At 50.5% G+C, this 134,178-nt stretch overlaps 12 protein-coding genes, 2 long non-coding RNA genes and 1 pseudogene across 34 annotated transcripts in view; 8 read left to right on the top strand and 7 right to left on the bottom strand.

The window, feature by feature from the left end:
* Positions 1–6,072: 6,072 nt before the first annotated feature.
* On the bottom strand, positions 6,073–6,660 carry LOC117802439 (annotated as a pseudogene).
* A 7,442-nt stretch (positions 6,661–14,102) lies between these two features.
* On the bottom strand, positions 14,103–31,159 carry LOC100479632 (butyrophilin subfamily 1 member A1). Of its 4 annotated transcripts, none has more exons than XM_034660501.1 (13): positions 31,070–31,159; positions 29,810–29,874; positions 29,460–29,615; positions 28,755–28,888; positions 27,966–28,060; positions 26,247–26,594; positions 22,806–23,087; positions 22,494–22,694; positions 22,223–22,243; positions 22,105–22,131; positions 20,831–20,857; positions 17,351–17,377; positions 14,104–16,949 (listed from the first exon to the last, which is right to left on the bottom strand). In XM_034660501.1, exons 5-13 carry the CDS (start codon positions 28,048–28,050, stop codon positions 16,285–16,287), a joined length of 1,683 nt encoding a protein of 560 aa, XP_034516392.1. In that variant the 5' UTR covers positions 28,051–28,060; positions 28,755–28,888; positions 29,460–29,615; positions 29,810–29,874; positions 31,070–31,159; the 3' UTR covers positions 14,104–16,284. The 4 variants fall into 4 exon arrangements, with proteins under 4 accessions (XP_034516394.1, XP_034516392.1, XP_019665909.2 ...); XM_034660500.1 differs by having other exon boundaries at positions 14,105–16,949; positions 29,189–29,615; XM_019810350.2 differs by lacking the exons at positions 29,460–29,615; positions 31,070–31,159 and having other exon boundaries at positions 29,810–30,027.
* Positions 31,160–50,970: 19,811 nt separating this feature from the next.
* On the top strand, positions 50,971–74,778 carry NOTCH4 (notch receptor 4). Its single transcript, XM_002929641.4, has 31 exons — positions 50,971–51,181; positions 51,964–52,045; positions 52,235–52,527; positions 53,996–54,343; positions 54,419–54,541; positions 54,660–54,896; positions 55,012–55,167; positions 55,480–55,674; positions 57,086–57,199; positions 58,332–58,445; positions 58,533–58,655; positions 59,512–59,671; positions 60,480–60,625; positions 60,906–61,058; positions 61,280–61,397; positions 61,614–61,701; positions 62,048–62,198; positions 63,026–63,210; positions 65,276–65,528; positions 65,755–65,867; positions 66,683–67,206; positions 67,802–68,185; positions 68,291–68,466; positions 68,982–69,201; positions 69,356–69,437; positions 69,532–69,670; positions 70,183–70,478; positions 70,726–70,873; positions 71,379–71,476; positions 71,678–74,540; positions 74,755–74,778. The coding sequence occupies exons 1-30, from the start codon at positions 51,124–51,126 to the stop codon at positions 72,389–72,391; spliced, it is 5,991 nt and encodes a 1,996-aa protein (XP_002929687.2). The 5' UTR covers positions 50,971–51,123; the 3' UTR covers positions 72,392–74,540; positions 74,755–74,778.
* LOC117802313 lies at positions 60,104–71,711 on the bottom strand. Its single transcript, XR_004625439.1, has 3 exons — positions 71,574–71,711; positions 69,024–69,243; positions 60,104–60,251 (listed from the first exon to the last, which is right to left on the bottom strand). It is a non-coding gene; the product is annotated as an uncharacterized LOC117802313 (long non-coding RNA).
* Positions 74,405–76,271, top strand: GPSM3 (G protein signaling modulator 3). The gene is made up of 4 exons (XM_019810338.2): positions 74,405–74,540; positions 74,761–74,863; positions 75,086–75,285; positions 75,513–76,271. The coding sequence occupies exons 1-4, from the start codon at positions 74,499–74,501 to the stop codon at positions 75,648–75,650; spliced, it is 483 nt and encodes a 160-aa protein (XP_019665897.1). The 5' UTR covers positions 74,405–74,498; the 3' UTR covers positions 75,651–76,271.
* Positions 76,272–77,089: 818 nt separating this feature from the next.
* PBX2 (PBX homeobox 2) lies at positions 77,090–82,214 on the top strand. Its single transcript, XM_002929647.4, has 9 exons — positions 77,090–77,348; positions 78,355–78,428; positions 78,664–78,911; positions 79,010–79,200; positions 79,350–79,485; positions 79,609–79,762; positions 80,139–80,227; positions 80,334–80,420; positions 80,548–82,214. Exons 1-9 carry the CDS (start codon positions 77,128–77,130, stop codon positions 80,638–80,640), a joined length of 1,293 nt encoding a protein of 430 aa, XP_002929693.3. The 5' UTR covers positions 77,090–77,127; the 3' UTR covers positions 80,641–82,214.
* Positions 82,215–82,370: 156 nt separating this feature from the next.
* On the top strand, positions 82,371–85,643 carry AGER (advanced glycosylation end-product specific receptor). 3 transcript variants are annotated; one of them, XM_011237679.3, is made up of 10 exons: positions 82,371–83,076; positions 83,206–83,398; positions 83,576–83,640; positions 83,794–83,881; positions 83,980–84,162; positions 84,256–84,383; positions 84,572–84,710; positions 84,998–85,018; positions 85,129–85,255; positions 85,374–85,643. In XM_011237679.3, exons 1-10 carry the CDS (start codon positions 82,738–82,740, stop codon positions 85,468–85,470), a joined length of 1,380 nt encoding a protein of 459 aa, XP_011235981.1. In that variant the 5' UTR covers positions 82,371–82,737; the 3' UTR covers positions 85,471–85,643. The 3 variants fall into 3 exon arrangements, with proteins under 3 accessions (XP_011235981.1, XP_034516396.1, XP_034516395.1); XM_034660505.1 differs by lacking the exon at positions 84,998–85,018 and having other exon boundaries at positions 84,572–84,749; XM_034660504.1 differs by lacking the exon at positions 84,998–85,018 and having other exon boundaries at positions 83,576–83,691; positions 84,572–84,749.
* A 187-nt stretch (positions 85,644–85,830) lies between these two features.
* Positions 85,831–88,270, bottom strand: RNF5 (ring finger protein 5). Its single transcript, XM_002929637.4, has 6 exons — positions 87,991–88,270; positions 87,055–87,073; positions 86,847–86,959; positions 86,677–86,731; positions 86,483–86,600; positions 85,831–86,403 (listed from the first exon to the last, which is right to left on the bottom strand). The coding sequence occupies exons 1-6, from the start codon at positions 88,128–88,130 to the stop codon at positions 86,306–86,308; spliced, it is 543 nt and encodes a 180-aa protein (XP_002929683.1). The 5' UTR covers positions 88,131–88,270; the 3' UTR covers positions 85,831–86,305.
* A 655-nt stretch (positions 88,271–88,925) lies between these two features.
* On the top strand, positions 88,926–97,948 carry AGPAT1 (1-acylglycerol-3-phosphate O-acyltransferase 1). Of its 4 annotated transcripts, none has more exons than XM_011237675.3 (7): positions 88,926–89,129; positions 94,686–94,885; positions 95,105–95,238; positions 95,548–95,723; positions 95,885–95,980; positions 96,105–96,177; positions 96,706–97,948. In XM_011237675.3, the coding sequence occupies exons 2-7, from the start codon at positions 94,695–94,697 to the stop codon at positions 96,888–96,890; spliced, it is 855 nt and encodes a 284-aa protein (XP_011235977.1). In that variant the 5' UTR covers positions 88,926–89,129; positions 94,686–94,694; the 3' UTR covers positions 96,891–97,948. The 4 variants fall into 4 exon arrangements, with proteins under 4 accessions (XP_011235977.1, XP_019665904.1, XP_034516403.1 ...); XM_019810345.2 differs by lacking the exon at positions 88,926–89,129 and adding an exon at positions 89,326–89,466; XM_034660512.1 differs by lacking the exon at positions 88,926–89,129 and adding an exon at positions 89,534–89,616.
* EGFL8 (EGF like domain multiple 8) lies at positions 97,870–100,919 on the bottom strand. Of its 3 annotated transcripts, none has more exons than XM_002929646.4 (8): positions 99,902–100,919; positions 99,567–99,689; positions 99,353–99,465; positions 99,178–99,273; positions 98,905–99,075; positions 98,752–98,831; positions 98,518–98,671; positions 97,870–98,258 (listed from the first exon to the last, which is right to left on the bottom strand). In XM_002929646.4, exons 1-8 carry the CDS (start codon positions 100,000–100,002, stop codon positions 98,176–98,178), a joined length of 921 nt encoding a protein of 306 aa, XP_002929692.1. In that variant the 5' UTR covers positions 100,003–100,919; the 3' UTR covers positions 97,870–98,175. The 3 variants fall into 3 exon arrangements, with proteins under 3 accessions (XP_002929692.1, XP_011235979.1, XP_034516397.1); XM_011237677.3 differs by lacking the exon at positions 97,870–98,258 and having other exon boundaries at positions 98,283–98,671; positions 99,902–100,030; positions 100,511–100,919; XM_034660506.1 differs by lacking the exon at positions 97,870–98,258 and having other exon boundaries at positions 98,283–98,671; positions 99,353–99,478.
* A 622-nt stretch (positions 100,920–101,541) lies between these two features.
* Positions 101,542–111,520, bottom strand: PPT2 (palmitoyl-protein thioesterase 2). 8 transcript variants are annotated; one of them, XM_019810341.2, is made up of 11 exons: positions 111,452–111,520; positions 110,382–110,900; positions 109,557–109,647; positions 107,188–107,403; positions 106,783–106,936; positions 106,236–106,331; positions 106,041–106,148; positions 105,439–105,522; positions 105,235–105,319; positions 102,532–102,586; positions 101,542–102,351 (listed from the first exon to the last, which is right to left on the bottom strand). In XM_019810341.2, exons 3-11 carry the CDS (start codon positions 109,575–109,577, stop codon positions 102,208–102,210), a joined length of 963 nt encoding a protein of 320 aa, XP_019665900.1. In that variant the 5' UTR covers positions 109,578–109,647; positions 110,382–110,900; positions 111,452–111,520; the 3' UTR covers positions 101,542–102,207. The 8 variants fall into 8 exon arrangements, with proteins under 8 accessions (XP_019665900.1, XP_019665902.1, XP_034516399.1 ...); XM_019810343.2 differs by having other exon boundaries at positions 107,188–107,381; XM_034660508.1 differs by lacking the exon at positions 110,382–110,900 and having other exon boundaries at positions 111,452–111,466.
* PRRT1 (proline rich transmembrane protein 1) lies at positions 110,058–113,784 on the top strand. The gene is made up of 4 exons (XM_019810346.2): positions 110,058–110,211; positions 111,120–111,673; positions 112,351–112,536; positions 112,678–113,784. Exons 1-4 carry the CDS (start codon positions 110,193–110,195, stop codon positions 112,852–112,854), a joined length of 936 nt encoding a protein of 311 aa, XP_019665905.2. The 5' UTR covers positions 110,058–110,192; the 3' UTR covers positions 112,855–113,784.
* A 3,562-nt stretch (positions 113,785–117,346) lies between these two features.
* Positions 117,347–124,720, bottom strand: LOC109491325. Its single transcript, XR_002144676.2, has 3 exons — positions 124,663–124,720; positions 120,647–120,793; positions 117,347–117,447 (listed from the first exon to the last, which is right to left on the bottom strand). It is a non-coding gene; the product is annotated as an uncharacterized LOC109491325 (long non-coding RNA).
* Positions 124,721–124,801: 81 nt separating this feature from the next.
* Positions 124,802–126,568, top strand: FKBPL (FKBP prolyl isomerase like). 2 transcript variants are annotated; one of them, XM_019810332.2, is made up of 2 exons: positions 124,802–124,957; positions 125,269–126,568. In XM_019810332.2, the coding sequence occupies exon 2, from the start codon at positions 125,341–125,343 to the stop codon at positions 126,388–126,390; it is 1,050 nt and encodes a 349-aa protein (XP_019665891.1). In that variant the 5' UTR covers positions 124,802–124,957; positions 125,269–125,340; the 3' UTR covers positions 126,391–126,568. The 2 variants fall into 2 exon arrangements, with proteins under 2 accessions (XP_019665891.1, XP_011235973.1); XM_011237671.3 differs by having other exon boundaries at positions 124,810–125,010; positions 125,269–126,563.
* A 317-nt stretch (positions 126,569–126,885) lies between these two features.
* ATF6B (activating transcription factor 6 beta) overlaps positions 126,886–134,178 on the top strand; it is a 13,348-nt gene continuing 6,055 nt past the window's right edge. The window contains exons 1-13 of one of the 3 annotated variants that reach the window (XM_011237670.3): positions 126,886–127,030; positions 127,408–127,487; positions 127,624–127,702; positions 128,167–128,258; positions 128,771–128,906; positions 131,499–131,584; positions 131,736–131,871; positions 131,945–132,076; positions 132,233–132,366; positions 133,057–133,242; positions 133,333–133,424; positions 133,844–134,023; positions 134,177–134,178. The exon at positions 134,177–134,178 is cut by the window's right edge and continues 106 nt beyond it. In XM_011237670.3, coding sequence (XP_011235972.1) covers positions 126,925–127,030; positions 127,408–127,487; positions 127,624–127,702; positions 128,167–128,258; positions 128,771–128,906; positions 131,499–131,584; positions 131,736–131,871; positions 131,945–132,076; positions 132,233–132,366; positions 133,057–133,242; positions 133,333–133,424; positions 133,844–134,023; positions 134,177–134,178 — 1,441 coding nt within the window. In that variant the 5' untranslated portion in view covers positions 126,886–126,924. Of the gene's footprint in view, positions 127,040–127,407; positions 127,488–127,623; positions 127,703–128,166; positions 128,259–128,770; positions 128,907–131,498; positions 131,585–131,735; positions 131,872–131,944; positions 132,077–132,232; positions 132,367–133,056; positions 133,243–133,332; positions 133,425–133,843; positions 134,024–134,176 lie in introns of all 3 variants that reach the window. The other 2 variants (XM_034660492.1, XM_034660491.1) reach the window with 2 other exon arrangements.

Here is a 134,178-nt window from a genome sequence, read left to right as displayed (position 1 = left end):
TCCTCTCCCACTCCCCCTGCTTGTGTTCCCTCTCTCGCTGGCTGTCTCTATCTCTGCCAAATAAATAAAAATCTTTAAAAAATAAATAAAATAACATACACCCACTTTTTAAAAACCTGTGATAAAGTAAAGCTCAATTTATTTTAATTTTTTTATGAATCATTTTTATCTGACTATAATTGACAGGCAATGTTACATTATTTTTAGGTGACAACATACTGATTCAGCAAGTTAAATATTCTATGCTCTCCAGAGGTGTACCTACCATCTACCTGGAAGCCTATCTCCCACTATCTTCACCCATTTTGGCCCAACCTCCACTCCACCTTCCTTCTGGCAACCATGGGTTTGTGCTCTGTGTTTACAGGTCTGATTCTGCTTTAGTTTGTTTGCTTATTCATTTGGTTTGTTTGGATTCCACATATGAGTAAAATCATGCAGTGTTTGTCTTTCCCAGTCTGATTTCTTTCACTTAGCATAATATCCTCTAGGTCCATCTATGTTGTCACATATAGCACAATCTTATCCTTTTTCTGGCTGCGTAATATTCCATTGTGTATATATACGACCTCCCCCTTGTCCATTCATCTGTCAATGGACTTGTAGGTTGCTTCCAAATCTCAGCTATTATAAATAATGCTACAATAAACATGGGGGTGCTTATGCCTTATCAAATGTGTATTTTAATTATCTTTGGGTAATTACCTGATGAGAGAAGACAGAACAAAGCCTGGAACTTGCTGTGGCTCATAGCCTCCAGGCTTATAGATTATAACACTTCTACAGCTCNCTCATAGCCTCCAGGCTTATAGATTATAACACTTCTACAGCTCCCGCAAGGACTTCCTTTCATGTTTGACCACTATAGCTTTGTTCTTGTTAGTGTTACTTCCCTGTGATAACAGTAAACAGCCCCACCCAAAATATATGATAGCAATCACCTTACAAACATCGGTCCACTGATGTACATCCGAAGGGTCCCAGGACTAATGTATTACTAGACAGTAGTAAATAAACTTATCTTAATAGCAGCCGGCCCTCAAGGTCCTGGAAGCCTTGCTTCCAAATTCCTTTGAGACTTCCACTATCCCTAACCTCCTCTAACTATAAAGTATAGGATCACTCGCAGCTCACGATCCCTGCGCAGCTCTTTCTGCCCATGGGTCCTGTCCCTGTGCTACAATAAAACCACCTTTTACATGGAAAACTTTCAAAAATTATATCTTGACCATTTGCTCACCAGTCCCACGTCATTTTCGTGCCCAATGTGGTGCCTTTCTCCTTATCTGGACTTCAAGCCTCAGTGCAAACTTCTCTTCCTTTACTTTCATTTCAGGGGCTATGCAAGGAGTANACCAGTCCCACGTCATTTTCGTGCCCAATGTGGTGCCTTTCTCCTTATCTGGACTTCAAGCCTCAGTGCAAAATTCCTTTACTTTCATTTCAGGGACTATGCAAGGAGTGCAGTCTTATTGGGACACTTTCATGTCAATTGCTCAGGCTGCAATCCTCTAGCCCATGGCTGCTCTAAGGGAAGGAATGAAAGCCCATATTTTGACTGGAAGCTAGTCCCCTGGCTGAAATGGTAATAAGACCCAGAAACTTGATGCCTTCTCTTTATTCCTATCCTTATACAAAGCTGTCTTTCTTGGGCACAGGACAGCCACCTAAGTCACTAGGATGGCAGCCCATCTTAAGACTCTCCTGTGAGGTTTCCTCCTCATTGGTCCAATGTGGTCTCTTCCACATCCCTGTTCTAGCCGCTTCTGGCCACAAGACCTCCACTGAGAGTCAGCCAAAACTGAATTAAAACCCAACAGGTGGCTGCTTCTTAAGGAAGTTGGCTGTAAAGACTACATGTGCTGGAATGTCACTTAGACCGTGATGGATTTTTTTTTTTTTTTTTTAAGATTTTATTTGTTTATTTGACAGAGAGAGACAGTGAGAGAGGGGACACAACCAAGGGGAGTGGGAGAGGGCGAAGCAGGCTTCCTGCCGAGCAGGGAGCCCGATGTGGGACTCAATCCCAGGACCTTGGGATCATGGCCTGAGCCAAAGCCAGACACTTAACAGCTGAGCCACCCAGGTGCCCCCCATGATGGATTTCTATCTTTACAATTTTTCATCACTGTCCTCTAATCACTACTTGAATCACAACGTTGGGTAATTTCTCCTTGTAAAATTTTTCTACTGTTTTCCATGGGTTAAAAACAGCAGGTTATTCACGGGATGTCACAGTACTTCAGTCCATTCGCCAGCACCAATTTGTAGTCTAGAATGCAATGAGAAGGTTAGGGGAAACACCAGCATCCCTCCTACATCCCTCCTATAAGTCTGGCAGTGTTCACAGCTACTTTGCTCTGTGGACGCCTCCAGTCATTTTGACACTGGGAACCTCAGACATATCCTGCATGGGACGTCACCAGGGAGTATGGGGGATTTTCTTGTTAATGGACCTTCTCTGCTTTTCTAGGAACATGGGATCTTCTTCAGTCCCCCAAGGACTCTCCCTTGGGATGCCTCTTCACCCCCTGGAATCAATTCAGATTGCAAGATTTAAGAAAGACAAGACTGATCTTCTCTGTAACACTTCATGGCCTCAGTACTCGTTAGGAGATGAGTTAAAATGGCCAATCAATGAGACACTAAGCTTCAATACGATCTATCATTTTGATCTCTTCTGTAGGCAACGGGCCAAATGGATGGGGGTGCCCTATGTCCAGGTCTTCATGGCTCTAAATCCAGATCCTGACCTCTGCAGAATATGTTTGACCCCTAACAAGGCTAATAATCGCCTTCCCAACATATTAGCTGATGATTGTCTAAATAGGCCTCCTCCTCCTGATAAATGCAACTTTCCAGAGGAGTCACAGGCCATCCCTAAAGAAGGGGACACTCACTCTCTCACTGTTCCTCCTCTTAATAGACCCAGGTTATTCTTGTTCTATGCGGGGACTTCTCCCTCACTCATTTCCTGGGTTGGGATAATTGGAGCCAACTGTCTGGTTAGTCTACCGCGGGACAGGATCTTTAAGGAATGTTCCCAAGCAGGTGCCGAAACTCCTTTTGTTTCAAGGACATTCCCTGTCTTCTCTGGCCCAAAATGGACTCCCTAATTTCACTTTATGTTGGTGGGAAACAACAACAACACCAAAAAAAAGACATGCATCTGCTCATCTGTCTGAGCTGATGAGCTTTCAGAATGGAAGTCCTCTTTCTTCTGTCCGGGCTTTTTTTTTTTTTTTTTTGCAATCATGTGTTAGCCACTTTACTATAAAATGTGACCAAAACTCAATTATGAGAGTTCAAAAAGACGTAGAAAAACCCAATGAGTTTCAATTTTATTACAAGTTTTAAAATCTGGAAGTAGTTCGAAAAAAACTTATATCCTAATTTCAGCCCAGGGTTAATATTTTACAAAAAAAAAATCACTACCGGCGAACATCAGTGCAACAAACAAGTACAATTTGCAAATCCAGGTCATAAACTTACTAACAAACTTACTAATCGTGGTAACGGACAGTGCGAAAGACCAGCTGATGCCTCAGTTAAACCAGAAAGAAACCTCGCCTTCTCTGAAGGCAGAAAAACATGCAAACAATTCTGTTTCAAGAAATTTGCACAAAAATAGAAAATACCAGAGCCTTTACCACAAATGAAATTGCAAAGATTGAACACCTTAAATTCAATCTAAGGAGCACTAAATATTAAAATGAAGCAAAGGTAGGACTCAAACATTTAATTTCCAGCTCTGCAGCTAGCAGAGCCCAAGAATTTCAGGTGTGGAAATTAGCTGTAGGCAAACTCTAAAAACATGAGTTTATACTGTCATTTTATTTTATTTGTTTATTATGTTCAGTTAGCCAGCATATAGTACATCATAAGTTTTTGGTGTAGTGTTCCACGATTCAATAGTTGTGTATAACACCCAGTGCTCATCACAACACATGCGATCCTTAATACACTGTGTAATTTTAATATAATGCAGACATTCCTGCAAAACTGTTTAGATTTTGGAGGGGCGTAATAAAGCATGAGGGTAGCATAATATAATAAAAAAACCATTTAAAAAAAAAGAAGTCAGACTGCTAGGGTTAAAAAAATAAAAATAAAGCGTGAGGGTGTCTTTTCAAAGTCACCTTCAATACTCTTGGTCTTTGGTTGGCAACAATGACATCTTTACAACTTAATATCTTTCCCAGATCTCTAGCCTCTGCACACTGGGCAACAAAATACCACTTTCTGTCTGGTCCAGCTTAATGTCGGTTTGTAGAACGACCTGACATTAAATCCATCCATGGCCTAAAAGACACAGAAGTTACTATTCCCTGGGCATGTCCACAATTTTTTCCCATCTCCTCAGCATGAAGTGTCTCTCAATTGCTTCTCCTTCGCATCCCATCCCCCATGAAAGTCTCCGAGCCCCAGGAGATGCGCACGTGTCAACGCTGGAAGCTCTCCTATTGCTCATCTCCAGCTCCCCCTGCTCAGGGCCAAAGCGACAGTTTGTTGCAGAGGTGCAGAAGCAGTGATTATTTACAAATTCATTTTTGTGCACTTTTACTTAATTTAAAACCTGGTGTAGAGGGCGCTTTCAGGCTGCAGGCTTGAGCCCTGGAACCCTGAGTAAGGAAGAAAGTCCCAGAGCAACCACCAGGCTGAGTGCAAACAGGCCCATCGGGGGACCCACCTTGAAACAGCCAAAAGCCCTCACTGACCAATGGGTTACTAAGACTGGGCACAGGTACCAAAAGCAGAAAATTCCATAGGTTCCCATACCTCCTCACTCCCCCACTTAACTGTACCCCCCACCACTGCCTCCTGGCAGACAGAGCTGTCCCGCCCGCTGCTCCCTTGCAGTGTATTCTGTAAACTTCTCTCTCCTGTGTCCTGCTTGGGTGAATTCTCTCACCACCTGAGCCGCCAGCCCAACACCTGGGACTTCTACAACTGCTCTCCAAACAGTTTTCTGGAAGGTAGTAGAATATGCAGCAGGACAAAACGACATTTTATTTCTACAGGAAGGAAGAGGATTAGCGTACAGAATAATTGTGTGCATCGAGTAAATAGTAATAAAAAATTGAAGGACATGCCCTAGAACCCTGAATTTTTATCAACACTGCAAGAAGAGAACCTCAAAGAAGTCACTGGTTTTGCTTTCGGTGAATTACAAGTCCCCGTGTTTGTATAAATGAATCTCTAAGAAAAGCACCAGATGAAACTGATAAGGGACAGGTGAGGTTCAGTGGGGTGGAGTCCAGAGCCGACAACCAAGGAAGAATTCTTGAGGCGTCTTTGGTGCAAAATTGGTGGTTTATTAAAGCACGGGAACAGGACCTGTGGGCAGAAAGAGCTGCTGCCCCGGGTTTTGAGGGGTGGCTGATTATATACCATGGGGTTGGGGGAGGAAAGGGAAAAGGGAGGTTGAGAAAATACTTTCATATGTTAAAGAAGACTCATAGGCTACAGAGGCCTTACCATTGTCAAGTCAAGGCCATTTACCCTCTTGTGAGACATTAACATGAAGATAGTCGGGAACTTCCTGGAGGCTGCGGCCTACAAGGACATTCAATTGTATCTATATTCCCTTCTGGAAGCTAGGTTACCAACAGAGATGCTTTGTTCTTGTAGACTGCTAAGACGTTTGTAAACCGAGGGATTGTGGTATCTATAGCTTAACTATTTCTTTGTCCTTGAGGGCAGCCAAGAGTGCCTGAGGAATGTCACATACAACCCATGGGGGGGGGGGTTGCAGGGCATCAGTTTCTGCTTTGTCCTCAGCTTGCCTTCTGTTCCCTCATCAAAACTCTCACACTTTTTAAAGTAAAATAGTGACTAACTAAAGTGCACACAGCTCCACACCCTTATCCACCTGCTCAAGGTCAAATCGCTGGCAATTCCTTGAAAGGAGCTTACTTCTATTTTGGTATTATTACCACAATATCTAAAATTTTCAAGCAGGAAAAATAAGTCTAATTACAAATAAGAGAATGGCAGCCTAGGTAAATCATTTTACTATGATTTCCAATTTTCTGTTCAATCCACACTGCAGAGATACAAGGAAAACCACCATTTTATTCAAGAACTCTTACAAAATATTCCGGATAAATTCATTTTAATTCTTCTTCCTCTCCTTTCTCGTCCTGGTTAACCTGGAAATAACGCGATTAGTAACTCTCTTTGCTCTTAGCAACTTCATGCAAACAATATTCTTCTTCTTCAACTATTTTTTGGTAAGATATTTCAAATACCTTAACGGGAAAAGGCACCTCAAAAGTTACAGTAAACTTGCTCTTGCTCCTTTCAATGGTTACAACTCCTCCACCAAGACTCCCAGCTCTTCCATTCACTTTGATTCTCTCTTGAAGAAACGGCTTAAGATTGTCAGCACCCACGATTCCATCTTCCACTGGGTGGGTGCAGTCAAGGGTAAACTTCAGGGCTTGCTTCTTTTGTTTGTTTTTGTTTGCCCCCCTTCATCACAAGCTTTTCCACTGGGGCCAAGGCAGCAGCAGAGGCAGAAAGGAAGGTCTGAGCTCTTATTAACCTCCAGCCTTGCTGGCAGCACCCCAGCTCGTCTTCCTCCCTCTTCCCTCCTCCTGTTTGTGCACACCGTGGGTGCAGCTTGTACAACCGGCTTCTACACCATCCTGGGTACCCCCGCCATCATCGGCTCCTGCACCTCCTCCAGTCACTCTCAAGGAGCAAAGAGCACCCCCTTGGACCTAAACCACTCACTTCAGATTGACCGACAGGTGTCCCAGGCAGAGCTCCCAGGCATCGAGAAGGGAAGCTGACTGCGCCCAGTGAGCCCAGGTGGGCTCTCAGCTCGGTGTTGCCATAAACTACGAACAACAGCATGGTCCAGCCGCTGCTTTCAGAGCAGGGGCCCAGCAAGTGGCAGAACCAGCGAGACCCCACCCTTCCTACTCTGGTAGGAGTGGCACAGGAGCACACCACAAGAGTCTGCAAGGTTTGGAGACTTGAAAAGGGCCATGTGCCTGAGATAGAAATGCTCAGTCACAGGCCTGATGAGCCCTGAGTGCAGCTGGAGACCAGGGAGACAGGAGTGGTTGACTGCTTTTCTCTGAGGGCACACTGAGGAGTGGGGACCTGAGCTTTCAGCCCAACGCAGAGATTCGGAGGCCTCCATTTTCATTCTCATTCCCTAAAACTCCGAGGAAAGCCTTTAGGGAACAAAACCCACGAGGAGCAAACTGGAGCAGATTACTTAGCTTGGCCCCTGGGAAGGGCAGTACAATTCCGCCTGGGGCAAAAACACTTGAGAATCAACGCAACAGGCCCCTCCCCACCAAGTTCAGCAAGAACATCCAGCCAAGACTAAGCTTACCGTTCAATGAGGACTGCAAACCTCCAGCTCTAGGGGTAGACAGCACATAGAATTCATGGCTTTTTTCCCCATGATTCCTTAGTATTTCCCCTTTAATTTTTATTGATTTTTTCTTTCCTTTTGCAACCAATTTCTTGTTTTATCAACTCATTTTTAAAATCTTTACTTTTCATTTTTACAGTTACGCTCTATCCATTCATTGTATTTAATCTTATTTTTCTATATATGTAAGTTTCTCCCTATTTTTTTTTTTATAATTTTGGGATGCTGTTACTTCTAACAGACCAAAATACACCCAAAATCTAGCGTATGGCTCTGTTCTATTCACCCGTCTAATCATATTCTCTTTTTTGTTGTTGTTGTTTTTCTTTCTTCTTTTTTTCTTTTACTTCTTCCTTTTGTGTGTGTGTGTGTTGATTTTTGTTTGTTTTTATTTTGTTAAAGTCTTTTTAAATTTTCATCTTTACAGTTACATTCTATCCTTTCTGTATTTAATTTTATTTTTTTATACATAAGTTTTTCTTTCCTTACAATTTTGAGATGTAGTTTCTTCTGAAAAACTGAGCAAAATACACTCAGGAGGTAGTGTACTTCTGTTCACCTCTCTGTTTATATCTTCCTTTTTTGTGGTGGTTGGTTTTTTTTTCCTTTTTTGTTTTTTCTTGTCTTTTAATTTCCAATTTTACAGTTACATTCTATCCTTTCATTGTATTTAACTTTATTTTTATACATATACATTTCTCTTTCTTTAAAATTTTGGGATCTAGTTTTCTAAAAAACAGACCAAACTACACACAGAATCCAGTGTGTTGTTCTATTCTGTTCACCTGTCTGTTTATATTCTTTTTTTTTTTAATTTCTTTTCTGGTTTTGGGTCTCTTCTGATTTGTTTAGTGTGTATTTCTCTGGGATCATTGTTGCCATTTTAGTATTTTAGTATTTTGTTCTGTCGTTCATCTATTCTTCTCTGGACAGAATGACAAGACAGAAAAACTCACCTCAAAAAAAGAGAAAAAGAGGCAGTACTGACTGCCAGGGTCCTAATCAGTACGGATATAAGTAAGAAGTTGGAACTAGAGTTCAGAATAATGATTATAAAGATACTAGCTGGGCTTGAAAAAAGCATAGAAGACACTAGAGAATCCCTTTCTGGAGAAATAAAAGAACTAAAGTCTTTTCTAACCAAGTCAAAATCAAAAAGGCTATTAATGAAATGCAAGCAAACATGGAGGCTCTAACTGCTGGGATAAATGAGGCAGAAGAGAGAATTAGAGATATAGAAGACAAAACGATGGAAAATATAGAAGCTGAGAAAAAAGAGAGATAAACAACTACTGGATCATGAGGAGAGAATACAAAAGATGTAATACCATAAAGTGAAACAATATTTGAATAATTGGGATCCCAGAAGAAGAGGAAAGAGAAAGAGGGGCAGAAGGTATATTGGAACAACTATAGCAGAGAACTTCCCTAATGTGGGGAAGGAAACATATCAAAGTCCAGGAGGCACAGAGAAACCCCCTCAAACTCATTAAAAATAGGTCAACAGCCGAACATATAATAGCAAAACTTGCGAATCTCAGAGACAAAGAAAAAATCCTGAAAGTAGCTTGGGACAATAGGTCATAACCTACAAGGGTAGAAACATTAGATTGGCAGCAGGCCTATCCACAGAGACCTGGCAGGCCAGAAAGGATGGGCATGATATACTCAGGGTGCTGAATGAGAAAAATATGCAGCCAAGAATACTTTATCCAGGGGCGCCTGGGTGGCAGCGTTGTTAAGCGTCTGCCTACGGCTCAGGGCGTGATCCTGGCGTTAGGGGATCGAGCCCCACATCAGGCTCCTCCGCTACGAGCCTGCTTCTTCCTCTCCCACTCCCCCTGCTTGTGGTCCCTCTCTCACTGGCTGTCTCTCTCTGTCAAATAAATAAATAAATAAATAAATAAATAAATAAATAAATAAATTTTTTAAAAAAAGAATACTTTATCCAGCTAGCATGTTATTCGAAACAGAAGGACAGGTCTCTTTTTAACATCTTGAGGAACCTCTATACTGTTTTCCAGAGTAATTGTACCAGTTTGCATTCCCAACATCAGTGTAGGAGGGTTTCCCTTTCTCCACATCTTCACCAACACTTGTTGTTTCCTGTCCTGTTAATTTTTGCCTTTCTAGCTGATATAAGGTGGTATCTCGTTGTAGTTTTGATTTGTATTTCCCTGATGGCTAGTGATGTTGAATATTTTTTCCTGTGTCCGTTAGCCATTTGTATGTCTTCTTTGGAGAAGTGTCTGTTCGTGTCTTCTGCCCATTTATTGACTGGATGGATTTGTTTTTTGGGTGTTGAGTTTGATAGACATTCACAGATGTAGTGAAAAGAAGGAGCACATGCACCCCGGTGTTCATAGCAGCAATGTCCACAATAGCCAAACTGTGGAAGGAGCTGAGATGCCCTTCAACAAATGAATGGACAAAGAAGATGTGGTCCATATATACAATGGAATATTATTCAGTCATCAGAAAGAATGAATACCCATCATTTGTATCAACATGTATGGAACTGGAGGGGATTATGCTAAGTGAAATAAGTCAGGCAGAGAAAGACAATTATTATATCGTTTCACTCATATATGGAACATAAGGAATAGAGCAGAAGACCCCAGGGAAAGGGAGGGAAAATTGAATGGGAAGAAATCAGAGGGGGAGACAAACCATGAGAGACTCTGGACTCTGGGAAACAAACTGAGGGTTACAGAAAGGCAGGGGGAGAGGGAAAGGGTAGCTAGATGACAGTTATTAAGGCACATGTGGTGATGAGCACTGGATGTTATATGCAACTAATGAATTGTTGAACACTACATCAAAAACAAATGATGTACTATATGCTGGCTAACTGAACATAAAAAAAAAAAAAAACCTTCCAGGACACACAGGAACTAAAAGAATTTGTGATCACCAAACCAACCCTACAAGAAATATTAAAAGGGATCCTCTAAGCAAAGAGAGAGCCCAAAAGTAACACAGACCAGAAAGGGACAGAGACAATATACAGTAACAGTCACCTTACAGGCAATACAATGGCACTAAATTCCTGTCTTTCAATAGTTACTCTAAATGTAAATGGACTAAATGCCCCAATCAAAAAAACACAAAGTATCAGATTGGGTAAAAAAGCAAGACCCATCAATATGCGGTCATAAGAGACTCATTTTAGACCCAAAGACGCCTCCAGATTTAAAGTGAGGAGCTGGAAAACCATTTATCGTGCTAAAGGACAACAAAAGAAAGCTGACAGAAATCCTTATATCAGACAAATTAGATTTTAAATCAAAGACTATAATAAGAGATGAGGAAGGACACCGCATCATACTTAAAGGGTTTGTCCAATAAGAAGATCTAACAATTGTAAATATTTACACCCTAACATGGGAGCTGCCAATTATATAAGCCAATTAATAACAAAATCAAAGAAACACATCAATAATAATACAATAATTGTAGGGGACTTTAACACTCTACTTACTGCAATGGACAGATCATCTAAGCAGAAGATCAACAAGGAAACAAGGGCTTTGAATCACACACTGGACCAGATGGGCTTCACAGATGTATTCAGAACCTTCCATCCAAAAGCAACAGAATACACATTCCTCTTGAGCACACATGGAACATTCTCCAGAATAGATCACATCCTGGGTCACAAATCAGGTCTCAACTGGTACCAAAATATTGGGATCATTCCCTGCATATTCTCGGACCACAGTGCTTTGAAGCTGGAACTCAATCACAAGAGGAAATTTGGAAGGAACTCAAATACTTGGAGGATAAAGTGGCATCCTACTAAAGAATGAATGGGTCAACCAGGAAATTAAAGAAGAATTTTAAAAATTCATGAAAACTAATGAGAATAAAAACACAACTGTTCAAAATCTTTGGGATGCAGCAAAGGCAGTCCTAAGAGGGAAGAATATAGCAATACAAGCCTTTCTCAAGAAACAAGAAAGGTCTCAAATACACAACCTAAACTTACACCTAAAGGAGCTGGAGAAAGAACAGCAAATAAAGCCTAAACCCAGCAGGAGAAGAGAAATAATAAAGATTAGAGCAGAAATCAATGAACTAGAAATCAAAAGAACAATAGAACAGATCAACAAACTAGGAGCTGGTTCTTTGAAAAAATTAATAAGATCAATAAACCCCTCACCAGACATCAAAAAATGAAATCTTTCCATTTGCAGTGATGTGGATGGAACTAGAAGGTATTATGCTAAGTGAAGTAAGTCAATCAGAGAAAGACAATTATCATATGATCTCATTGATGTGTGGAATTTAAGAAACAAGGCAGAGGATCATCAGGGAAGAGAGGGAAAAACAAAACAAGACAAAACCAGAGAGGGAGACAAACCATAAGAAACTCTTAATCATAGGAAACAAACTGAGGGTTGCTGTAGGGGAGGGGTGAAGGGATGGGGTAACTGGGGGATGGACATTAAAGAGGACAACTGATGTAATGAGCACTGAGTATTATATAAGACTGATGAATCACTGACCTCTGAAACCAAAAATACATTATATGTTAATTAATTGAATTTAAATTTTAAAAAAAGAAATAAAAAGAAAATAAAAATTTAAAAAAGAGGGGAAAAAAGCTTATGTATTTAAAGCTGAAGGGGAGAGAAATTTTAAGCTACAATCTTTTATTTTTCCCATTTTGACCAGTTCCAAGACTTGAAACCCGTTCTATTTTAAAATACAATACTGGGGGCGCCTGGGTGGCATAGCGGTTGAGCGTCTGCCTTCGGCTCAGGGCGTGGTCCCGGCGTTATGGGATCGAGCCCCACATCAGGCTCCTCTGATGTGCCTGCTTCTTCCTCTCCCACTCCTGCTTGTGTTCCCTCTCTTGCTGGCTGTCTCTACCTCTGTCAAATAAATAAATAAAATCTTTAAAAAAAAAATAAAATAAAAAATAAAATAAAAAAATAAAATAAAATAAAATAAAATACTGAAGGGATGACTGGGTGGCTCAGGAGGTTAAGCATCTGCCTTCAGCTCAAGTAATGATCCCCAAGTCCTGGGATCCAGTCCCATACTGGGCTCCTTGCTCAGCAGGAAGCCTGCTTCTCCCTCTTCCTGCAGCCTGCCCCTGCTTGTGCTATTTCTCTCTCTGACAAATAAGTTTTTTTAAAAAGCCTTTAAAAAAAATAGAATACTGAATAACATATATGTTTTTTTCTTAGGAAATAACAGCTAACTGAAGTTAATAGTTAACATTAGTATTGACGTCTTCCTTCTAATTAATAAAATATAACTTTTTACTTTGTCCCATAAAAAAATTAAAAAATCTTAGCTTTCTCCACTTCCACCTGAATCATTTCTAGATTCTATCCTTCAGATCACGTATTGTCCCTTCCACCTGATCTGCTCTGTTTCCAATGTTTCTAATGTGTTCCTCATCTCATTTACTGAGTTCTTCAGCTCCAGAATTGTTGGAGGTTCCGTTGTGGTTCTTTTTTAGAATTTCAGCCTCTTTGGTAAAATATTCCTCTTTGGTAAAATATTTCTTAGTTCCTGAATTGTCTGTTTTCTTGTATCTTGTTGAATTCTGTCATGACAGCTATTTTGAATTCTCTATTAATTAGATCACAGTCTCCTGTAACTTTAGGCTTAGTTGTTGGAGAATGGTCATTTTCTTTTAGCAAAACCATGTCATCATGATTTTTCATGCTCTATAATGAGATTTTCCTCAGCCAGATCATTTGAAGTAGCCAACACCTTTTGCGGGGTTGGTAAAGATTTGTTAACTAATTCTAACAGTTCGTAGGTGGGCAGTTAGAGGCCCTTCTTTTGTATTCCAGAAGGTGGCAGAATAGCACAAGTTTTTGTTTCTCTTACCAGAGCAGTCTTGGTGGCTGTTTAGAACAGGATCAAAAAAAAAAAAAAAAAAAAAGTGGGAGGCTGGCAACCAAGGAGGGGCAGTATGCACTAAGCCCTTGGGCTTGGGGTGTGCCACACACACAAGAATAGGATCCTCAAGTTCGGGAGTCCCAGTGGTGCTGGGTGTTCTCTTGCTGAAATCTCAGGGCATTCAGTGCATAAAATGTTTCTTCTTGTCTTCCTCTTTCCCTTGCCTTTCCCTTCCGCCCTCCATCCCCAAAAGTCACAGATGCCTTGCCTCAGAGAACACTGATCTGTGGCTTAAAAACTATGGGGTCCACCAGCTGCAGCCCACAGGGCCAGGTAGCCTTTCACTCACCCCTTTCCACCCCACCCTCTCTGCCAGAGGAGTCAGGAGTGAGCATTACCACCGCTGTAGAAGCCCGGGTAACGGGCCCCACCACTGCTGCCTGGGCTCTGGGCTCCATGAGACCCCATCCACACCCCTTCAGATGTGAACATAGGTGGCTCTCTTTGGCATCTCCCTGTGCTGTGCAGAGCCTCCTTTGTTGGGTTTTAGATGTCCAACTAGTTGTAAACAGAAAGGTGGAGACAAATAGAAGGACTCATTCTGCCATGATGCTGACCTCACTCCTCCCAAAAGTGATGGTTTTAATCATTCTTTCTGGAATTACATGGGCAGCGGTCCACTGTTTCAAAAGGCTCCTCTTATTTATGTGGATAATTCATATCATACCCATACCTTCCTTTCCTCTCCATTTCAAAGGAAATATGCTCATAGCCCATCTGAAAGTAATCCAGTGTCATAAATCCACAAGCCATATGGAAAGGGGAGATGAAAATGTCAGATAATATATTAACATAGAGTATTAAAATATATATAAAGATCCCAAAAGGCTATTTATGACTTTATTGTTGGGGTGAACATTTTAATACATTTTAAAATTCCTCCACTACCCTTTCCCACAGACTGTGAGCAGTGCAGTGCCTCCCTCCAAAATACAGTTCAGTTTAGATGTTCCTATCAGTCATTGCCCAGTGAGGAGGCAGAAACCACATCATTCATTTTAGCAGGGGAAATGTGATATAAAGAATTATTAAGCAAAATGTGTTTAACTATGAAAGAGGTAAAAGAAAGCTCTAAAGAAACCAGAAGTAGGAGATACAGGAAGCAGACATTACCTCTAGGGCTGAGGTAGAGCCCTCAAAAAAGGAAGATATTTGAGAAAACAAGACTGACATTACTTTTATTGGAGAAGGTGGGATCCGGGTCCCCAGGAAGGGAAAGAAGTTCTCTAACCAGCCACAGGCCAAGCCTGCTGGGCAGGAAAACTCCCACTAGAGAACTGGCAAGATCCCTGGGAAGCAGCCCTCTAGAACAGAGCCTGCTGCAATCCCATACGAATTCACCCAAAGGTGAGAGAAGCTAGGTCTTCTCCAGTCCACTGACAGTAACACTGTAGGATCAAGGGGAAAAGCACCAAACGAAGACAGCTTTTTCCCCTACTATGTCTTGCTGTGTTCCCTCTGGTGCACTGTACTGACAAAGGCTAACAGTGTGCCACTTGGAAAAGTGAAACTTTATGGGATCCAGCTCCTGTATCAACAAATACAGAAAAGACAGGGTAGATATGTACCCAAAGGCAATAAATTGATAATGGACACAGTTCACACCTTTAGTTTCTCAACTCCCATATAGACCATTTTACCCACATTGGAACTTCCAACACAACAACTCCACATTTTTACCCATCTACAGGGCTACACTTTCAAGTGAAGAAGTTCTCACTCTTTCCCCAAAAGGGAACAAGTAAGTAGTCCCAGGCATTGACTTCGACACTGTTATATTATTTATTCCTCAAGTTCAGTCACAATCCTTTTGACTATTCTCTTTCTTAGAGACAGTATTTTAAATATCACCACTAGCACCTGAATAAAATCCCATGGGTAAGAAGAAGAGAGAAAGAAAATAGATAGTTAATACAAAGGACACATCTACACGACAAGAAAGAGAAAATATGCAAAGCTACTACAGTCCTTTTCCTATGTTTGGTCACAGGCAGGAACTGATATTCGTGACTTCCTTTTTCCACTTCCAATTCTGTGTCTTTTCATTTCTCCCAGAATCACAGCAGGTCAGAGTTCTTTACTTCAGCAATGAACAAACCTTCATTCCTGAAGGTCTGAGTCCTCAACAGTCTGGCTACCTTTTGTTTCCTGTGGTTTCTATCCACCTTCACAATTGGACTCGAAAGTATTGAGAAGCAGTACATAGATCCTGGAATGGAGCTCATGACCAGAGCTTTCTGCAATTAACCCAGGGTCTGAAAACACTCTTCTTCATTCACATCTTTATTCTGGTAGGAGATCTGTTCTCTCCAACTGCTGTTGACTCACAAGGGGAAATCAGATCTTTGTCCTTAATTCCCTGAAATAACTCAGCACTAGTATTTCACAAATAACAGATATTTACTAAGGTTTTATAAGATAAGAATATTTCATCCATCCCAGAATAGGAAGTATATACAATAGAATATTACAGTCCACTCCTCTTAAAAGTCCATCAGCAATCCATTTCTTCAGAAATTTTAGGATGACCAACATCTCTGGTAAGAGTGCACATTTCCCAAAATAGAGCTGTGACCCGCCCATAGCCCCTGGGTTCATCTGCACAACTCAAACTGTATTAAAAAAAACAATAACAACATTTAATTCTGCAGAGTAATTCAGACTTCATTGCATTTCATATCAAAAAATACAAGGACTCCATGAAATAATTTTCATGATCAAAAGAAAAATGACCTCCAATAGCAAAATTCAGCTTACCCCGTATCAGCTCAAACAGTCAACATTTATCTTCTAATACCTGAGCATAAGGCATAAACTGACTATTCTCGTAACCACACCCCAGCAGTCTGCACCCAGAAGAGGAGGGCAAGACACCAGGTCACCCAGGACTAACCCCAGAGGCTACTGCCCCAGGGAGTCGGCAGCTCCAGGAAAAGCCACCATGAGGAGTCTGGGACAGTGTTGGCGCTCTATGGGGACAGAGCCTCAGGGCTGCAGGGGAGTAATGGAGATTCGGCCCCTGGGAGAGCAGCATCAACACCAGAGCCTGAGCTGAACCCCTGCCCTGAGAGGCTCACCGGCTCCTCCAAAGAAGGAGAATTGTTAAGGGGCACAGGGGTCTCTACAGGTCCTCCTAACACAGAGCAGATGGTCAGGGACACATCTCCTGGCTTCAACCTGAAGTATGGAAACAGAGCCCCAGAGGAGGAAGCTAGAGAGAAGGAGAACATGTGGGAGCCATCAGCCATGTTGTAAAAGGAGACATCCCCTTCCTTGAGGTCCAGGAAAACCCCTACCCTGTGGGGAACTTTCCCAAGGGATACTTCAGTCTCAAGAAGGGCACAGAATTTATCATCATATTTCCCCACAACCCAGAACCCCTTTTTTGGGAGCTCCACATACCAGCCCTTCCTCTCCACATCTCCCCTACAGACCCCCAGAACCCAATCGCTTTTGCCTCCATTCCTGATCTCCACCTCCCAGTAACAGCACCCTGATGTGATGCCATCATGACCCAAAACGCTACAGGTTTCCTCTTCTGTGCCCTCGGTCGTATCCTTCCAGGTCACACTAGTGTTTTCATCAGAGACAGCAAGCCTGGGATGTGCAGACTCTGGATCCAGAGTGACAGACACTGCAGAGAGAGTTGCCAATCATGCAAGTCCTTTCCCTGCCCCATAACAAGGCACACAACCACGACCCCACTCCCAGACACCTAGCTGCATGCAGGGAGGGCTAAGGCCTTCTGGCTCAAGTACACAGCCCTCCAAGAAGAAGCAAGCATAAGACTGATCTGAGGGTTAGACCTGTCATAGGGCACTTGAAGGCCAGACTGGACTCCAAGGATGGAAGGATATCCAATTATATGCAATATCAGTCACACCCACCAATCCCAGCTATGTGAATTTCACTGCCCCATCCCACCCCTCCACCATTGATGGGGCCAGCATATGTATCATCACAGCAAGTTGAAGGAGATGTCAGCAGCCATGGGGGCAGCAGTAGGAGCACCCAGAAAGAAGTGAAGTAACTCACTGGCCTGGAACTTCTCCTTCCGCCAATCTACAAGAAAACCACATTTCACAAATGTGAACAATAAATCAGAGATTTGAGGAGACTGTACATACCAGTGTTGGTATCTATCCTCTGAAATATACTGATGCAAGAGTTATAGGGAAAAATGTTTTGGAAACATTCACCTGATGAACTTATTTCACACACACACAGAGAGAGAGAGAGAGAGAGAGAGAGAGAGGCATTCTGCTACAACCTTCCTGGGAAAGCCAAGCCATAAAATTTAACATCACTGTGAGACTGAATACTGACCTAAAAAGAAGGGTCTTTGCACTGATTTCACTATCAAATTATGCTTCTTCAATATCTAGCCACACATCCATCCTGAAAGCTAGGTTTTCTGAGAAAGAATTGGAGAGATCAAAATTTCTGAAGCCTCCATTTATTTATAAAGAACTGACTGAACTGAACTTGTAGGTTGACTCGAAGCCATGGTAGAGACAATAAAACTTGGCAGAGCTGCACTTGGAGGATGACTATCAGCCATTGGTGAGGAGAACTCAGGATAAGGCACCAGAGAAAGCTTGCCCGGTCAAGAGGTAATGGAGAGGTTTCAAGGAAGGGGAGAGAGAGAAGTTCAAAACAGGAAAGACATATATTCAGTGAGAGGACAGAAAGTAATGAATTTGCTTCCCCATTTCATGGGGTATTGGGAGGAAAAATATCCCTATATGTTAGGGGAAACCCAGAACTATTGGGTCTAGTCATCTGCTTCTCCCTATAAGCACCCAGAGAGATCAAAAGCACCAGGAAACACCCCATGTGGTCAGCCCCCAATATGGCCATGTCCTATGCCCCAAAAAATGTGAATATGTTTTGGCAGAGAGAACTTTACAGTTGTGATTAAGATTAAGGAACTGGAGAGAGGGTTTGGGCAGGATGGGGAACAACAATGCCCCCAAACACCTAGATGGAACCCCAAACCCAATTATCCTAAGGACCATATCAAGCCACCCTCTACAGGTTGAGGTCCTGAAATGAGCAAGACGAAAACACAGGGAACCCCTCCCCCAGTGACACAAGACATAAACTCCTCTGACCTTCATACTCCCTTTTAGGAAGAAGAAGGGAAGCTAACTGATCAAAGCAAAACTTACATATGTCATAAAACCCTGAAAAGTCTGCACCGAGGATGCTGTTACCTCCAATAAGACAGAGACTCCAGAACAAAATGAGAGCACTTATAAAAATAAGAACAGGACATTTTCTTGAATATTTTGTGAAAACATGTGACTACTATTCTCACTTACACGTGTTTATTCAGATAAAATGGTATGTCCATCTCTGTTGATTTGCTTATAGAAACAGATCACACGAAATAGGCTGACCCATGTCACATTTTGAGAAAAGGAAACGTAACTCGTTCTTCAACAAGACGTTAGTTGATACCCAGCTATACATTTCTATGTGACAACTGACACATATTAGCAAAGAAGAGGAATCAGGAGGAGGAGGAGAAGGAAGAGGAGAAAGGGAGTTGGCATTCCATTCTGAGACTCTACAATGTATCCAGAGCTATGCTATGCACTCCGGTGGTTCAAGTGCATGCTTCACCTCATTTCCATAGCAAGCCTTTCATTATAAGTTATTCTTCCTATTTCATGAACAAGATGAGAGCAGACATTTGTTCACTTCACACTATGAGCCCATCAATGTGAAAATGTTGATTCTTCTGTAAGGGTGTCTGTCCTTACAAAATGAAAAGAAGGTATACAAGATACATTAAAACACAAGCATTTCAATCTATCAGAGAACAGGAGATGCTAAAAGAAAACTATTTGATCTTCATTTTTAACAAATAAATCCCAAAAATCAGTGAGGCTCTCTAAGGAGTTTTCCTCACACATCTGGTCCCCTAGTTTCTTGCACCCCTGACTCCCCCTTCTCCACTCTCACAGTTTATATCCCTGATCATAAATAGAAACAGCCAGAACAGAAAAACACATGTTACACAGGTTCAAGAGCACAAATTCTTAACTCACCCCAGTGCTAAAGGGTGCTCTGGATAACCTTCCATTAAGTTAGGATCCCCTGGATCACATTCCTATCCCAACTACTACTGGAAGGTTGTGATGGTCTCAGTATCAGAAGCAAACTCAGTTAGAAAATTACTTCAAAACACCTTAAAATAGGGGCGCCTGTGTGGCTCAGTCATTAAGCATCTGCCTTCGGCTCAGGGCGTAATTCCGGAGTTCTGGGATCGAGCCCCGCATCGGGCTCTTCCGCTGGGAGCCTGCTTCTTCCTCTCCCACTCCCCCTGCTTGTGTTCCCTCTTCTCACTGGCTGTCTCTATCTCTGTCAAATAAATAAATAAAATCTTAAAAAAAAAAAAAAACACCTTAAAATAGATGTAAGTCTTTTCAGAAATCTCTCAAACAGGTATCATGGACCCAAATAACTTGCACATCCTCTATGTACCTTCCACTCTAACCACCACGGCTGTGATTTGTGATCTCTCTTCCACCACTCTGAGGCACCCGAAATCTTTCCAGAGGAATCATGGAACCTCTACTTTCCTTCTCATCTCCTTCTCTCTTCCCCAGCCATTTTTTCCTTCCCTTATTTGCTCCCAACTTTTCTCTCGTAAACAATTTTCACTCCTCTGAGTTTCTTCCATCGCAATCCTCACACATTGCCACTAATAAACCCAACCGCTATCAACCCATCAGGTAAATCAGAATTCTCCTAAAAAGAGAGATAATGGTCGTGAACAACTATAAGTTACTGTCCTTAAAAAAAAATTAAGTTCTTGCCTCTGTTACACAAATACATACATAGAATTTTGTATATAATTGTAGGAATCTGACAAACCCACCACCAAGGGTCCATAAACATTGTGGCAGCTCTGGATCTCAGATTCAGAACAGCTGACCTAAACAAACTACTTCTCCAGTAACCACAGAGGTTTAGAGGAAGAAACCCAACTTGGACAAGGAATCAGAGCATGAGGAAGCAAGATGAAGACCACCATTCCAGAGAAACAGCAAAAAACAGGAAAACCAAACTACATCCAAAAAAGGTAGGAGTAGCAGGGTAAAATGCACTCAAAGCATTCCCCTTGAGAAGATCTGAGTTCTAAGCAGGCAACCATGATTTCTGAAATCTTATAGAGACAGCAATTTCTAACGTACACAGTCATTGCCATGTTCCAGCTCTCCTTATAAATGACCAGCCTGTTGTCACTGCACCAACAAAACTGTCAGTTGAACAGCTGTGTTCAGAGGGTGCGGCTAGCCCTAACAGTGACCTACTGTAGAGGATGGGTCAGAATGGAGGCAGATCTGTGTTCCCAAGGACAGTCCCCGCAGTCCTTGGGAGGAGACAGAAAACATGACAAGGACTACAGGGACACCAACCCCATCCTGGTGTGGGGTCCACTGACAGAGAAGGGGGCAGAGTTGAGGCTGCAGAGGTAAGGCCACAGGAAACTGAGTCACTTACCAGCATACAGCCGTGCCTTCCTCCAGGCTGAAAGGGAAAACACCCTGGTAAGACATGAGCCAGAACAAGTCAGCTCAGCCTGATTTACTGCCCCTTGCCTCCCCTCTGTGCTCCAGGTGACACTACCAACAGAGGAGGGGGAGACTAGAGAGGAGATGACCTCCTGTCACATGCTGACAGCAGGGTGTTGTGGGAAATTCCTTGGACCACAGATCAGGAAGTCTGCATTGCAGGCTGAGTTCCACTCCTGCTTACTGCTGCTGTGCGACCTTTGCCAAGTCATTTATTGTCCTGTGATTTAAAAACCTCAAAATTAAAAAAAAAAACACTTTTTATTCTATCTGCTTTCAATTTTGCTGCAATAGGTCAAAAATTACACAATGGATGAAAATATGTTAGGAAATAAAATATACATTATCCTATAAATGTAAGAAACTATTATTACAACATTTTATAGGAAAGAGATATTTGGGAAATAATACAAAAGGGGAGATGAATTAAGGACAAGGTTGTTAGCTGAGCTCTGGGGTAAAAGTGGCCAAACATTCTCAGAAAACACATCACTAGGGGCGCCTGGGTGGCACAGCGGTTAAGCGTCTGCCTTTGGTTCAGGGCGTGATCCCGGCGTTATGGGTTCGAGCCCCACATCAGGCTCCTCTGCTATGAGCCTGCTTCTTCCTCTCCCACTCCCCCTGCTTGTGTTCCCTCTCTCGCTGGCTGTCTCTATCTCTGTCAAATAAATAAATAAAAAATCTTAAAAAAACAAAACACATCCCTAATCTGAACCATTGACAGCTCATGCCACCACATTCCCACCCACAGTCTGCCCACTCGTCTGCCCACCATTTTGTGATCAGCACCTCCAGGAAATGAGAGAAAAGACTCTCCCTGGATGGTGTTATGTGGGGGGATCACACTGCTAAACTTAATGACCCCATTTATTTGTGGCTCCTTTAACAAAATTTCAGAGCATCCAGGATGACTGAGAACTAGTTGCATTGAAGGCTAAAAAGCCAGAAATGTGGCGAGTACATCAGCATTAGAATAAATCCAAGATGCAAAATAGACTCCAGGGATCCCCATCACCCCAGGTTTCGAAGCACTGGATGGGAACAACAGCCCAGATGGGGAAAGACCAGGGAGCAGGATCTGCCTCCCACCAGCCTCCACTTCTGCCCCAGGCAAGGGTCCACATGTCTCTGCCTGAAACAAGGAGAGGGGACACCTGGGCTTAGGTGCCACAGGAGACTCAGGACATCTGGACAGTCACTCACCAGCCAGGTACACAGATTTCCTCCAGGCTGAAAGGCAACACAGGAAACAGGTGAGCTAAGAACCAGAATGTCTCCTACAAAGGGGACACAGAAAGTTCTGTAAAAGGACACTACTTACCAAGATCTGCTTGGAGTTCATCTGAAAGAAAGTGAAAAATAAGTATGAACTCCCATCCCTAAGCATACCAAAGATTGCACCTGGTGACCCCACAAGAGGACCTCTCTGTGTCCTAGAGGAAGAATTAACTCCAGACCCACCAATTCTCCATAGCCCCAGCTGTCCCCTCTGGTCCTCTTCAGCTACTTGCTCCAGGCCAAGGGTCCTGCTGTCAATTTGTCCTCTGCACCAGCTGCCGCACTTGCCTGCCTTGGCCTCTGTCCTGCCTTACCTCTGCCCTTCAGGGCCTCCTCCTTTGTCCGCTGATCCTCCTCCTTGTCCCTGTGCAGTTTCTTCCATTCCTGCATCTCCCGGCACTTTGCAGTATGTTCTCTCTTGATGTAAAAGGCAGCCCCAAGGAGTAGGAGCGTCAGCAAAGTCAGGATCACCAGGAAAGCTGGCTTCCAGGGAGAAGTCTGGGGGAAGAAGGGTTCTGTGCCAACAGACACCCCATCAGGAGCATGCCACAGGACAGCCCAACCAAGCACAGCAACACCCCCAGCCACACCATCCCACCCTGCTGGGAGTGGGCAGTAGTGCTGACCTGGGATGAAAATGGCCATTCCCTTCTTCTGGCCCAGGATGGGGTTGAGGACCGAGCAGGTCACATTCCCTGAAGAGCTGTCACTCACAACCAGAGTGGCCTCCACATTGAATAGCCCTTCAGGATCTTGGGCATGGGTCTCAGAGAATGTCAAGAACTTTTCACCACTGAGAGCTCTCCACTGCAGCTGGGGCTTCGGGAACCATCCCGAGGCCATGCACACAACTCGGACCCCGTCCTCCTCTGGCCCTTGGATCTGCACTTGAGGGGCAGAGCCCACACCTGCAAGAGAGAAGCTGGAGAGAAGAAGGAGGCCACACAGAACCCCAGGATGCCAGCACAGCCTTCCTGTGCACAACTCCAAGGCCAGCATTGAATTCTAGGCTCTCCCTGGAGAGTGGTCCCTGCAAGGATTAAAACAAGGGGCCCAGGCACAGAGAACAGAAGGAAGGAGCATGGGGACCTGCAGCAGGCAGGGCCCTTCTCCCCAACCATGAGGGTGGGAAGTCCTTCACTCAGGGTAAGAGAAAGAGGAATTTGGTGCCAGGTTCTATACTTCTCCACTCTTCTCACCACACATACTCTCCAGGTTATCTACGTCCACACCCACTGCCACTTGATAAATCACCTCTACCACTAATAAACCTATTGGTCGGGTTCTTAGCTCCCTCCCTAATATCCACATCCCTGGGGGTTAGTTCCACCAGGATTCCTCACAGATGCTTCAAACTCAAATCCTGAACTGATTGATATTTGGCCTCATCTGTGATAGCTGATGATGAAAGTATTTCCAATCCTTCAGCCTTCTTTACACCCAGCTCCTCTGACACATATTGTTAGTGCCTTCACACTCTGTGACTTGACTCAGCCACTGAGAGTTCAGGGAATGTGACTCTAGCAGAGGTTGGACACTGCTTGTGCCATTGCCTTGCCCTCTACCACAGGAGGGACACTCAGGCTAGCACAGCCTTTCCAGGTGAAGATGTCCAACATCAGCGAACAGCCAGCTGGACAACACGTGAGTAAGAAAACCCAGCCAAGGTCACTATAAGGACAAATTATATTAGAAATAGGAGGCTTATTGTCCCTGTTGACATGAGGAAAGAGAGTCCCTTCCCGTCCTTTTTCTTATAGCGTTTACTGTAGGAAACTTGTGATTGTGGGTGCTTTCTCCTCTCTTTGAGATGTATATGAGTCCTTTGAAAAAAAACAGATTGGCCTTTTGTCAGCTTTGTGATCCAGGAATGTCTTTCTCAAGAACCTGGGAACCCTCCCTTTGAACTGTTCACACCAAGGAAGACAGCACCCCCCTCTCCCCCTGTGAAACCACCCCGTCTTAAACATGAAAGAATTTGTAAAAATAAACTGCTTTAACTTTTGTTTGTCTGGGAAACTCTTCATCTCTCCTTCTATTCTGAATGATCCCCTTGCTGGATTGAGTATTCTTGGCTACAGATTTTTTTTTCTTTCAGCACTTTGAATATATCACACCACTTCCATCTGGTCTGAAAAGTTTCTTTTGAAAATTTCACTGAGTAATATTTGGAAATGTTCAATCACTATATTGCACACCTGAAATGAATATAACACTTATGTTAACTACACTGGAATTTACTTTTTTAAATTTTTAATATAGGAGAATTTGATTCTCCTTGGGATATAGCCAATTAGCTAATATAGATGGTCACCCCAATTTCCAAGTAAATATAGGGTGCACCGTCTAGGACAAATGGTGCTAGCAAGTCCACCCACTTGAGGGCTCATACCTGTTGAACCTGAGAACTTGTATGGAATGAGTTGTGTCTGCATGACTGTAAAAGGGTGAGAGTTCTTCTGTCTGTGCATGTCTTGATAGAATCTCTGTGAGGCACATCACATTCTAGTTGATGCTAATTTAATAATAAACATAATTTCCTACTATCTTTGTGAGGAGGATTTGGGGGTTGGGAGATTATGCTTTTAATTATATTTCCCCTACATGACCAAAGATGCACTAGTAAGCCTTGTTAAGATTAGCCAAATACAGCCCGGATGAGCTGAGCTCCCTGCATGCCCAGATTAAATACATGCTTGTTGCTTTATGACACTGAGATTTCTATGTCTGTGTTACACTGCACCGTGACAGGAATCAGCAACTAATGCATTATATCAATATTTCTACTGCTAAACAACAAAATGACAAAACAACAACAACAACAACAACAAAACCCTGTGAGTCTCAGCAGCTCCCTCTCCACACTCCTCCAAACTCTCTGTGTCCCTAAATCTACTCGCTCGGTTGGGTGAACTTTCCAAACGTCTTTATGCCAGAGTGCTCCTTTCCCAGCCCACTGCCCCTACATGAATTCAGGTGGCCGTCCTCTCCACCCCATAACTACATCCAGGCCTCCAGCCTTGCTCACCTTCCACATAGCTTCCACTACAGCTGCCAAAGCAAACTACACACACCCCCTCCCTCCACTGCTCTGTTTAAAAATTCCTCGGTTTGGAGGCGCCTAGGTGGCTCAGTTGGTTAAGCATCTGAGTTTGGCTCACATCATGATCCTGGAGTACAAGGATCAAGGCCTGTTTCTGGCTCGGTGATCAGCAGGGGATCTGCTGCCCTTCCCCTGCTCCTTCCCTCTCTCTCTCTCTCACTAACTCCCTCTCTCAAATAAATAAATAAAATCTTGAAAAAAATTTTCCTCAGCTCTGCATCCAAACTCCATAACACAGCACACAAAGCCTTCGATGGTCTGGTATCGCCACTGCCCCAAACAAATGTCCACTTCCTCCCCAATTCCACCATCTGTACCCAACAAAAAGGACACACTCCAGCCCCAGGACTATTTGGTTAACTGCTCAGAACCACAGTCACCAGGCGGTCCATGCCCCACACAGATCCAGCAACCAGAAGACTGACAACACTGTCTGGTTCACTCAGGCATCTGCTCAAGTGTGTGCTCCTCATGGACTTTTCCCCATCAATCGCTTCTCTGTGCCATGAACCAGGAGCACCTCTTTATTCCAGATAGTCTCCTCTCACCACCCTCCCACTCGCCTCCATCACCAACCTCGTGGCCTCCCTGTGTGCCCAGACTCACCAGCCACACTCCCACCTCGGGTGTTTCACACGGGTGATCCTCTGCTTGGAACCCTGACACCTAGATATTTATGTGGCTAAATCTCTACCATCTGATATGTCTATGGCCTATCGATTTTTTCATTTGTCTCTAGAATATAAACTCTGCGGGGCAGCGGTCTTTATTTGTCACACTGATGTATCCAGCTGCCCAGAACAGTAGCTCGCACGTAGTAGGGGCTCCATATGTTTGTACTGAATAAATGAATGAGTGAAAGACCCTCATTTCCCTCATCCACAAATAAGGGGCTGACTTCCTGTTCCCTGAGGTTGCTCCCAACTCCACCATGCAGGACTCTAAATATAGATCAACCACCGACCTGCCACCCTCAGTTCCAAATTGGCCTCTTCATAGAAGCTCCCCTTTCTGAAGAAGCAGGTATACAGCCCGTTGTCGAAAGCCTGGACATTGTGGATGCGCACGGCAGCCTCTCCCTGGATGAGGAAGTCCTTCACCAGCGAGGTCCGCCCTGTGTACTGGGCCAACTGCTCCTCTCTCTGCTCCTGCTGGTTTTGATAGATGAACACTGCTTCCGAGAACTTGGAGCGGAACCACCGCAGCTCCATGGTCTCCACATTCATGGCCGGGGATACACGACACGGCAGCGTGATGTCCCCACCCAGCATGGCGACAATGGGGTCCGAGGGGCCAATCACCACAAACTCCTCTGTGGACACAGACACAGGAATGAGAAAGCTGGAGAGATGCCGGACAGGGGCAGGGAACACACTGTCAGGTGGGAGAGCCTGACTGAGGGACTCAGCTGTGACCACTCTGAATGGGATATGTTTGTCATATAACAACTCTGAAACCCAGCAATGATGTCAGAGACTCCCTCAGCAGCCTGTGCTCCTGACTCCAGGCCCTTTCATGAAGGACTCTCTAACTCAGTGGTTCTAATCTTCCACAGGCATCACCATCACCAGGAAAGCCTGTGAAACACAGACTGCTGGGCTCCACCCCAAAGATTCTGGTTCAGTAGGTCTAGGGTCATGCAAGAATGTGCATTTCTAAGGAGGTGGTGGGGATTCTGTCACTAATGTTCCAGGGACCACACTCTGAGAACCACAGCTCTAACCTTTCTCCTCCTCCCTCTGTTATCACCTGAGGGATAACAATGACTAGTTCTCCCTGTGACATCCTCCCCCCAGTCAATGTCTGTGACCCTTTAACCTATAAGCAAAACCATGTCCCTCCACTATCAAAGCCCTTCAGTGCTTCTGCAGTTGACCAAGTGACCCACGAGCCCAGTAGGGATGGCCTTCCGGTGTTCTCTGACGCCCACCTCCTGCGACTCTCCCTTGGCTCACTCTGCTCCAGCAAACATTTGCCTTCTCTGCTTCTTGAACAGCCAGACACCTTTCAGCTTTGTCTGGCTGCTCCCCACTGTGAAGAACCTCTTTCCATGGGGATCCAGACAGGATGGTACCCACCTCCTTCACATCTTTGCTCCCATCTCTGCCAGTCCTGACCACCTTATGGAGCACTGCTGCCTGCCCGCTTGCCCTCCTGCACATCTCACTTCCACACCCTGCTCTTCTTCCTTGTCCCACGCTCTCCACTCCTCTAACAGATGTAGACTGTATAGGGTTGTGCTATTTAGTACCTGCTGTCTCCCACCAAATATAAGCTCTGTGAAGACAGAGACTCTGTTTGCTTTGTACACAGAGTGCCACCTAACACATACTCGATACCCTGTAAATATTTGTGGAAATAATATATGTGATACCAATAAAGCCAGGAAATAAAAAATGAGGGGAAATTTATTTTTACACTTTTCATAGTGAAATTCGCATTTTTTATTTTATAAGACAAGAAGTCCTCATTAGAATAACTGTCACGGCCCCTTGTCCTTATTTTATAGTTTAGGAACTCTCCTTAAAAATTTAACTACAATTAGGTTTAGGGGATCACCAGAATCTCTCTAGAGCCAGGGCCTCCACCAATAGCCATCCGTCCTGATGGAGACACCAGCCAAGCTCTCAGGGGCTCTCACCCACCCCACTCACACACAGGAAGGGGGAGGGGACACACTCACCTGCAGACCCCCCAGCAGGCAGCTGGAGGAGGAGAAACAGGGAGAGGAGAAGGGAGAGCAAAGAGCCCCTGCAGCAATCCTCCATTTCCTCAGAGCTGGGGAGACACAGGGCAGGAGGCAGGTGAACACCTACAGAGAGGAGGCAGGGCCAGCCCACAGCTCTGGGCCCCAGAGCAGACAGGAGGGCTCAGGGCTGGCCACAGTCCCCAGCAGAAGCACAGACTTTCCTACTGCTCATTATGCTGATGGGAGGGGGGCCACTACCCTGACGCCAAGAAAGCCCTCCCAGCCCTTTGGAAACTTTCCCAGCCTGCTCTGCCCACAGGACCAGACGCTTCCCGCCTCAGCACAGGGACCTCGTCCATGTCTGCATGAGTCACAGGCCACACGCCCAGGGACACAGGGCCCAGACTCAGGTCCCTCCCCATGAAGGACATGCCAGCTCCCTTGTGCTGTTCCTCTGCTGCCCCAGAATTATGACAGGGAATCACTGAGCAGCATGAGAGTCAGACTGTGTTCTCCCCAAGGACCCCGTGCCTCCAGCACATGCACCCCATCCTGGGGTTGAGTTCACCTGAATTTCAGGCCCCTCGCCCCAGCACTTTGCTGCTCAGGACCAAGGACCTGGCCTTCCACACACTTTGCCCAATTATCCATGATGGCTTAATAATCCCCATCTTCTCTCTCTTTGAGGAGCTTCTGCCTCAGGATAAAGGATTCCAGGAGAACAGGGGCAGCAGAGAGGATAAAATGAGCTCTGGGCAGAAAGAAGGGCTTCAAACCACTTACTGCTTGGGGGGCAGCCGATGGTCCTGGGAAGGACAGATTCTGGGGCTGACTGCTAATGTCTCCTCCACTCTCAGCCACTTGCTGTGTGACTTTCTTAGTCGAAATTCTTGACCGGCTCTGCCTCAGTTCCTCATCTGCAAATTGGGGAGAGTAACAGAATCTCACCCCAAGGTATAAGGAGAATCCTTTGAATTTATGTATGGAGAGTCAGTGCATGTCATTAGAACAGTACCTGGTCCTAGGAACGCCACAGATATGTCTTTAAGTAAATTAATAAAGTGCAGCCCTCACTGTAGTTGTCCTGGGTCTTCTCAGAGCCTCATATTATCTGGCACCACCACCCCCAGCCCCACAACGATCTCAGCCTCTTCCTCACAGCCAGCCGCTCCCAGCTTTCTTTTTCTTGGCAAAAGATGTTTTCAGAACACACTCACCTGCTTGAAAACCTGGGACCTCATAAGCGTCTCTAACTCAGGAGTGCAAGATCTCAGCTGACTCCAAATCTGCTCTCAGAGATTGCATCTGTAGTTCCCTGCTCGGACCCCACACCCTGCTTCCAGATCCAGCACTGGTGCCACAGGCTCCTCTTGTCTGAGAGGCAGTGGCTCCCAGGAGAATGGAGAAGCAGAGCCTGGCACAGGCTGCAGGGGTCTCTCCCGAAACAGGGACCTGGGGCACTAAGCACTCCCAGACAGAAGAACCCACCTGCTCTGACTCCTTCCACCGTTTGAAAGTGAAAGCTGACAACAAGAAGTCCCAGCAGACTCTGCCCTGCCCTCTGGACAGCGCACCCTCGTGATCAGGAAGGAAACAGGGAGACCAGAGCCACAGACAAGGGCAGGTGCAGGTACCCCGATCACCCTGTAGGGGGACCACAGAGACACAGACTCAGCAATCCTTTCCTGAACACCTGCTACTCCCCAGGTGGGCTAGCCTCCAGACAGAAGCAGGGAGTGTGTGTGGCACAGCCAAGACTAATGAAAGCCTTCAGCACGGGGCTACCTGCACTGGCTGTTCGCTACCGAGACTATGCTGTGTCGGCTTCTGAATCCTACCTGACAAGGGCCTTGAGAAGCCCCCGGTGTAGCTGCTTTGCTTTCTTCACAGGTGCTCCCACAGCCTGGCAACAGAGGGGTGAACACTGGGCATCAGGATCTTCCAGCACCAGCTCCAGGACTCCGGCCCTGCCGCAGCTGAATGGACAGCACCCTGGGGCTTGTGAGTACTTGACTCTTACACAGGGCCCGGGTACCCCATTCAGCCCCCTCCCTGCCAGGATGCAGTCTGCTCCAGGAAAGGTGGATTCTGCGGTCTCCAAAGGAAAACCATGGAGCACTAGGGCTTCCTCTCCAGCCCCTTCCTTCCTGCAGTTCCTCGTCTCAGTAAAGGGCACCTGGGTCACCCCGTATGTCTGCCAAAAACTGGAGGGACATTGTACTACACACTCCACGTTCCCACCCATCTACTTCCAATGCTCCAGGAAGTTCAAGACTTTTCTCTAATCCATGTCCATGGCCAGATTCTAGCTCCACACCAGCCTCATTATCCCCTCTCCCAGGTGCAGTGTCCCTGCTTCCCATGCGTGTCCCCTGCCCACCTCCAGCCTCGCCTCCTCAAGTTCATTTTCCATCCAAGGCAGCTTATGTCAGCTCTCCTCATCCCTTCCAGGGATCCCCCCGCTAAACCTCTTTCTGTGCCTCCCAGGCCCTGGCTTCCTCTCTGACCTCATTCCATTGCTCCATGTTGCTCCCTCACTGGCCTGAGTGAGTTCCTCCAGTTCATGGAGGTTTCCCAGCCTCGGGCCTTCTCACAAGGCCTGGGTGTTCCTGCTCTGTCTCTCGTCCCTCAAACTGGTCACCATTCCAGTCTCACCTAAAGTGACCTTCCTCAGAGGGGCCTTCGCCAACCTGCTCATCCCCACATGGGCCCCATACACGTGCTTGCTGGGGTTTTACTGGCACCCTGCTCGCCTCCACAGCCCTGACATGAGATCTTCTGTGGGATGTCCGTGGTATCCACAAAGGGAGCCACTGAGTGCCCTGTGCACGTGTCCAGCGCACAGTAACACTCAGGAAACTCTGCTTGAGCTCGTGGGCGGAGCAGTCACTTCAGCAGCTCATCGTCTACTCGGCCCTGTCCAAACTCGGAAGACACTTCAGTCCACTGAGAACCACAACAACTCTTAACTCTGACCTAAACAAGTCAGCTCCTGCGTGGATACAACTCCACGTCTTCTCCGCTCTTTCTTTCTTCAAACCCCAAGCCCACATGCATCCCAGACACATCACTGAGATAGAAACATCAGACTCAACCACCTTCGTTTGCTCCCTCGAGCCTGCCCAGGGCTCGGGTGTCCACGTGTGAAGTGACGGGTGTTAAGATACCAGCTCAGGCTAGACCCTCCCTGGCCACACTTCCGTCAGGTTGTTGTCATATTGTCTTCATTCTACAAGTGAGGAAACCAGTTGCTGAGTTCCACAACCACACACCCAGCAAAGCCTCTCCCAGCCTGTGTTCACTCTCGATTGTTCTGAAAGATCCGCTGTTATGTTCATGAAGCAAGGACTGACAGACCCACCGATGCATGGGAGTGACTCCTTTCTGCCCGGATGTCTGGCCTGAGATAATAAGACTCTGGGCAGGGGCACCTGGGTGTCTCAGTCGGTTAAGCTTCCAACTCAGCTCAGGTCAAGATCTCAGGGTCCTAGGATCAAGCCCCACGTCAGACTCCATGCTGAGCACTGAGTCTGCGTGTCCTCCCCCACCTTATGCCTCGCACTGTATGCCCCTACCCGCCTCTCCCTCCTCAAATAAGTAAAGAAAATTGAAAAATAAAATAAAAAATAAAACTCTGGGCAAACCCAGGGCATCTGGATATACCTGAACCCATCCCATGCTGTCATCCTCAAATGTCCATTTCTGCTAATATCCACTTAGACCTGGGACTATTGGGAAAATCCACCTTAAATGAAAAATAACGAATGAACAAGGACCAATATTAGCCTCCAGGTCCACCACCACCCCCCCACTGCCATCATCTTTCCCTGCCCAACGGGGAGATTCCTCAAGACTTGAGAGACATTAGGGGAATTTGGTGAAAAGTCAGAGGGAAGAAAATCAAATTTTATTGAGTACCTACTAAGTGCCAGGACCTGGGCTACACAAGTTGTGTATTTATGACACCATTCTCACACATGCAACAGAGATGAAGGAAGACATGAGCCCTGCCGTCTAGTAACCTTTCATCCAGGAGGTTCACAGAGAAGGGAGGGCTGGAGCTGCCGGGACACGGCTCCACACCCCCACACACCCCAGTCCTCAAGCCCAGCCCAGGCTCCAGCTCCTCACAGCTCAGGGTGAAAGAGAAGCAGGAAGGGGACCTTGGACTCAGCAATGGCCCAGGGTGATATGGCCAGAAAGCTTATCTCTCCCGAATGCCAGCCTTTGGATCCCATACTGGGAGGGGAGGGGAAGGAATGACCAAGCATAGGGAAGACTTTCCTGAAAGACACTGGAAGGACACCTGCAGACACTGCAGGAAAGACACCAAAGGGCGAATTCAGTGCCCTACCCCAGCTCAGCAAGGCTCATGACCCAGCTATATCAGCAAACACTACTCACTGGCCACAAAAGATTTTTCTTGCTCAAGATATAAATTATCCGCCAGGGCACCTGGGTGGCTCAGTCGTTAAGCGTCTGCCTTTGGCTTAGGGCGAGATCCCAGGATCCTGGGATGGAGCCCCACATCAGGTTCCCTGCTCCACTGGGAGCCTATTCTTCCTCTCCCACTCCCCCTGCTTGTGTTCCCTCTCTCACTAGCTGTCTCTCTCTGTCAAATGAATAAATAAAATCTTAAAAAAAAAAAAAAAAGGTTTGGATTATCCTGATGCTCATCGGGTTAATATTACACTTTCTACATTAACAGCCAGGTATTACCTACCTCTCTAGTTGCTTCAAGTGCTTTTGAAACAGTTTCAGATAAATAAATAACTAAGCCATAAGACAATGGCTAATGTAAAAAGAATTGTAATTTTAGGGGCGCCTGGGAGGGTCAGTCAATTAAGCGTCCACTCTTGATTTCGGCTCAGGTCATGATCTCGGGGTCCTGGGGGGGTCCATGCTCAGTGTGGAGTCTGCTTGAGATTCCCTCCCTCCCTCTCCTTCTGCACCTCCCCTCACTCGTGCAGGCTCACACACACACGCTCTCTCTCAAATAAATAAATAAATACATCTTTTTTAAAAAATTGTAAAATGTGACATTTGGTGGAAAGGACTAAACCCCATTTTTAGAAACCTGCTATCTGGTGAATCGTACTTTATTTTGACACTGTTAAGATGAAGGGTCACTGGATTATCTTCAACAGCAGGGGAAAGTCTTAAGAGGCATTTTCTGGTTGTTTAGTATCTGGAAAAAGTGAAAAATAATAGGAAACACACAAACACACATACATACATGCACGTACAACACACACAGGGTAATAGCTTCCGTGTAGACTTTAAAATTCTTCCTTCTGAGTTAATAGAGCTACCCTACGGCCCACCAGCTGCACTACTAGGTATTTATCTAAAGGACACAAACATAGTGATTCAAAGGGGCACCTGCGCCCCAGTGTTTACAGCAGCAATGTCCACAATAGCCAAACTGTGGAAAGAGCCCAGTTGTCCATGAACAGATGAATGGAAAAGAGAAGATGTGGTGTATACAAACAAAAGAATATCACTCAGCCATCAATAAGAATGAAATCTTGCCATTTGCAAGGACTTGAATGGAACTAGAGGGTATTATGCTGAGCGAAATAAGTCAGTCAGAGAAAGAATTATCATATGATTTCATTCATGTAGAATTTAAGAAACAAAACAGATGAACATAGGGGAAGGGAAGGAAAAATAAAATAAGACAAAATCAGAGAGGGAGACAATCCATAAGAGACTCTAAACCATAGGAAACAAACTCTAGGGTTATAGAGGGTTGTTGGAGGGGAGGTGGGTGGGGGGATGGGGTAATTGCGTGATGGGCATTAAGGAAGGCCCGTGATGTGATGAGCACTGGGTGTTATATACGACTGATGAATCACTGAACCCTACCTCTGAAACTAATAATACACTTTATGTTGATTAAATTGACTTTAAGTAAAAAAATAAAATAAAATAAAATAAAATAAAACCTGTCCTTCCTCCTCTGACCAGCATGACCCTGGCTGGTGGGCTGAGCTCTGCCCTGACAGTCTGCCGAGGACAAGACCAAGGGCTCAGTGGGGATGATCACTACCCCCTGAGCCTGCACATCTGCCCCTCTGGAGATCACAGCCCCTCCCGGTGGAGACTATCATCCCATAACTGAAATGTCCAACCAAAGATGCCTCAGAAAGTTCCTAAGACCTGACACACTCCCAGAAATGGGGCCTGGCCAGGCCCACCCAGAGGTCGGCTGCAAAGCCTCCCCTGGCCAGGAGCACCTGCCCCACACCCTCCGAGCAGGCAAGCCACTCTGCTTCCAAAGTCTGAGGTTCCAGGGGACATGAGGGGGCATCACTCCCACCCAAGCTCTCTGAGCTCTGTGAAAGCAAAGGAGTGAGACCAGGGAGAAAGACATTTTATAGAAATTTTAATAAATTTTATTACACTCATCAATTAGCAAAATATACATCTGAAATTAAAAGGAAAGGAAGCTGAGAGGAAGCTGGTGTAAAAATGGAAAGAGCAGGAAAAAAAAAAAAAATCAATGGCAAGAACAGGAAGGAAGAAGGGAGGAGGGGAGGGAAGAAAGGAAGGAGCAGCTCCTCCTTGCCCTCAGCCCTGATACGCAGATACGAAGATACGTGTGTGTGTGGGGACAAGACACCTGAATGGACACAGGTCTGACTAGAGCCTCTCAGGCAGGTTACCCTGTCAGTGAAGGATTTGCAGAGAGTGAAGGCATGTACTGGCCACATGGTGACCCAGTCAGTGACCTGTGAAGAATTCACTCCCTCTCCCAGTCCCATGTAGGTCAAGGGCCCATCCATGGTCAAGGCTGAAGCAGGCAAGTCATGCTGGGAGGGATGTGAGTGCCAAGTTATGGTAAAGGGCCTGGAGAGCTGCCACTTTGGCCTCTGACCTTGAAAGCAGCAGAGGAGAGGGGCCTGGGACAGAAAAGGTAGGCGAGGCCCTGAGCAGTCCTGAGAGGCTGATTCCAGCAGTGCCCAGGACGCCCTACACCCTGCTCCTCCACGTCAGGGAGAAGTGTCTCCACAGGCTGAGCTTAGGCTGAAGCCCTGCGACCCGCCCCTGCCCTCTGCTGACCTTCACCAAATACTCAGGCCCACCATTTACGAAGGGCCACTTCACTCTGAACATGAGGTACTTTATTTCAGTAAATGATTTACAATAATCCTCAGAAGAGAGCGTTTCCTGATTTTAAAGCTCAGAGACAGAAGCTGAACAAGAGGAGGGGACCTGCCCAGGGTCACGTGGTTGTGTGACCAAACCCAACAGGAGCCAGGCCCACCCCAAACCTCAGCTGAGCTCTAACCAGAGGGCAGCAGACTGGGGGCACTGGGCCCAGAAATCCTCTCTAGAGCAGCGGGTCTCAGGGAGGGAAGCAGCAGGAGCGGCCTGCAGAGGCTGCCTGGGACGCCACCAGACAGAGGGCGCTGTGAGGGAGGCGACAGTCACCCTGAGGCCCTGAGGGTTTCCCAGGTTCCATCAGGCTCTGCCGCCCCCTAGTGGCGAGCACGCGCTGCACTGAAGGAGGGCTTTCCCTATGAGGACAGAGGGAGGGAGTGCACTATGCAGACAAGGAATCTTAGAAATGCAAACTGAGGGCTTCAAAGGGGAGGGTGGTGAGGGACTGGGCTAACCAGGTGATGGGTAGTAAGGAGGGCACGTATTGCATGGTGCACTGGGTGTTACACGCAAATAATGAATCACGGAACACTACATCAAAAATTAGTGATATAATGTATGATGACTAACATAACATAATAAAAAAATTTATTAAAAAAAAAAGAAAAGAAATGTGAATGGAGCCCAGGAAAGGGGACCCAGGACACCGCCCACTACAGAATTCTGATAGATGAACGTAGAGATCAGGCAAAAACGGATCTGTGGTGGCAGAAGTCAGATGTGTTCCCTGGCACTGCGGGGTAGTTAGGACAGGAAGGGACAGTGTCCTGGAGTGTTGGGGCTTAATTCACATACTTACTGACTTCTTGAAGTTAGCTTACTCATGTTATTTATTATTTCTGCTTTATTTATTTTAATTAAAAATTATTCATTTTTTAAGAACAAAACTGAATTTCCGTAGGAAAGTGCTGGGACAATGTCAGCATCTCTAGTCAACCAAGTCCCCACCCATTGGTCTGTCCCCATTGTCACGGTTCCCCTGAAGCCTGATAGGGTGAGGATGCCCCCTTCACAGACACCCCCCCAAACACACACACCCCACACACACAAACACACACAGAGACACACACATCACCTCACCCTGTCTTTGCAAAGGGTCCACACACACCAGACGTTGGTTCTGCCATTTCCCCCAAACCAAAAGCTTTCTTCTCCGCCTGCCCCCTCCCCTTTCAGCCCTCCCTGTGCCCCCAGTGAAAGGCTAAGGGACACAACTGCTACACTCACTTGTCCCGTGGGCATTTATTGATAGCCAGCTCTGTGCATCTGGAGAACACAAAGAAAGTCTCTTGCCCCCGACAGTCTCACAACCTGGCCCCTGATGGGACACATGGTGAAGCGGAGAAAACCCTCAGCAATGTGAGCAAGAGGCAGACACCCTCAGATCCACTGAAGGTGGGACGCACCTAAGGGAGGCCCTGGGCAGAGATGCTGGAGAGGTGCCCTAGGTTTCCAGCCTTGACTCCCTGGGGAAACTCCAACCTCCCTGGAACTAAGCTGGAAATGGTTGGTCCAAGCTGACATCGCTGAGAAGACAGCTTCCTGGTTGAGGAGACGCTGACTCAGAGTTGGAACCAGAGGTTCAAGGCAGACGGAGGAGTTGAAGGCTGAATCCCAAGAGAGTGGGCGTTGGAAATGAACCTGAGGATTCTGTCCTAGAGTTTGTGCTGAGAAAGAGCACAGTTCTGAGTGAGGAGTGAGTGTCCCCCACCACATGGAAGCTCAGCCCTTATCCAGCCCACATGAGGGCCAGAGTGAGAAGAAGAGAAGTGACGGCCCCAGGAGGAAACAGAATGCCATCGAGATGGTTCTATCACAGAGTTGTAAAGAAGGGTAGGTAATTCATCTGGGGGTGGGTGGGAGAGGGGAACAGCAGGGGCTTCTGAGACAGGGGGGAGCCCTTTACTCCCCCTCCCAGCCATGAGGGATGGAGAGGAGGAGCCCAGGAAGAGGCAGAGAGGGAAGATGGAAGGAGAGAGGGAGAATACCCCACCATTTTCCTTCCACCAAAGCCTCCCACTAGTGCCTCCTGCTGGCCAAACCTAGTGAGAATTCCTCAGCAAGTCCCCTGCGCCCTCCCTTGCCATGATCAGATCATAGTGGTCAGTCTCCCCAGTTATAGAGCAGGCAGAGAAATGTGAGAAAGGACAGGAAGGGGGAGCAGACAGGGAGTAACGTGACAAAGGACAAAGGGACCCCAGGGGAGAGGTTAACATGAGAACCTGCTCTCAACCATCTGATCCATCTCTACCACAAGCTCCTTCCCAGGTGACCCAAGAATTGCTTCTGTCAGATGACAACCCTCCCCCAACAAAGGTAAGGACACAGTAACCACCCAGTGACAAGACCAGTGCGTGGAGAATCCAGGTGCACATAGAGGTGGGAGAGGTAAGGAGGCTTGCAGGTGGCTCTGGAGTGGACAAAACACAGCTTTTGATGTCTCCAGGCCCTAAGCCACAGCCCAGACCACCCTGTGGGGCCAGCAGAGCCCCAGCCACCACTTCTCCTCCATCCCCTGCCGCTGGCTGAGCCTCCTGGGAACAGGTGACCTCCTCAGCTGGGAAGGTGGGGGCCTCCCAGCAGGTGTAAACTGAGGTCTGGTTCTACATAGGTTTCCCCCAGGAGCCTTCCCCAGACACAGCCCCCATCCACTTCTGCCACCAACCACCACAGAGACCAGGAAGAATCACCCCCTTTGTCCCTTTAGTTCACACTCAAGACGTAGAGAATTTTACAGAATGTTGCATAGGAGATGCAAACGGGAACAATGCAGTAAGGACACAGAAAAGAAGGGTTTTCAGAATACAAGGCTCTCAGAAAACCAGTGACAGCTGACCTGGGTGCTGAGCATGGTCCCAGCTAAGCACCAACTCCTCTCCCTAAATCTCTCACCCCAGTGAGCTCTGGGGCTCTTCCCCATGCCCTTGCTTCATTCTGCAGGTGTCTCTCCATCCCCTCAGGACTTTCCTGTCCCACCTGCCTGCTCTGGGAAGCCCAGGGCCTCAGCTCTGATCCCAGCTCCCCCTCACAGATGTTGCCCTCCTGCTCCCTCCCACCCTGTTCTCATGCACCACCCCTGCCCTCACTGCCTCCCACACAGACTAGCTCCTCTGGGCAAGATCCATCCTCAATTTCCTTTGACCAGGACTCCAAGCCTTTTCCTGCCAGTCAACTCCACTCAGTCCCTCCTCAAACTACTCGCTGCCATCAGGGGTCAGATAGGAGACACAAAGGAGCACCAGAAACTTCTAGTTCACACCCCAGGGATCAAGTTGTCCACTGACCCTGCTCACCATTTCCCACTCGATCCCCTCTGCCTCTGAAGTGATACCTTCTCCTTGATGAAAAATGCAGGTGGCCGGAGGAAGTGGCTCCCGGTGATTGTGACTGCCTGCCCCTCCCCAAGGCAACCTGGCCCTCCCTGGCCCCGGGATTTCCCATTCACTTACCCCATTGCAGGGTGAGGGTCCTGTCCTGCCCTGGAACTGCACCCAGCACATAATGCAGCTCCTCTCTCAGAGCGCCAAGCATGGCCACGGCTCCTGAAGAGGTCTGCTGGGCACGGGCCACACCTGTACCTCCCAGGAGACAGGGGTCAGCCTGCTCGTCCGCTCCCACAGCCAAGAGTTTAGACACCCTCAGTGGGCAGAAGCCCAGTGCCCACACACCAAGGAGGCCTTTTCCCCAGCAAGCAGGGGACAGGTCACGTTCTTCAAAGGCTATAGTGGGAGATGGGGGGTGGAAAGCCTTCCAGAAGCTTCCTAAGGGCCTCCCCATTTCCCCAGGCCTCCAGGCCACAGAAGGGGAGAGCCTTCAGGCCTCAAGTGCACCCAAGGAGCTTCTGTGCCCAGAAGGACAGAATCCAGAGCGCCTCTGCCCACATCCAACCCAGAGCACTCCATTGCAGGGAGGGGAATCAAGAGTTTGGAGGTAGACGTGTTTCTGTTGACATTCCTGTTAGACTTCTTGGTGGATACTGGAAGACACAGTGGAACATGTGGGTCTTGAGCCCGAGGAAAGTTCTGGGCTGGAAACATCCATTGTGTGGCTACAGGATCATTGATGGTGGTCGGAGCTGTGGGGATGGAGAACAGCTGGCTGCTCCCAGAGCTTCCACAGGGGATGTTCACACCCTGTCCCTTCACATCCACAGTTCTACTTGTTGTAACTGTTTGGATATCCCACCTAGGTTGGAAACCTGTGGAGGGCAGGGCGGGGAAGCCCAAGATCCGTTAGTGCAGATAGATCCTTCCACGTCCTAAAGGTGGGTCAGGCCCAGAGGCCCCAACGAGGTGACTATGCCAGGACAGGGCCCAGCACCCAGGAGAGTCACTCCCAGCCTTGCCATCAACACAGACCATGGACTGGAAAATTTACCTCCTGTCCCAAACACCCAGGGAGGGTGGGTTGTGAGAAGACCCAAGCAGCCCAGGAAGGTAGCCAGCTGCCAGTCTCACCACCTGTGGCTACTTTCACTGCACACTGACCTCCCCACCCCCACAATATACAGCATGGGACCCTCTGCATCCTCAGTGAGTCCGCCCCTTCATGCACCCCGAAACAGCTCCCTGGACAGGTCCAAATACCTGTTGTCCCCACCCAGTGTCACATACCAGCCCTATTACCTCCCCAACTCTGTCCCTCCCTATTCTATCCTCAGCCCTCCCACTCCCTGCCCACCCAGCCACTTCCCCCTCCCACTCCAAACCCCCCACCCCACCCCAGGTCACTAAGGGCTTCCTCCTGCCACTGACAAAGCACTACCCTTCCACTGAAAACACATCCAACAGCCCTCTCTCCTCAGTAAGTGTCCAGTAAACTTGGCAAGAGAGGCAGAAAAAAAGAGAAAATAGACAGACTCACAAACCATTTGGGTCCCTGAGTCTTTGGACTTGGGGACATTTACTAAAGGTGGGGCAGCTGTTTTACTTTTATTACTTATCCTGTCAATCGTTTTTATACTTAGGAGTGTTTGGACTTAAATTTCCTACATATTTTAGTAGATTTGCTCCTCATACAAAACCCCAGTACAAAACTGTTTTGCTCTTCAGGAATAAATAAATAAACAATTTGTTGTGCTATCTTTAACTTTGGCCTGTTTATGCAATAGTTTCTAAACTTAAAATGGAGGATTTTAGGAGGCACCTGGGTGGCTCAGTCGGGTGGGCGTCCAACTCTTGATCTCAGCTCAGGTCTTGATCTCAGCTCAGGTCATGAGTTCAAGCCCTGCATTGGGCTCCACGACCAGTGTGGAGCCTACTTTAAAAAAAAATGGAGTACTTTCTGAATCAGTCCTTGATCTTGTGTGTCCAATAAAAATTTTAGTCTATTTTCAGGGTTTAATTTCCGATCTTTCCAGAAAAGGATAATCCATAATGCTGCACCACCCACAGCTGCGGTTAAGGGTCTTCCAAGACAGCGTCTGCCACTGGCCAAGTACCCATGTATCCCCGTCCATCTCCGTGCTCCCCATCCAGCACCCACTCACTGACCCACACCAGCCCCCAACCTCCCCAGCCAAGGTCTGAGGGCCCAGGGCCAGTTGTGTGCAGGTGAACAGTGGGGCAGGGGGGGAGGCACAGCTCACTGACATAGGAAGAGCACACCCTGTGTTGTGGCAGGAGGCACTCTCAGCCCCTTCCGGATCCCAGCACTGGGGAGGAGGCCATGTTCCCAGCCCACATCCTCCACCCAGGTCAGGCTTTCTAAAAGCAACTACTGTGGGCTCTCACGTCATGAAACGATGTCAGCACCATCAGGGTCATCTTCAGGGCCACTGTCTGAAAGTCCCAACGGCCCTTATCTACACCTTCCATGAGCACAGAGCAGTCACTTCAGGTGATGAATTCCCCAGAATATCCAAGAACCAAGACCCCGTAATGGTCATGTGTGGGGAGAGGGCCGGGGTAACTGAGGGATGGGGAGAGAGCAGTCCCTACAAGGAAGGCAATAAGCCTGGTTCACAAAACTCCAGGACCCAGCAAATGGAAAAACTTCTCTGAAGCTGGAAGGAGGTCATTAGGAAATACTGAATGAATTTTAAGTATCCCACACTGTGCTCACACCTCCTGTCTTTACGAGTCACTCTCTCCCCTGCCACCCTCTCCCACAACTTTTCCTCTTCCCAGACCTCCAACACCTTTGACCCTGACAGTGAGATATTCTGCCCCATTTCAACAATGCCCCACTTAGAGTTTATGACCATTGTTTTAACTACCTTGCACACTCAACTCCCATTGTCCTCACTCCTTCCGTCATGCCAGCCTGGAAAAATCCCAGCTCTGCCTAAATCCAACTTCCCACCTACTCCATGCCTGCATCCAAGCACAAGTGATTGGATGAAAATACTCAAAAATGCTTATGGAATATTTATAATCACAAATTTCAGGTTGGTCGATAAGAGGACACAGCATTTTCCTGGTTACTCACACAAATGTTCAGGGCAATTATTTCACATTTTCTTCTTAATCACCCCCCCTCCTCTTCACTTTCAACTGATAACCAACTCCTCCACTTGGGCACTGAACCCCAGCCCCTCCCACCTATTCAAGGACATTCCTCCAGCAACCCTCTCTCTTCTGCAATGCTGCCTTTCCTTCTGCAGATCACAGCAAGCTAACATGGTATAAGAGACCTATCTTAAAAAGTAAATAAGTAATAAACTTCCCTAGCTCCCAAACTGAGGTCTCTTGGTACCATTTCCACTAAAAAGAACCACATGTTAAGAGATGACTCCAATGGCAAGGAGGCCATCAGAGACACTAGGATCATGTCAACTTGAGGCTCACACTGGCCAAATATAGAACAAAGTGAGCATCAGTAAAAGGGTTCAATGTAAGAGATTAAACTATATTAAAATGCCCTTATTCATTGTTATACTAATAAAAATTCATGGGTCACTTTTGGAGGATGCTAGAGAATGAACTCATTATTCTGAAAACTAGAAAATAAACACTAAAGAAACGTATTAATCTGCCTTTCCTAAATTGTTCTGAAATAGTAAATGTTTCTTTGTATACATGAAATAAACACGGACAGAATGATAAAAGTAGAACATCACCACTTTACAACCCCTGTAAAATAATGGGTCTTGGGGCGCCTGGGTGGCTCAGTCGGTTAAGTATCTGCCTTCAGCTCAGGTCATGATGCCATGGTCCTGGGATCGAGTTCCACATCGGGGTCCTTGCTCAGCAGGGAGCCTGCTTCTCCCTCCGTCTTTCGCTCCCTCTGCTTGTGCTCTCTCTCTCTCTGACAAATAAATAAATAAAAATGTTCAAAAAAAAAAAAGAACAAGTATACTATGATCACATAAGATGTTAGTAATAGGAGGTACCTGGGTGGCTCAGTCCATTAAGCAACTGACTCTTGATTTCGGGTCAGGTCATGATCCCAGAGTGGTGAGATTGAGCCCCACATCAAGCTTTATGCTGAGTGTAGAGTCTGCTTGGGATTTTCTCCCTCTTTCTCTTCTCTCTGCCCCTCCCGTCCCTCACCCCTTCACCCCCCCCCACCCCGCTCNCCCCACCCCGCTCACTTGAGCGCTCTCTTTTCTCTCTTAAAAAAAAAAAATGCTAATAATAGGAAGCACCTGGTGTAGGACACCTGGAAATGTTCTATACTATCTTCTCAATTTTTCTGTAAAACTAAAAGTGTTCTTAAAAAATAAAGTGTATTCTTGGGGCGCCTGAGTGGCACAGCGGTTAGGCGTCTGCCTTCGGCTCAGGGCGTGATCCCGGCATTATGGGATTGAGCCCCACATCAGGCTCCTCTGCTGTGAGCCTGCTTCTTCATCTCCCACTCCCCCTGCTTGTGTTCCCTCTCTCGCTGGCTGTCTCTATCTCTGTCAAATAAATAAATAAAATCTTTAANCGAATAAATAAAAATAAAATCTTTTTAAAAAACAAATAAATAAAGTGTATTCTTAAAAAGAGAAAGACTTACGACATATCGACCAAATTCAATGAGTGAATCTGCATTTGATCCTGATTCAAACAAACAAATTACGCATGTAGTTATTGACAATTTGGGAAATCTGAACATTGGCTGCATATTTGAGGTTATTAAGGATATTGTGAACATTTAGACAGAATAATGATACTGTGGTGATGTTTTAAAGAGTCCTTATCTTTTAGAGATTATGAAACATTTATGATAGAAATAATATGATGCCTAAGATTTGTTCTAAAATAATGTAGGGTGAGGGTGGGAGTGTAGATGAAAAGAGAGTGGCCCTGAGTTAATGATTATACTATCTGGATGATGGGGACATGGGGATTTTCCACTTACGTGTGTATTTGAAATTTTCTGTAATGATAATTTTAAAAAATAATTCCCTTGACCCCTCTTGTTATCTATCCTTTCCCTGTAACTCTTAATAGCAAAATTCTTTTTTAATTTAATTTAATTTTATTTTATTTAAATTCAGTTAATTAACATATAGCGTATAATTAGTCTCAGGAGCAGAGTTCAGTGATTCATCAGTTGTGTATAACACCCAGTGCTCATTACATCACGTGCCCTCCTTAATGCCCATCACGCAGTTACTCCATTCCCCTGCCTCCCACTCCTAGAAACCCTCAATTTGTTTCCTATAGTTAAGTGTCCCTTATGGTTTTTTTCCCTCTCTGATTTGGTCTTATTTTACTTTTCCCTCCTTTCTCCTATGCTCCTCTGTTTTGTTTTTTAAATTCCACATATGAGTGAAATCATATATTTGTCTTTCTCTGATTGACTTATTTCACTTAGCGTAATACCCTCTAGCTCCGTCCACGGCATTGCAAATGGCAAGATTTCATTCCTTTTGATGGCTGAGTAATATTCCATTGTATATATGTACCAACATCTTCTTTTCCATTCATTGTTGATGGACATCTGGGCTCTTTCCATAGTTTGGCTACTGTGGACATTGCTGCTATAAACATTGGGGTGCAGGTGCCCCTTCAGATCACTACATTTTTAACAGCAGAATTCTTTAATAAAGTTTACAATAGAAAATGTCTCCACTCTACTCTCACTCTCTCTTTTTTGAAACAGATCTATGAAGGCATAATTTACACACTATAAAATTCACCCATTTTAGGGGCGCCTGGGTGGCATAGCGGTTAAGCGTCTGCCTTCGGCTCAGGGCGTGATCCTGGCGTTATGGGATCAAGCCCCACATCAGGCTCCTCTATTATGAGCCTGCTTCTTCCTCTCCCACTCCCCCTGCTTGTGTTCCCTCTCTCACTGGCTGTCTCTATCTCTGTCGAATAAATAAATAAAATCTTTAAAAAAAAATTCACCCATTTTAAGTGTACAATTCAATGAGTTTATTATAATTATAGTTATGAATATAATTTATATAATACATATTATATACTTAACCTAATTATAGAACATTTCCATCACCCTGCAAAGAAGCCTCATGTTTGTTTATATTTATGACCTGTGCCAACCCCAGCCCTAGGCAACAGTTTTTTGTCTCTATAGATTTGCCTTCTGAACATTTCATATAAATGGACTCATTCAATATATGGCCTCTTGAGTCTGGTTTCTTTTACTTAACATAGTGTTTTCAAGGTTCATTCATATAATAGCATGCATTGGTGTTTCATTCATTGTTATTGCTCAATAGTATTCTATTGTATGGATATAAACATTTTGTTTATCCATTCACCAATTCATGAATATTTGGATTGTTTCCCCTTTATGGCTATTTTGAATAATGCTTCTTTGAACATTCACGTGCAAGTGCTTGTGTGGACATACGCTTTCATTTTTCTTGGGTAGATATCTAGACATGGAATCACTGGCCAATATAGGAATTCTATGTCGAGCATTTTAAGGACTTGTCAGACTGGCTTCCAGTTCCAGGACAAGATGGAGCAGATGCACTTCTGGTTCCTCCCAGGGAGTACAGCTAAAGCCCTAGAGATTATTTATAACACGAACATGAGAAGACTCTGAAAGATGGAGAGAAGGCAGACTGGTTAGGAAACTCAAGACTGAAATAACAACATGATGAGTTCCCTAGGTTTTCTTTTTGCCTTGTGTACATGAGACTGGGTGCTAGAAAAGCCAGAACCAGGAAACTCTTAACAGGCACATGCACACACACACACACAGGCCCAAAAGTCTCTAGCCAAAGAGCCAAGAAAGGGACAGCCGAGCTGGACAGAAAACTTTAGACAATAACTGCCATACTCCAGCGCAAATATCACGGGGGGGAGAAACCTGCCAGCAAAGGCTAAGTGGGGAGTATAGACACTCACCTTTACCCCCAAGGTTCTCCTTCCCACTGCCGGCATGGTGTCAGAGAAGGCCAAGCAGGAAGCTAGGACTTCCAGCACTGCCTGATGGTAACAAGTCCCCTTCCATCACAATGTCACTGGAAACCTAGTGGGAACAGTAAAAAGGTGCTTCACATTCCAGTCAGGGTGTATCAGCAGAGGTTTAGTGGACAGCCTGAAAGCCCAACCCCACCTCACAGTATTAACATCCCCCCCCAAATGTCAACAAAGGCCAAGTGAGGAACCTGGACTTCTAACCCCATCTGACAGCAATGACATCTGACAACACACCCTCTTTCCCCTACCAGCACAGTGTCAGAGGATATCTGTTAAAATAGATTTAAATAAAATCCAGAGTCTTATAACATGGCATCTAAAATACCCAGGACGCAATTAAAAATCTCTTGTCATAGCAAGAACCAGGAAAATCTCAAATGGAATAAGAAAAGACAGTCAACACTCAAGATGACCTAGATGTTGGAATTATCTGACATATATTTAAAGCAAGCAAGTATTTTAAAGTAAGAATTAAAAATGCCTCAAAAAAGAATTACAAACTCTCTTTAAACAAATGAAGAAATAAACAGTGTCAGCAAAAGAAGAAGAGGAGGAGAAGGAGGAGGAGGAGATAAAGAAGAACCAAATAGAAATTTTCACACTTAAAAATACCATAACCAAAATTTTAAATTTAGTGGATTGGCTTAACAGAAGAAACAGCAGAGGAAAGATTCAGTGAACTTAAAGACAGAAAAATAAAAATTACTCAATCTTGACAACAAACAGAAAATAGACAAAAAAAAAGAAAGAAAGAAAGAAAGCAGAGGTTCAGAGATGTACAGGACTATAACAAAGGATTTTTCATGTCATCCAAGTCTCAGAAAGAGAGGAAAGAAAAGCTGTGACAGGAAAATATATTCAAAGAAATAATGGCTGAAATTCCCCAAATTTGGCAAAAAATACAAACCTATGGGTTCAAGAAGTTAAGTGAATCCCAACAACCATATTTCCATGTGTTTATTGGCCATTGGTGTATCTTTGGTGAAATGCCTATTCAAATATTTTGTCCATTTTCTAATTCTTATGCTTGAGTTATAAGTTCTTTATATATTCTGGATACAAGTCCCTTATCTGATATATGATTTGCAAATATTTGTTCCCATTCTGTCACTTATCTTTTCATTTTCTTGAGGTGCTTTATGGAACACAAAAAAATTTAATTTTGATAAAGTCCAATTTGTCAAAATTTTAATTTGTTGCTTGTGCATGGTGTCATGTGCTGAAACCATGTACAATCCAAGATCATGATATTTACTCTTAGGGTTTCTTCTAATAGTTTTATAGTTTTAACTCTTACATTTAGGTCTATGATTGATTTTGAGTTGAATTTTGTGTATCATGTGAGGTAAGTGTTCAAATTCATTCCTTTGCATGTGGAGAACCACTTGTCCCAGTACCATTTGTTGAAAAGACTTCTCTTTCTCCCTCTGACCTGCCTCAGCACATTTGTTGAAAATCAGTTAACCATAAGTCAATCTATTGCATTGAGCTTTATTTCTAAACTTACGCCAATACCACACTGTCTTGATTACCACAGCTTTGCAGTAACTTCTGAAATTGGGAAGTGTAAATCTTCCACTTTGTTCTTCCTCTTCAAAATCATTTTGACTATTCTAAATCCTTCATATTTCCCTAAGAATCGAGAATTAAGCTCCCTTTTGAGCTGAGGGAGCAAGCCATACAGATAGCTGGGAAAGAGAGCAGTCCAGACAGTAGGCAGATCAAGTACAAAGGCCCTAAAGTGTGAACATGCCTGTTTAAAGTACAGTTAGGAGGCCAATGTGGCACAGTAGACAGGAGGAGTGATAGGAGATGAGGTTAGATAGGTAAGCAAGGCAGGACAGGGAGGGGGCCAATATGTGGGGCCTTGCCTGCCCTGTGAGAAATTTGGCTTTACTCTGAGAGAGTGCAGAAGTGATTGGAGAGGTTTGAGCAGAGCAGTGACGCCGTCTGACCTGTATTTTAATAGATTCCCTGTGATTACTGCGTAGACAAGTTACCAAGGGAGCAATGACAGCAGCAAGGAGGGAAGTCAGGAGATGCAAGAGATGATGTGGCTTGGACAGGGGTGTTACCAGTGGGATGAGAAGAGATGAGAAGTGGTAAGCCAATAGGATCTAAGACAGATTGGGTGTAGAGTATGAGAAAGAAGAGTCAGCAATGTCTCCAAGAATTTGAGCCTGAACAACTGAAAGAAAAGGATGGCGAAGCCCAAGTCCATTGGGAGGGAGGAGAAGGTTTGGAGAGGCAGATAACATCAGTTCTGGACGTGACCAGTTTGAGGTACTCACGAGACACTGGAAGTACACATTTAGAGTTCAAGGGCGTGGTCTAATCTAGAAACACAAATTTGGGAATTATCAACACAAAGATAGTCTTCGTAGGTGATATTTAAATCTGGCAGGAGCGGGACACTAGATGAGATCACCTCGGGACAGATAAAAAATAGAAGAGTTCCAGAGATTGCACCATGGACACTACAGTGGTAAGAAGCTGGGGAGATGAGAATCACCAGCAGGGAAACAGAGAGGTGTCTGAGGGAACAAGAGCGGGTCCAAGTCTCCCGAACTATATATTCACAAGTTATCTCTCAGGGTGGGACACTTGTGTGTTTCAACATCTACCATGAGCTCTTCTTATCTCCTGTGTGTTTGGTCACATTATCAAGGCCCAGTTCAGGGATGGTCAAAATTCTGCAGGACTAAAGTGTGAATGATTTGGCAAGCTTATCCTCCTCAGGGGATACACAATGTAAAAAAAGTCAGTTGAGTAAAACAAACCGCTACAACCGCTGTTGTAAGGAATGAGGTCGTTTTATACCAGAAAGAAATTTCTGTGTCTCCTGGAATGGAGAAACAAGTTCTTAGGGAAGCATCAATCTTCTTTTGGACCGTAAGATCCTAGAGGCCAGGAGATGGTCTGGGACACAAGCACAGCTCATAACACTTTGAGGAGGTGTAGACTGCCTTCCTTAAGCAGGGATAAGGCAAGAAGTGGGCTGTGCACTTGCTGAACACTGTCTCTAAACTCAGGTTCTGCCCTATCGTGCCCCTGGTTCCCCTTCCACCCTTTTCCTCTTCCCTTAAGCTGCAGCCTAGTGCCCCAGCCTCCTTTTCACAAAAAGGGTGGGGTCAGGAACATGGAAGAAATGGAGAGTTTCGTTTTTTCCACTCAGGTCTTCATAGTTCCACGAGAAGTCAAGTGTCCTTATTTTCCTTCCCCTTCTCACAAACACCCAATCCCACCCCCACCCACCAGTCAGCAAACCAGAAGGTGGCAAAAGCAGGGACTTTTCACACTAGATTTTTCTGCCCAGGACTCCAACCCCACAGCTGCCACCAGTTAAGAAAGGTGATAGGAAATGGACAATGACATGAATGGGACAGAAACATGGACAGGAAACTCATGAAAAAACAAGAATAGCCACCAAACAGAGGAAAATAACGTTAGCCCTGCAACAAAGCGCAATTTAAAACAACGAGACACTATTTCATCTGTCAGAGTGGGAAGTATTCGGATCCGCAGGGTTGGAAAGGGTAAGGGCTCCCACAGACACTACTGCCCAGGTGTAGTCCTGTCAGCTTTCTGGAGCGTGGCTCGGCAACACTTGGTTACCAAAAGCTTTTAAAATAAGTCTATCCTTTGACCCTTTGACTCAGTGATTTCACTTCTAGGAATTCAGCCTAAGGAAATAACTTAGACAACCATGCAAATAATGTTCAAGAATCTTTATTGCAGCATACGGTATATTTAAGGTTTGAGATCCACCTAAATGCCCCCACAATGGGAAATTGGTTTCAATGAACTAGGGCTCATCAAACAGCAGGGTACTGGTCAACCATTAAGACTGATGCTAGCCCATGTGTCTTCTGGTGTGCTGCATTGAGGAGGACACAGCCTCACTCCAGTGGTATTCCTGGCCCAAAGTGCGTAAACTGAAGAAACACCAGACATACCTAAATTTAGGAACAATCTAGAAAATAACAGACCTGACTTCTTCAAAAATGTTAATATAATGAAAGGCAAAGTCAGTCCAAGGAATTGTGCCCATTTAAACGTGCTGAAAAGCCATGACAACTAAATGCAATGCAGGGTCCTGAGCCAAGGAAAGAATCCATTACCAAGGACATTACGGGGCAGTTGGCAAGTTTGGGATATGGGTGGTAGATTACACGACTGTATCAATTTAAGTTTCCTGATTTTGATAGTTGTACTGTGGTTATGTAAAACATGTTCTTGTTCTTAATATATTCTATGTGTTTATGAGTAAAGCTTACTCTCAAATGGCTCAGAAAAAAAATACCGCGTATTTAGAGAAATAACGTTAAGCAACTGTGGTCATGACGTTGATGGGTGATTCTGAGTGAAGAGTACCCTGGAATTATATCCTTGCCCCTTCTCTGTGACCTTTAAATGATCTCCAAATAAAAAGGGTTTTAAAAAGGAAGGTACTCTGGGCACACCAGGCTGCAGCCTTGGGCACCCAGTGCTGGGTGCTGTGCATGGCTGTGGATGACACCTCCTCTCACCCAGACTCTCAGTTCTCAGTGCTACTAGCGGAACTCAGTCTGTGGCTGACCCCAAAGCTGTCCTGGGTTGACTCACAAAGGCAGAATGAGTCAAAGCAATGAATTTTCTTTGGTCATTTTATTTACTCCAATTTTGAATTCAAAATCTGGCATTCCTGGGACACCTGGGTGGCTCAGTCAGTTGACTCTTGATTTCGGCTCAGGTCGTGATCTCATGGTTGTGGGATCAAGCCCCACGCTGGTCTCCACACTCAGCTCAGAGTCTGCTTGAGATTCTCTTTCCCTTTCCTTCTGGCCCTCCCCCGCTTGTGCTCTCTCTCAAAATAAATAAATAAAATTTTAAAAAAACAAAAAACAAAAACTGGCATTCCTTGCGTCCCAGGGATCTCTGCAGTAAAGGGAGGGAAGGGGAACCTACTCAAATGTAATGTTTGCTGTGGATTATCCAGACTGCAGATTTTAGTATAGATAACGTTCATTCATCATTGATGATGTTCTTACACGTTCCCCAACAAAGGCAGGCAAAGATTTCCCCAGAACCAGCCCAGTATCTTGCCTATTCCCCAAAAGGAGAAAACTGAGTCCCCAGCAAGGGCCTTGGGTTCCCTCTGCCAAGGTTAGTGGTTCCAACTTATGAAAAGTTGCAGATTGTCCAGGAAGCACGGATATGGACCCGGAACGGATGTCTCAGCACCCCACACCTCTGTTTCCTGGTCCTGACCCTCCCAAGGCAAGGGGCAGCTACCTTGCCATTCTCATCTCTAGAAGAGGAGAGCATGCAATAGGAAGGCTGGGACTTAACCCAGAGCCCACCCCCACCCCCCAGCCCGGTGCTCCCCTCCTATCACCTGCCCTCCAGCCACACAGTCCCACTCCCCCCCCCAGGGGTTGTCAGGGACAGAAGGCCCCTCCTTCATCCCCCTCAATGTTCCTCCACTCCTCCCCCTCCCATCACTAGGGTGTCCAGGACATTGTGTGACTCAGGAAACAGCTCAGACGTGAGGCTTGCAGCAGGCAGAGGAGGAGGAAGGGGCCGTGGGAGCAGAGGAGGTGGCTCCTGCCTCAGTGAGGGCTCTCGGGGTCCTTGCCTGAGGCGGCGAGGGGATCTGGGTTTGGGGCAGGGGCTCTGGAATGCAGCCCCCTTCACTGCTGCTGCTGTTGCTGTGTCACTCAGTCGTCAAGACCAGAGGTGAGGCATGGGGTAGGAGAGGTCAGGGGATCCATAGTCCTTAAGAGGGTGTCGGTGGGTTGGAGGCAGAGGGCCAAGCCCTGTGCTTTGAGAGGACACTGGATGGTGGACACTTTCACGCAGGGAGGGAGGACTCTGCCCCTGGAGCTGCACAAACCAGGCTTTGGGGCCTGTGCCAGGGGCGGTGACTATCAGGGGAATGGGTGGGAGTGTGCCTGCCCCCAGGGAAAACTCAGCTGGCCTTGGAGCTGACGGACAGCAGGCCCTGCAATTGCATTTAGGGGGTGAGGAGGGAAAAAAACTGACCACCTGCTAGGGGAGGCTATGACAAGAAAGCAGGAGATGGAGACATGGGAAGGTCAAGGGCTGACCAAGTCCCTTTCCCGGTCCAGCTGTCCCCACCCCCAGGATGGCTCAATGCTGGGCCCTTCCGGGAGGAAATCCCTTCAACGGCTCAGCCATTCACCTTCCTGGAGTCCCTTGGGCCCCCCTCCTGAGCCCTGTTGTCCTGCTTCCCAGGGATGGAGCCTGAGGCTGGACTTGGGAGGCTGGAGAATAAACAGGAAAGGGGGCAGGGATTAAGAGTTGAGGGGATCTAGAGGCCTGGGATTGGGGGGGCAGGTGCTGGGGCAGAAGCAACACGTGGGGACCAGGAACAGAGGGGAGGGTGGTTAAGAGCACATGTGTGGAGCTTCTGCAGGCAGATCCCCCCAGAGCACCCAGAGGAGGAAACGGGGAGCACAAAGCTCCCCGGTCCCATGCCACCCTCATTCCATCCCCAGTGCTGCACTGTGGGGACTCCCCAGAACCCTGTGCCAACGGAGGCACCTGCCTGAACCTATCTGAGGGACAAGGGACCTGCCAGTGAGTGTGCCTCCTGGAAGGGGGAGACGGGAAAGGGGGAGGGAGAGCAGGGCGGAGGGGGAACTGGGAAGGAAGGAGAAGGGAAGGTGGTGAAGACTCTGAAGGGAAAGGAAAGCAAAAGAGGGAGGTGGGAGAGAAGGCAAAGAGGGCCCAGTGATGTGAGTCTTCCTCTCTCCTCCCCCCGCTCAGGTGTGCCCCTGGCTTCCTGGGTGAGACATGCCAGTTTCCTGACCCCTGCCAGGATGCCCAGCTCTGCCAGAATGGGGGCAGCTGCCAAGCCTTGCTTCCCGCCCTCCCAGCCTCCCCCAGCCTTCCCTCTCCCTTGGCCCCAAGCTTCTCCTGCACCTGCCCCTCTGGCTTCACTGGCCAGAGGTGCGAGGCCCAGCTCAAGGACCCCTGTTCCTCCTTCTGTTCCAAAATGGGCCACTGCCACATCCAGGCCTCAGGCCGCCCACAGTGCTCCTGCCTGCCTGGATGGACAGGTGAGCACTGCAGGGGTGGGGGAGAGGGGACAGGCAGGAGCAGGTGGCTGGGAAACATAGAACTGGAGTCTGAGAGACGGGGAGCCCTTCTGAGGACAGAGGCTGTGGGAATAAGCCGACTCCTGCTGACCATTTACCCGAGACTGACATTCACCAGCCCGGCCGTACCAATGGTTACAATGTTGAAGTATTTCCAAACCCGTCAGTGAATGGCTACTGCTAAAGCCCCCTGAGTGCACCACTCTGGTCCCCTCCCCGGCCCCTCCACCCAGCAGCTAGAGGGTTAATGCCTAGCACAAGGCCCTGGGCATCTGAATGGCCTCTGTTCTGAGAAGTGGGAGCCCATAATAGCACCTGGAAAGACGTGCTGGTGGGAGGTGGAAGGAGGGTGGAAGGGACTGACCCAGAGAGAGGAATGGGTGTCAGTCCTGGGAAGAGAGGTGCAGGCCTGAGGCAAAGGTGTGGGACTCCGGGGGGCAGGGTGTGCTCCCCTGAGGAAGCAGTCAAGGGTGCGGAACAGCGGAGAGCCCCTGGAGAGGAAGGCTTCTCTGACCTATCAGGATGGAAGGGACTGGACGGGGCAGAGGAGGCCACAGGGGTAGGAAAGGGCGCTGTGAACGGTGGACTAGAAGCAAGGCTTCTCAAACTTGGTGAGGCCCAGCAATCACCTGGAAAGCCCTAAACATCCCAGAGAGGCTGATTTAGTGGGTCTGGGGTGGGTCCAGGCATGGAGATTTTTTAACTGCCCAGGCACTTCTGAGGACTTGGGGGTGAGAGACCAGGCTGCGTGACAACAAGGATCAGTGGCAAACTTGCCAGGCCCGGTGCTTGGAGCAGGGGCTCTGGGCAGCCCTTCCCCAGGCCCAGGGCCAGCCCGACCACTGGTGAGGCATGTGCCCTCGCATTAGCTCTCGATGTCCTTGTTGTCAGCCCATGTGCACACCTCATACGGCTATTGAGAAGAGGAAAGGGGGCCATGTTCAGGAGGCGCTGACTTAGCTCAGGGCCAGCCGCCACCACTGCCATTGCCACTGTGCCAACGGCTGAGAGGGGCCTCTCCTTATCATCTGGAACACTGCATCCGCCTGAAGATCAGGGAATCCAGACGAGAGAGGCCAGACAACTGCCCGAGGGCACACTGGTGGTGGCACAGCAAAGCGCTAAGTCTCCTGCCTGCAGAGGCTGGGGGTTCTCACCTCCCCACCAAGGAGAAAGGTCACCACTGGAAGGACCCAGATTTTCTCAGGCAAGGCCAATCGGCCAGAGCCCCACCAACAACTACATGTCCTATTTCCAGAACGGCAAACCTGAGGCAGGGGTGGTGGAGCAGGGCAAAGCGGGTATGGGAGGAAAGGGAAGGAAACGTGAAAATCAGCCACAGAGATAACCCAGCCTGAGAACTGGGTTCTCTCGGATGAGCTGGGATTTGTGCAGTGCTACCAACCGCCCCCTCTGTCCTCTGCCTCAGGCGAGCAGTGCCAGCTTCAGGACTTCTGCTCAGCCAACCCCTGCATCAATGGAGGGGTGTGTCTGGCCACACACCCCCAGATCCAGTGCCTCTGCCCACCCGGCTTCGAGGGCCACGCCTGCGAACATGATATCAACGAGTGTTTCCTGGACCCGGGACCCTGCCCCAAGGGCACTTCCTGCCATAACACCCTGGGATCTTTCTGGTGTCTCTGCCCCACTGGGTGGGAGGGTCCACGCTGTGACCTTCAGCCAGGACCCTGCCCCCCTAGTGGCTGTTCCAATGGGGGCACCTGTCAGCTGGTTCCAGGGAGAGACTCTACGTTCCATCTCTGCCTCTGCCCCCGAGGTGTGTCCTCACCTGCAGCCCCTCTCTCTGGGTAGGGAGGTCCCCTTCCCTCAGCTAATCTCATGACCCTGTCAGGCTTCACAGGCCCGGGCTGTGAGGTGAACCCAGATGACTGTGCTGGCCACCAGTGTCAGAATGGGGGCACTTGCCAGGATGGGCTGGGCACCTACACCTGCCTCTGCCCAGAGACCTGGACAGGTGAGTTGTGTAAGCCGAGTCCACAGCACCTGCAGCCCAGATGGTCTGCCCCTGGCCTCCCCTCCTCACAGGGCTCCCAGCTCCAGCCTTTGTCCCCTTCCCACCCCGCCCCCCGCAGGCTGGGATTGCTCTGAAGATGTGGACGAATGTGAGGCTCAGGGTCCCCCTCACTGCAGAAACGGGGGTACCTGTCAGAACTCGGCTGGCAGCTTCCACTGCGTGTGTGTGAGTGGCTGGGGAGGCACAGGCTGTGAAGAGAACCTAGATGACTGTGTTGCTGCCACCTGTGCCCCAGGATCCACCTGCATTGACCGCGTGGGCTCCTTCTCCTGCCTCTGCCCACCTGGCCGCACAGGTGTGACAGTGGGCGCGGGGAGGTGGAGGTGGAGACGGCCATCAGAGAGGCACCAGGAGGGCAGCTGGGGGCTTCAAGTGGCCCCAGGGAGCCTCACGCCCACATTGCCCTCCAGGACTCCTGTGCCACATGGAGGACATGTGCCTGAGCCAGCCATGTCACGGGGAGGCCCAGTGCAGCACCAATCCCCTGACGGGCTCCACACTCTGCCTGTGTCAGCCTGGGTACTCAGGGCCCACCTGCCACCAGGACCTGGACGAGTGTCAGATGGGTGAGGCACCCCCGCATCAGGTCCTCTCCGAGCCCCCAAGCAGCCTCTGCAAATTGCTTTTCAAATGAAATAGATAATCATCTCTTTTTTCCTGACTTTGTCCAGATTTGGCATCTCTTCCCTACACGGTTTTCTCACCAGTGCTCAGCCCCCGAGGCCGCATTTGATCCTTCTCTGTCTTAAAAACACCAGCTCTTTCTCTGATTTGCTCTCACCTGCCACAAACAGGCCCTCATGCCTTCCCTGGCAGTCTGGTCCCCTTGACCTTCCACCCCGGACCGCTGTAGACTCCTGACTCTTCTCTCCTCCCAGCCCAGCAAGGCCCCAGTCCCTGTGAACACGGCGGCTCTTGCCTCAACACCCCTGGCTCCTTTAACTGCCTCTGCCCGCCTGGCTACACGGGCTCCCGCTGCGAGGCTGACCACAACGAGTGCCTGTCCCAGCCCTGCCGCCCCGGCAGCACCTGCCTGGACCTGCTCGCCGCCTTCCACTGTCTCTGCCCACCAGGTACTAGATGCATGGGCCCTTGGGCAGAGGGTACAGGGGACTAATCCTGAACCCATCAGGCATGACCCCTGCAGAACACAAACGGCCCCAGGCCATTTGGGGTCAGTTACCAAAGAATTTCTCACATCCTCAACCCAGATAAAAGCTCAGGGAAACCTGCGGCTCCTAGGAGAAGGGCTGCCACATGATAGTGAGCTTGCACACTGCCCAAGTTGGGGGGTGAGGGGGGAGCATTCATTTCATAGTCATCATAAAGTGCATAGCGTGGTCCACTGTACACAGAAGCCAGTCAAGGAAGAGCAGAACGGCAGCCTCTGCTCATGCCAATTCAGAATGCTCCTCCTCATCACAGAAACTCTCCCCTGTAGAGATTGAGTAAACCCTTAAAATCCCAAAGGGCCTGTGTGCTTGGATTTGGTACAACAGAAAAAAAAAAAAAAGGTGCCACAAGGCTGCACCTACCTCCAAGCTAGGTCTAAGGGAAAGAAAAGGGACATAGATACAGAGCCAATACCAGGAAGCTGAATGAAACCAGAAAAATACTAGCTTACCTTGCACCAGATACCACCTGACATGCCTTTTGTCATCTTTGCAACGAGCCTATGAGGTCAGCATTATTGCTGTGCCCATTTTACAAATGAAGAAACTGAGGCACAGAGAGGTAAAGTGAGTTATCCAGCTAGCAAGTGGCAGGGCCGGGATTCAAACCCAGGGCTTCCATAGATTTAACCACTACACAAAACAGCCTTTCTCACCTGAGCAGCATCCAAGCTCAAAAGCAGAGAAACCCATCCAGCAATCCAAGGGGCAGGGATAGATACCAAGAAACTTCAAAAGCAGACTCCACAGGCAAGAAGTGGGGGGCAACGGAGGTCTGGAGGCTAATCCAGTTGCAGTTAAGTGTAAGACTGCGATACCAGGACAAGCCCAAAGATACAGGACAAATACGGAACCAACAACCTTCCCAAATGCCCTTCAAATACTCCCCTTGGGGATCCCTGGTCTCCCTGGCACAGAGGCCCACTTGGGTAGAACAAGAGGCTTGGCTCACCTCCAAGCAGATGCCCATTTGTCTCATTTGTACCTTGAGGATCTCCAGGCTCATTAGCTCAGCCGGGTGAGCCCACCTTCCGTGCAGAGAATGGCCCCAAAAGGTACTTCCTTGCTGCTCCCACAGGTCCCAGCAGGTGCCCTGCTCCCTGAGCTTTCACATCTGAAGGGGGCAGAGCTACACACAGCAGAGCAGCGGGACCGCAGGCTCATCTCCCCAACTCGCAGGCAGAGAGCTCCCTGGGAGGGGCTGCCTGATTGGGCACATGCTGGTTCTAGAACCCAGGCCTCCTGGGCAGAAGGGGTGAGCAGCCCAGGCGGGGCTGACCTGGCCGAGCCTCAGCCCACACCATGTCCTCAGGCTTAGAAGGGCAACTCTGTGAGGTGGAGACGGACGAGTGTGCCTCTGCTCCGTGCCTGAACCAGGCTGACTGCCATGACCTGCTCAATGGCTTCCGGTGTGAATGCCTGCCGGGTGAGTGCAGACCCCACTCCAGCCCTCTGCCCCACCCCTGAACCACAGTGCTGGCCCAGCAATCACCCTCAGCCTCTTGAAGCTCACTCTGGCCTGGCCAAGGAGACCCCCATTTCTCCAACTCTGCTCCCTAAACTCTCTTTTACATTCCCCAAATCTTTCCTGTGTACTCACTCACCTTCATCTCTGTCCTGCCAAAGCACCCAAACCACCCTTTCTAGCCCTCTCCTCCACAGTCCTCTGTGTGCTCTCCCTGCTTGTGGGGATCCTGGGCTGGTCTTGGCACCGCTGACCCTGAACACAGGGAACAATGCCCCAGACCATCCTTCTCCAGCTTCATCGGACCCCTCTGTTCCCTGCTCTGATGATAATGGATGGTTATTGAATATTTACTCCAGGCCAGGCACTTGGCTGTGTACTTTTCAGGCATTCCCTCATTTAATCCTTTCAATGACACCATGAGGTGGGTTTCATTATTCCCCTTTTGTAGAGGACGAAACTGGAGCCTAGAGAGCTCGGATAGCTTTGCCCAAAGTCACACAGCTGGCAGGTGGCTCAGCATCATCCCCCCCGTCATCTCCACCTGCCCCAGGTGTCTTCTCTGGGAAGCCCTCCAGGTTCACGTTTCCTGGTGAGGGGAAGGGCCAGGACTTGCATTTAACTTTGGATATAACGAATTTTCAGCATTGACACAAATAACCAGCTATGCTTTACTTATATGAAGAACAAAGTCACCCAAGTTATTCTCTGTTATGCTCTGAAACTCAAATCACTATTTGAGAAGCCCCCAAACTGGTGCCTCATTATATAATGAAACATGTAGATGAACCCCCAAACCAAGCCACTTGAAACAAGATTCTCTCTATTGCAATGTGTAGCAATGTTATTTCTATATATGTAAACAGAAGACTAAATATCAGTATTAACTCTAAATTTCTTCTTTAAATCCATGAAATCATACCTGGACAGCTCAGTCACAAATATCTGTAATAAACTCCCTAATAAATCTAGAGAAAGTCACTAAAAAAGGAAGGAAGGAAGGAAGGAAGGAAGGAAGGAAGGAAGGAAGGAAGGAAAAGAAAAAACAAGACAACCTTTGCCATCTCTCCGCACTCACTCCCTGCCCCACCAGGATTCACTGGCTCCCAGTGTGAGGAGGACATCAATGAGTGTGGAAGCTCTCCCTGTGCCAATGGGGGGCAGTGCCAGGACCAGCCCGGATCCTTCCATTGCGAGTGTCTCCCAGGTAAACCAGGGCTCACACGCTAGAGGGGAGAGTGGGGGCAAAGGGCAGACTTCCAGGCAGGTCCCTGACCCTCCTGCCGTGCCACAGGCTTTGAAGGCCCGCGCTGTCAGGCGGAGGTGGACGAGTGCCTGAGTGGCCCATGCCCTGCTGGAGCCAGCTGCCTGGATCTCCCTGGAGCCTTCTTTTGCCTCTGCCCCTCTGGCTTCACAGGTCAGCAGGGAAGGCGTTAGAAAAGACTGGCAGGAGAGTTGAGCCCACTTGGGGTGGGGCAGAGGTCACTGCTGGGCATCCGAGGGTTGGGATGTGAGAAGAGGAGACTAGAACCCCTTGGAGTTATTCCATGCACAACCTGCACAACCACAAGTTGGGCTGACGGCACGTGTCATCTGTAAGGCCCACACTGAGCCCAACATGAACAGTGTGATTAGGGCTCAGAAACAGGATGGGTTCAACAGGAAGCCATTCATTTGCTTATTTAGCAAGAACGTATTAAATGTCTCCTCTGCCAGACACAAACACAGGCCGAATAAGAAAGTTGCTCTCCTCAACTGGCTTTCAATCTAGTGCAGAGAGACCAAGAAGTCTCTTGTTGGTTACGGCCCAAAAGTGCTCCGGGAGAGGACTGCACAGGATTCTACAGGAGCACAAAGGACCAGCCAACCAGACTAGAGATGAGAAGGCTTCATGGAGGAGGTGATGGCTGAGCTGAGTCTTGCAGAATGAGTAGGAGTTTGTCATGATAGAATGACTGCATGTTTTAGCTACAGGTAACTGCATGCACAACGGTGTGGAGGGAAGAAATGCACACCCCACCTAAGGAACCACAGGACATCCTGAGCTTAGGGTGCAACAGAGCAAAACTGAGGAACGCAGCAGTTACAGGAAAATCGTGTCACGCAGGGCCCTGTGTGTCATTCTGAGGAAGTTAGACCATATCCCGAGGCAATAGGAAGCCACTGAAGGACAGTTCATGGGGAGTGAGCAAGTCATATGTAAGAAGTGGCTTTGGCCCCATGGAGGACACGGAGAGACTCTGTTTTCTCTCTGACCCATCTCCCCACCGCAGGTCATCTCTGTGAAGCTCCCCTGTGTGCCCCCAACCTGTGCCAGCCCAAGCAAAAGTGCCAGTATCAGGAGAACAAGGCCCATTGCCTCTGCCCTGATGGGAGCCCTGGCTGTGCCCCCGTTGAGGGCAACTGCACCTGCCACCATGGGCGCTGCCACAGGTAACCTTCCAGGCCTCCCCACGTGCACCGTCCTCTCGTTGTCCTCAGCGAGGGCAGGAGAAGACAGCCAGTGAGGGGAGAGCCTGTGGGAAATGCCCAAGAGGGAAGAGGAAGGAAATGGCAAAGTGCTGAGCTCACAGCCAGTGTGAGGGTGCTACTAGTGAGTGTTGTCCCGTGGGGGCGGAGTTCATAAATCATGGGGGAAACCGAGGGCTATGGGGTCAGAGTAGAAAGAAAAGCATTAGATCCCAGGGCCAATTCATCATATAATAGACAAATACAGAGCAACTACTATGTGTGAATACTTCTCCAAGCACTGGAGGAACCGCACAGAACAGAAGAGACAATGTGTCTGTTCTTTTATTTTTTTAAGATTTTTATTTATTTATTTGACAGGGAGAGAGAAAGCACAAACAGGGCAAACAGCAGAGGGAGAGGGAGAGAGCAGGCTCCCCACTGAGCAGGGAGCCCAATGCAGGGCTTGATCCCAGGACCCTGGGATCATGACCCAAGCTGAAGGCAGACGCTTAACTGAGTCACCCAGGCGCCCCAACATGTCTGTTCTCGTGAAGCTTTCATTCTAATGAGGAAAGACAGACAATAAACAGTTATAGGAGAAACATATATACATATCCTTACGTTAGTATGGAAGGGGGACAATGCTGAGAGCAGAGCCACTGAAGAAAGGGGCCAGAGTCTCAGGGCCCAAAAAAGAAAAGGTCCTAGGGGTCTGACCATTGTGGGGTTGGGGGGGGAGTGAAGAGAAAAACACCAGAAGACAAAATGTCCCCTTTCTCTTTATGACCAGATCCTCATGTGTGTGTGATGTGGGCTGGACAGGACCGGAATGTGAAGCAGAGCTGGGGGGATGCATCTCCATGCCCTGTGCCCACGGGGGGGCCTGCCACCCCCAGCCCTCTGGCTACAACTGTACCTGCCCCCCAGGCTACACAGGTGAGGCCCTTCCTAAACCACAGACATTCTGGCCCACTACCCGCTAATCAAGGGCAAGGCCAACAGAGACGTGTCCAAGACTCGGGGCTGGGTCACCCACCACCAAGGAGAACGGGGCATGGTCTGCAGGGAACACAGGTGATGTGCAGGGGGCAGTAAGAAAAGACAAAAGGTTGGATGGGAGAAAATAGGGTTGGGGATAAGGAAAAGGAAGGGGAGGGAAGTGGAGGAAGATGAGAGAAGAGGATTCCCTTTCTCAGACCTCACTCATTTCCCTCAGGGCCTACCTGCAGCGAGGAGGTGACAGCTTGTCACTCAGGGCCCTGTCTCAATGGTGGCTCCTGTAGCCCCAAGCCTGGGGGCTATTCCTGCGCCTGCCCTCTGAGCCACACTGGGCCCCGCTGCCAGGCCAGCACCGACCACTGTGCCTCTGGTGAGTGCCCCCGCCGTCCTCCAGCTGGGCCACAGGAGCATAGAGGAACTGGTCGGGGTGTGTTTGTGCCATATGAAAAAAAAATTAAGGAGGCACCATGACGGGGTGCTGTTTTGATGGGGGCAGCAGGGAGGGCGTGTATGTCCTGTGCGTGGTGTGACTAAGGTCGCAGGCCAGGTTACAGGCAAGGAACCCAACCCCTCACAGCCTCCTCTCTCCAGCCCCGTGCCTCAATGGGGGTACCTGTGTGAACAGGCCTGGCACCTCGTCCTGCCTCTGTGCTTCGGGCTTCCAGGGCCCACGCTGTGAGGAAAGGACCCGTCCCAGCTGCGCAGACAAGTGAGCAAAGACCTCAAGAGAAAGGGAGGGGCCCTCAGCCTTCCCACCCTTCCTCTCCATCTCCTCTGGGGATCCAGGCGGTCTCGCATTCCATATCCCACATCCTTTCACTCTGCCTCCCTTTCTGGTTCCCCATCTCACCACCATGTCACACACTCCCACCCCTTTGATTGCCCAGACCTCCTCCCACTGTGCCCTGTGTCTGTCCTGTTCCAGCCCCTGTAGGAACAAGGCAACCTGCCAAGATGGCCCTCAGGGTCCCCACTGCCTCTGCTCCCCTGGCTACACAGGAGGCAGCTGCCAGGTGAGGGGTGCTGAGTCAAGTGTGCTGAGGAGGGTGGTGGCTGGAGGGCTCTAGCTAGCGGGAGGGTCTCCGGGACTAGAAGACCGAGTAGGGAGCTGGGGAGAGGTATGCCCATGAGAGAGGGTTTGGAATCGGGGAGTGGAGGTCTAGCTTGAGGTTTACATGGAGTAGAAGGAATGAAAGGATTTCTGATCCCATCAAAGGAAACCAGGGTGGGGGAGGGGGGATATCACCCAACCCCAGGCCATTCAGGAGAGAGTTTGAGAGGTAAGGATTTTTGAGGAGCTAGCAGAAGACTATCTCTGGGCCTATTCTGTCCTGACTCATGCTCCCTCCCAAACCTCAGACTCTGATGGACTTATGTGCCCAGAAGCCCTGTCCACACAATTCCTACTGCCTCCAGACTGGGCCCTCCTTCCAGTGCCTGTGCCTCCAAGGATGGACCGGGCCTCTCTGCAACCTTCCGCTGTCCTGTCAGAAGGCCGCTCTGAGCCAAGGTACTAACCTAAAGACCAACTGGGGGGCAGATGAAGAGAGAAAGGGTGTCCCCCTCTGCCTGATCCCGAAGGGCATCCACACACAACACTTGGGAGAGTCAAAGTAACACAGACCAAACACTGATTCTACAGCTCCACCCTCAGGCAGCCTAACACCACTCAGCTTCTATCGCCGTGCTCAACAACTCGGCCAACCCCAACCAGTGCAGCCAGCAAAACTCCAGGTTAACACAACCACAGGCACATGACTCAATGGGAAGCAACCCAGCTCTGTCATGACCGTCATAACTCATCTCGAGTGGACCACACTTCACCCACTGCATTCAACTCAAAGGCTGCTCCTACTCACTCGGACGCTATGTCAACCCCCTTGTCAAGAATACCCCCCTCACTCAAATGAGGCTTAACACGAGCAGAACTCGGGAAAGAGCCTCCTGTGGCGTTAGGGGGTGGGAACCACAGTGGGAGAACAGCAGAGGATGCAAATCCAGGGCACAGACTTAGGCCATTAGTTACACCCCCCTCCAAAGTCTCCTCTGAGTTCTTTCTTGAGACTTGTTTTAAACCAAGAATACAGTTGCTTATAATGATCTAATAAGTTTAACAAGAGGTATCTCTCTCCATTCTGGCAGAACAGCCAGGAGGGGGATCTTGATGTTATAACCTCTTCAGCACCAGAGGTTCCGGACTCCTCAGGCTCCAAGTGGCCTCCACCCACCCCAGGAATGTCAGTGATCCCCCAGAGCCTCTCTGCTCCGTGTCTGGAGACGCTGAGAACCTTTCCACCCCACTTAGCTTTACCCATCCCTGTTTGCCTCTCTCCTCAGGCACCGAAGTTTCTTCCCTGTGCCAGAACGGAGGCCTCTGCATCGACAGTGGCTCCTCCTATTTCTGCCACTGCCCTCCTGGATTCCAAGGCAGTATATGCCAGGACAGGGTGAGCCCATGTGAGTCCAGGCCCTGCCAACATGGGGCCACCTGCATAGCCCAGCACGACGGGTATCTCTGCCAGGTGAGCAGGTCTAGAGAAGAACGGGGAGGGAAGACGAGGGTGGGCTGCATGTGGGAAAAGTAGCTGGGCGGGGCACTGATGTATTCACTTCCCTTTCCTTTCTTTACCCCACACGCAACCCACCGCCAAGTCATGTCCTTTGGCCTCCTAAATCTTTCTCAACTCTGTCCTTCCTCCTTCACCCTTTGTCCCACTGCCTCTGTCCAGGCCTTTACTGCACGCCACCTGGGCACCTGGAGCACCCTGGCCCTGCCTCCACACTTGTCCGCCTAGAGGCCCAGCCTTTACTCCACTACCAGGGTGCTCTGTTGACAATGTTAAGTTGACCTGTCACTCCCCTGCTTAAAACCCTTCAGTGGCTACCCACCTCTTTGACAGTGAAGTCCAAGGCCCGTGTGACCCAGCCTTGCCGGCCTCTAGGGTCTCATCTCGCCCCACCCCCATCCTCCTAGTCTCTGCACCAGCTGCTGCTGGCTTCCCTACTCGCCCCATTTACTGACTCTTCCACACCCTTCCCCACCCCTCTTCCACTGGATGGTGCCCAAGAGGCACTTTCCTCAGGAAAATGTCCCTAGCTTCTCTCTGGACTGGGTTTGGGCTGCTCTTTGATGGTTCCAGTCACAGCAACAGAGGCAAAGTTGGGATTCAAGTCTGAGCAGCCTGCTGCTTGTACTCAGAACCCCAACTTTGGGGGCACCTGAGTGACTCAGTCAGTTAAGCATCTGACTCTTTATTTCAGCACAGGGCATGAGATCAAGCCCTGCATCGGGCTGGGCTCCAGGCTGGGTGTGGAAGCTGCTTAAGATTCTCTCCCTCTCCCTCTGTGCCTCTCTCTCTCAAAAAAAAAAAAAAAAAAAGAAAAAAAAAAAAAAAAAGAAGAAGAACCCTGACTTTGAATAAAAGGCAGAAGGCAGATCCCCTAACCGTTCTCTTTAACTTTTTTATTTTTTAACTTTTTATTATGAACATTTTCAAACATACACTAAAGCAGTAGTGAACACCCCTGCACCCATGACTCAGCTTTACCTCCCCTTTCCTGAGACTCCTTCCCTCAGACAACCCCAAAACACCCCGCCCACCTGCTTATCCCAGCCCTCTGGCCACTCCCCAGATTCTCTGTAATTCCCTCTTTCTCCACCTTTCTGAAGCCTTGCGGGTGCTGTGTTCTTACATGCTCTCCTTGCTGTTGCAAGAACTCAGCCCATTAGCCTTTCCGCTTGGCTTGTGGATGGCTGTCTTGTCCCTTTGTCTTTATATGGTCATTCCTCTGAGTGTGTCTGTGTCCAATTTGCTCTTCTTATAAGGACACCAGTCCTATTGGATTAGGACACCCCTCAGTGACCTCATTTTACAGAACCTCATCCGTGACCCTTCTCCCACTAGCACAATGGCATGAAACAAGCAATCCCCAAATGCTTAAGAGCGCTGGCTAGGACATCACAGACTCTCACTGAATCCCATCTCTGCCACCAACCAGTAGTGTGACTTGTGCAAGTCACTCAGTATTTCCAGGAATCAGTTGCCTTTTCTGTAAAGTGAGAATCAGATGAGGTAACACACATGCAGGGTTTGGGGGAGTTTTATGAGGTTATGTACAGAAATCATGTAATAAATGCTGTCTCTCTCCTCTGGTTGAATGAGAACTTCACAAAAGTAGGGAGGAGTTCTAATTCTCTTTATATTCCTAGTGCCTAAAACAGTGCCTGGCACAAAGTAGGCATTCAGTAAATGCTTACAAATTAATCAATAAAGCATGACAGAGCCTGGTGAAGGTGTGGCTGGGAGAGGGAGGTCTTACCAAAAACAGAGCTATTGTTTAGTGGCAATGTGCTGTAAGATGCTTTGGGGCTGCTGGAGGGGCTAGGCTGCACGCCACTGAACGACTGTGTATCATGGAGCTGAGACCGAAGGGTTGGGCTACACAGGGCTGTGATGGATGGTGAGCTGAATGATGCTTTGAACTGGAAGGTGGGGAGAGGGCTGGGCAGACGATCTGGGGCTGGGTCCCCATAGTGTTGGGATGGGCTGGATAACTGGTTCCCTGTCTGATCCCCTTTGCCCGTAGTGTGCCCCAGGCTACAGTGGACAGAACTGCTCAAAGGAATCCAACGCTTGTCAATCCCAGCCCTGTCACAACCATGGGACCTGCACCCCCAAACCTGGAGGCTTCTACTGCACCTGCCCTCCAGGCTTTGTGGGGCTGCGCTGTGAGGGGGACGTAGACGAGTGTCTGGACCGGCCCTGCCACCCCACCGGCACGGCAGCTTGCCACTCTCTGGCCAATGCCTTCTACTGCCAGTGTCTGCCTGGATACACGGGTGAGGACTGGGAGGGTGTGTGTAGGTACCACTGCTGAGCTCACAATCCCCACCCACAAGGCAACCTAGTCATCGTGTCCATCCCCTTGCCTCCACACCCCACCCCAGAGAATATGCCCCAGGATCCCTCTGCCTATGGAGGTAGTGTTGGGTCAATTCCCAGGAATGAGCTAGGAAGGACGCAGTGATCAAAGTAGCATGTGACATCTAATCCCACCCACCACAGGCCAGTGGTGTGAAGTTGAGACAGACCCCTGCCAGAGCCAGCCCTGTTCCCATGGAGGGTCTTGTGAGACTACAGTGGGACCACCCCTGGGTTTCACCTGCCACTGCCCCCAGGTGAGTGACTGCAAAGCCATCTTCTTTGTTGCCCCCAACACTGATGCAAGGTGAGAATGCCTGAGCTGGGATCCTAGAGGGGAGCCCGGGGAGCACTAGAGGGGAATTATTGGTGAAAGCTAGCCCATGTTACCTGCTGAGTGACTCAGAAGCAGTTCAGAGGGAAAGGCAGGATCAGGGGGTAGCATGAATGGAATTTTCAGAAATCATGGGCGCTGCCTAAGAGAAGGCCCCAAAGTCAAGCTGGGTGAGACCTTGGATAAGTTCTTTTACGTGTGTGTGTGTGTGTGTGTGTGTGTGTGTGTGTGTGTATTTATGGACCTCGGATGCATGAAATCGGGTTAATTGTAAGCCTTGTTTCATGATTCACTAACATGAATGGTTTGAGCACAGCCCTCTTTGTATTATTCTTAAAACGTAAGCCCATTAACCTAACCTAAGAATTACAATAGTAACGATAACTCACATGTACTTACATCTTCTCCATCCTGTTCCCTTCCAGAGAACAAGTATATAACCCTATGTCCAAGGATGAAGATAATATTAATTACTAGCACTCTCTCAGTGCTCAGGGTCCTAGGTTGATGCACACAGCTGTGGTCCATCCGTTTTCACCACTATGTAATATGTCACTGTGTGGAAATACCATGGACCATGGTTTCAACATCTATAAAATGATGAACCTCATGTTCTCTGAGGCCCCTTCCAGATATGAGACTGTAGGACCCTCTGAATTATCTTAACCCAAGAGTTTGCTTGACAGGGTGGGGGGAGAATAATACATGGGCCTCCTGCAATCCCTCTCCTCTCCACAGGGTTTTGAGGGCCCCACCTGCAGCCACAGAGCCCCCTCCTGCGGCCTCCATCACTGCCACCATGGTGGCCTGTGTCTGCCCTCCCCCAAGCCTGGCTTCCCACCCCGCTGTGCCTGCCTCAATGGCTACGGGGGCCCTGACTGCCTGACCCCACCGGCTCCCCGTGGCTGTGGCCCTCCTTCTCCATGCCTACACAATGGCAGTTGCTCAGAGATCCTTGGGCTGGGGGCCCCAGGCTTCCGATGCTCCTGCCCTCCCAGCTCTCCTGGGCCCCGGTGTCAAAGGCCCGGAGCAAAGGGATGTGAGGGCAGAGGTGGAGATGGGGCCTGCGACGCTGGCTGCAGTGGCCCTGGAGGAAATTGGGATGGGGGAGACTGCTCCCTGGGGGTCCCGGACCCCTGGAAGGGCTGCCCCTCCCACTCCCGGTGTTGGCTTCTCTTCCGGGATGGGCAATGCCACCCACAGTGCGACTCTGCAGAATGTCTGTTTGATGGCTACGACTGTGAGACTCCTCCGGCCTGCACGTGAGCCTGAAACCCTGACTTGGGGCTGGGGGTGGGGAGGGCAGGGTGAGGCAGAAGGAAGGACATAGGTGCCTCTGGGTTGCAGCGTGACCACAGCCTCAAGCTCTGGGGAGTTTCCACCCTTTTAACCGTTGCTAAGTAGGGGTAGAAGACACTAGTCTCCAGCCCGGGGGAATAGGGCAGCTTCAATATTTAACATGGGGACCAGGAAAGAGGGCACTGCCTCTGTCTGGGCTCCTCTCTAAGAGTTGTGGGAGCTCTGGCCTCAAGCCTCTTTCTCTATGCCCCATTGTCATGGAGTATCTCCCCTAGCAACCAGCACCCCTGAGGGAAAAGGGTCTTGGACTCTCCTTCAGGGAGACAGGAGAGCTTGGGAGGGTAGGGAGGGGGGCCAGTCTTAGGAGACAAGGGTGTCACAGACATGAGAGTATCTGGACTACCTGCCATCCAGGGCCTGACTAAGCCCATTGCTCCAGAGCTGTCCCCACTTAGCAACCAGTGCCCTAGAGGCAGTGGAATATCAGGCATCTCTCTGGAATGAAGAAGGGATAAGGTTTCTTTGGGGATCCTGAGTCTCCCTCTCCTCACCCCACAGTCCAGCCTATGACCAGTACTGCCACGATCACTTCCACAACGGGCACTGCGAGAAAGGCTGCAACACTGCAGAATGTGGCTGGGATGGGGGTGACTGCAGGCCTAAAGATGGGGATTCAGAATGGGGGCCCTCCCTGGCCCTGCTGGTGGTGCTGAGCCCCCCAGCCCTGGACCAACAGCTGCCTGCCCTGGCCCGGGTGCTATCCCTGACCCTGAGAGTGGGACTCTGGGTAAGGAAGGATAGTGATGGCAAGGACATGGTGTACCCCTATCCTGGGGCCCAGGCCGAAGAGGAGCTGGGAGGAACCCCAGATCCCTCACATCAAGAGAGAGCAACCCCTCACACACAGCCTGTGGGCAAGGAGACGGACTCTCTCAGCACTGGGTAAGAAGGCTGGGCAGGGGGATGCAGCAGACACCAGTTTTTTAATGGGTGGAGGGAAGGGAGCCAGGGACCAACACAGGGGTCTCTGAGGCGCCTCCCCCACAGGTTTGTGGTGGTGATGGGTGTGGATTTGTCCCACTGTGGCCCTGACCACCCTGCATCCCGCTGTCCCTGGGATCCTGGGCTCCTGCTCCGCTTCCTCGCAGCAATGGCGGCAGTGGGGGCCCTGGAGCACCTGCTGCCAGGACCCCTGCTGGCTGCCCATCCTCGTGCTGGCACTGGTAGGTAACCCCCCCCATCTCCCCAGACTTTGCTCCCAGACCCACTTTCATGCCAGCAACCAGCAATGGAGGCCAAATGACACAGGATGGCAGGGACCCCAAATGTTCCATGTGGAGACTGACCCTCTTGAACCTCTCATTCTCTAACTGGATCTCCTCATGGCCCGTTTGCTCTTCAATCTCCTTCCTCATTTCCCTAAGTACTTTATCCTAACCATTATCATCTGGTCTATTCTCTCTACTAAATCCAATCATCCCTCTGTCAAACAGCTACGCACACAAAAGAATCATAAACCGTATAGCACTTACTTAGGGCCAGGCCTTGCTCTGAAGGGCTTTACAATATCAACTCATTTAATCCTCCCGACAATGTCATGAGGCAGGTACTATTATTATTCCCATTTTACAAATGAGGAAACTGATGAAAGAAGTTACTGCACTTGCCCAAAGTTCTCACAGTAGTACCCAGCCTCACCAGAAATGGTCTCTTTTTGTGACTGTATCTCTCCCGCCAGCACCACCCACCAACCAGCTTCCCTGGCCTGTGCTGTGCTCACCAGTGGCCGGGGTGCTTCTCCTGGCCCTTGGGGCTCTTCTCGTCCTTCAGCTCATCCGGAGGCGGCGCCGAGAGCATGGGGCCCTCTGGCTGCCCCCTGGGTTCATTCGAAGGCCTCGAACTCAGCCAGCTCCCCGCAGACGCCGGCCTCCCCTGGGTGAAGACAGCATTGGCCTCAAGTAAGAGTGAGGAGGAAGGGGGCTCACGGAGGGGACTCTTTCCTGTAGAGATACTTATGATCAGAAGTTGATGACAGAGAAAGGGGAGAGGGGGAGGGAGGCTGCTGGAAATCCTGGAGACCCTGAAGGCCCTGTACCCAAACACCCCTTCCAGGGCACTGAAGCCAGAGGCAGAAGCTGATGAGGATGGAGTTGTGATGTGCTCAGGACCCGAGGAAGGAGAGGAGGTGGGCCAGGTGAAAGCACTGGGGCAGGAATGGTCCTGAGGTAATGGCAGAGTTGATGGGACAAGTCAACCTTCCTTCACTGATCCTTTTTCTGATCCCCAAGGCTGAAGAAACAGCCTCAGCCTCCAAGTGCCAGCTCTGGCCTCTAAGCGGTGACTGTCAGGAGCTCCCCCAGGCAGCCATGTTGACTCCTCCCCAGGAATCAGAGATGGATGTCCCTGACGTGGACACCCGTGGACCTGGTATGTGAGCCAACCCAGACCAAGAAAAGGAGAATTCCCTTTGACCCTTTTAGAATCAGAAAGCCTTTTGATATTAGAATTGAGAAAACTAATGTTAGAGTTAGTGCCTCAGAATAGTGATTCTCTAAGTGTGGTCCCAGGACAGAAGAATCAGCGTCACCAGGGAAATTGTTAGAAATACAAATTCTCAGGCTCCACTCCACAGCTACTGACTCAGAAATTTGAGATATTGGGGAATGTGTGTTACCCTCCAGGTAAGTCTGGTTCAGACTCAAGTTTAAGAACCACTGCCTTGGAATGTCAGAGAATCAAGGCGCACTGGCTCCTCTTACAGATGAGAAAACTGAAACGCAGAGAAAAGTAAAAAAGCCACACAAAATCAAGAGCCAGAACTAGACTTCCTGACACCTCAGGCTATGATTCTCCCTGAGTCTCAATGTTCTTTCTCCTCCTCCCCCAGTTATGTCCTTTGGATTGACTTGTCTCCCATTCCTCATGTCTCCCACCCACAGATGGGGTGACACCCCTGATGTCAGCAGTTTGCTGTGGGGGAGTGGAGTCCAGGACCTTCCAGGGGGCATGGTTGGGAAGCCCTGAGCCCTGGGAACCCCTGTTGGGTGGAGGGGCCTGTCCCCAGGCTCACACTATGGGCACTGGGGAGACGCCCCTGCACCTGGCTGCCCGATTCTCCCGACCAACCGCTGCCCGCCGCCTCCTTGAGGCTGGAGCCAACCCCAACCAGCCAGACCGAGCAGGACGCACCCCTCTTCACACCGCTGTGGCTGCTGATGCTCGGGAGGTTTGCCAGGTCAGTGCACACTGGGGTCGCTAAAGGGAACGGGGCACTCATAAGTAAAGCTAGGCAAAAACATCCCTTAGGGTTTGGCAGAGAGGAAGGTGGTGTGAGATTAGGGATTTGAAAAAGAAACAACAGCTGGTTATCTGGAATGAGCTCCAAATCCCGCCAACGGATTTGGAGCTGGTTAAGAGTGTGAAGGGCCTGAGCTAGCAGTCCAGGACATACCAGGGGTCACTGGCCCTCTCTGGACCCCCAGCTCCTACTCCGCAGCAGACAGACTGCAGTGGATGCACGGACAGAGGACGGGACCACAGCCCTGATGCTGGCCGCCAGGCTGGCGGTGGAGGACCTGGTTGAAGAACTGATTGCAGCCCAAGCAGATGTGGGGGCCAGAGATAAATGGGGTACGGATCTGGAGAGATTGGGTTGTGCTATGGAGAAATGGCACAGATGCGGTGTGAGATAAGATGCAAAAAAAGGAAGCAGCGGAGGGACCACCTGGAGACTGGGGGATTCCCTTCCACCTAGCTGTCAGGGGGGCAAATCTGCGGTGCGGTATCAGTATAGAACTCTGCCCCATCATCCTCAACAACATACACAAACCGCCCTAGCCCACTGGAAACTAGGCTGAGGAAGGAGCGTCTGTGGGAAGGGGGAGGGCTAGTGGGGGGAGGTCTCCCGGTCCCACCGAGCCCAGAACAATGCCCCATTGTCCCTCCCGCGCGCCGGTGACGTTACGAGAAACAAGGCTTCCTGCCGGCCGGCGGTCACCCGGGCAACGCTTCCGCCTTTGCAGTAACCCCGCGGGCCCAAATAAGTCCTTCCCCCAAAACGAGAATCCGTGGGAAACAGGAACCCAGGCGTCTGTTCCCCAGCCTCGGAGTAACCACCACCCACGACCTCCCCTAGGAAAAACCGCGCTGCACTGGGCCGCCGCCGTGAACAACGTCCGGGCCGCCCGCTCCCTTCTCCAGGCCGGAGCCGATAAAGACGCCCAGGACAGCAGGGTTAGACCGGGCGCGGGCTCCCTACAAAAACAAAATGGAGCAAAACAAAGCAAAACAGGGCGTGGGACAGGCGGAAAGCGCGGGAATCGCACACAACCTGAAGGGGGAAGGGCCAGTGGCCAAGTGGGTGGAGTCCGGAAGAGCCACCCTGTGGGCGTGGCCCTCCCTGACCTCGCCCCCTGGCTGTTTCTTCCGGCACAGGAGCAGACGCCGCTGTTCCTCGCGGCCCGAGAAGGGGCGGTGGAGGTGGTCCAACTGCTGCTGGGGCTGGGAGCTGCCCGAGGACTGCGGGACCAGGCCGGGCTAGCGCCCGGGGACATAGCCCGCCAGCGCAACCACTGGGATCTGCTGACGCTGCTGGAGGGGGCGGGGTCGCTGGAGGCGCATCACAAAACCACGCCGGGCCGCGGGGCGGATGCCTTGCCCCGCTCACGGACCGCGTCGGGAAGCTTGCCCCCTCGTGGGGGCGGGGTTCTGTCGCGCTGCCGGACGCTGTCGGCTGGGGCCGGCCCGCGTGGGGGCGGAGCATGTCTGCAAGCCCAGACTTTGTGCGTAGAATGGGCCGCGCGTGGGGGCGGAGCCTACTCGCATTGCCAGAGTCTTTCGAAAGGAGGAGCAGGAGGAGGCCCGACCCCCGGAGCCCGTAGGTTTTCTGCAGGCATGCGCGGGCCTCGGCCCAACCCGGCGATAGTGCAAGGAAGATCCGGGGTCGCTTCCGGGAGCGGTGGTGTGGCCTCGGCTGATGACTGGCCCTGCGATTGGGTGACCCTGGGAGCCTGCGGCCCCACCTCCAACGCTCCGATTCCGCCTCCCTGCCTTACGCCGTCCCCCGAGCGGGGATCCCCTCAGGTTGCCTGGGGTCCCCCAACCCACCAAGCAGTACCTTTAAACGCGGGAGGCGAGGGTCAAAAATAGGACGCTACATGACAGGGAGGGATTCTAAAAGTGGACACCCATTATAGGACATTCTGGAAAGACCTGATTTTAAGATCCTGGAGCCCCAAAAGTGAAGGGTCATGAGTATGCTATCCCTCCCCAAATGAGTGTATGCCCACTCCGTCTTCCACGTGGAGAAGCTCCAGCCCTGGAAAAAGGGTTTAGGGTGCTGGAATGACGAGGGCCCAGCCCTTCTCCCAGAAAATAAGGGTGAGGGGCTACCGAAGGGTGAAGTGGAACTGGGGAAGTACCTCTCAACTAGAACCAATAACTTTAGACATATAGGATGTGAGACGTTCTTTCCTGTATATGGTATCCAAAGGAAACCTCTATCACCCATCACATCCACCACCCACAAATGGCTAACAAATATTTATTGAGTGCCCACTATGTGCCAGGCACTGTAGGTGCTGAAGGGGGGGGCAAGGGCTACTCCAGCTGATGATTCCTTGCACTCTCCCCACTTCCCTCCTCAACAAACTATCGCAGGGATGAGGCGCCATTCTTCTCATCACCACCATCTCTTTTTAAGAGCTTCAAATCTGTCACCCCATAATAAAGCTTATTTGAAGTGTTAACCTTTTTTTTGGAAGAGTTGAGTGGAATGGGAAAAAATATGGAAATGACTGCATAGTGTTTTCAGAATTTTGTGACCTAAAATCAAAGTCATCCCTGTGGATGGAGGCTTTAACTACAATTTAAGAGAAAGAATAAGTAGATTGGGGGTACTGTGCTAATTTAGAATATCATCTGAAAGCAGGAATCTCTCATGGCCCAGGGAAAAACCACACACCCACAAACTAGACCATGCATATCCTTTGTCCTCTTCCAAGGACATTTAGTTATTCCTAAAGCCTTAAGCTGAGGAAGATGGAGAGAGCATCTCAACCATTATCCATCTTTCAGAAACATGTTTACACCTCTTTAATGGTGATGGGCCTGAGATATAGAGGCATGAGGCATTTTGAAAGCTAATAGTAACTTCCATTTATTGAGCATTCACTATTGCCAAATACTTTTATCACATTTAACCTTCACATCAACTCTACAAGGCAGGTGCTTGTAGAGCACTCTTTGAGAAACTGAGGCACAGACATTTTATTTGCCCAAGATTGCAAAGCATTAAGTGGTAGAACTAGATCTCTTCATCACATTTCATGCTCCAAACCACTCAGCTGTAAACATAATATGGCACATTACCGTTTAGAGGTCCTAGAATATCTCTGTCCTGCTCCCACCCTGGTGCCAGGCAGCCTGACCAGCACTGAGACCAAGCCAGGGAGGTGGTTGTCTCCCTTTTCCATTTCTATATCCTTCATTCATGACCAGAGGAAAGTTTCCCCTGACCCTCCTCTCACATTTGGTATATGCCTTGTACCCTGAATATAGTGTAACTACCTGGAGGGCAGGGATAACTATTCAATGCATATTTATTGAATACTTACTGTGTGTTGGAGCCACTGCTAGGGGTAAATGTGTATGTTTGAGGGCCCAACATCCCTGGTTCTGAGACCTCTGCTTCCCACTGGAACCATGCTCCTCCCAGTCCCCATAAGTCTTTTGGAAGCTGGGACAAAGGGGAAGGTCAAAGCCTACATTGGGGTCCTCTTAGGAAAGGGACCTGGGAGCGGGAGGGGGGTTCTGAGGAGCAAAACCACTTCCTGTGTAGCTAGTTCCTGTGTTGACAGAAAGAGCTGAAGGGGAGGAGGGGAGTGGAGAGAACAGAGCCGGGGGTTGAGGGTCTACTGAGACTTAAGATGAGAAGTCCAAGAGTCCTTCCCCATCATGAACCCCCTCCACTACTGCAGCTGGAGGAGCTTTTCCCAGTCTCTGTGCTCCCCTGGGGCAAGAGAGGTCGAGCAAGCAGTTTGGGTGGGAAAAGAGAACTGGAGGAAGTTGACAGGGATGGGCGGGGCCCGTGGGGGGGCTGACCAGGAACCCAGCTTCCTGCTCAGTACCCAGGCATCTAGCCCCTGGCTCACCCCCACCCCTTCCAGCCCCCACTCCCCTCAGGAACCTAGGGTTCCAGCCCTCCTCCTCCCAAATCCCAGCTACCCCTCCCCCATCAGTTTCTAAACCCCAGGGGATGGAGACCGAGAGACCCCAGGAAGAAGAGGAAAGTGACCAGGTGAGCTGCGCACTGCACTGGGCTGGGGAGGCTGACACTGGGAGAAAGGGAGGTGAGAGGACCTGGGGCAGAGATGTAGTGACAGGGGACTCGGGGGACTTAGAAGGGCTTGGGCAAACTGAGGCAGGAACAGAGACATAGAGAAAGGAAATGGGCTGTTGGCCTAGCCCCCTGCCCACCACACCCTCGCTTGATTGGACCGGATGTCTCCCAGCATCAGGGCCCCCATCAGGATGAGCATGACTGGCCCCCTGTGAACACCAGCAATCGGCCTTGGCGATCTGCTCCTCCGTCCCCTCCTCCTCCAGGGACTCGCCACACAGGTACCCTCACCGGCCCAGGGAGCTCCCCGACCTTGGTGCCCACATCCTTCCTGATCCCATTACCAAGGCCCACTCCATCGTGGGCCCTCTCCCCACCTCCTCCTGACTCCCCACTACACCCCCTCAGCTCTGACCCCAAGTGCCTAATCACCTTGCACCACCACCAACCCACCTGTCTGCCAATTACTCTGGGTCTCTGAGCCCTACCCCTCCTCTCCCCAGCCCTGGGGCCCCGCTCCGCCTCCCTGCTCTCCCTACAGACTGAGCTCCTTCTGGATTTGGTGGCTGAGGCCCAGTCCCGCCGCCTAGAGGAGCAGAGAGCCACCTTCCACATCCCCCAGAACCCCCCAAGCATAGCCCCAGCCCCACTCCGGCCTCTTGAGGACAGAGAACAGCTCTACAGCACTATCCTCAGTCACCAGGTGAGACACCTCCCCAGAAGGCAAGACCCAGGCTTCCTGGTCTCTTGGCCCTTGTTGTCTTTTGGGCCCTACCCCTCCTTCTCCCCAGCATCTGCCCGCTTGCCAGGCGTAGTCCCCTCATGCCCATCACAGGTGTCCCCTATACCCCTTTCACCAGCCTTGGCTCCTTTCAAGGCCTGTTCCTCTTAAAACTTTACCAACACCCTCCCTTTCCTCCACTCCTCCAGTGCCAGCGGATGGAAGCCCAGCGGTCAGAGCCTCCCCTACCCCCAGGGGGACAGGAGCTTCTGGAGTTGCTGCTGAGAGTTCAGGGTGGGGGTCGAATGGAGGAGCAAAGGTCCCGGCCCCCCACACATACCTGCTGAGACTTGAGCCCCCCCACCAGCCATTCTGCACTGCTGGGGCTCAAAGCTGGGCAGCCCACTGCATGCCCTCAACTCCTGTTTGGCAGGGGCACCAGAGACTGGAGGACCCAGGAGAAATCTCAATATTCATCACCCTCATCCACCTTTCCTGGGAATGGAGGGGGTGAAAGTCCTCAAACCCTGGGAATAGTCAAAGTAGGATGGTCATTTAACTCCCTCCCCCAGTGGAGGAAGCAGTGAAAGGATCCCAGCCACTGAGGGACACCCACCCCCTCCTTTGATCCCACGGAGTGGCTGTAAGTCTCTGTCCTAAGCTGTGAGACACCCTCAGTAGTCTAGCCACTAGGCAGAATCTGAGGGCAGGCCTCCAGCTCCCAAAAAAAGGCAAATCTCCCAAGGTTAGGGCCTGAGAGACAGTTCCACCTTCCTTCCCAGAAAGAAGGGAGAGAGGGCATTGCAAAGAGATAGACCATTCTCCCACCCCACCACCAGCACCCCGAGCCCCAGGACTGAGGGGCCTACAGGCTGTGAATGGACACTTAGCACTGCCCACCCTGCCTCCCCACTGCTGCTCTGAGTCTGATGTTTTGGTTGTATGAATAAATGTAATTCTCCTCCGAACTGAAGAAGACTGGTGTTTGGGGCTGCAGGGGAGCGGAGGAGGGGGGAGGAAGGTGAGGCCAGAGGCCGCCTCTCCACCCAGTCTGGCAAGAGGCCAGCTCCCCTCCCTGGCTGGTTAATTACTGGCTCATTAAGCAGCGGCTGGAGACCTCCCTAATTATACCCCCCCAACCCCCCCTCTTGGTTTTAATTAAGTAGAACAGGGAGGGGAGTCATTAGAACAAGAAATATGAACTGAGCTGTCTGTGAACCCAGGCATTCTAGCGGCCAGTCCACAACACCTAGATCCCTAATTCGGAACCCAGGCGGTGGCCCCCCAGCCCCAACAGGCCCCGCTTCCCAGGACGACGACATCCAGCCCCGGGGCCTCTGCATATTTTCCCCGAAGGTCTAGTCTCCTCCCCTCTTCCCCTCTTCCCTCTCCCCTCCTCCACTGGGTCCCAGTTCCTCTGTTTCTGTGTGTCTCTCTCCGCCCCCAGCTCCTCCCTGTTCCTCCTCTCTTCTCCCCTCCTCTTCCTCCCCGGCTCCCCTCCCCCAGCCTCCCTCCCTCGCTCCCCCCCTTCTCCCTCCTCCCTCCTCCCTCTCTCTCTCTCACACACACCCCCGGCTTGGGCCTCCTCTGTCTCTCCGGCTCCATTTTCTCCGCCGCCGGGGGCCGGGGTCTCCTGTGGGGGGCCCAGCCGGTACCCCAGGTCTCCCTTCAGGGCCGGGGTGAACCTCCGGGGGAGCCGGGAGGGGGGAAACGGGTAGGGGTTGGGGCGGAGGGAGCAGCGGCCCCACCGAGTTTGGGGGGGGGAAGTAACCAGGCGGGGGGAGGGGCGGAGAAGGGAGGGGGCCTCAGGGCCCCCCCCCAACTATGGACGAGCGGCTGCTGGGGCCGCCCCCTCCAGGCGGGGGCCGGGGGGGCCTGGGATTGGTGGGTGGGGAGCCTGGGGGCCCTGGCGAGCCTCCCGGCGGCGGAGACCCCGGTGGGGGAAGCGGGGGGGTCCCGGGAGGCCGAGGGAAGCAAGACATCGGGGACATTCTGCAGCAGATAATGACCATCACCGACCAGAGCCTGGACGAGGCCCAGGCCAAGTGAGTGCCCCCACCCCGGGACCCTACACAGACCCAGCAGAAGCCCCATTCACAAGCTCTGAATCTTCTGGGAGTCCCCACCCCCACCCCCCACTCCAGGACCCTCTCCAGGATCCTACAGCTCTCTTCTCTCCTTACTCCTGGGAGCCCCAGGATAAGCCATCCCTCTCAAACCTCCCTTCACCACCAGACCCTGAAATCTTCAAAGAGGGGAGCCCAGGGTGGTCTCACTGCCCTCCCCACAACCTCTCACTGACTCCCATACTCCCCTGGAACATCCTTCCACCTCCAGAGAGCCCTGTTCTGGCTCTTAGACTAAGAGACTGCTATGCTGTCTTCCTAACTCTCCACCCAGCCCACCCCCATCCTCTGCAGACCTCAGCCCTCCCCAAAGTTCCTACCACTTCACCATGGCCCAGCCTCCAAAGGTCCTCACCCAGCCCTCGGCCCCTGCTCAGCCAGACACTAGGAGCATCAGAGCCCCCAGCCTTGCTCAGTTCCCAGGACCCTCCGTACACATCTGTATTGAACTCCCCCACCCCCTCTCTGGCACCTCAAACTCTGACTCTTCTCACAGTTTCCATCTCTTTTCCTCTGAAATCTACCTGGTCACCTTTGTGTCAGCAGTCACCCCCAAATTCCTTCTAGACCCATTTCCCACACCCCTGTGCATGCCCACGGTGCCTTTATCTTGCTGCCTGCACCTTCCCTCCATCTTCCTAAACCCAAGCAGCTTCCCCACATCTCCACATTCCAGGAACTGATCTCTCCCCAACAACTCCCCCAACTCCATTCTGCCCCCACCCCCGCTTTCTACCTCCCTTCTTGTTCCCAGGCTCACCCTCACCCTCATGCCCCCCCCCCCCCCCCCCCCCCCTGTCCCCCAACCCGAAAAAAAAAAAAAAAAAAAAAAAAAAAAAAAAAAAAAAAAAAAAAAAAACCCCCCCCCTGCCCCCCCCCCCCCCCGTTTTTAGCTCCTTAACTGTTCTTTCCCCTTCCTCCCAAGGAAACACGCCCTCAACTGCCACCGCATGAAGCCTGCTCTCTTTAGTGTCCTGTGTGAAATCAAGGAAAAAACCGGTACGTGGGTCCCTTCTGATTCCTCACCTCTGGGGACTGAACCCTGTTCTTTATAGGACTCAGGCCAAGAGTTTGACATCTCGGGGCCCTGGGGACAGTAGGGGTTATGGAAGTTGCTAAGGGGAACTGGGGAGGGGACCAAAGCCTGGAAACTTGGGTCTCCAGGAGACACCAGGAGGGCTGAGAGCTGGCTCTGGGTTCCCTGGGTCCCTAAGTTCACTCGCCTGCATGCTAGGCCTCAGCATTCGAAGCTCCCAAGAGGAGGAGCCGGTGGACCCACAGCTGATGCGCCTGGACAACATGCTTCTGGCAGAGGGTGTGGCTGGGCCTGAGAAGGTGGGGGGCTCAGCCGCAGCAGCTGCAGCCGCTGCAGCCTCCGGGGGCGGCGTGTCCCCTGACAACTCCATCGAACACTCCGACTATCGCAGCAAACTTGCCCAGATCCGCCACATCTACCACTCGGAGCTGGAGAAGTACGAGCAGGTGAGGAGACCAGGCCAGAGCGGGTGCGAGGAGAGGCCCCAGCGGGGAATCCCAAGGCCAGAGGGCCCCCTCCTCACGGCGCCCCGGCCCCGCTGCAGGCATGTAACGAGTTCACGACGCACGTCATGAACCTGCTGCGGGAGCAGAGCCGCACTCGGCCCGTGGCTCCCAAGGAGATGGAGCGCATGGTGAGCATCATCCATCGCAAGTTCAGCGCCATCCAGATGCAGCTCAAGCAGAGCACCTGTGAGGCCGTCATGATCCTGCGCTCCCGCTTCTTGGATGCCAGGTGGGGCTCCTTCCCGCTCTTCTCCAAGCCTCTGGGCCACCGCGTTCCTTGCCACGGTGCTCCGTGCAGGGGCACCCTCCAGCGTGGCGCAGGATGGAGGCCCTGCCGGGACAGCCGGCCTCCTCACCGCCGCTCTCCCTCCTCCGTAGACGAAAACGCCGCAACTTCAGCAAACAGGCCACTGAGGTCCTCAACGAGTATTTCTACTCCCACCTGAGTAACCCATATCCTAGCGAGGAGGCTAAGGAGGAGCTTGCCAAGAAGTGCGGCATCACTGTCTCTCAGGTACTGGGGAGGCCTGGGGTGGGGGGTGGGTTTCAGGTTAAATGCTCTCTGATTCTACTGACTGAGGGCCTTACAGGGGGAAAGGTCTCCACCTGACCCTCCTTTCTGCTCAATACCCCACAGGTCTCCAACTGGTTTGGCAACAAGCGGATTCGCTATAAGAAAAATATTGGAAAGTTCCAAGAGGAAGCAAACATCTATGCTGTCAAGACGGCCGTGTCAGTCACCCAGGGGGGCCACAGCCGCACCAGCTCCCCGACACCCCCTTCCTCTGCAGGTGGACTCCGCTGCCATCCTGGCTGGCTATCTTGCACACTTCCTGCCTTTGTTTCCACTTCCTGTCTAGGCAGGATCACAGCAGAGAGGGGGCCTTTTGGGGTGAGAGGGACCTAGCTGAGATGGGGTGATGTCAGGGGACAAAGGCCACCCAGCGAAGTTACTTCTGCCTGTCTTCCAGCAAGTGGCCAGGGAGGGAGGGGAAGGCTCAGCAACGGCCTGCTCCTCGTTGCAATGTCTTAGGGGTAAGTTGTGCACTGTGGCACACCCCCAGAACTAGTTCAGAGGGCTTTTTGGAAACAGAACTGTGGGAATCTCCTGTCTGCCATCACAGGCTCTGTTACACTCTTCCCTAATTTCCTGTCTGCTCCCCCAAGGCTCTGGCGGCTCTTTCAATCTCTCAGGATCCGGAGACATGTTTCTGGGGATGCCCGGGCTCAACGGAGATTCCTACTCTGCTTCCCAGGTCAGGTGGCCCATCTCCCCTCGAGTAGGGCTTTCCCGAACTCGGTTTCCCTCTCTTCAGGGTATGAGATTCCTCACTGTGTCATACCCTTCTTTGCTGCCTGCAGGTGGAATCACTCCGACACTCAATGGGGCCAGGGGGCTACGGGGATAACCTTGCGGGAGGCCAGATGTACAGCCCTCGGGAAATGAGGGTGAGTGCACACCTGACGCTCCCTTTGTCCACCTCTCACCTGGACAGGACGGCCTTTCCCTTGGCAGCGTTGTCTCCCACACTGGATTTCCCAGAGCCCTGCCCCAACCAGCTCTCTCTTTTTCCAGGCAAACGGTGGCTGGCAGGAAGCTGTAACCCCGTCCTCAGTGACATCTCCGACAGAGGGACCAGGGAGCGTTCACTCTGACACTTCCAACTGATCTTGCCCCTCAGGGCCACAGGGGTGGGGGTGCACAAGGCGACTCGTGAAGAGGACACAGGCATCCAGAGGACAAACCCCAGACACAGGAGAAGCACAAGACAGAGAAGGGCAAATGGGGTCATCCCTTCCCCAACCAGACTCTCTGTGCTGGGGGTGCTTACTACGTGGCAGGGAGAATGGGGTCCCCTAAGGGGAGAATGGGGTCTCTCTCCCCTTTTTCCTTTTTTTCAGTCTTTTTTCTCCCCCTTTTCTCTCACACACAAACCATACACCCAGAATCCTGTTGTTCAGATCGCTTTCCTTTTGCTCTACCTGCCATACCATTTTCTGTTTCTGTCTCTTTCCCTGGGCTCCCCCCTCTCCCTCCCCCACCCCACTTATCTGCTCTGGGATCTGTGGAGAAGCCAGCCCTGCCTGACCAGAGACGCCAAAACTGGGGACACAACTTCTGGACAGAGGACATGGGCCGTGAACCCTGTGCCTCCCCACCCCCTGCCCCTCCAGATGGCTTTATTACCTCATACGCAGCTCATCTTAAACCAATAGAATCGCTCGGTGGACGAGAGTGTCTGACTCAGATATCTACCTCGGAGGGAGTTTCTGCTACTTTAGGGAATTGTTGACTGGGCTTTGGGGTTGATTTTTTTTTTTTTTTAAAGGAAAGAAACAAAACCCTGGGATCCATCTGTACTTTTTAAATTTTTTTGTTGCTGTTATCGGTTCTCAATTTTTAGTTTGGGGAAGTAGATGTTTTTATAAATATATTGATTTTTTTTTAATTTCTTGTTTTCCCATGTTAGGGGTGATAGCCAAAGGGGTCATAAGAGAAAGGGGAACAAAAAGAATTTGTAAAGAGGCCCACCTGGCTCCAGTCCTGTCCATCAGAAAGTATGTTTAGCAGGGCACCAAGCCTGCCCCCCTAAAATTGCTGCGATGTTCTTTGCTTATGCAGGCAGCTCTCTGCTGTTTGGTGTGGAGGTAGTCAGGGGCTTGCTCTGCTGACCTATCCTCCCTCCCTCCCCCCCACACAACCCTTGGGCAGGGCTGGACTCAGTAATTTCAAGGAAGTGCCACCTTCCCCTGTGAATGACACATCTTTAAATCTTTTTAAACTACTATTTGCAGACTGGAAAGGGAAGAATGGGGAACGGGTTATTGCCAAATATGTTAAATGTGGGTTGGGGTGCTTGTATATGTATCTCCCTCAATTTCCCCAGAAACAAGGCATTTTTTTTTCTCAGTACAAAATCGAGGGTGGGGAGAGAGAGGAGGGAGGATGCAAAAAGCCAGGTGTGGGGGAAAGTAAAATCACCAATGTCCCATCCTTGGCCAGAACCCCACCATCTGAGCCCCTCAAACATCCTCAGGATTTTACAAGACTGTCATAGTGGGGAACCTCTCCTGTCAAAGATTCAGGCAGGACTGGAGGGGAGCAGATTAGATATGTGATGGGTGGTGGGCGGGAGGCACGGGCCGGGGGCAGTTCTCTCCTCACTTGTAAACTTGTAGTTTCACAGAAAAGAAGAAAAAAAAACACGCAGTTTTAAATAAAGAAATTTCTTTTTTCCCTGGGTTTAGTTGAGCATTATTTTCAAAAACATGAGAAACCCCAGAATAAAATCTTTCTCTCATAAAGCCCCGAACAGGTGTTTCCCCCGACTCCTCCCAGCCTTGCCCTCACCAGCCAGGTCCCATGGTTCACCCTCAACCCTCCCCAAGGGAAACAGCTAGGCCTGAACCCTGTTGCCCAGCAACCTTACCTAAGCAATATGGGGCTCCAGTCGTCCACCAGGCAAACCCTCGGTGGACTGACGGAATGAGTTGGGGGCTCTGAGTATTGAGAGATCCCAGGAGGTACACTCCCCACCCCCATGGATGTGGCTATGCCCAGAGACTGGCAGTACCTAAGGGTGGGGTGATAATTGTTTCTACTCGTACCTGAAGGACTCTTGTCCAAGAAGCATGAATTCCTAGCATTCCCTGTGGCGGGACAGGACGGGAAGACGGGGGGTAGGGGAGAGGTACAAGCCCCACCTAGGGCAGTGGCCACAACACTGAGGGGCAGACAGAGCCAGGAGCCTGGGAAGGAAGCAGGATGGCAGCAGGGGCAGCGGCAGGAGCCTGGGTGCTGGTCCTCAGTCTGTGGGGTGAGCCACTCCCCTCACACCAATCCTCCCCACAGAAAGCACTTCATCCTCCTCCCCACATCTGCCCAGAACTTTTCCTGGAACCCGGGCACTGCTTTTCAAGCTCCCTCACCCATCTTGTCCTAGTTTTGTTAGCTCTCCCTTTCCCACCTACCCCTCCACCATTGTACTGTCTCCCAGGGGCAGTAGGAGGCGACCGAAACATCACAGCCCGGATTGGGAAGCCACTGGTGCTGAACTGTAGGGGAGCCCCCAAGAAACCACCCCAGCAGCTGGAATGGAAACTGGTAAGCAGGGCTCCTGCCACAGCTTCCCCACCTCCAGAGACCAGGGATGATTCGCTTCCCCACCTCCCCGCCAAACGAGTCCTTTCCCAAAGGACTTGCACTGTTCAGTCCCCTCTCCTCTGTCCCCAGAACACAGGTCGGACAGAAGCTTGGAAGGTCCTGTCTCCTCAGGGAGGCTCCTGGGACAGCGTAGCTCGAGTGCTCCCCAACGGCTCCCTCCTCCTGCCGGCAGTAGGGGTCCAGGATGAGGGGACTTTCCGGTGCCGGGCAACAAGCAGGAAGGGAAAGGAGACGAGGTCTGCCTACCAAGTCCGAGTCTACCGTAAGAGTTCCAGGGCCTTCTCCATGGCCCACCTCTCATCTAAGGAAAAGCCTTCAACCCCAGCCCTTGATTCCTTGGCCCTGGTGTGTGAGAACCTGTGACTTCAGCAGCCCCAGTTCCCACACCTGCGCGTGTCTTCAAAGCTGCAGCCTCTGATTGAAATTTTCCCTCCTTCAGAGACTCCTGAGAAGCCAGAAATTATCAATCCTGCCTCTGAACTCATGGCTGGTGTACCCAATAAGGTAGTGGGAGAAAGAGGGGAAGTAGAAAGCAGTCCTGAGGAGAGGAAGGGGGTGTAAGGTCTGTGTGTGTGTGTGTGTGTGTGTGTGTGTGTGTGTGTGTGTGTGTGTGTAGTCTCTTATTTTCAAAGATGACGAACGTCACTCTTTCCCCAGGTGGGGACATGTGTGTCTGAGGGGGGCTATCCTGCAGGGACTCTTAACTGGCACTCAAACGGGAAACCTCTCATACCTGACGGCAAAGGTAAGTCCCAAAGTCCCCCCTCCCAGCTGCTTTCTTTCTGACTGCTCCCCCACACCCACCGTGGTATATCTTGCCTTGTCTTCCCTTCCCCGCCATAGGAACGTCTGTGCAGGAAGAGACCAGAAGACATCCTAAGACAGGGCTTTTCACACTCCAGTCAGAGCTGACGGTGATCCCAGCCCAGGGAGGAGCTCCCCACCCCACCTTCTCCTGTAGCTTCCGCCCTGGACTTCCCCGGCGTCGAGCCCTACACACAGCCCCCATCCAGCTCACAGTCTGGGGTGAGTGGAGGCCCTCAGAGAAGGACGAGTTAAGCCCATGGCCACTGGGACCACACACAGGTATAACTCTCAACTTCATCCCCTCTGCCCCAGAGCCTGTGCCTCCGGAGGTCCAAGTGATGGTACAGCCAGAAGATGGAAAAGTAGTTCTTGGTGGTACCCTGACCCTGACCTGTGAAACCCCTGCCCAGTCCTCCCTTCAAATCCACTGGATCAAGGATGTGAGTGACCTGGAGAGGGGGCTGGGAAGTAGACAGACACATCACTGGCAACTAGGACAGGAGGCTCATGGAGAGGCAGACAAGAAGCTGGGAAAGATGACAGACTATCTGAGGATGTGAAGACAAAGACAGGAGTATGGGATGTATGGAGATGTTGTAATAGTCTCCTGCCCCCCTTCTTTCCCCAGGGCATACCCCTGCACATTCCCCCCACACCTGTGCTGCTCTTCCATAAGGTGAAGCTTGAGGACCAGGGAACCTACAGCTGTGTGGCCACCCATCCCAGCCATGAGCCCCAGGAAAGCCCTGCTGTCCATGTCATCATCGGTGAGACCTCTCTCCAAACCCCAGGGATCCTGGGGCTGGGTTAAGGGACAGTGCAGACTCCAGTTCCCTAGCCCATCCTGGCACTGTCCCCAAGAATCACACCACCCCTCCTCAGTGCACCCACATCCAGGCCTCCTCTGCCCCAAACCCTCCCAAGAGAGCGGTCCAGCCTATCCCCTCTCTCCTCTGAACTGAAGAAAGGGAAAGACGCCATCAGGGCTCCCACTAAATAGCCTTCTCTCAAACTGAGACCTTCCCTTCTAACTTGCTCTGACTTTGTCTTTCAGAAGCAGACAAGCCAATCGCAGGTGAGGGGTTGGAAGCAGACGAGCCCACGTGACTAGGGGATGGATGGTCAACAAGAAAGGAATGGTGAGTGGTGGAGGCTGGGCCCTCACTTCTCCCCATCTCTCTACAGGCTCTGTGGAAGGGCAGGGACTGGGAACTGTAGCCCTGGCCCTGGGGATCCTGGGAGGCCTGGGGATAGCCGCCCTGCTCATTGGGGCCATCATGTGGCGAAGACAGCGACACCGAAGAGAGGAGAGGTGAGTGGAGAAAACACCTCAGACTTGGGACCTCCAGGCAGCAAGAAGGGGTGTGGGGGGGAGGAATGATGGAGTGCTAGAAACCATGCGCACAATTCTCCCCAATCCCCCTCCCCAGGAAGGCCCCAGAAAACCAGGAGGAAGAGGAGGAGCGTGCAGAGCTGAATCAGTCAGAGGAGCCAGAGGCAGCTGAGAGCAGTGCAACAGGGCCTTGAGGGGTGCACAGCTAGACCCCAACCGTCAGCCCCCTTTTCTCTTCCCCCTGCTCTGTTCTGGCTCCAGAGCAGTTCTCCCCTGCATAACCTGTACCCCACCTCACCAAGCTTGCTTCCACAAGCAGAGCCTCCCATAGTGATAAGTAAACACCTTACCCATTTGCTCTCGTGCACATCTATGTGTGTGTGTGTGAGTGTGTGTGTGTGTGTGAGACGCCCTCACCCCCTGAATCCTTGAGAGCCTTGAAGAAGAGGAGCTCACCCTCACACCTCCCCACACCAGATATTTACTCAAGTTGGGGAGAAGATGCTCCTGTCCTGGAAGGAAGGAGGTAAGGACAAAGGTGGGCAGAGCTCCCATCAATACATCTCACCTTGTTTATTGAATTTATAATAAAGGAGGTAGTGAGGGGAAGAAAGCACTTGAGAGTCAGAACCCATATTAGACACTGGGGAGAAAGAAATTAAGTTAAATCAATAGGGGGAAAGTAGGGGAGAGTCAGAGGGAGCCTTGCCCATCTTTCAACATCAAATCAATAAACATGGGGGAAAGCAAAGGATCAGGAGAGAGAAGAAACAGACATTCTCTTCTGTCTGTCCTCCTGTCCCAGAGTTGGGAGTTACAACACTACTCAGTGAGTTGAGAGCAGAGGTTCTCCCATACTCTGCACAGATGCCACTCCTCCTCCTCACCCCCTCCTAGCAGGTGGCCAGGGTTGGCCTTAGCCAATAGAGACAGGAGTTGGGGAGGAGGGGCCAGGAGTAAGGAAGGGTCAGCAAGGACCCCCAATACTGATTCTCCTCTGGCTGGAGGTGGGCAGGAAGGAGACAAAGCTCAAATACTGAGCAGCCAGAAAAAGAAGAAGATGGCGAGAAACAGGAAGAGGGAATCCTGCCAGCTGGAGGCCGGGTGACCCTGTCCCAGATCCACACCTGTAGGAGAGAGGAAAGCTGTGGAAGAAGCATCCACTCCTAGGTTGGGAAGGGGCCTGAGCTGAGGGAAGGCTCTTACCTGTACCCCGACGGAATGGCTCATGGGTGTTGAAGACGGTGGTGAAAAAGCCAAAGGGAAAAGCACCGACACCAAATGAGAAGTGAAAGCCCCCGGTATCGCCAAATGGCTGGAATCCCTAGGGAGGTGAAGAAAGTCAGAGGAGAACTAGGCAGATCTTTGGCAAGGATTGAACACAATCAGGCAAGACTCACCCCTCTGCTCTCTGGAGCTGGTCGCTGGCCCTGAGGGCGAGGTGGAGTTTTCAATCTGAAGAACAGGAGAGGGGCTAGCAATTAGAAACATTCTCTCCCCTTCCACACCCCACTCCCAGGGCAGAAGCCCGCCATCTTCCCTCAGCACCACCCCACCCCCTCTCTCTCACCTGGGGTCCTGGGGCTTCTGGCTCCCTCGCCCATAAAGAGGGACAACCTTTTCTCTGCTGATCCCAGCTTTACACACTGGGCACTCTTGCCGCTCTGGCCGCGTCTCCAGCCACTGAGGGAGAAAATGAAGTGGTTTCCAGTTCACAGCAGGGTCTTTCAACTCCTCAGACCTCCCCATTTCCCTCTTCATCTCCTCTGAGTACGCACCTGATGAAGACAGGGCCAACTGGATGGGGGGAAAAAAAGAAGGTCAAACCAACTACCGAAAGGCAGATACGGACCCGACCTCACAGAGTCTGATCTCACCCCCTCTTCCCAGGTATTACCTACTGTTTCTTTTCATATTTTTGACAACCTCTACCATGCCAGCCAATATGGCCTTCCCGCTTCTCTGATCTTACAATATGTAAAGCAATATACATCCTCTTCTCTCCCTCCCCCCCCCAACACACTCACACACCCATCCCCTCCCTTCTCTGCTTTTCAACTTAAGTTTTCAGGTCTCTTCAACCAGGGCTTTCCAGATATCCTCTTTCAGCCCCAACCCCATCCCTGCCCCTATCACTCCCAAACCAAACCCCCTTTACTAACACCTGCCCCCACTACTCCTTTTCCTCTCCTCTATGCTCAATAAAGTCCCTATTTCCACCATCCTTTACCTCTCTGGGTTGCCCCTTCAGTGCCCTTGTACTCACGTTTGTCATACCACTTCCTACCAATATCTCATCTGAATGTGATCCCACATTCCCTAGGTTTCCCCTACTCAACTAATAAGGCGTGCCTCCCCTAACCTTTGAGTCTAATCTTTTAACGCCTGTACAGCTAAGACCCCTCACATTCTGGGGTAAGGGGGCTCGGGTCTCACCTGTACAGATGTGCTGTGCCTCCCCCGCCCCGCCCCACTTCCTCTTAACACACCCCTCAGCTCCTAGTTCCTATGACTCTCCGTCCCACGGGTCTCCTCTGTACAGACGTGACCCTCTCGCCCACACATACCCAAAGAGACTAAGTCCCCTCCTCGGGACTCACCGATGGGGATGTGCCCTCCGATTATCTGTATGATTGTATGCCACCCCGTCGCCAGCACCCCCCCAAAGTAAGGAGTTAAGCCCCACTTCTTTTCTCCCCCTCCAGGATTCTCACCAGTACAGGTGGCCACACACACTGACCACAGCTTCCCGAGCAGTCTCCAAACATATATTACATTCGAAGGTCGCGCCCGCCCCGCCCCGCTCGCGGTTTGGCCCTTCGGGGCCCCCGTCCTCCTCCTCTGCGGCTGCCATGGCCGATTCTGTTTCGCCTTCACGTACCCCTTAATCCCCCCAAACACACACACACACACACACACACACACACGCCCCAACAACGAGAAACCGCCTCCAGCCCACGATCGTTGGGCGGGCTTCAAGGTTTTCAAGGTTTTCTAGATGCTATTGGCCTGAGTGACTGACAATCACACAGTTCAAAAGAAAGGATTGGTCCAAAGGGTCCAAAGGGTAGCGGTGAGGTTTGCGCAGCCCTGCCCTTGCACAATTATTATTGGCTGATACAGTCTCAGTCAGCATGCAATGCGATGGGATTGGTAACAATTTGATACGTTCCGTCGCCCGACTAGGGGGAGCTTTATTCGTCTGATTAGCTGCCAGTCATAACCAAATGCCAGAAGCAATTGGTTCGGGACAACACAGGCCTCGCCTACCAGAAGCCCCCTTCCTTTCCTTCACTTCCCCTTTCAGAGAATGTCCGGATTCCTATTGGACTTTGGAGCGCAGGGCTCCAAAGCACTTGATTGGCTGGAACTCGATGGAAAATGGTGGTTAGGTAAAATGCGCGTGCGCAGCAGGCGGCGGGAAGGGGTGGGCCAATCCGGTGAGGGTTAAGCCTTCTCTGGTTCCATCCCTTCACCTCCGCCTTGTAGCCATGGTGACTGCTCTACGATTGGCGGGGTTTGGGGTTCAAAGGCCTCGGCTCGGCCTCATCCGGGTCCTCCGGCTGTGGTCTCTCTAGGCTGATTGGGCAGTTTCTTTCACCCCTGATTGGCCGAGACCGGAAAAGACGGCGAAGAGCTCGTCAAGAGACCAAATACTAGGGTCGCAGGGTTCAAAATGGCTCCGGCCTCCTTCGCTGACGTAGAGAGCAGAACTTCGGGTCGCCCCTCCCTTTCAGTGAAGAAGGGAGCAGAACTGGGATCAGCTCGACATTTGGATGGTGCGAGCATCGATCTGCGGCGCTGGTGTTAACCCATCTCCTTCGGCTGGAGGAGTCAGCCCGCTCCTCCTTAGGTGATTTGCATAACAACTAAAAGCCCACACCTTTTTAATGTGACACAGTATGACAGAGTTGATCTCAACTCCGTTTTGAACCTTAAAAGCAGAAAAAGCCTAGCTCCACCCCTTTGTGAGTAGGTGCCGACGGGGCAAGGCCCGCCCCTTTTTAGGCGACCCGCGGCGGAATGGGTTAGGCCCGCCCCTTCCGTCCTATAATGTGTCCCGCAGAACTGGGGTCTTCCTCCTGGGTTGGACCCCTGGGACTTGGGCAAGCCAGAGCTTGGGCTTTTGTACGAGTTTGGGCCTTTTCTACAGTCAGTGACCCTCACTGTGGCCCAAGGAGCAGAACTAGGTAACAGTCCTCCCACTACCAGTGTTCTTTACATCCTCTACCTCAGGGCCTGTAAACTCGAGCAGGGCGAAGGTGTGTCTGGCCGCGGGGACAGGCTGAGGGCAGTTCAACACCCAGATAAAAGGTCCCACGTGACTCGAGTGAGGAAAGGTGAGAGGTTGGAAGATGCCAGTTGCCTAGGGGAGGGAGGGGGAGGTGAAGGTACAGGATGCCTGTAAAGGCTTAGGAGAAAAGTTAATTGAAGAAGTGGAAACCAAGGAGAGGAGTGATGGAATGATGCTGGTAAAGGGATAGTAGAAGTATGGGGAAGAGGAGATCAGGGGCTGGAGAGGGAAGAGATACAAGACTACAAAATTAAGGAGGCATGCTCATCCAGAGTAATCTAGCGGGTTTTTTTGTTTGTTTGTTTGTTTTGGAAAGCAAACCTAATGCCCAGTTTCTATTGGAAAAGATGCGCCCAGACTTTATGTTGGGAAGAGGGGCTGTCTGCTTCAATGACTAAGGAGACCGATAGGAAGAAACTAGAAAAGCAAAAGTATTCAGGTTAAATAAAGACCGTAGGAGGACGGGCAGGGAGAGGGCCCGAGAGTATCCCTTCTCTTGAAAGAGGGAGCTGGACTGCTGGGAGATAGTGGGGGCGGGGTGGGGGAGGGCAAAAGTCATGGAGAACCAGCGAGAGCTGGAGGGTCAGGGTGACGGAGCCCTGGAGAGAAGACGACAGGTGTAGAACTCAGTGCTTGGTATATAGTAGGTGCGTGAAAATATCTGGGATTGAATGGGGGACAGGAAAGAGGTTTTTGGAGAAGAGCTGGAGTTGGAGGGAATAAACAGCAGATAAGGGAGTTAAGGAGAATGGAAGAAACCTAGTGAAATTTCCAGGAAGAGGAGAGCTGATGAAGAAGGAATGGGCCAAGGAAGTAATACAGCACCAAGGACACACAAGCCGTGTGTGCTGAAAGGGAGTTGGAGGAAAAAAAGATGCAGCTGGAGCCAGAGAATGCCAGAGACCGAGGCAGAGCCCAACCCAGCTCTCGCGGGGCGGAGCTACCAAGAGGAGACTGGTCGTTGCGGGGAGGAGATGCCTGGGTCCCTGGGAGGCGATTGGCAAAACGGGCCGCCCATCACCGCCCCCTACTTCCTGGCCCTCCCCGGAAACCAGCAGGCGTTGGGGAGGGGTGGGGGGAGGATAGCGGCAACAGCGGCCCCAGCCCTCAGAAAGACAGCAGGAAGGGAGGGAGGGAGGGAGCGAGCTGGGGGGACAACCCCCCACCATTCCTACCGCAATGGGCCCAGCCTCCCACTTTCACCTCCCCTCCATCGGCCGGGGCTAGGACACCCCCAAATCCTGTCGCCCCTTTGGCACCGACACCCCGACCGAGGCAGAGACACAGCCACCCGCCACCACCGCTGCCGCAGCCTGGCTGGGGAGGGGGCCAGCCCCCTGGGCCCCCCACCCCACTGAGGTGGGGGCGGGAAAGGGATGGGAGGAAGCGGGAGGAGGGTGCTGAGAGGGACTTGGAGGAGGGGATGGGGGAGAGATTGGGTCTGGGAGGCGGACTGGGGAGAGGGTTGCTGGGGAAAGGAGAGGGGCCCTAAGAGGGAGGAGACCCGGAGACCCTGTGAATTTGGGATGGGGGTGTGGACAGAGAGTCCTGAAGAGGGAATTCCTGACACCTTCCCCAATTCCTTTTCCTGCCCTTTGGCCCCACATGACTCTTAGGGGGTTGTGGCCGGGAGAAGGCGGTTTATTTCCCTCCCTCCCCCAGCAGAATTTGCTTCCTAGGAATGCCCTCAGATACCTCTGTTTCCATCTAGGCACAGGACCTTTCTCAGTGGCCGTCCACACTGGGCTAGATCCTTACACACAGATGCTTTGTGGGGGGCCATGTTTTCTACATTGAGTCTGTGTGCCTTTGACATGTTTAATGGCTTATGTGCAGCTAGCTTCTCCCTATGCTATCCATGGATTGTGGAGAAACGATGTGTTATTTTCCATCAGGATTGCCCATTCTCCTGTCTTATGTCCATGTCTCATGTCCAGTCTTGACATCATTCAAATGTGTGAGTTTTTATATATTGCATCCATTATGTGGTTTCATGTTTCTTGCACATTTTATTTTATGCTTTGGCATATTTTGCGTATAAAGATTATACCTTACTTGTTTTGGTTCATATATTATGTCCATGATCCTGTCACATGCGGTAGTCTTCATGTGTGGGATACTGTGGTTTAGTTGAGTAGTGCGCACTCCTGTTGTGGTCGGGTTGACCTGTTTGCTGCATGTGTTTTCCCAGTCAGGGTTCACACCACACCTATCTGTGCTTCTTTACATATTTTTCATATTTACGCTGATGTGACATGTCCATAGGATCTGTGCTTCTGGTTATACATACTATTTATTTCATAATTTTATTGGCAGTATATTTTCGTGAGTCATATGCACATTAACCCATTTGGCACTCCGTGGTGCTTATTAATCCTTGGGCATTTCTGCTCCAGAGAGGGTCACTTAATGTCATGTATTAGAGAAAAAGGTGACGAAGCCTCCATGTCCCCAGAGAACCATCCCCATATGCCTTACCTCGCTGACCTTCCTGGCCTGTCTCTTCACATACATTCTCTCTCCAGTGGCTATGGACAGCCTGTCTTCTCCGTGCATGCCACAGGGTCAGCCCTGCTGTGCACATTATCTGTCCCCCACTCTTTTTGCATTGTTGGCTTGTATTTGATGACAGCAGCATCTCTCCCCTGTGGCATGTTAATCCCCATTCTGTATGTTTCTCTCCTGTGTGAGATGGGATGCGCCATCTTGATTGTTGGTGCTTTCCCTTCGATGTGACCGTGTATGGTATGTGCATTTCAGATTGGTTACTGTTAGGCTTCTTATGTCCACTGCTTTCTTGGTGACTTACCTTTTCACAGTTAATAGTCCTCAAGAGTGTAGCTATCTGATTCCTGATCATCTCTGTCATTAATTATGGCTGTGTGGGTGTGTGTTCAGCCTTATACTCTGTTCTGCACATGTTTATCGAGCGCCCTCTCTGCCTCCTTCTGTCCCTTGGAGTTCCTACCCTCAAGCCGCTTACAGACTGGGGAAGGAACAGAAATGCCAGGGAGCAGTTACATACACTGTGGTGTCAGAGTCAGTGGCTCTCAGACTTGTGTGCACACCAGACTCACTTGGAGGGCTTGTTCAAATACAGATTGTTGGGCCAAGGGCCCAGAATTTCTGATTCGGGAGATCTGGGGTGAGGTCCAAAAATATGCGTCTCTACACTTTGAGAACCAGTGATCAAGATAAAAGTGTAATGAAAACTCAGGTCAGGTGGGGTTCAAGAAGGCTTCCAAAGCGTGACGCTGAGCTGTGTGAGGCAAGTGAAGAGGCAGAAGGGCATTCCAGCCAAGGGAACAGCCTGTTCGCAGCACAGAAGCATGAAAGATCGTGGTGTGTCTGAGGAACTGGAGTTGGAGCGAAAAAGGCTTTTGTGGGGCTATGGCCTAAGATGGAAGCAGAAGTCAACTTGTCTAAAGGACCTGTAGACAAGACAGGGAAATGCTCGGACTTGTGTCACAGAAAGATCTCTGTGGTTGCCATGTGGACAACGAATTTGAAGAGCAGAATTATGAGCCCGTTTCAAATAGTCCGGGGGAGAAATGCTGGTCCAGACCTAACAGGGGCAGTGGGATAGAACAGCTCAGAGCCTACAGTTTTAGACTTGGCAGGGTTTCCTGTTTCTCTAGTGCCTGTTAACCTTCACGGATTGGCAACGGACTTACCTTTGAACACAGACCTTCTTGTCATTGGAAGGGAGTGCCTGTAGCCTTGCTGGAAGTGACAGATATTTGCCTGAACACCATTTTGTGACTTCTGACCCTGCCCCCAGCAATGGGGCAGAGTGGAGGAAGGAGGAAGAACCTAGAAGGCAGGTTCTGTGTGCCTGCCTGCACCTCTTCCTCCTGAACTCTTTCCTCTCCCAGGGCAGGTGGTATGATGTCTCTTTTACTCTCTGCCGTCTTTTTTTTTTTTTGCAGTTGGTCAGGCCTTATATATCGTATCTGCCTGACCAAGTTGCCTCCCGTGTCCCTGGAAGGGGGGGAAGGGGGCAGAAGGATTTGTTTGCCTGCCTGTGGAGGCAGGATTGATAGATGGTAGCTACTCCTGGTATGTCCATGGGTTTATCTGGGAACGAGAAGAGGGGTGGGGGTGGCTGCCGTGGTGGAGAGGACTTTTTCTAGTTATGCATTTACCATACATTGTTTCATCTGTTACTGGGAATGATTTTAAGTTTGCCTTCTGGTGTGAGCGGGTCAGTCTTTGTATGACCATGCGGGTTTATGTTTGCATTAGTGACAGAGCCTTTATTCTTGGCAGTGCGCTCTTGAGAATGTCTGTGGGTGTTTTGTCCCTTAACTGTATCTGCTGTGTGTACACCTATGTTTATACATACGGGCCGCAGCGTAACTGTGGTTAGGAGTATAAGCTGCTTAGGTTTAAACTAGGAAGTGCCTCTTAGGAGCCGTATCACCTCAGGTAAGTTATTTAACCTCTCTGGGCCTATCTCCTATAAAATGTAAATTGTGTGGTTCATATTTAAGGGTTTAACATAGTTTATAGATCAGCTCTAATCCAACAGAAATATAATGCAAGCCACATGTAATTTTTAATTTTCTGGTAGATACACCAAAAGTAAAAAGGAACAAGGTGAATTTAATTTTAATAATATGAACCCAGTATTCCAAAAGGTTAAGATTTCAAACTGTAATCAATACAAAAGATTACTAACAGGATATTTTACATTCTTTTTTTTATTCAAAGTCTTTGAAATCTAATGTGTATTTTACACTTCCCAACACATCTCAATTCAAAGTAGGCCACATTTCAAGTGCTCAGCAGCCATATGTGGCTGGTGGCTACCATGTTAGACAGTCAGTCCCAAGACCTTACCAGCTACAAGTGTTAGTTATTGCTCTTATTACTGTCCTTTTATCATGTTTCTGTGAGTTCTGGATGTCCGTGCCTCATGTCCCTTGCCTTTGTGAATATTTCTGCAGCCTTCCAGGACGGGTGGGAAAGCAGTCCTGAGTTTCTGTACCCCCCACCCCATCCTGTGCCTCTGGCCCTTGTCCTGATAGCTCCCCAAACCCTGCCTTCTGTGCCCTGCCTGCCCCACTCCCCTCCGGGAGCCAGGCCCACTGTCCCTTGCCCTGTCCCCTGCAGGTGGCCAGAATGGAGTTGTGGCCAGGGGTGTGGACTGTGCTGCTGCTGCTGCTGCTCTTCGGGCTGCCTGCCCTGTGGTTCTGCAGCCCCAGTGCCAAATACTTCTTCAAGATGGCCTTCTACAATGGCTGGATCCTCTTCCTGGCTGTGCTCGCCATCCCTGTGTGTGCTGTGCGAGGACGCAACGTTGAGAACATGAAGTGAGGGCCAGGGGCTTTTGGGTGATGAGAGAACCTAAGAGTCAGAAGGGAACAGTGGATGGGGAGGATGTGGGGTGTGTAGGGAACGTAGAGAGAGCCCAGGGACAAGGAAGGGGGGAGGACTGCGAAGATGCCCTGAAAGACAGTGGGATGAGGGGAACTGAGGCATGCAGACGGACATCAGTGGTTCCTGCTGGAACCCCTTGCCATGACCCACAGGATCTTGCGCCTGATGCTGCTCCACGTCAAATACCTGTATGGGATCCGAGTGGAGGTGCGTGGGGCTCACCACTTCCCTCCTTCACAGCCCTATGTCGTGGTCTCCAATCACCAGAGCTCACTCGACCTGCTTGGTGAGATCCCTCATAGGGCACGCCTCCTTGCCCTTCCTCCTTTCCCAGAATCTCCTCCTCTAGGGGTCCTCACCTCCCCCTCATCTGAATGTTGCCCCTGGCTCCCTTGCCCCCTCTTCCCCCTGGTCTTCTCACCTGCATAAGCAGGCTAATATATGTTTAATCACCTCTTCCTCCACTCAGGTCTTCCTGCCACCTCCCCTCAGTCTCCCTTTTCCTTTATCTCCAGTCCTTAGTAGCATGGCTTATGACCGGTTTCCCATGACACTTTGTCTCCTTTGGCCTTCACCTACCCCACTTTTACCATAGGGATGATGGAGGTACTGCCAGGCCGCTGTGTGCCCATTGCCAAGCGTGAGCTGCTGTGGGCCGGCTCTGCTGGGCTGGCGTGCTGGCTGGCAGGAGTCATCTTCATTGACCGGAAGCGCACAGGGGATGCCATCAGTGTCATGTCTGAAGTCGCCCAGACCCTGCTTACCCAGGACGTGAGTCACCCTGTGGTAAAGGAGGGTCGGGGCATTGTGGAGTAGAGCAGTTGTAAATAAACTGAGATGCAGGGCCAGCGGACCTCAGAGGTCCCATTACAGTGTCACAACCATGTTCTGACCCCTCTGTATATGTCTTCTTGACCCTCTGTCTTCCCCAGGTGCGGGTCTGGGTTTTTCCTGAGGGCACAAGAAACCACAATGGCTCCATGCTGCCCTTCAAACGTGGCGCCTTCCACCTTGCAGTACAAGCCCAGGTAATTACTACTTCCCCTTCTGCTACTGAGCCCCCAGCTTTCACCATCCCTTTCTTTCTTGGCTGAGTCTTGTCATGGGGCCTTGGAAGGGAACTGTGGGCTGTTTGCTTTTCCCTTTCCCTAGGTTCCCATTGTCCCCATAGTCATGTCCTCCTATCAAGACTTCTATTGCAAGAAGGAGCGCCGCTTCACTTCGGGTGAGGGCTCTGAGTAGACCTGGGTATGGGGGTGGCCAGAACAGCCTTGGATGAGAGAGGCTAGAGGGATGTCCCCACGAGGGAGAAGGATTGGTCGGTGTCAGAACTGAGATGTCCAAAGGATCATCCAGTGTGACCACACATCAACCAATAAATATTTATTAAGCACCCACCATACCCTGCTACGTGGGTAACACTCGGTCCCTCCAAGAGGGGTCATTACTGTCCAGTAGGAGAGATAAGGCCTGTGGGTGCAAGGCTGTAATAACACTTGGCAGTAAAGGCTAAACTGATACAATGGGGGCTGAAAGGATGCTAAGGAGGTGTCTGTAGTGGGGGGTGGGGAAGGCTTTGTGCAGGAGGGCCTCAGAACAGGTAGCAGCTGGCAAGCAGAGGGGCAGTTGTCCAGGGTGGAGAGAAGAGAACTGAAGGGTTGGGGAGGGAGTAGCAGGAGAGCTCAGAAACTGTGCCCCACCTGTGGGCAAAGGCCTAGGTAGACAGGCCATGATGGTGCTCACCCCCTCCCAGGGCGATGTCAGGTACGGGTGCTGCCCCCAGTGCCCACAGAAGGGCTGACACCAGATGACGTCCCAGCTCTGGCTGACAGAGTCCGACACTCCATGCTCACCGTATTCCGGGAAATCTCCACTGATGGCCGGGGCGGTGGTGACTATCTGAAGAAGTCTGGAGGGGTGGGCGAGGCCCGGCTCTGAACTCCCCTCCCATCTACCCCCCCACCTTCCTCCCACACCTACCAGCCCAGTGCGCCCTGAAGCAGGGGCAAGCCCTCTTCCTTGTTTCTCCTTTTCCCACTGTTCTCCTCTTTGGAATCTTCAACTTCTGAAGTGAATGTGGATACAGCACCGCTCCTTGCCCCTTCCCAGCTCCCCCCATGGACTCTCTTGCCTTGGTGCAGTCTCCACACTGACCCCCCTCCACCTCCTGTGCCATCTTGTCTGTGGGACGGTTGCCTCCCCCTCATCTCCAGTGGCTCACCTACACGAGGGTGGGGACACGCCGTCCTTTCCCCAGTGGACCCTCTTCCTTTGTGATCTTCTCTCCCTCTCCACCCCACACTGGCCAGTGGACTCATCCATTCTGTGGAACAATACCCTCCCACAAGTCCACAGATTCAGTGAACTTATCCATTTGTGAGGACTCCTCACACTGTGGCTGGAAGCAATGCCTGGAACATTCCTGGCTTATCCTGGGAACACCCTTCAGCACCTTCACACTCCCGCCCATGGAGCCTCCTGTCAGTGGAGGCTGGACCCTTCTTACTCAGAGGTCTCATCCTGCCCATAGCCAGGTGCCCAGGGGTAAACATACTCCTAGATGCCAATTTGGTCTCTACATTTCTGCTTCCCCCTGTCCCTGTGGTACAGTTCTTCAGTGGTCCTGGCCCCAATCCAGTCCCCTGCAGCCCTGCTGTACCATTCTAACCACACACAAGGGAAGAGGCAGACATCAGGTGCTGTACTCACTTCTGCTCCGTGGGGAATTGGGGAAAGGAACTGAACCCTGGCTGGAAGGGATGGGAGGGCTTTTAATTTATTTCTCTTTCTTTTGAGGCTTCCCCTCTCTGAGCCAGTTTTCATTCCCTCCCTGTGGCACTTACCACTCCTGCCTCCCACCCCAGACCTGTGCCCACAAACTGGGGAGGTGGGCTGGGAGCAAAAGGAGAGGGCAGGACCCAGTTTTGCGTGATTGTTTTTATTAATTATCTGGATAACAGCAAGAAACCGAGAATAAAGATTGAGAGAGAGAGAGAGATCTGGGCACTTTCTGGCTGCATTTGTTAAGGCATTAATGTGGTTCTCGCCCAGGCAACCTGCCCCAGCCAGAAGACTCGGGTGCACCCAAGGCACCCATCTTCCCTCCCTCCCTTCAGTTCTTGGAAGTTTCCATCACTCATCGCTCCTTAGTGGCAGATAACCTTATCCGCACTTCCCCACCTGGCTGATCCCAGAGGATTAGTGGGGCCAGTTTCTGTATAAATTAGGGGACGGGGACCGGGGCTCTGGAGAGGTTCCTTTTCGGCCGACTGAGGCCTGGGCCCAGCCTATTGTCTTCACAGGAGCCTGGTGAATGACAAGGAAGCAAGCAGACACGTTGGCTGTAGACTTCTGGGGCTGGCAGGGCACTGGAGAGACTCTCACCCAACAATAAGTAGATTGGGGACAGGGTACCAGACGAAGGGGTGAAGTACAGGTATATCTAGGGACAGTATGGGGAGACTAAAGGATTGGGGAAGAGAAAAATGAACTAGGGAAAGGTGTCTGGGAGAGCTGCAGCTATTGGGCGATGGGGGTTCAAGCAGAGAGGGGCATGAGGACTCACAGGCGCCTAGCCTCTCCTCCAGCAGCAGCACCTGGTCACTGAGAGACTCGATCCTGTCGCTGCGGCCCCATAGCTCTGCCACCTTTTCTGGCTGTAGCTCTTCAGGTGGCATGGGCAGTACAGCTCGGACCCAGGCCCCGGCCTGACCAGCCCACTACAAAAGAAAAGACACCTCAAGAGTGTTGGGGGTGGGGCGCACCCTGCCCCAAGGGCTTGGCCCACATCTCCACTCACCTGCTCCAGCCGCTCCAGGCGCCCTCGCAGCTCCTGAATCTCCCGCCTCCAGGCGCGCTCGTCATGTTCTGCTTCCCGAACTGAGACAAAACAGAGTGTCATCCACTGCCCAGTTGAGCCCAGGCCCTTGCTGCCACCCATACTCCCACTCACCCGCCACACTGAGGATGCTGGCGCCGGGTGGGGGTTCCAGGACCCCCTCTGCGCAGGTGTGCCCATCTGGGCCCAGCACCAGACCTTGGGGACAGCTGCAGGTGAAGCTGCCTGCCGTGTTGACGCAATGGTGCGAGCAGAGGGTGATGCCACCCCTACACTCATCCACGTCTAGTTAACAGAAAGAGAGGGTAAAGGGGGGCGACCTGGCGCCCCGAGGCTGGTGAGATCCTGATGCCACTGGAGGTTGGGGGGGTGGGGTGGACAACTCACCCACGTGACAGTGCTTCCCACCCCAGCCTGGGGCGCACTCGCACTGCTCTGGCCTGACGCAGATGCCTTGGTTCAGACAGGGCTTGGCGCAGATGGCTGTGGGTGCAGAAGGGCGGTTCAAAACCCAGGCCGGCTGCATGCCCTGTCCCCAGGCCCCGGGAAGACCCAGCCTCACCTTCATCACAGGTGAGCGCCCCTGGATGCCGCTTCTTCCACCCTTGGCAGCACACAACGTGGGTCTGCTGCACCTCCCTCCTCACCTCCCTCCATGCCACTCGGTATGTGGTCCTAGAACGTAGGCCTGGCTCTGAACATTGGTTTATGGGCTTTGGCCTGAGTTCTTGAGTTCTTCTTGAAAGACTTCCAGAGTCCAGGCTCCCAGCCCTCACCTGTAGGTGCTGCAGATGCGCCTTCCATTGCACACGGTCAGGTAGGGCTTATACACTGGTTGGCTGTAGGACTCATTGTAGTGGAGGGGGACCGCCAGCATCTGCTTGGAGCAGACCCCCTGACTGCACCCAGGCCGGAGAAGGTGAGTGAGACTGAGTGGGCCAGGCCCAGGGGGCCAGGAATCCCACTCCCCTCAAGGCTCCACTGAGACCCCTCCCTGGAAGTGTAACCCTCACCCCCATTCTAAAAGTCATGGTTTTGCCACCTGTTGAAGTCCCACCCCTAGCAGGTTTCCGGAAGACCTCATACCTGCCCCCACCCCCTCTGTCATCACCTCTCTTTGAGGGATCCACCCTTGGCCCCCTGGACTGACATCAGTAGCAGGAGGAATGAGAGTCCGCCTAAGAGAGTGTACAGTTCATCCCTGGATGCCATGATTCTCCTTGACTCCAAACCCTGCAGGCTGCAGGCAAGAAGAGGTTAATAGAGTTCCTTCCCCTCTCCTGTAAGCACTCCAGCTCCAGCCCTCCAAGAGCAGTCTGCTAGTGCCCTCTAAGGGAGTCAGCACGTTCATTTGTACACACTTGCATTAGCCACCAGGACCGTCTACACCTGCGTGTACATTTAATGTGACCCCTTCATTCAGCACACACGGTTCCAGCATCATGCAAGTGCACACCCCGACCACTCCCTCCACACAACACAGTTAACTCTCCTCCAGGACCCTCCTATCTGTAACATGCCCTCTCTTCTTAGTTTTTCTATCTTCAAAGCCTCAGATACTCACCATTACACCCCCCCACACCCTACACTCAAAACCATGCACCTAGAAACTGTACCTTAAATATATCCCTACTACCTCCCACACCAACACCCCTCACACACCACTTCCCCAACTCACACTCATTCTAAAGCTGATCCCCCATTGACATGGTCTCCCCACCTGTATTTCCCTCTCTCCCGGAGACTTCAAGCTGACCAGCAGCAGCAGCAGCAGCTCAGCCTGGTGGGCGGGTCGGGCAGGCTGGGAAGGAGAGGAGGGGCTGGGCCAGACGGAATCCTCCCCTTCTTGCCCCCTCCCACAAGCCTTCATAGTTCCTGCTTGATCTGCTCCATGGGGTACAAGTCCCATTATCCTTACTACCGCCCCAGCAAAGGGCCCCCCAGAAATAAATTTCCAACCCTGAGGCCCCTTATTTCTGGACTCCCCAAATCAGCAGAGGCTACTGGCTCTGTAACACCACCAGTGCCCCTGGCCCTTGCCACACCCTTCAACCCAACACAGAGTGGGGGAGAAGTGAGAGGCAGGGGCAGGGAGAGAGACAGAACTGGCAGAGAAAAGCAGGGTCAAGTCATGGGAGAAGAGGCAAGATCAGCTGAAGAAAGAAAGGAGGGCAAGTCGTCACAAAAGGCCAAGGCGGCCGGCAGGGGTGGGGGTGGGGGGGCAGCCCAGGGCACTAGGGGAAATTGCCCCATTTCTTGATGACATTTGTTAGGGCTGGGGGTGGGGGGCAGAGTTGAGTCAGCCACCGCCCCCCATGTGAGAGTAGACAGGGCCCTATTGTCTCCACCAAAATTCCTTCTTTCAAGGAAGAGGCGGCTCATTGTCCAGCCCCTCACCCAACTGTGGCCTACAAAGGTCGAAAAGGGGTGCAACGAATGCCCACCCTGACCCTTAGCCCCTCGTCTAGCCTGGGGGTGGCAGGCGCATTCCACCCATGAGGCTAGGGCACAAACCACTGGAGGCCTGGGCTCAGCCCCCCAAGCTTAGGCTAGGACAGGAAGAGAATTGTCCTCTGCAGGAAAGAACCCACAGAGAACCAGGAACCCACACAGAATGGGCATTTAGAGAGCGGAAACACCAAGGGGGTCCCACCCCAGACCAGGCATCCGGGCACCCAGACTGCGGACTCTCCATCCCCACCCTCCTTGGGTAGCCAGGTCCCCCTCACCTGGAAATGAGCCAAGCCACACTGAGGAAATGGAACTTTATTTCCATTAATACAGGGTTAACACCCATTCAATGGTAGCTAAAAGAGGGGCTGGGGCCTCAAAGAAACTAGGCTCCCAGGGGGTACCCCAACACTGAACATAGGGACTGGGGGATCCCCAAACCTGAGATGGGCCTCACGGGCCATAGATATTCCCCAACACTGACATTTCTAGAACGGAACTGTCCCCATAGGGGAGCCTCAGAACCCCACTCTCATGGGTAGTCCTTCCTGGGAATTGGGAGGGCTAAGGAAAAGGGAACATGGGGAGAACAGAAGCTAAAAATGACCTGAGTGGCCTAGAAGGAGACCCCTGTAGTGGGCAGGGGCTGGGTTCTCCTTCTGTGCAGCCAGAGACACAGCAGCAGCAGCAGCACGAGCAGCCACAAGTTAAAAACCTGGTTTCTCTCTTCCCAACCTCGGCCTTGGGAGGGTGAGAGAGCACGAGCAAACCCCAGACCTGAGGTGGGGAGACCAGGATTTGTCATGTACAGAGGATAAGAGGAAGGGGTCCTGGGAGCCCTGGTTGGTACGGGCAGTGTGGGAGCAATGGGGTGGTCACAGGCACACCAGAGCCTGACATCTGCTTTCCAAGGCCACCACTTGTTCTCTGGGCTGGGGAGTTCCTGGGGGATCCCCGAGGACATCCTCAGGAGAGCCAAGGTTCAATGCAGGTCTCATATAGGGTACGGTTGGAGTGCCAGGCCGTGTGGGAGATCCCAGCCATCGGACACCTCACTATGGCTCCCCGGGCCAAGAGGGTCTTCAAGCCAAAAGAATCCCGCAGATAAACCTTCAAGGTGGGTGAAGGGTCACAGAAGACAGACAGAGAGACAAAATGAGTTCCTGCTGGTGTCCGAGGTCCCCTCCCCACAGAGTGAACCCTTCCGCTCTCAAGGGCCGGGGGCAGGGAGGGCTAAAGACTAAGGTGGGACAGTGCATGAAGAAGGGGCAGTAATCCCAGGGGGCTCACCGCTTGCTCCTCCATCTCCAGGACCGTTTCATTTGCGTCATAGAAACCAAAGAAGCTACAAAGAGATGGAGGGTGGGCAGGGGAGGGGGTTATCAGGAGAGCTGGAGAAAAGCAAGGTAGGCTAGCAGACTTCAGAAACTCATGGCAGCAAGGAAGACACTCAAAATACTTAACTGGATATCATGTACCTCGTGAGGTGATACACTGGGGCTACAGCATGGCTTTTGCAGAGTCCCATCAAAAATGCATAACCTGAACCTTCTCCTGAGGAGACAGCCGGCAAACCCCAACTGAGGGACATTCTCTAGAACGGCTGGACCATACACCTCAAAAACTTCAATGTCAGAGACAAAGACAGAGGAAGTATTCCAGAAAAAAAAGACTCAGAGACATGACAAGTAAATGCGACTCGTGATCCCAGCCTGGATCTTGCAATGGATTTCTTTTTTCCCTATGAGAACTGGAAAATCTTTGAATCAGGTCTACAGAGTACCCTATCCATGTTAAGTTCCTGACTTCGATAACTGTATCGTGGCTATGTAAGGAACGTCCTACACGCAAGAAAGACACTGACATACTGAAGTTTTAGGCATAAAGAGACCTCATGTCTACAACCTACTCTCAAACGGTTTATACCGCGTATATATATTCAGAGAGAACGGATGAGGGCATAAATATGGCAAAATGTTAACAATTAGAAAATCTAGGTGAATACGTAAGATTGTTTTTGTAATACTTTGCTAACTTATTAAGTATGAAATTATTCCAAAATAAAAAGGTTTTAAAATTTTCAAAAGTAATATTTAACTGACATGGGCCATGAGTGGGCGCTGGCCAGAAAGAAAAAACACTCGTAGTGTTAATTCCAATAAGCTAGGGCATCAAAGAGAGGCCGCTACCCTAACTTTAGAGCATCAACAAAGGCTTCCCAGTGAGGACTCCCCTAGGGAAGGCTGTGCCCCAGGCAAATGAAGAGCAGGAGCAAAGGTACAGAAGCCAGGCACAGCCAGGTGCGCAGGGGGAGCTGGCTGGAGGCCTGGAGGCCCTACTGAGGGGCTGCATTTCACCAGGTGAGCAGCGGGGGCACACAGACCTGGATTTGAACTCCAGCTCTGCTGCAGGCTCCCAAACGTGTGTGGCTGAGCCAGTACTGATTCTTTGTCCTAGATGAGAATCTTTCCCTTGCAGAGGGGAAGTGAAACCCCGTGTTTCAGTTAGATAGCCTGACTTCACCAGTTACTGACTTTGTGAGGATTAAATAAGGTTTATTTGACAAGTGCTTAGAACAGTGATGTGGCACATAAAAGGTGCTCTATAACTGAACTATTACTATCTTCATAGGGTTGTGGAGGTAAAATGAGATAGAATAAATCCCATCCCATGGAGTCCCATGACTCCTTCACTTAAAACCCTCCAATGCCATCCGATCTCATTCAAAATAAAAAGTCAAGGGCCATGGTTGCCAGAGCTGGGGGGAAGCAGGGTTGGGGAGTTAATATTTAATGGCTATGGAGTTTCAGTTTGGGAAGAAAAAAAAAGTTCCAGAGATGGATGGTGGTGATGGTTACACAAGAATGTCAGTGTGCTTAATGCCACGGAAATGTACACTTAAAATGGTAAGTTTTCTGTTATGTATATGTTAGGGGGAAAAAAAAATCAAGGGCCTCACTGCCCTACAAAGGCTCCACATCACTGGCTCCCCACTACCCCTTTCATCTCTCCCACCCTCTCCCCAGCTCCCCGCGCTCTAGCCTCACTGGCCTTATTCCTCACACCTGCCCCAGGACCTTCATAGATGCTACTCCTTCCCGAGTCATTCTCCCCCCAGATTGTTTCACAGCTCCTTCCTTCACTTCCTTAAGTTTCTACTCAAATGGCAACTCTTCCAGGACTTGTCTGGCCACTGTCTGACATAGGCTCCAGTCACCTTCCAATCCCTTCCCCTGCCTTGTCTTATCACCACCTGACATAAATATTTACATTTATTACCCGTCTCCTACACTACTAGATGGTAAGCTACGTAATAGCAGGGGCACTCCTCTTTCATTTACCGCTGCATCCCAGTGGCCCAGAACAGTGCCTGGGCATACATACAGTGTTCAATAAATATTTGTGGACGACTAAAGTAGCTTAGGTGACATTACAGATCACTCGTGATGATCTGCAACAGAGGCCCACACATAGCACGATGGAGCCATGGCTTTTCCTGAGGAACAGGATGGAGCAGGCGGGGCTGGAGGCTATTACGGAAGTCCAGGTATGTAAAAGAGGTGGTAGGAACATAAAATGGCATGGAACTATACACACGCGTCCTACTAATGACAAGTCCCTGGTTTTGAGATTGTGCTGTAGTTATATAGGGTGCAATCACGGGGGGACCCAGGACCTCTCTAAACTATCTTTGCAACTTCCTGTGACTCTGTAATTATCTGAAAGTTAAAAGTTTTTACAAAGCAGGGGTTTAGGGATGGAGAGAAAGCAAAATCTGCAGGACTTGGTGACTGGTGGATACAAGGAGTTGAGGGATGACAACTCCCATGTTTTGGTCTTAAGTGACAGGATACATGGAGGGTGGGGCATGAAGTGAACAGTGGGAGGTACAGGCCAGTTTCAGGCGTGAGATAAAAATTGCTGGGGGGTTGGGGGATGTCCTTAGTCAATCTTCAGGGTGTATCGAGCACTGTCACCACAGTCCCTTATTACCTAGACTGCCAGGGGGTAATAACACCATCATCAGGGCCCCCAATCAGCACCAGGCGGCCCACACGAAGAAAGTTCTTCCTCCACGCTGAAGAGGGGGAAGAAAAGAGCTTGAGTCAGTCACAGGGGTCAGGCCAGGTTGGAGAGGGAAACATAGGGGGTCAGAGAGGCACAAAATGCGACCCAGGTAGGAGCCCAGGATCTCACCAGTGGCATTGGGATGATCTCTTTCCCCATTGATCAGAGCCAGGAAGCTACTGGCATTGAGGTACAAGTCATCATGGTGGGGGTCTAGGTACAAACAGCAGTTAGAAACATAGAGAAGCAGGGAAAAGAGGCAAGACCAGAGGCCAGAAGGCCAATCAGGAGACTACAATAATAGACAAGGTGAATACTAACAGTAATGATAATAATAACTGTAAACACAAAAGCAAACACCTTTATCCAGCACTTAGGATGTCAGGTACTGTTCAAAGTACATTACATTCATTAATGTATTTAATCTTCACAACCCCCTATAGTGTAGATACTATATTATTATTTTACAGATAAGGAAAACAGTCACAACCAAATATTTACTACCTGGCCTTTTAAAGAAAAGTTTGCTGGCCCCTGCCCCAGACTATAGTCTGAAGCAATAAGGTAAGACACATGAAGTGTTCTGAACAGTGCCTATCCACATAGTAAGTGCTCAATACATCTAAGTTATCTGCAGCCTCACTGCCACTGGGTATGGCACACAGGGAGCAGCAGGCCCTACCCCCAGGGCGCCCTCTCCACGCAGACCCCAGTCTGGCCTCCCTACTCACCGTGCCAGTAGTTGCAGATGGAGAATTCCTGGCCCCAGGGGCTATAGCAGATCCGGTAGAGGTTAGACCTCATGGAGGTAGGGAAGAGCCACTTCAAATAGTCCGTATCTGGCAAGAGAACAGCAGTGTCCAGTGGCCCCAAACCTGTGTCCCCAAAACTCAGGACCCCCTATGGAGCCCACCATCCCCACTCACCTCCATACTGTCCCATTTGTGGAGAGGAGAGAGAGATGAAGGAATCCACATTGTGCTCATCCATGACAGAGAGCAGGGCCCGGCACACCAGACCTCCTGGAGGCAGAATGCCACATTAGGCTAGGACTTAGTGACAGCCAGGCCAACAGCCTCCCCGCTCCCCCCCTCACTTGTCCGTAAGGAGACTGAGGCCCAGAGAAAGCAGGTACATCCTGTGGCAAAAGGTTACACGTCGTGTAAGTGACAGAGCCGGAATTAGATTCTGGGTCTTCTGACTCTAACTGTAGGGTACTTTTTACTGCTGCATTATCCCTATGTCCAAGAACCATGGGTAATGGCAAAAGGGGACAGCAGTGCAGGGAGCCTCCTCTCACTGAGGACACAGAGATAAGACCCAGGTGCTGAGGGAAGTCAGGAAAGTAGGGCTCAGGTACTAGGGCTCTGGCTGGAGAAACAGGATTCAGGAAAGGGGACGCTAGGAAGTGTCCCTCAGATTGGGATCAAGCCTCGGATAGAGCTTAGACGTTGGGATGGGGAGGGCGCCTACCCTGCGAGTAGCAGATGAGATGCACCCCCTCAGGGGCCTTTGCCATGATGGGGGCCACAGCCTCTCCAAACCCTTGCACCTGCTCCCACAAGGGTCGCAAGCTCTCTCTCCCATCGAAGAGATCGAGCACTGTCACCACAGTCCCAGGGTGTGTCTGTGGGAAGGGGGCAATGCTGCACCAGGGCACGGACTATGAAGCCCCTCCACTCCGCCCCCTGGCCAGCGTCCATATGCCTCCTGCGCCCTGCCAGCACCAGGGATCTCACCCCTCGACTCTCCCAACGCCAGCACCCGCTCCTCTAGGAACTGAGCAGGCCCGGAAGGGCAGCTTTCAGTTCCCCACTCTCCTTCCCCCGTCACTACAGACGCCTCCAACGTCCCACAACCGGGTGTCCCCTGCCAGACCTCGTTGATGTATTCCAGCAGGTGGCGGAAGCTGTATGAGCTGTCAAAGAGCCCGTGCACCACGATGACCGGTTTGTAGGAAGCGCGATGGGGCGCGGGGGCTGCGGGCAGCAGCAGCGGCGGCAGGAAAGGCAACAGGAGCAGGATCCCCGCCGGGGGGAGCCGCAGCCCCCCAAGGCCGAGCATGCTCCCGCCTGAGAAGGGGGCGATGAGGGCCTGTGAGAGAGATGACAACACACTCTCCCCTCGGAGCAGACGCCTGGCAATCAAGACTCCCCCACCCCCACCCGTGTTCACACTAGGTCCAGGTCACAAAATAGCCTACTTTGAACTTACTACAGGGCTGTAGGGAAACACACACCCCCTACACGTAGACTCACCGACGCGCACCCGAAACCCCGCCCCCAATCAGCGTGGACTGAGTCCCTAGGCCCAGGATCTTCCTAATGCATCATCCCAGTCATGCACGACCCTGGGTTTTGCAAGAAAGACTCCTGAGCAGCAACGCAGGCTCCTGGAGAACGCAAGCTCCCACCTGGCCTAGGTCCGTGAGCCTGGCTCCGCCTACTGTTTACTTCTCCCTAAACTGGAACCCGCGGGGGGGAGAGGAAGGGTGTACGAAGAGCGCGCGCAGGGGAATGACGGATGGGAGAGGGGAGGCTGCTAGGGGTCGCGCTTCGCCGTCACGTCCGGGGCTTTCCCCGGCAACCATGCCCGCGTCCCCTGTAACGCAGGCCCGGACCGGAGGGGCAATGGAATATTCCACTGCATTACGGGAGCGGGGGAGGAAATAGGCAGAGCGATCCATTTAGACCCGTGGGGAGAGGAAGAAGCGGCAAACATATCCTGGGAATCGAGAGGAGGCAAGCCCAGGCGCCCTGCTGCACCAGTGACCCGAGGGTCCGATTTCCTGGCCTTGATTCGCCCCATTTCCCAATTCAGGCGTCCGGCTCGGCGGCGGAACAGGAGTTCTCTTTCCCCCAGGGTTGGGGGGGGGGGCGCTGGGGAATAGACTGGGGAAAGGCAGTCCTCCGCATTTCGTCCGGATCGGGGCTGAAGCCTGCCCAGGCGGACCCCACCCCACCCCTGCCCGCCCGCCGGCCGGCCGGCCCCAGGTCAGCGTCTTACAACTCTTCATTATGAAGTGCGTGTAGTGCCCTTGTCTCCAGGGACGCGAAGAGTCCTCGAGGCCCCTCGAGCTAAAAGTGCAGCCTGGCCCAGTTTCTCCTGGCCTACTCTACTCGGCTCCGGGTGTACGACCCACCTCCAAGGGGCGGAGGGCCCCTGGGGCAGCGCTGACTCACGCTCGCGTGGTTTCCACCAGTCTTTCAACTTGAGGGACCCCCACAATCTGCCCTTAGCTGGGAGCACCTGTGGGCGGCTTCCGACGCAGAACTCGCACCGCATCCAGACTTCCGAGCTCCAGGCGTCCCGCACCTCTGCCTGGGACCCCTTCCCGATACCTAGGTGGGCTTTTACTTAGCATTTAAAGGCGTTTCTCTTGAGGAAAAAGGATTTTGTAGCTTATCTGAATCCCTCGCTCTAGTCACAAGGTCTTTGCAGGCCTAAAGTCTCTCAATAAAACCGATTTGTGCCCCGAGGTGTGTGATGTGAGGATGGGCTGGCTGTAGGGGGTCAGGAGCTCACGCAAACGCCTTGGAAACCAGAACGACTAGTTTGGGGCCGTGACCTAAATGTCTAGAGCCTGGGACTGGTCCAGGCGAAGGCCTCAGCTATGTAGCCTCCGTTTGGACGCGGAGGGGAAGGACACAGCCCGGGAGGGCGACTGCCTCAGGCGGGGGGGATGGGAAGTACTAATCTGAAGGTGGAGGCGAGGGGGGGGGGTTAATGATTCCCCGACTGTGTTTTTGCAAAAAGCCCAACTCCTGTCAAGTCTCGGTAGACTCCCTACCTTCACCTTTCCTCCCCATGTAAGTGCTCCCAAGATACAGTGAACAGATAAAAAGACCGCAATTAGAGCTGCGCTCCGACCTCCACCCCCCTACTTCCCCCCCTCCGCCACCCTTCCCCCACTCCTGTTTATTCAGGAGGTGGCATTGCGTCGTGGCAGGGGTGGTGGGTGGCTGGGTGGGATTTTTAAAAATGGATCTGAGCACTGATGCGCCCAGGAACTCTAAGAAGCCCAATTATCAAAGGGGGAAAGGGAGACCAAGCACATGTTCCCAAAACAGAGTTGCCATAAATGTGCTGATCCACCCCTCCTTCTCCCAAAGTGCTCAGCTCCTTCACCCTAGAGGAAAAGGTATCTTTGCATCCCCCAAGCTTCCTCTCTGTCCTCCCACCCCCACTCCCCCAGCCACAGGCCCGACTCCCACTCAACCACTATAGACCCAAGCCCCCGACTTTACCTGCAGTTCACCCCAGGCCATAACCCAGGCAACTCTTCAGGCCATCGCAGGTCTCAACTCTGCAGTTCTCTCTCATACACAGTTATCTTTCCTAAAGTGGGGGAAAGTAGAGCTGAGGATTTGGAAGAAGATCCTGAGAACTTGCAGGGACTCTGAGGGAAGCTGAGGAGGGGGCCCCTGACTAGGGTGAACCAGATCCCGTGGGGACTGGGGTATTGAATCCACTGAGCACCTGCTCATTTCCTCCCACAATGTAATCACTACAGCCGGTCTTAGAGGGGAAGACTCTAGAGAGTTCTCCCTCCCTCCTTCCTTCCCTTAGTTCCACCCGCCTTGCCTGGTCTTGCTTGCCTCCCTGTTTCCATGACAACTCCAAGGGAGCCCAAACTGGGGGCTTGAGTGCCAGGGTGAGAGGAGGAGAGACGGAGTGAGGGTACCTCGGAAACTCTCCCCCTCCCTCTCCTCGGTCCCTTTAAGCTCCCCCCCCTCCCTGCACTCCCTCCGCCCCCCGCCTGCTGTCTTCATCTCTCCATCTCTGTGCTGCTGCCGGCTGCGCAATCCGCACACCAAGACTCCGACGCCAGCCAGGGACCCCGACTCCCGCGACAGGGACCCTGTCCCAGCAAGACCACAGGCATGTCATCGGAAAAGTCAGGTAAAAAACAACAACAAAACCTGCCCTTTCCACCATCTCCAGACTCTTCCCCCCCATCCTTGGCCCCAACCCCCTCCCTCCCTTACCCCTCCCTGGGGGGGATGATTCTGTTTCATTCCCCTTCTGTCCAGCTCTCAACCCCCATCCCCCTTCTCTTTCTATATCCCCACCTTCTCTTCCTTTCCTCCTTCCAATCTCGCCTCGTCCCCTTGCCAACAACATGGAAAGGGGACAGGTTGAAAGGGTGAAGGAAGTACAAGAGTGGCCTAGCATCAGTCAGGTACTGCAGGGATAGCATCACTGGGAGTGACAGATGGACAGATGACACTGGCTTGCATGGAGACATCCAGTAGAGATATATAAAGATATGATCAGATGGAGGTTGTCAGGGGAGTAAAATCCAGAAGACCATTCTTTATCTGCCCTAAAAGAGGTAGTGGGATTCCCAGAGGGGCTAGGGCACCACTTCCCAGGGCAAGAAGGCAGAGTGGAATATGTCATCCTACATGTGTTTATACAACTGTCGAATTGAGCACATGTTAACACAGTGTTGCGTGTCTACACATGTGCACACACAGGACTAGCTCAGATGGGCAAGCCCCGGGGCAGCCATAGCTTGGGTGGCAGGTGAAAGCTTCGGGCACGTTGCTGAAGATGGAGAAGAGTGGAGGAGAGTTGCGACCTCAAAACTAGATTGAAAGAAAGAAGGGGGGGGGTGGAAACACAGCCTAGATACAACCCCTTTCCTGCCCCAAGTACAAGAGATGGCTTCTCACCCATCTCCTCTGTCTCTCCCATTATTTTTCTCCATCCCTGGCCCTCTGTGTCTCCCCCTACCCCCTTCCTTATCTCTTCTCTGCCTGTCTTGTCTCTGTCCCTGTACCTTCTCCTCTGCTCACCACCCCCAGGGCTCTCAGACTCAGTCCCTCACACCTCTCCACCACCCTATTCCCCCCCCCCCTTTACTGCCCCCCCGCCGCCGGCCGAACCCCCCGCCCCACCCCCACAGGCAGCCCCCTCCTCTCACCATCACCACCACCACCACTACCACCAGTCCGGGACCGCCACCCTCCCGCGCTTAGGGGCAGGTGGCCTGGCTTCTTCCGCCGCCACTGCTCAGCGCGGTCCCTCATCTTCCGCCACCCTGCCACGGCCACCACATCACGCGCCGCCCGGCCCGGCCGCCGGGGCGCCCCCACCCGGCTGCGCTACCTTGCCCCGCATGCCACCCGACCCTTACCTGCAGGAGACTCGCTTCGAAGGCCCACTGCCCCCGCCGCCGCCAGCCGCCGCAGCTCCGCCCCCGCCGGCGCCCTCTCATACTGCCCAGGCTCCGGGCTTCGTGGTGCCCACGCACACCGGGGCGGTAGGCACGCTGCCACTGGGGGGCTACGTAGCCCCCGGCTACCCCTTACAGCTGCAGCCTTGCACTGCCTACGTGCCGGTTTACCCGGTGGGCACGGTGAGTACAGGGCGGACCGGGCCCGGGAGGAAGGGGTGGGGACACCCTGGGGGCTGGTGGGATAAAGAAACGGGGCCAGGGGACCGGGCAGGTTCCTAGGACAAGGCCTAGAGAGGGGAGGGACTGAGGAAAGGCTAAGGAACGTGTGTGTGTGTGTGTGTGTGTGTGTGTGGTGTGGTGTGTGGGTTGGGAGGGAGGAGGATCTGGCAGTCAGTTGGGGTCAGAGATCAGGGTCTGGGAAGGGGAACGGAGCGCAGAAGCCCAGAGGAGGTTTGAAAGAAGGAAAAGAGGGAGGGGGAGAAGAAATGAAACCTGGGGACCAAGGAGGAGAAGGGAGAAGAAACCTGGAACTGACTTGAGTAGGGAAGGCCAGGCAGATATTTGGGGAGAAGAAACAAGACCTGAAGTGAGCCCGGGCAGCACTGGTGAGGCCATACCTTATGGGGAGGGAGTGTGGGAACCGCTAAGAATATAGGGTAATGACAGCAATGAAGAGAAGAGAGGGACCTACGTAGAATTTATGGGTGTCCCGGAAAGGTAGTGGATAAGTTCCTTTGAGAAGCAACGTGCAAAAATGATGCTTTAAAAAACCACTCTGCCAGACGCAGGATGTTGGTGGGCTCAGAGAGGATAGGAATGACGTCCTCTGTCCTCTCCCTGCAACCTTTCCTCCACAGCCCTATACAGGCGGGACCCCGGGGGGAACTGGAGTAACTTCCACGCTCCCCCCGCCGCCCCAGGGCCCAGGGTTGGCCCTGCTGGAGCCGAGGCGCCCGCCGCACGACTACATGCCCATCGCGGTGCTGACCACCATCTGCTGCTTCTGGCCAACAGGCATCATCGCCATCTTCAAGGCAGTGCAGGTGGAAGGGGAGTCGAGGGCAGCGTCTGGGAAGGGCAGCCTCACTCGGTTTTTCTTAATCTAACGGAGTGCTGGATGTTCTGGGGAGCATCTCAGAGGGTGCAGCAGCTCTGATCCTCCTTCTTCCGCCCTTCCCCCGCAGGTGCGCACGGCCTTGGCCCGCGGAGACATGGTGTCTGCCGAGATCGCTTCACGCGAGGCCCGGAACTTCTCCTTCATCTCCCTGGCGGTGGGCATCGCAGCAATGGTGCTCTGTACTATCCTCACCGTAGTCATCATCATCGCCGCGCAGCACCACGACAACTACTGGGATCCGTAAGGACTCACCCGGCCCGGCCCCACCCCGCGCCCCTCAACCTCCCAAGCGCGCTCTGCAGCCACGCCGCGGATCCAGTGGGTGCCCCGCACACCTGCCTCTGGGGCCACCAAATTTCGATACATCCTAAACTCGGCCTTCACGGAACTTATCGCCTTGCGGGCACGCTCCGAATCCAGTTCCTCAGGAACCCCGAAAAAAAACCCACCCCCAGAAATACTACTTCCCGGGATCCCCGCCAAATGCCCGGCCCTCAGTCACTCCAGTCCCCCTCCGCCCCTAAATGCAGCGCCCCCAGCCAGGCACCTTCGTTCTCCGCTCCCCAGCCGGTGACGGATCCCAAAGCCCCGCCTCCTCTGTAGGCTCCGCCCCGGCTCCGACAAACCCCGCCTCCAGGTCGGCAGGCTCCGCCTTCTTCTTCGTCCCCGCGGGGTGATTCAGTCCAGTGATTGGGTTGTGGCGGTAAGCCTCGCCCTAGACTGACAGACTCTTCCCCTTTCTCCTGGCGCAGGGACCTAGCCCCGAGGTAGCCACCTCCCCACGCTCTCTCGTTTTTTCGTAGTACAGTTTTGTCTCCTCCAGCCCGGTCTCTTCCTATTTTCTTGCTAATCCCAGAACCTCTACTTTTGGTATTTTTGGAATGAGATTTGGGAGGTTCCCAGGTTAGAACCTTTCACCCTGGGATGACGAAAGTCCCCGTTCTCTGTAAATATTCCCTTCCACCTATCCCAACCAGTGGGCAGCTGGGCAGAAGGTAACCCAGGGTACGGATCTCCCCACGTCGGGAGGAACCAGCCCGCTCCCCGCTCCCCTCGGCAGTCCCCACCTTGTTCTGATTTGTGTGTGAGTGTGTGTGTGAATTTCTGAAAGAATATTAAAGAGACTAAGTGGATTTATCACCCGCAATTTCGAAGACTGCAGCCTTGCAAAGACCCTCCTCTTTTGTTTGCTCCTTTTACCTCCCCTCAGCTTCCCTTCCAAGGGAAAGAGAGATAAAAGAAAACTGACAGAGACAAAAGTGGAAGGAAAAGATCTCCAAGACACCAGAAAGACAGACACAACTATGGGGGCTGGGGACAGGGCGGGTCTCCTTAGGAATCCCACCAGGGAGATCTGGTATGCGATCCATTCTAGGTAGGGGTTTCTTTCCCTAGCACATTTTCCACTTTCTACTAAACTGGGCTTAGGGCTTTGGAGAGAGGATTTATAAGTAGACCCAAGTATCTAGCCCCAGAACTCCAGGAAATCAGGAGAAAAGAACAGACTATTCTGAAGAAGTTGGTCAGGAACAGGGTGACAGGAAACGATGCCAACTGCCTACAGCTATTCCTGCCTTCAGGCCAGAGGGTGGCAAACAACTTGGATTAGAGCCCTACATGGTTTGTTGCACGTGTATAGGCAAGGGAGCAGAGTGCTATGGGAGGCCATCTCAGTCCACTCAGGTTGCTATAACAAAAATACTGTCGACTGGGTGGCTTATAAGCAACAGAAATTTATTTCTCACAGTTCTGGAGGCTGGAAGTCTGAGAGCATAGCCTAGTCGGGTGAGGGCCCTCTTCTGAGTTACAGACTTCTCATTGTATCCTTACTTGTTGGAAGGGGCAAGGGAGCGCTGTAGGGGTCTCTTTTATAAGAAGCACTAATTCCGTTCATGAGAGCTCCACCCTCTTGACCCAAGCACCTCCCAAAGACCCCACCTCCTAATGCCATCAAATTGTGCATTACAATTTCAGCATAGGAATTTTGGAGGGAGCACAAACATTCAGATCACAGCAGAGTCCCAGGGAGGAGGGCACTAGGCTCACAAAGGCCAGCTGGAGCTAGTTGCCCTTTCCTACCCTGAGGTCAGCCAGGAGGCCTCTGGTCAGGTGGGGACAGTGCATAAGCAGTGGACTCGGTATCTTCATCTGTACACCTGCAGGCCAGGGTTCTATGCTGAATTTGTGCATTCATACAACGTGCAGACACCATGCAGGGTGCTGGCGAGACATCTGCTGAAACGATGGATGTGAATGCTGACCTCATGGGGTTTATGATCTAGAAGGAAATCCATGCACCAGGACAGGAGATCTGGGAGGAGGGATGGGATGGAGTATGGAAATCGTGGGCTCTCCTTGGGAGGTTTCAGATTTTATGTGGTTTGCTCACCAAACAGCTCGAAAAAGAATTCACATTTGCAGCTTCCCCTTCCTCACCACCTACTCACTACCCCCTTAAATAAGTATTGTCAGGGATATGTCTGTGTCTCTCTTTTTTTCATACCCACAATTTCTTAACCCCCCCTTTTTTTAAATTTCTTAACCCTTTAAAATATGCTTCCACTCCCTACTCTACAGAAACTGCTCTCTCAAATCGTACCCAATGACCAGAAGTTACCAGGAACCAAAATCAATGCTATTTGCATAGCGTGGGCACACTGCCTCTCTGAACCCTCTTCTGTCTGTCCCTTGACCCTAGATTCTCCAGTTCTCCTGGTTCAGGGACATGTTATCTTTCCCGCCTCTACTTCTGCACATACTTCTAATCATCCCCCCTCCTCCTCTCCTCTCTTGTTTCCTCCTCGCCTTCCCTAAGTGTCTGCCTCTAGATTTTTTCCTTTTCTGAGATTTTTCCCTTGAAAATCTCATCTACTCCAAACTCGGATATCATTTCTAACTAAATGTTTCTCGGCCATAGACCGAATGTTTGTCTTCTCCCCCAGATTCATATGTTGAAATCTAATCCTAGTGTGATGGTGGGGTCTTTGGGGGGTGATTAGGTCACGAAGACAGACCCTCGTGAATGGGCTTAGTGCCCTTATAAAAGAGACCCCAGAGAGCTCCCTTGCCCCTTCTACCACATGAGGACACAGGGAGAAGATAACCTTCTATGTACCAGACGGGGCTCTCACCTTATACCAAATCTGCCAGCACCTGGATCTTGGACTTCCCAGTCTCCAGAACTATGAGAAATTTCTGTTATTTATAAGCCATGCAGTGGTGTTTTGTTACAGCAGTCTGAGTTGACTGAGACAGTCTCCAACCTACATACATGTAGGCATTCTTCCAGTGCCTGTGGAATACGGCCACATGGACCACGCTGCTGATCCTCTAAGCTCAGCATGTTCCAAACCATGGAGAACCTGCTTCCCTGTTTCCGTTAAAGGCACCGTTTCCCCATCATCCTTATCTGAAAACTCGATGCTTCCTCTATCTCCCTCCTGCCTTTACTTTTGGTGTGCTGTCAAGCCAAATCAATTCTATCATCAGAATATCTTTTGAATCTGTAACTTTTCTCCAGCCCTTGTCTGAAAAATGACCTCGTCTGGGATTGCTACAACAGCTCCTCTGAAAGGTCTCCCTACTTTTTACCTCTTGTAGCTCCCAGTCTCCCTCAACACTGTTGTCCCTGAACACATTTCTTTTATAACTCCACTGCTCAAAAGCCCTTCAAGGTTCCCTATTGCTTACTCAATTATTTATAAAATTGTAATCTGGCCTTCAACCCCTTCCATAATTTAAAAACACCCAGCTTTCTCTCTTCACGCTAATCTCCAAACAAACTGAATTACTCATCATTCCCACCCCCAGGTCCTTGCCCAGCTATTCTCAAATCTTAGACCTCTTTCTCTAAACTCTATCTCTTACAAACCAAATTGTTTGCTGCTTGTCATGTGTTTCAGACCACATCTGAGCTTGTGCTCACGATGTTCCCCTCCTTCACATCTGCATCTCCACTTGGTCAAAATTTACCTATCTTTCGGGGCTCAGATCAATTCACCCCCTGACTCAAACCAGGAGGAATTTCTCTCCTTGGGTTGGACTAAAGCAGTGGTTTCTAAACAGAGCTCCAGGCATTCCTTGGAGCACTGGTTCTTACCCCTGGCTATATACACTATAGTCATCTGGGAGCATTTAAAAATCCCAAAGCCCAGGTCACATACTGAACCAATTAAATCACAATCTCTAGAGGTGGGACTCAGGCATCAATATATATATATGTATATATATATTTTAGACATCCCCAGGTAATTCAAAGGGCAGCTAAGGTTGGGAATTACAGGCTTAGAGGCACTTTAGGGACCACAAAGGGAGAAGGGGGAAGCCTAAAAGATATGGCTTCAACTAGAGCAACTTTCTTTAACAGATAGGTATCCCACCCCATCTGTGTATTGGGATCCTGTCCCTTCTTACCTCTCAGAAACAGGACTCTTGAAATTAACTCTTATCTCTCCTGCACAATCAGTTTCCCCCTCATTACCAAAACATTCCCAACATCACATAAAGATGTAATAACATAGCTTGTCTTTGAGAAGAAAAAAAAAACCTACCTCATTTTCTACTCACCTATGCAGTGAAAGCGCAACATTCAGAATAGTGGATACTCTTTGGCAGGAGAGGAATTCCAATTAGAGAGGAATACACACAGGGAACTTTAACAATAACAGGAGATTTTATTTATTTTCTCTTTTTAAAGATTTATTTATTTATTTTAGAGAGAAAGAGTGAGGGGGTGGGGCACAGAGAGAGAGAGAGAGAGAGAGAGAATCTGCAGCCGACTTCCTCCTGAACAAACAGCATGACACAGGGCTTGATCCCAGGACCCTGAAATCATGACCTGAGCAGAAATTGAGAGTCAGATGCTTAAGTGACTCAGCCACCAGGAAGATTTTATTTCTTAAGCTGCATGATGTTCATTAAATTACTTTGTAATATATATGCACCAAGATTGAGAAAGCCTGGGCTAGACCATCAGCAACTTTTGACACAGTTGAATGCTCCTTCCTCCTTGAAATGCTTTCTTCACTTTAATACTCTTTCTTGATCCAACTAAAGAAAGTATTATATTCCCTAGTTCCTTATTTTCTGCTCCTTTTGTCTTCACTGACAGCTCCTACCTCTCTTCCAGACTCCTACATGTTAGATGGCCTCGGACTCTTCTCTTGATCCTCTCCCTAATCCCAACTTCCATGCTACCATTGTCCTTTGACTAGCCCCTTAATTGGATTTTCTCCTTCCATATTTGCCTGTTACGGTCCTTCCTCCATGCAGAATCAGAGTGATCTTTTAAATTACCAGATGATATCTCTCACTCACCTTGCTCAAACCTTCTGATGGCTACTATATATACACTTAGAACAAAATCCAAAATACTCACATTGGCCTATGAAGCCTCCCTGACCTTGTTCTTCCCTACCTCTTTGACTTCATCTCCTCCCACCTTTTGCCTTGCTTACTCTGCTCCACCCACTCTGGCCTCCTAGCTGTTCTCTTAGCTGTTATGAATTTAACATAAAAATCTTATTCCCTCCTGCCTCAGGGCCTTTGCACTCCAGTTTTTCTCCTCCTGGTACTCTTCCTCAAGTTATCTGAGCACCTATTCCCTTACATCATTTATGTCTTTGCACAAATATCACCACCACAAAGAGGCTCTTCCTCATCACTTGATTAAAAACAGCACTGTGCCTGGTATTGTGGTCATAATGCATGGTCAAGATTCAGTAGAGAGCAGCTCTTATCACTAAATGTTTCACTGTGGAAAAGTCTGCCTTTCACAGCTTCATCCTGCCTGAAAACCCTGCCTATAAGGAATACACAAGCAAAATGTTTTGGGAGCAAAGGGGAGGGAGGAACAATTTTGACATAAATCCCAGCAGAACTAAAACCACAGAAACCACCAAAGCTAAACAGAAGGGGAAATTTATTTAGCCTTTGGAAAGCTAGAATTTTTGTCTCTCATGCTGATGCTAAATAGCAGAGAGTAAGTGCAGCATATGGTTCCATGTGGTGAGCATGGAATGCAGGGGAATGTGAGGGTAGAAAAAATTCCAGCCAGCTTGATGCCTGGTGACAGGGCAGCCTGCACAGAGTATTGAAATAGTCTGGGAAAGCTGAGATTGACAAGCTAGAGAGGAATAATACTGAATGTAAAGTGGCTTTCATTTCCTTCTCTTGCCTGCCTTGTATAAATCCTTTCAATTTCTGCAGGTCAAAATAATGGCCATCCTCCAAGGCTCAACCCGCTGGACTCCTTTTCAGGATCACCCCGAGTTGGACATAACTTCCCTGCCACTTATCACTTTCACCCGTGTATCTGGATCTTTTGTAAACTAGGACACCTTACCCTTTATTAGATTGCCGGTGGGGTTCTCTGTATTTATCTCCATTTTTCTTATTTATTTATTATTATTTTAATTAACATATCATGTGTTATTGGTTTCAGAGGTACAGGTCTGTGATTCATCAGTCTTATATAACACCCAGTGCTCATTACATCACATGCTCTCCTTAATGTCCATCCCCCAGTTACCCCATCCCTCCACCCTCCTCCCCTCCAGCAACCCTCAGTTGGTTTCCTATGATTAAGAGTCTCTTATGGTTTATCTCCCTCTCTGTTTTTTTCCTGTTTTATTTTTTCCTCTCTTCCCCATGATCCTCTGTTTTGTTTCTTAAATTCCACATAAGAGTGAGATCATTGATAATCGTCTTTCTCTGATTGACTTATTTTGCTTACCATAATACCCTCTAGTTCCATCCACGTTGTTGCAAATGGCAAGATTTCAATTTTTGATGGTTTCATAATATTCCATTGTATATATATACCACATCTTCTTTATCCATTCATCTGTTGATGGACATCTGGGCTTTTTCTGTAGTTTGGCTATTGTGGACATTGCTGCCATGAACATTGGGGTGCAGGTGCCCCTTCAGATCATTACATTTGTATCTTCGGGGTAAATACCCAGTAGTGCAATTGCTGGGTCGTAGGGTAGCTCTATTTTCAACTTTTTGTATCTCCATGTTTCATTGACAAATTCTGAATATTCGGTAAAGATTATTGAATGACTAAGAATCTTACTTCACCCATTTAGAGGGCAGGTATCACGTGCTTTGTGTGTGTGTGAAGAGAACAGGTAGAAACCACTAGCTCACAAATTATCTTGCACCAGCTCCTGAACCTATTCTCTGCTTCTGCCATCAGGTTAGATCATTGATGAAGGCAAAACAATGCCCCCATGGAGCAGAAACAGACCCATAACAAACTGGGTTGCCAGAGGGGAGGGGGCCGGGGGATGGGCAAACTGTGTGAAGGAGAGGGGGATACAGGCTTCCAGTTACGTAATGAATAAGTCACAGGGATAAAAGGTACAGCATAGGAGATATGGTCAATGGTATTATCATAGTGTTGTATGAGTGACAGATGGTCTCTACACTTGTGGTGAGCATGGCATAACATATAGACCTGTCCAATCATTACATCATACACCTGAAACTAATGTAACATTGTGTGTCAACTATACTTCAGTTAAAAAAAAAAAAACAACCCACACACAAAACGCCCTTATGGGATAGGGCAAGGAGAGTAGCAGAATATGGCCAGATCCTCTGAGCCACCTCGGAAGGAGCTGCCTCAGAAAGAAGGAAGGACGGATGGTCCTTAAATCCAGGTGGGATTTAAAAACATTTATAGGCAAATCCTCAGAAACTTGTCAGATATGGGGATTTCCCTCAGAAAGATCTTCAACTGCATTAAATGCCCCCTATAATGACTTGGATGAAGGGAAAATTATTCCAGCATAGGGTTTACTGTCCATAATCACAGATTGCAGAAGTAGAGACACCCCACCCCCCAAGTCCTTCCATTCTCCCAGATGCCCCTTTGACTTTGACTTTGTTAACACAGTCTTGCTTAATCTCATTGCCTTTCCAGAGATTCCTGTGTGCTCCTCCCCTCCCCCATCCCTCTCACCTGAGGCAGGAGAAGTGTCTTAGACAGACACAGGCTAAGTCATGTCCCAAAGCATCCATACACTTACGTGTTGGTGAGGTTTGTCCTTGCAACACCAAGAGAGAGAACAGAGGACACTTGTAGTGGGAAGTTGGGATTGAATCTAGTCACTTGGAGAAGGTTCATTTTCATTTCCTTGCCTCAAGGCTGATCTTCTTCCAGTTCATTCTCAAATCTTTAGGGGAAAGAGAAAAGAAACATTGCTCTGTCCTCACTCCTCCATCCAAGCTTCTACCCCAACAGGTAAGCAAACTTTCACTTGTTATCCTCTTTTTATGTCCTCGTCAGATCCCATGTTCTCTAATCAGGCCGGGGGATATAATCTTCCTAGCTTGTTTCCCTGCTTCTTCCTAATTCTTCGCTGACTATCCCTAGAGAGCTGAGCCCCAGCATAATGAGGCTCAAGGGGCAGGGAACCAGAAGACAGCAAGCAGTGAGTCAGTTAACATTCATGCAGCAACACTTTGTGGAAGAACCTGTGCTCTTCCCCATTTCTGAGTCTTCACATCTTGGTCCCTTTTACTCCTCAAATTGAAACCTGGGGGAATCTAAAGATCCATGGATTTCTCCTCTGAGGATTTTGAGTCCTCTTTCATAAAACTTAAACCCTGTGTTTTCATTTTGATGAAATTCAAATTTTATTTATTTAAAAAATAAAAATATTTTCATTTTGGATGATTTGGATTACTTTTTTTTTTTTTTTAGGAGTTTACGTGCCTATGTTTGTATGTGTTTTTATAGTCAGGTGACGAGGGATCCCTAAGTCAGTGGTTTTCAATATGGGGTCTATTAGAACTGAGATTCAGTTCCAACTCATTCTTTGAATGGCAGCAAAAATGTCTCACCCCCAAGGAATATCCCCTAATCCTTCATCCACTCTCATAGCATCTCACGCTTCTTCATGCCACTGTAATTAGTATTCCCTTGGCCAGACTAGGAGTTTCCTGAGAGCAGGGACTGTGGCAGTCTCATTCATCTATGTAGCCCCACTTCCTAGCATGCTGCCTGGAACATAGCAGGTGCTCAATAAGCATTTGTTGAATGAATGAATGAATGAATGAATGAGATGACACAAAAGAAATAGAGACAAGGCCTCTGCCTGTAGAGTCTGTTGGAACGGAAACATACACACACAAAATAAGGGGACATTACAAAGCAATATATTTGTAGCAAAGTACAGTTTCTTCTCATTGAGAGAAGCTCATCTTTGAAGGGTCATCAGAGTGGCTCTCTCAGTTAAGGCACACAATACAAATTACCAAACTTTGTCCAGGGATTAGGCTGCAATCAAACCTTTTGTGACTCATTCTAAACATCCCGCCTTTTCCAAAAATCCTTGAAATGGAAAGGGGAAAAGGGAGGGAGAAAAGGTGGATTAATTTTCACTAAGAGCCCAGGCATTACAAGAATCAGAGTATTTAGCCATAGGGAAGAGGTGGCAGTGGACTAAGGTTATTCTGACACAGAACCCAGAAATAAAACTGAAGCAAAAGCCTAGGTTAGTGACTTAAGCCTCAATACAAAACAGGGAGAGGACTGTTTTGACACAAGTCTGTGTGTACTGATGAAACTCCTCCCCTTCTGGCTATCCTGATATGGTCCTTGTAGCCTGGGGCACAATGGCAGGTGATTAGAGAGCAAACTGAAGAAGGAGCCAAAGTGAGGTACTAAGAGCAGGATTCTCCTTCCCTGAAGAGCTGTGGTGCCCCAGCCTGTGCTGGGAGCTGGTCAAGCAAGGCTGAATCACAAAAGGGACCTACATCTTTTATCAGGAGGAGAAGGACCAGTTTTTCACTGACACACCCAATGGGTCAGGTTTTACCAGTTATATATGCAAAATATACTACAAACTGAAAGGGCACAGAGCAAGGGTGACAAGAACGGGATGAGTTATTCTAGAATCACGCTATTCAAAGTGTGGTCCATGGGTCTACTGCATCACCGTCCAGGAGCTTGTTAGAAATGCAGAACCAGCAAAAATGAACTATTGGGACTTCATCAGGATAAAAAGGTCTTGCACAGCAAAGGAAACAGTCAACAAAACTAAAAGGAAACCTACAGAATGGGAGAAGATATTTGCAAATGTCTTAACAGAAAAAGGGCCAGTATCCAAAATCCATAAAGAACTTCTCAAACTCAACACCCAAAGAACAAAGAATCCATTCAAGAAATGGGCAGAAGACATGCACAGACATTTCTCTGAAGAAGACGCACAAATGGCCAACAGACACATGAAAAAATGCTCAACATCACTCAGCATCAGGGAAATACAAGTCAAAACCACAATGAGTTACCACCTCACACGAGTCAGAACCACTAAAATTAACAAGTCAGGAAATGACAGATGTTGCCGAGGATGTGGAGAAAGAGGAACCCTCTTACACTGTTCGTGGGAATTCAAGCTGGTGCAGCCCCTCTGGAAAACAGTATGGAGATTACTCAAAAAGTTGAAAATAGATCTATCCTATGACCCAGTAATCGCACTACTAGGTATTTATCCAAAGGACACAAACATAGTGATTCAAAGGGGCACCCGCACCCCAATGTTTATAGCAGCAATGTCCACAATAGCCAAACTTGGAAAGAGCCCAGACGTCCATCAACAGATGAATGGATAAAGAAGTGAGATGCACACACACACACACACACACACACACACACACACACATTGGAATATTACTCAGCCATCAAAAAATGAAATCTAGCCATTTGCAAGGACGTGGATGAAACTAGAGGGCATTATACTGAGCGAAATAAATCAGCCAGAGGGAAAAAAAAAACATCGTATGATTTCACTCATATGTGGAATTTAAGGAACAAAACAGATGAGCAGAGGGAAAGGGAAGGAAAAATAAAATAAGATGAAAACAGAGAGGGAGGCAAACCATAAGACACCTAACTGTAGGAAACAAACTGAGGGTTGCTGGAGGTGGAGGGGGTGGGAGGAGAGGATAACTGGGTGATAGGCATTAAGGAGGGCAGGTGATGTAATGTGCACTGGGTATTATATACAACTGATAAGTCACTAAATTCTACTCTTGAAACTAATAATATAGTAAATGTTAGCTAAATTGAATCTAAATAAAGAATTTTTTAAAATTTTAAGAAAAAGAGCATCTCTTGAAAAGTAGTTCAAAACAGGTTGAAAAATAGGGCAGAGAAAAAGCAAAGTCAAGAGGAGCTAAGGAAACATGACTAAATGGCATGTGGTATCCTGGGTAGGATCCTGGGACAGAAAAAGGTCATTGGGCAAAAAGTAAGAAATCTGAATAAAGTAGACTTTAGAGAAGGAAGGGAGGGAGGGAGGGAGNCCCCCCGCCCCCTCCAGACTTCCTTAAATCAGAACCTGCGCATGCACATCAAAGTTTGAAAAGCACTAAGATTTCCTGAGGGAAGGGGCGCCTGGGTGGCACGGTGGTTAAGCGTCTGCCTTCAGCTCAGGGCGTGATCCCGGCGTCATGGGATCGAGCCCCACATCAGGCTCATCCGCTATGTGTCTGCTTCTTCCTCTCCCGCTCCCCCTGCTTGTGTTCCCTCTCTCACTGGCTGTCTCTATCTCTGTCGAATAAATAAAATCTTAAAAAAAAAAAAAAANTATGTGTCTGCTTCTTCCTCTCCCGCTCCCCCTGCTTGTGTTCCCTCTCTCACTGGCTGTCTCTATCTCTGTCGAATAAATAAAATCTTAAAAAAAAAAAAAAAAAGATTTCCTGAGGGTAAAACTTGAAAGCAAATGATGAATATGAGGGGACAAGTAAGGAGAAGCTTCAGGTGATCCCACAAGGGGATAAAGGCAGTCGGGGAGAAAGAGGCCTGAGGGTTTCTCTTGCCGCACCCTGGACTGAATGGGCCAGGGACCAGGCTGGGTGGCTCCGGCAAGAAGCCCTGAACACGGGGACAAGGAGAATAGCACAGGCGGGCCTGAGGTCTTCAGAGAAAAACACTGCTACCGCTATCATTCACCACCAGCTCCGCCATTCCCTCACTCTCCCTCATGAACCCCAATTTCCCCTTCCAGGATTTCTCCAGACTTTTAGTCTCAATAACCTGGTCAGTCGGACCCCGCCTAGTTGGGTTTGATTCGGCCAGGATCGGTTGCTAAGGCCTGGAGCTTCTCGGTTGCGGGGGAGGGGGGATGATGTCACCTCCAAAAGGCGGGCCAACCAGCCCTCTCCCTCCTCCGGATTGGCTGCCAGGAATTTGATTAGATTCGCAGCCTCGCGGGCTCCAGCGTGCGTTAGCTGTCGTTGTCCCCAGATGCCCCTGGCCCTCGGCGGTCCTCTCCGCCTGGAGCAAGACTCTGAGGGCTGTACTCAGGAAGGACTTAGCTTCGGAAGGAGAGGTGATTCGAACGGTCTGGCTATTGCCACCAGGCTAGGCGTTTTGGCCGCCTAGGTACTTTTTGACTCGATCGGGTGTCCGTAGTTGGGGCGGCTACCGGAGCCGCAGGGATTTGTGGAATTTATAGTTCTGGATTAGGTCTGGCTTCGTTCGTGGGTGGACAGAAGGAGGCTCGAGCCCGACAGATTTTTGGAGGGGGAAAAAAAAAAGACTTTGAGGACTGGGGGCCTGGGTCCCAGAAGGACGGGAGAGGACGAAAAGTGAATCTAAATAAGAATCCTGCCATTAGCATTGTTTTGGTTTTCTTTTCAGGTGCTGACCTGAAACTGATCATCCCATTCGACCAAAACTGTTCACCCACGGTGGAAGGGACCAGGCAGCCAAATGGAGACGCCACCAGTCAATCCAATGGGAGAGAAGGACACCTCTCAACCACAACAACAATGTGAAAAGAACCCCCAGGAGAACCTTGAATCAACTACCCAGATTAGGCAGCAGCCCCAAGACCCTCTTACTGAAATCCTTGAGCTGAGAGTGAGCCCGAATCCAGCCAGCCAAATTCTAGAGAAACCTCAAGGGACTGAAAAACTGGCTGCTGGACTTCAAGGAGACTCTGCTAAGTCTCATGGATCAACCAGTGAGATGCCAGAGCCCCTTCAAGCTTCCGATCTCTGGTACTGTCCCGATGGGAGCTTTGTTAAGAAGATCATAATTCGTGGCCACGGCTTGGATAAACCTAAGCTGGGCTCCTGCTGCCGGGTACTGGCTTTTGGGTTTCCTTTTGGGTCAGGACTGCCAGAGGGCTGGACAGAGATAACTATGGGGTTAGGCCCGTGGAGGGAGGGGACTTGGGGGGAGCTCATAGAGAAATGCTTGGAGTCCATGTGTCAAGGTGAGGAGGCAGAGCTTCAGCTCTCTGAGCATTCTGAATCTCCTTTCAGGCTCACACTGGCCTCCTTCACTCAGGGCAGGGACTCCTGGGAGCTGGAGGCCAGTGAGAAGGAAGCCCTGGCCAGGGAAGAACGTGCAAGGGGCACAGAATTATTTCGAGCTGGGAACCCTGAAGGGGCTGCCAGATGCTATGGCCGGGCTCTTCGGCTGCTACTGACTTTACCCCCACCTGGCCCTCCAGAACGAACTGTTCTTCATGCCAACCTGGCTGCCTGTCAGTTGTTGCTAGGGCAGCCGCAGTTGGCAGCCCAGAGCTGTGACCGAGTGCTGGAGCGGGAGCCCGACCATTTAAAGGCCTTGTACCGAAGGGGCGTTGCCCAGGCTGCCCTTGGGAACCTCGAGAAAGCAACTGCTGACCTCAGAAAGGTGCTGGCGGTAGACCCAAAAAACCGGGCAGCCCAGGAGGAGCTCGGAAAGGTGATCATTCAGGGGAAGAAACAAGATGCAGGGCTGGCTCAGGGTCTGCGCAAGATGTTTGGCTGATTAAAAATTAAATTTTAAAAGAGACAGGAACCTGTGAATTGTGGTTTATGCTGTGAGATTTTGAGGCGACAGAGGGAGGGTTTCAGCCCATGTCCCATTCCCAGCTTTTGCCTTCCTAGGGAGGTAGCAATGGTCTCAGTGCGCCTCTTTCCCTGCTTTACCAATAAAAAGCCATATGATCATGTGTGCTGCATTTGGGGGAGCTCATCCATATCCGAGGATGAATGCAAGATACATAAACTACTAAATTTAATACCTACTGGGGAGATGGCGGGCCTTTAAACACCGGGAACTACAACTCCCAGGCTCTCTCTTGCTGGCTTCTGTTCGGCGCATGCGCAAACTATAAGGCCCTCTTGAGTGGGAGTGCTATCCTCCTGCCGCGCTCCCATTGGCCCGGCCTGTCCAGCCACCTCATGTACTCAGCACCCAAGTCTCTTACTGGTCGGTAGAGCTTCCGGGACGCCCGCCCCTTTTTTTAAGAGTCAACTGATTAGTTGAGGATGGGGAGAGGCGGGCCTTGGGAACCGTCTCATGGTTGGGGGGCGGGAGAGAAAGATGGCGGAACTGATGCTCCTCAGCGAGATTGCGGACCCAACACGTTTTTTCACGGACAACTTGCTGAGCCCGGAGGACTGGGGTCTGCGGAGTGAGGCCTCGGGGAGGGAGGAGGGCTGTGGCATGCTGTGCTCCTGAGGCACGCAGAGAGGAAGCGGAGGTCCACAGAAGAAGGCTGGGCTAATACGGAATCCATCACCCGAAGGAGGGCGGGGCAGGGGGGCTCGTTGTGCTTTCGGGGGATGCGGGAGTTGGGAAACACCTCTGCTCCCTGCGGAAACGTCGAGTTGTTCCGGGGTGGGGGAAGGAGGGGCTGAAGTTCTTTGGCTGTATCACGTTTCAAGTGGGCGGGCGGTAGGTCTGGCTGAGCCGAGCCAATGAGGGATGGGCCCAGGGTTGTGTGTGGATCTGTAGGCTGGGCCACCGGACGACCCCCCTGACGCTCTGCATCTCTTGTAGACAGCACCTTGTACACTGGCCTGGATGATGTGGCGGAGGAGCAGACGCAGCTCTTCCGCTGCCCAGAGCAGGATGTCCCGGTATTGCCCCCCGAGCCTTGTCTCTAACCTCTGGTGGGTGGGAGTTGCCCTGGAACCAGGATTCAGCCCCAGACCAGAGTTGATGGAGCTGTTACCTTCTTCACATTCTTGCCATCTAATGCCCTCCTTTATTCAGTTTGGCAGCAGCTCCCTGGATGTGGGGATGGATGTCAGCCCCCCTGAGCCGCCTTGGGACCCCCTGCCTATCTTCCCAGGTAAGATATCCTTTCTGAGGGGCACCTGGGTGGCTCAGTTGGTTGAGTGTCTGCCTTCAGCTCAGGTCATGATCTCAGGGTCCTTGGATGGAGCCCTGCATCAGGCTCCCTGCTCAGCGGGGAGTCTGCTTCTCCCTCTGCCCCGCCCCCCCCATTCTCTCTCTCTTTCTCTCTCTCTCAAATAAATAAATGAAATCTAAAAAATAAAAAATAAAGATATCCTTTGTGATACCCTCATCCTTCCAAAACCCTCACTTTTCACTGTTTCCCAGGAACTGCGGAACTCCCTGTATCCTCACGCCTCCTCTTCATAAATGCCTGTGCACTCCTCTCTCCTTCAGTCCCTTATTATGTGTTCTTTCCCCTTTGCCCCAGGTGAGGGGATCCCCACCTCCATGTCTCTGGACACTTCTTGGACTCCTTAGGCTCTGCTTCCTGCTGATTCCCTAACCCTTTTCTTCCAGATCTTCAGGTGAAGTCTGAGCCATCCTCCCCCTGCTCCTCTTCCTCCCTCAGCTCCGAATCATCCCATCTTTCCACAGAGCCCCCCAGCCAGGTGAGAGCCATCGCCCTCCTTCTACTGTTTGTGGCAGGGACTGTGTTCCATTCCCTTCACCCATAGGTGCTGAGAAAATATTTCTTTTGCTATAGGTCAGAGTAGTGGTGGTACCTTTGAATTTCTTTAATATTCTCATTTTACATGTCTCTGGTGTAGTTGTCTAAAAAGATGGAGTCTTTTTAATATATGGAGATATGTGGCAGCCATGGTGGGGCTGAGAAGAAGAGTTTTTAACTGCTCAGAATTCTAGAATCGCTCTTGCCCAAGTTGTCCATTCTTAAGGCAATATTTGAAATCATGAGACTTCATCAACGCTTCCAGGAATAAAGTAGAAAGAGAAAACAAGGGGCCAGAGACAGCTTTGGGAGATGCTTAGTATCATTTAAACCAGAATGTCAAATAATTAGTAAGCTCTAAAGCTTTTGTTCTTGCTCTTGCTCTCAACACCTTCCCTTATTTTCTTTTATTTTTTGTGCCCCACCCCCACTTCACCTCCCACTCTCACCCAGGCTTCTGGTGTAGGAGAGGTGCTGGTTGTGAAGACAGAGTCCTTGGCACCCCCACTCTGCCTCCTAGGAGATGACCCAACATCCCCATTTGAAACTGTCCAGATCAATGTGGGTCCCACCTCTGATGAAGCCTCAGGTAATAACAGCCTGCCACCACCCCCAGGCTTTACCAAGGCAGAGTATGTGTGTGTATAGATAGGGAGGGGATGCAGGCAACAGTACAGGGAGGAAAAGGTGGGGAGGGGAAATAGCAGATCACCAGGAAAGAGGCCAGAAAGGGGAGGGAGAATTTTAGGAAACCACAGCAAGGTCAGCCCTGAAGAGATGGGGATGGTTTTTCTTTCTTTTTCTCATCCCTAGTATCCTATTGTGTGATTTAACTTCCTGTTGCCTTACATTTTAAAAAAAAAACTTACGGACAGGCTAGGGAATATTTATTTATATTTTCCCCCCAATGTTTTATTGTAAAATTTTTCAAACATACAGAAAAGGTGAAATACCATATACCCAACTCCTAGATTCTACAATTGACATTATTTGTGCTATTTTTAAGTGTTATCAAGTTTATTTCCTCTTAAGTGTTTACATAGTAAACATTTATTGAGCACCTACTCCATGCCACATACTGGACAGGGTGCTGGGGATACAGAGATAAAAAAGATGTGAGCACCACACTGACCTGAGAATCCTATAGTGTGGTGGGAGGGGAAAGATACACGCCAGTCGCTGAAGGTGTGGGAATTCCAGGATAGACATCACAGGGTGCCACAAAAGCTCATAAGAGGGGCAGCTCACCTGATGGGGGCTGGGTTGGGGATGTCCTCCTGGAGGAAGGGTTTCCTGAGCCAAGTTTTGAAGGACACATAGAGATTAGCCAGAAGATGAATAGATGAATGTGGGGATTGGTGTGTTGGTGTGTGTGTGTGTGTGTTTGTGTGTGTCTATGGAACTTGCATCTCTTCAGAGTGGATGTGAGGAGGGAGTGGGAAATGGCAAGGAGTTGCAGAGGCTGCAGGGACAGGTGGGCACCCTGCTAAGGGACTTTTATCCTGTGGGCAGTTGGGAGCCTCTGAAGAATCAGGCAGGAGAGCAATGTGATCAGGAGGATGACTCAGGTGGCAGAGTAGAGAGAATGGATTGTGGAGAGGCAGGACTGGATGCAGTTAATCAAGTAGGATATTTGGATAAAGGAGGCAGAAAGAATGAAGTAGGATGGATGAATTGCATTGACTTCTAGGATAGGATTTGAAGAGGATGCCTGGGTTTCTTTCTAGGGCAGATAGATACTGTAAGAGCCCACGCCCCCCAGTCCGGGAGGATGATGAATTCAATGCTGTACATGTTGAGTGTGGACTGCAAAGTGGCTTTAGGGTTTCCTGGCACTGCCTCTCTTTGGTTGAACTCCAACCAGAAGCTAGAGGGCAGGGGAGTCCGTGATTTAATCCATTCATGTTTTCCTCCCCGGCCTCAGTGCGGGGCAGGGAAGGATGCAGAGTGGGTCTGGAGAGATAAACAGACCATATCCACACATTATTAAGAGTTACAAAGAGGACAAACAAGATAGGATTTGAAAACCTTTTCATAGCAAACGGATTGCTGATGACTTTGCCAAGGAGTCAGATTCTCCCCTAAATAAATTAGGTATTTTTTGAGGGACTGTGCTTTACCCATCAATTTGATAGACGGGAAGCATCAGACATAATCCTTGTTTTTGGAGAGTCTTGTGAGGGTCATAACACGTGGTTAATAATCAAATAGTGGTCACCTCTAAGAAGGCATCTGGGTGGCTGGTGGACGAGGAAGGGAAGGAGATCCACTTCACTGAATTACCCTTTGGTCCTTTGGAGTTCTGTATCATATGACTGTATTACCTATCCACAAATAGAAGTTGAAATTTTAGGGGCGCCTGAGTGGCACAGCGGTTAAGCGTCTGCCTTCGGCTCAGGGCGTGATCCCGGCGTCATGGGATCGAGCCCCACATCAGGCTCCTCTGCTATGAGCCTGCTTCTTCCTCTCCCACTCCCCCTGCTTGTGTTCCCTCTCTCCCTGGCTGTCTCTATCTCTGTCAAATAAATAAATAAAATCTTTAAAAAAAAAAAAGTTGAAATTTTAATATAGCAATATTGGCACTTATATAAATAAGAATCTAAATGAGTGGTATGGACCAAAGTTAGTGGCAGACTGGTGAACTTGGGGCTGAATCTGGCCCTTGGATGAGTTTTATTTTGCCCACGTGGGGTGATCAACAAGTCTCACAGATGGATTTAACAGAGGCCGGGAAGACTCAGAGGTGACTGAGTCTTTGCAATTTGGTGCCTGGGAGGCTCACAGAGTGGAAATGGAATTTGTGTGAAGGGATACGAGTGAGCCCCATGGGGGGACATGAGAAAGGAAATGACCAGCAGGTACCTAGAGAGTCAGGATCAGGACACAGGAGCAGTCAAGGGTAGAAATGCAGACTTGGCTGTTGTCAGCATAGGGACACGTGATGGCTTCTGGAGCTAGGGAAGGAGAAAGGAAAGTCCTGGATAAAGAGGTAGGAAGAGAGCCAGCAGATCAGGAGCCCATGGCTCCTCCTCCTTCTGGATTGCATGCCTAGGGCCAGCTTTATTTTCTGGTACAAGGAGAAAGGACCGTGTCTTCTATCCCCTCTTAATCCTCTTAATCCTCTTCTCCTTCAGTGTTTATCTGATATCCAGCATTTTGTCTCGTCCCAACCCCCCCACAGATGTCCAGACCAAGGTAGAACCTGTCTCTCCATCTTCCTCCATCAACTCTGAGGCTTCCCTGCTCTCAGCGGAGTCCCCCACCCAGGTGAGCATCCACTTTTCTTTCTCCTTCCAGACACTCCAGTGAGTTCCTTGAGTTCCTTCTGACTCTCAGAAGTATGAAAGCATTCTCTTTTTCAGCTCCTTCTCCTTGACACTCCTCCTGACTCACATATCTTCTGGAATGCCCAACACAGGCTTTTATAGGAGAGGAGGTACTGGAAGTGAAGACAGAGTCACCGTCCCCTCAAGGGTGTCTCCTGCAGGATGTCCTAGGCCCCCCACTTGGAGGTGTCCAGATCAGTATGGGCCCATCCTCTGATGGCCCCTTAGGTAATGGGGCCTCCTGACACCTTGGGATCCCTGGCAGGAGGCCTCTAGTCCTGACATTCCTTCCTTCCTTCAGGCAAAGCCCTTCCCACCCGGAAGCCACCCCTGCAGCCCAAACCTGTGGTGATAACCACCGTCCCGATGCCACCCAGAGCTGTGCCTCCCAGCACCACCATCCTTTTGCAGCCCCTTGTCCAGCCACCCCCAGGTACTAAAGGCGGCGAGAAGGACACAGGCTGAGTTGACTTTCTCGGGGAGCTCACAGCCATTGAGGCTCCCAGCCCTTGGGTGCTCAGGTGCGGGTGTGGACACAAGAATTCCACCTGACTTACAGCTCTCACCTCCTCCTGTTTACTTGCCCCAGTCTCCCCAGTTGTCCTCATCCAAGGTGCTATTCGGGTCCAGCCTGAGGGGCCGGCCCCCCCGGCTCCAAGGCCTGAGAGGAAGAGCATTGTTCCAGCCCCTATGCCTGGGAACTCCTGCCCACCTGAAGTGGATGTAAGTACTGGGGAGGAGAGGGGTAAGACTGGTTAATGGGAAGGGAAGAGGGAAGTCTATCGTGGGAGAGAGAATTGTGGAATGAGGAGGGAACAAAAAGTGAGGAAGCAAACCCATAAGGTGGTCCTGAAGATCAAGTGGATCTCGGTTCATATATGAGTATCAACATCGACTCTGTGGTTTGAGGATCCTTAGTTGTGCTGTCACTCTAGATGGAGAAACAGGAATGGTGTCTGTAAATCTAAGGCGGGGGAGTCATACTGGGTTATGGTTGTGGCAGTAGTTGGAAGAGGGAGGCTGTTTCCTAGGGGAAAACCAGGTAAAGTATTCTTTAATTATAGCAAGGTTAAGCTGTGGGCCCTTAAAAAGGAAAACTGAGAGAAAGGAAGATCCCCCATCCAAGGAAAGGAACTGAGTTTCCACCGGGAACCAGGATGGAGGAAGTTCTTCCTACAGTCTGACTTCTCTCAGCTCTGAGGACCAGGAGCACAGAGCGGTTGAGAGAAGGGCTCCTTCCTTGAAATGTTTTAGCAGAGAGGAACAACCCCTCTCTGGCTGTGTAGGTAGAGGACAGGAAGGCAGGAGAGTGGCCGGTGTGAGCAGTGGGGTGAGCAGTCCCTGAAGTCGGGTGGCATAGTGCCCCGCTCCCGCCCATCTGTCATTCCTTTTTTGGCCCTCCGGGTACCCTAGGCAAAGCTGCTGAAGCGGCAGCAGCGAATGATCAAGAACCGGGAGTCGGCCTGCCAGTCAAGGAGGAAGAAGAAGGAGTATCTGCAGGGGCTGGAGGCTCGGCTACAGGCCGTGCTGGCCGACAACCAGCAGCTCCGCCGGGAGAACGCTGCCCTCCGGCGGCGGCTGGAGGCCCTGCTGGCTGAGGTAAGCTGGTCTGTCCTTGGGAGGCCAGTGGGAATACCAGCTCCTTTGGGATGACTTACCCTCTCTCTGGGCTCTTTCTCTGCACCTTAGAACAGCGAGCTCAAGTTAGGGTCTGGAAACAGGAAGGTGGTCTGCATGATGGTCTTCCTTCTCTTCATCGCCTTCAACTTTGGACCCGTCAGGTGAGACCTTCCTTGGCCCCCCCAAAAGCTTCGGGGTGGAGCCCACCCTCCACGCTGCCTGCCTTGGCACAGTGCCTTTCATCCCACTTACACACAGACAGCACTGGTGTCCTCAGTACTGACGGTGCGTCCTGCCAGTCCCTTCTCATTCCCTCATTTCTCTCAAATGGTGTGTCCTCACCTGGAGCAGATGGTGCTAATAACATTGGTAAAAATAGTCACTTTTAAGCACTTACTGAGTTCCTCAGGCTTCCTGGCTTTATGAGGTAGGGATGGTTCTTATTCCCATCTCACACGTGAGGAGATTCACTCTTGCAGAATAGACTGGAACCCAGGCAGGCTGTCCGTAGAGCCCAGGATCTTAAGCAGCCCCTCAATAAAGCCGGAATTCCTCACGCCCTGTCATTCCTTATCCCTAGCATCAGCGAGCCTCCTCCGGCTCCCATCTCTCCTCGGATGAGCGGAGAGCAGCCTCAGCCCCGGAGACATTTGCTGGAGTTCTCAATGCAACAGCCAATTCAGGGAGTTGAACCCCTCCAGGGTTCCTCCCTGGGCCCTGAGGAGCCCCAGCCCAGCACTCCAGGCCGGCCAAGTTTCAGGTGAGGAGTGGGCCCTCTTTTTCGGCGGTACTGAGTGTATCTTCTCCCCAAATGTTACCTTTTCTGTTTGAGGGGAGCCACAGTTCTCTTGCCATCACTGCCTGGTGGAGGGGAGCAGCCTCAGCTCATTGCCCGCTTCCTGCCTCACTCCAGGA

The sequence above is a fragment of the Ailuropoda melanoleuca genome, chromosome 5 (genome assembly GCF_002007445.2).
Source record: "Ailuropoda melanoleuca isolate Jingjing chromosome 5, ASM200744v2, whole genome shotgun sequence".
Classification (NCBI taxonomy): domain Eukaryota; kingdom Metazoa; phylum Chordata; class Mammalia; order Carnivora; family Ursidae; genus Ailuropoda; species Ailuropoda melanoleuca.
The sequence above is the reverse complement of the archived record's forward strand: the minus strand, read 5'-3'. Positions and strand labels throughout refer to the sequence as shown.

Bases quoted from the DNA above. Each gene is read 5' to 3' on its own strand.
- LOC100479632 (XM_034660501.1), bottom strand. From the start codon at position 28,050: ATGGAGGATTGCTGCAGGGGCTCTTTGCTCTCCCTTCTCCTCTCCCTG. The intron at 26,595-27,965 runs GTGAGTGTGTCC...CTGTGTCCACAG, and splicing joins GCCTGCTGGGGGGTCTGCAG to AGGAGTTTGTGGTGATTGGC. The intron at 17,378-20,830 runs GTAAGTGACTCA...GTTTTCTTGTAG, and splicing joins GAAGGCACGGCTGTATGCTG to ATTGGCGGAAGGAGAAGTTC.
- NOTCH4 (XM_002929641.4), top strand. From the start codon at position 51,124: ATGCAGCCCCCTTCACTGCTGCTGCTGTTGCTGTGTCACTCAGTCGTC. The intron at 52,528-53,995 runs GTGAGCACTGCA...CCTCTGCCTCAG, and splicing joins CTGCCTGCCTGGATGGACAG to GCGAGCAGTGCCAGCTTCAG. The intron at 61,398-61,613 runs GTGAGCAAAGAC...GTCCTGTTCCAG, and splicing joins CGTCCCAGCTGCGCAGACAA to CCCCTGTAGGAACAAGGCAA.
- GPSM3 (XM_019810338.2), top strand. From the start codon at position 74,499: ATGGAGACCGAGAGACCCCAGGAAGAAGAGGAAAGTGACCAG. The intron at 74,541-74,760 runs GTGAGCTGCGCA...TCCCAGCATCAG, and splicing joins AAGAAGAGGAAAGTGACCAG to GGCCCCCATCAGGATGAGCA. The intron at 74,864-75,085 runs GTACCCTCACCG...TCCTCTCCCCAG, and splicing joins TCCAGGGACTCGCCACACAG to CCCTGGGGCCCCGCTCCGCC.
- PBX2 (XM_002929647.4), top strand. From the start codon at position 77,128: ATGGACGAGCGGCTGCTGGGGCCGCCCCCTCCAGGCGGGGGCCGGGGG. The intron at 79,201-79,349 runs GTGGGGCTCCTT...CCTCCTCCGTAG, and splicing joins TCCCGCTTCTTGGATGCCAG to ACGAAAACGCCGCAACTTCA. The intron at 80,228-80,333 runs GTCAGGTGGCCC...TGCTGCCTGCAG, and splicing joins ATTCCTACTCTGCTTCCCAG to GTGGAATCACTCCGACACTC.
- AGER (XM_034660504.1), top strand. From the start codon at position 82,738: ATGGCAGCAGGGGCAGCGGCAGGAGCCTGGGTGCTGGTCCTCAGTCTG. The intron at 84,163-84,255 runs GTGAGTGGAGGC...CCTCTGCCCCAG, and splicing joins CATCCAGCTCACAGTCTGGG to AGCCTGTGCCTCCGGAGGTC. The intron at 85,256-85,373 runs GTGAGTGGAGAA...CCCCCTCCCCAG, and splicing joins CGACACCGAAGAGAGGAGAG to GAAGGCCCCAGAAAACCAGG.
- RNF5 (XM_002929637.4), bottom strand. From the start codon at position 88,130: ATGGCAGCCGCAGAGGAGGAGGACGGGGGCCCCGAAGGGCCAAACCGC. The intron at 86,732-86,846 runs GTGAGAGAGAGG...CCTGTTCTTCAG, and splicing joins CAGAAGCCCCAGGACCCCAG to ATTGAAAACTCCACCTCGCC. The intron at 86,404-86,482 runs GTAAGAGCCTTC...TCTCTCCTACAG, and splicing joins GCCATTCCGTCGGGGTACAG to GTGTGGATCTGGGACAGGGT.
- AGPAT1 (XM_011237675.3), top strand. From the start codon at position 94,695: ATGGAGTTGTGGCCAGGGGTGTGGACTGTGCTGCTGCTGCTGCTGCTC. The intron at 95,724-95,884 runs GTGAGTCACCCT...TGTCTTCCCCAG, and splicing joins AGACCCTGCTTACCCAGGAC to GTGCGGGTCTGGGTTTTTCC. The intron at 95,981-96,104 runs GTAATTACTACT...CCCTTTCCCTAG, and splicing joins ACCTTGCAGTACAAGCCCAG to GTTCCCATTGTCCCCATAGT.
- EGFL8 (XM_011237677.3), bottom strand. From the start codon at position 100,002: ATGGCATCCAGGGATGAACTGTACACTCTCTTAGGCGGACTCTCATTC. The intron at 99,466-99,566 runs GTGAGGGCTGGG...CCTACGTTCTAG, and splicing joins CGCATCTGCAGCACCTACAG to GACCACATACCGAGTGGCAT. The intron at 99,076-99,177 runs GTGAGTTGTCCA...TCTGTTAACTAG, and splicing joins TGGGAAGCACTGTCACGTGG to ACGTGGATGAGTGTAGGGGT.
- PPT2 (XM_019810341.2), bottom strand. From the start codon at position 109,577: ATGGCCTGGGGTGAACTGCAG. The intron at 106,937-107,187 runs GTCTGGCAGGGG...CCCTTCCCACAG, and splicing joins TGCTGGAATACATCAACGAG to ACACACCCTGGGACTGTGGT. The intron at 102,587-105,234 runs GTAATAAGGGAC...ATCTCTTTGTAG, and splicing joins ATTACCCCCTGGCAGTCTAG to CTTCTTTGGTTTCTATGACG.
- PRRT1 (XM_019810346.2), top strand. The intron at 111,674-112,350 runs GTGAGTACAGGG...TTTCCTCCACAG, and splicing joins CGGTTTACCCGGTGGGCACG to CCCTATACAGGCGGGACCCC. The intron at 112,537-112,677 runs GTGGAAGGGGAG...CTTCCCCCGCAG, and splicing joins CCATCTTCAAGGCAGTGCAG to GTGCGCACGGCCTTGGCCCG.
- FKBPL (XM_019810332.2), top strand. From the start codon at position 125,341: ATGGAGACGCCACCAGTCAATCCAATGGGAGAGAAGGACACCTCTCAA.